The sequence below is a fragment of the Symphodus melops genome, assembly GCF_947650265.1.
Source record: "Symphodus melops genome assembly, chromosome: 16".
Taxonomy (NCBI): domain Eukaryota; kingdom Metazoa; phylum Chordata; class Actinopteri; order Labriformes; family Labridae; genus Symphodus; species Symphodus melops.
Window position 1 is genome coordinate 2,532,204 of NC_136706.1, and position 129,389 is coordinate 2,661,592.

A 129,389-nucleotide genomic window follows, 5' to 3' on the forward strand; every position below is an offset into this window, starting at 1 on the left:
TTTAAGAAATGATTTACAGCTTTAACGGTGCCTGATTACATTTATTTTTCATGTATAAACTGAGATGCTTAAAATATTCTATATCTAACTTTAAAACTGTACGTTTGGGTACGCTTTAAATATACTAGGAGAAGTACTTTAACCCTCCATGTGCAGTGTGAGCGGGCCTGTGTAATGTCCAGATTTATATGAAAGTAAATCACACTTAGCAGAGACTGAGCTCTCAGGATTCCTCGAGCCTGATATTAAAGTAGTTCATACTCTTTCTACGACTACAGCATAAAAGTAAAAGAGCAAAACGTTAAACAAGAAGCTGCACCGTCACTTAACGCTGGACTAAAGTATTCACTGCTGTTTGTCTTTACTATATTTTACTTAAAATCTGCTTCAATTCAGAGAACAATGGCTTCTGATAGAATCAGTTTGGGGCGGCAGTAGCTCAGTCTTGTGTTGGGAGTCACTGGTTCATAGCTCAGTCTGAGTACTGCCCCTGAGCAAGGCATCAAACCCCCTCTGGTGCGCAGCAGGCCCACTCTGACGTCTCTCCACCAATGCATGTCCACAGCTCCTGTTTGTGCATGTGTGTGATTCGGGCCTATATGTGTGAGAGAAGCATGTCTCTCAATGACACAGTGTAAACCAGAATTTCCACTCAGGGAATAAAAACAAACAGAATCTATTACTGGCACTAAAGAGCTGTAGTATAATAATAGTTGTAATACTACTGAATGTGAAGGGAAGTCTAACACCACAGTGGACATTCTGTCTTATTTTTAGTTTTGATAGAAACTAAACTTTTGTACTTTTACTTGTGGACCACGGAGTTTTTTCATTTAATGGATAACTTGTAGAGCACTCGATTTTAAACTTTTAAACAATATAAACTATTTATATACTTGTTGCAAAACCTCTCAAACTGTTGTCTGAGTGTCTCTTCACATTTGAGAAGCTACGTGAAGCCTACAGAAGATGTGATTTAACATTCAGCACTGTTTGACCCCGTGTTGACTCTGCACAGCGCCCCCTGGTGGCAGGCTGCACGAACAAACAAACAAGCGTTTCTCAATCACCTTAACGCAACAGCTATATTGGTACACATCATCAAACAGGCTGATTTACCTACAATAACATCATCATACAAGACAAAGCTCACCATCCCACCCGAGTACTCATCCCCCAATATGTGTGTGTCTAGTTTGAACATCCACACCACTCAAAGTTCAGCAAGCTCACGACATAACGTGACAACCAATCACAGTGCCTGTCATCATAAATCAAGTCCACGCACGAGGAGGCTTTATTAAACCAGGTGATGCTGCTCATTCTTTGTCTGAAGTTACTTCTGCATCCATGTTCTCCTTTTCTTTTCTGTGAATATCAAGTGCTCTCTTAACTCCCGTTAAAAAAAACAGTTTTCTAATAATGAGGATACTGCTGGTAACATTTAGGATGACATTATAAGATTGAGATTTAATTAAGGATTGTGGCTGGTTTTGTGGCGTAGTTGTCAGTCCAAAAACGAAGCATTTACAAACTTTATTCTCAGCAATCAGATCTTCTCCAGAAGAGGCCAACTTTCTCTTCACTTCACGACCTGATATTTACGCACCACGCAGGCTGCAGCAGTGCGTAACAGGCGATATACGTGAGGAGAGTAGTCTAAAGCCTGCAGGATTTACAGACTCTGTGTCGAGCACAGAAAATCAGAGTTCAGTAAAAGTTCAGCTCATGTCGCAGTTTTTTTCCCTCCTAAAGCACAAAAGCACTGAGCTCTTACCTTTCGTGGTCCGTTTGGGAATGACGCTTTGTCCTCTGTTGACAGTCCACTCATGTCGTAAAGCCACGATGGTCCTTTAATGTGAAAGTAAGGATCATAAAAAGTACAGTGAGCGTGTGTCGTTGATACTGAACATACATAGCCTATAACATGACGTCTCTGACTGACTGAGTGGAACTCTCCGGGAGAGATGGTTTCAAACTTCGTAACCTCCTCTCTCTCACTCTCTCTCTCTCTCTCTCTCTCTCTGAGTCCGTGAGGCCCTAGTGTCCACAACAACTGGACAGATGATCAAACATCCTGCAGGTAGGCAGGGCCGATACTACGGTCTGTTGGGCCCAAAGGTAAAAACTCAATGGGGGCCTCAACAACCAGCATTTATTATTATTATCCTCTTTTTTTTTTCACCTGCAGACGGATAACCTTTATTGACAAATGTTGGTTTTCACGTGAATAATGCTGCAACCCTGAACAGGTCATGAAGTAAGTGCTGATGGGGCCTGATGAGGCAGATTTCTTACAGTCCTTTAAAAATGTGCACACTTTGAAGCCGCCAGCTTGGAGGACTATAATGTCCGTTCAATGGGATGTGCACAACTATTAACACACACTATACTTTTTTAATGATTAATAAATTCAAATAAAGCCGTATGTGTACACTCCTTTTGTTTCACTTTTTTTCCACCAGCATGTCGTCTGTTTGGTGCTCGGTATATATGAGGTGTACCTGGGATTTATAGAGAGAGGTGCAGCCAGGGTTCATCGCATTATTGGGTCACAGAAAGACCCTGATAAGGTTGCAGGCTGTTTAAACTAAAAACAATGAGCCTAAAGAAGCTAAAAAAAAAAAAGTGTATTCAACTTTGTAATTTTGTATTTTAACTTTGTACTTAATATTCAAACTTTAATCTTTTGTTGACACTTTACCTTTGATTTAAATTGAATTGAATAAAAAGAGAGTTAGAGTTGAGCATCTCTGTGGAGTCAAGCGTCAACTCTGCTGGTTACTCACAGTCTTTATTGTTCAACAAGGATTTACATGCTGTGACTTTGGAAGGAAACTTATCAACAACCAACTTAGATGGTGGATGTGTAGAATTCAATAAGCTAATATAACAGGACTTTCCAGGGTGCAGGGATGCTCACACAAATGGAATAATCTCCGGGCTGTGAGGGAGAATACATAATTTGGATCTTTGAATTCCTGATCAGTCTGCACCAGCAGAGAACAATCCCCTGATAGGTCACAGAGAGCATCGATTAGTCTCGGAGCATGGGGGGGGAAGATCTTACAAATCAGGCAGGCTGTTTGGGGAGCATGCACATATTCATTGAAGTGAGCGTGGGGGAATGGGGGGCCAGTTACTTGTAATATCTTTCTATTCCTGAGAAGCTGCTTTCCACGCTCTTTATGAAGACACAGAATCAAGTGAAGGCTTTTCACCGCAGGAGCACTACTGGAGATGTTTCACAAACAAACATAAAAAACCCTCAGGCCTGAAATGTCCAGAATGTAACCCGGGTTACATAATACCCTGGAAGGAGGATTCAAAGAAATGTTGTGATGTTGGCTTTATCAGCACAAGATCAAGAGGAATGTACGAACTTTAAAAAAGTTGCGCATAAAGAAAAAAGTCCAGAGGAAGGTCGACTCCAGTCTAGTGCAGAGTTTAATACCCAGCTAAATAACGTGCATGCACCAAAATAGTAATAGTTCATTGATCAGTTTAAATCAATGTTTATTGCCAATTACATTTACACATACAAATGAGTAGAACTCCTGCTGACAATTTGAAAACAAATAAATCAATTAAAGACTATTTAATAGACTATAAATGGAAAAAACAAAAACGCAAACGTGCAATGGAGGAGCTGTGCAGGTACGTTGTCTGTAAATAAAGTTGAGGACAGTTCAACTTACTTAAAAAAAAGTGAGATTTGTTTGCTGTGCTTGTATTTCAGGTATTTAAGTTATTGGAACAGTTTGACCACCTTTTTGGTTCGTCCCAGCAGATCCATGAACTGTATAAAAGCCTAAAAGAAAAGGCCGAGGGTGAAGGATAAAGGATTACATTTCTGTGCAGGATCCTCATCTGGCCAGCAGAGGGCGTGAGAAGCACAGCAGACATTTATGACAGTAATGTAAAAAGGCCGGTAATGATATAACATTGACCTTTAGACCAGTGGTACTCAACTGGTGGGTCCCCCTCTTTGTTCTGTCACATGTTTTGTACTATCTCAGGCCCAAACTGCCAAAAATGATCGGTTAAAAAATTGTCAATTTGAGTCAAAATTTTCATTCATTTTCAAGGTTTTGGTGGTGGGTCTTTAGATGAGACAAGTTGAGAACTGTGACTTTAGACTGTAATATAAATTCTGACTTAAGGGGCTTTTTTTTTTAAGTTATAAATCATATTTAAAAAAATGAATCATGTGTTTTTAAAGGTGTAAATGTGTAAAATAAACGCACATTATGTTGCGAGTAGACTCTTAAAATCAAAAGATGCTGAGTGTGTGTCCTGTGGTTTAGCAGCCTGCTGGATTTCAGCCTCTTCTGCTCACCTCGCAGGATTGTGTAGCTTACCCTGCTATGACATAAGCAGGCCTTTGTTTTCATAAATCTGAATTATGCATGGCTGAACTGAATCCGCCTTACACACACACACACACACACACACACACACATTCACGGTACAGACTGCTTACGTAACACTTTGATGTATAAAGGAGGCTTTCACACCTGTTAGTTTGTCCATGTATTTGTTCAATCACACATGTTTGCAAACATACGTGACGCATGTGTACTGAGACCATGTGACCGTTTCATATCAACTGCAATCGTTTTCACATGCTTTCTGCAGGATTTGTTTCCGACGACAACAGACTCGTTCTGTTGATTTTAACGAGGAAATCCTCAAATCAGTTTTGTTTGTTATTATCTACAAGACATAGGGTTTGTTTTGTGGTTTGAAATACAATTTTTTGGCTTGTTTACTTCTTTTCATCATCACTGTCTTCGTTTGCAATGTGACCTATTTGGTGATTTGCCAGTACACTCTGATATGAATCTTGACTTGGTTACACATTTTTTGAAAGGATCCTTTGTAGCTAAGCTATGAGTCACCTGGTCACCGACTCTGTTCATGATTTTCATGGACAGGATCTCAAGGCGCAGCCGAGAGAGGAGGGAATTTGGATGGCCTCAAAATCGAATTTCTTTTTTTCGGACAATGTGGTTTTGTTGGCTTCCGATGAATGCTGGGACATCTGCGCAGTTTGCAGCCGAGTGCAAAGCGTCTGGGATGAGGGTCAGCACCTCCAAGTCCGAGGCCATGGTTCTCTGCATGAATGTTTCCTCCTGATGGGGAGAAGCTTTTTGCCCCCAGTGCACGAGTTTAAGTATTTCAGGGTCTATCTCAGTATGTGGACACCTCAGAGTCCACCAGGAGGAACTGCTAATACTGCAGCTAATACTGCTAGTAGTACTGCTGGGGAGAGTAAAGTCTTGGGGTTGTCTTACTTTGCCTGATGCCACCGCTACCTGACCTCAGGACGGAGTATCACTTTTAATTGCTTGCAATTCAGAAGTAGCTCATGGCCGTGCTGCTGTCTCACACGCAGGTATTCCTTTGGGTTTAGTATTCTTTTTGGTTCTCTGTAACTATGCGCTGTATGAAATGAAACTGTAAGTTTGAGATCAAATGTTATTTCTCACATCCTGAACAAAGATCCAATAACCTTTTCTCATCCAACAGCTGGAGATCAAGACACAGATTGCTCTGGCCTCTACTCGTCTAACACGTCAGTGAAGACGGCAGTGACGTCACTCTGAGCTTAGCACTAAACTCAGACTGTGATACGATCAAACCTCGACCTGTTTGCAGTCATCTCACCTCTCTGCTCCTCTATACGTATTGACAGGGGGGAATATCTGCGTGATAAGAAATGCAATTTTTCTCTTATTGAAACACCTGAAGAACTGGAATTCGACAGAAGATTTAAAGTTTCATTAACATGCAATTTCAGCTCAGTGTGAGGGCTGTTTATCAGTGTCAGCAGGGAGCACCAAGACGGCGACCTCGCAGTGAAGAAATAACATTTCAATCAAACGTTGCCGGCCTGACACGCTGCATGTGCAGAATTTGGATTGGCGTGTGTGGTGTTGTTGTCCGTCGTATGTGTTTCATTCAATTGGATTAACTTCCGACACATGAGTATTGTTATCTGGAAAGAAACATGAGCATACGTGGGTAAGCTCACTATATCCAATAAATCAATATGTGAATGTTTCCTTCCTTTTAGCCACTCTGACAGCAGGTGCTCTGCCTGCTTGTTAGGCGTTCTGATTGGGGACCACAAGATGGATTCATATTTAGTGTGAGCACTGATGGCCTCTGACGATTTATTTTTGGGCTTTTCATGCCTTTGTTGTGGAGATTGGACAGTGGATAGAGTCAGAGAGAGAAATCAGGGAAAGATTGACGTGCAGGAAAGAAGAAACGGATTGGATTCAAACCCAGGCCGCTGGTCTGGAGGACCACAATCTCCACACTAACCACTTGGCTCTACTATTTTCAGAAAACTGATTGAAAAAAAAAGGAACATGCAGAGCTGTACAGAGCAATACAGCTGACCATAAGTGGCTTTCATTCAATATGGAGACATTTTTATCTAAAGAGCTCGTGCAGATGTAAATACTTCCCCTTGCATATTTTTAAAATCTCATTTTCTAAAGTGGATATTAATTATGTCAAAGTCCCCTCCGCTAAGAGATGATATACATAACTTCCACAGAGGCACACAATGGGAAGCCTCTGAGTTGATGGAGACTAATAAAAACTACATAACCGACACTTTTAGGTTTTTTTCTGCTATTCAACCAGACCTCTCGGGGCTGAAATGAAAAGAGGCAGAGGGCCTGAAGTGGCCGCAGCATCTCTGCAGACACACTCAGAAAACAAAGAAAAACCTTCTGCCCTCTTCCCTTCGAAGTTTAAGCGTTTTAAGCCGAGGTCTGTATGCACATTTCTACATTACTCAAATTATCGAACATGATGTGTTTCTGTAAATTCAATCAGTGATACTCATATTAAAGTATATAGTGGTGCTTTGTAACACCTAGATTTGCTGTGATTGAAACTTTTTTGCCATGTAAACAAGTTGTATAGACACATTATAGATGGCACATCATTCATGGAGATTTGTTGAGAAGATGTTTTCATCATCGTGAACTGTTTTCACACATTTAAGATACATAAACTTTATGTACGTCGATGCATCTTGATTGATTAACAAATTGAACAGGCATTTAGATTCCCAAAGAGAATGCATTTTTACATACCATAAACATCAGATAAGAACAACAACCAAATCAAGGACCCAGAGAGAAAGAGAACAATGTCAGGAAGTGCAAAAGAACAAGTGATGATCAAGCTTTTTCTTAAAGGTGCAAAGTTGACTCAAATGGAGTTTGGTAGTTTGTTCCACCACCGGGGGGCGACAGATGACAAGAGACTTAGGGCCCTGTTGTTAGAATCTGGAAATAAAGACAAAAAAAAAATATAGCGTATTTAATCCTCCATGAATGATTGATTTTTGAGTGATTGCCAAACTTGATTTAAAGAAATTTGAGCCAAAACGTGCATTTATTCTGGTGATCCACCAAACAATTAGAGACATCGTTTTTATGTTATGCACTTGTTCCATAATAAACTACAAGTCGCTGCAAGACTATTGACATGTTCATACTTTATTGTTTCCAAAAGTTCCTGTATCCCTATTTGCCGTCTCGCTGTTTAAATTATTCTTATGCAGTGCCAAGTTTTAAATTAGAGAGCATATGCACTTCTTATCTTGGGGACAAAAACAAGTTGTTTTGTACGACTCACCGCCAGGAGTGTGGATAACACCGCCGTCCATTTTCTGCATCTGAATTGATTGACCTTTGAAACAGCCGGAGGCACCTGCAGACCACAGGGACAGAGCTTAGACAGGTGGAGGGTGAATACTCGCTGTCCTCAACTCTTGATGACGTGTGAAAGAAACTTAAAACTTTCTCAACAACACAACATTTTAGTGCGAGTTCAGTCAATTAAATTCTCCACAACTTAAGCACCACTGCAAGGTTGTTTAATCAGACAAACCAAAATGTATAGAAACCAAAATCGACTCTGCATGACGAATCACAGCTTTATGTTAACAAGTTAATTAAACTGATTATGTTTAAGTGAGCTACCATTTGATAACAGATAAAGTAAAAGTTTGTCAATCAATTTTAATAGCGTTACCGAATACAAACTCCAGGCTAACCATTGTGTACTTAAATTAATGTAAGCTAGCAAGTTAGTTTGTAAGTTAGCATTGAGAAACCTCCTACTTAGAATTAAAAATAGTTGCTTCCTTAAAGTTAGTAAATGCTAACGTTTTAAAAGTACTAGCTAAAAGTGTTGTGAGCTACTGTAAAACAACAGCTAGCCTTTAGCGTTAAAGCAAGTCATAGCTACATCACATCATGTAGTGTTTGAAATTCCTTTCACGTATCTGGGAACTTAATTTATCATAAATCAAGCTGGAAACATTTGTTCACCTGTTTCCTTTAATTCCCTCTAGACGGCGCTATCATGGAGAAAACCATCAGATACGCCGATTCATTCAACTTTCAGACTGTTCAGTGTTGAACAACTTTAATGAATTATGTTCAGTTCCTTCAACAACCTGTATGGTTTATTCTTGTATCTATTTACTGACGGTGTTGTGAACCTGAAATGCACCTTCTGGGATTAATAAAGTCATCTGAATCTCAGCAGGGTGCAACCCAGCAGTCTAACTCACATTTGGACCAGATCCTTTCATTTGAATTCTCTTTAATGTGGTCAGGACAGAGACAGCCTTTTCTTTTTCTCTTGGTCCTTTTGAGGAAAAGACATATTCAAACTCTTCTATTCCTTATCTGTTGCTATCATGCTGCTAATTGCTGGCAGCCTTGATGGACTTAAAGGCCAGGATTAACTTCTGTATTTTATGATGCTTTGATCCTTTTTTAAATTATTTGTTCATAATTATGTTTTCTATTTATGTCCTGATCCCCCCCAACGGATCTGTTATTGGGGACGTCTCTAAATACTGCTGTATTTGAAATTGAATTGTCACCCCAGGATAAATAAAGTTGTCTGAACCTTGAATCCTGTGGGGAACTATTTTTCTTTTCCATTTTTGCACCCCCCAAAACGGTACATCGTACCTCTTTGCCGATCATTTCCTTCACACGAGTAAGTAGTGTCATGTCAAAGTTTCTGCTTTGGTTTATTTGGATGCCCACTCCTTAAGTGTCTCACGCCCCCCAGGGAGTCCTGACCCCAACTTTTAGAACCACTGCTGTCGGTCATCTACAATAAAGACACCAATATTAATGCTCCTTTGAGAACTTTGGGTTTTTGTTGGTTTTGGCGCCCCCTGTGGACAAAACAGTGCATCTTATCTCTGTTGGTTCATGTGTAAGAAGTTTTTTTAGCAAAAAATAAATAATCTTTCATCTTCTTCTGTCAAATGCCTCACTTATTTTGAATTTTTTCAGTAATAAAACATTTGTCTCGGCTGCATGTTGCTATCACTTTACTAACAACTACCCAGTGTCTGTGGTTTCAGGCATTCAAAATAACCATCTAAAAACAATAAATATTGTGGCTGATGGTTTAGTTTGTTTCTCTACGTCATTTAGAGGCACTGCAATTAATTTCAGTCTGTTTAGTAATCACATAAAAACAAGCACTGGAGCTTTAACTTCTGTTTTACAACAGGCTACAGCAAGTGAGCAAGAGGCAGAAATACACCTCTTGAATTTTACTCCATGGGTATAATTGTTATCTGTTCTGTTTCATTCGCAGAGGACAGAAAAGTGGCTATAGAGACCTGGAGTAAATTAACATAAAAATGTGACATCTTGGATTAGTTGGTTAATGATCAGCAGACCTGAGAAATTTTAATTTGGAGACTAAATGACGTCTGATTTCTGTCGTTTTAGCACCTTGTGTCATCAGCTGACACTGTCTCAACTTGCTTGTCCATCATTTGCCAACGTCAAACCGCGTAATTGGTTTGGAAAGGAAGGGAGATGGAGTGGGAGGGGTTGTGGGGGTCGACGGTGGGGGGACAGTGATCATGTTCGTTGGTTTGTCTCTATAAAAAGCCGCAGTGGTCGCGGAGCAGCTCAGACTCTCTCTCCGCTCAGGTGCGTCCTGCTGACAAAGATGCGCGTAATGATGGAGCGCACATTCCGGCAGCAGCTCTTCTTTCTGGTGTTGTGTCTGTCCGTCCTCAAGGGAGACTCCAGATATATCGAGGTAAGTCTCAACACTAACTTTTCTCCTCATTAAATGATATAAAACGGAGTCCCACGTTAAGAAAACTTCTTCTTTTCGCAGAACAACGAAATCTCAAAAGATGAATTATATTCATTTTTCAACCCGGAACTGAAAAGGGAAACACTTGAAGAGTTGATGTACCGCCGACCTTTACGTAAGTCATGAGTAGTGTGTCTCTATAATTTATTTTGCAAACATATCTGAGAGGTCGTCAAGCTGCATGAGAACAACATAAAAGGAAAACCTGTTTATTTACATCTCAAGCACCATTTTTTTTATTTACCAATAATCATTTTTTAACATACTCAACTGTTAGTCTATTTATAAAGGTTCCTTACAATATAAAGTAGACATTTTTTACATTTAATGTAATATACCAAAGTTAAATTATAACATTTAAGCTTTTTCTCTGTTGGTTTCCAGCTAAACATAAAATAATTAAGAAAAAAAAAAAGAATGATGCAAGTACTTCAAAATGGAAATTAATTAATGTGTGCAGTTTGTTTTATTGTCTTCTTAGTAAATGTTGGTAAATTGCACACACCTGTGATTCTCTCTCAGGCTGTCTGGACATGGTTTCAGTTGAGGGTCAGTTCACCTTCACGGCCGAGCGTCCTCAGCTCAGCTGTGCTGCCTTCTTCATGGCAGAGCCCAACGAAGTGATCAGTTTGGATTATGACAATGTTGACATCGACTGCAGTGGGGGAGACTTCATCACGGTAAACTAACAACTTGTATCACAAATTATCATTTCAATGTGAAGGCTGCGTGTAGAGATCTTAAAAGTTGGGTTAAAATATAAATAGAACAGGTTAAATCTTTCACGAATGCTGCAAAGAAACTGCTTTATTTGGCAGTGATATGAATGAGTCAGTATTCAGTTGGGATAGAAGCTGTTTGTTTTTTTTGGACAGTTTTTCAATACAGTGCAGGTTTTTCCATGACTTCAAACAGGGGTCAGAAAACTTGTTCACCTAAGCTAAACAAACACTTCCAGATTAGACAGAAAGCTTCTTTGCCATAAGGCAATCATAGCCTCAATAACCTGCTTACTATAAGTGACCTTCCCTTTTAATCCGCCCCTCCATGTTTGCATGCTGCAAAACTCACCATCATGGTCTAAACCTTTGAGTTATATATGCTATCTAAAGAGAACAGTCAAACAAAATGTATCGTATGAATCAGTGGTCCTCCCTGTCTTTGTGCCCCATGCAGGTGTTTGATGGCTGGGTGATGAAGGGAGAGAAGTTCCCCAGCTCTCAGGATCACCCGCTGCCTGTGTACGAGCGTTATGTGGATTACTGCGACTCGGGCTCACTGAGGAGAACCGTGCGCTCCTCTCAGAATGTGGCCATGGTCTTCTTTCGTATTCACAACGCCGGCAGCAGCTTCACCCTGACAGTCAGGAAACACATTAACCCTTTCCGTGAGTAAAAAAAAATCACAAAGTATAATATGCACATAGGCATGCACATGATTGATTATTTGAGCAGAATGTGTCTGAATCTCAATAAAGAAGTGTAGCAGGGCGCCGATTGCACCAACAGGGGATAGTTTTCCATCACTTTGTTCCTGCACCGTCTTTCAGTAACATACAAGGACAGAAAAACAGCTTCATCTAAACAAAATGTGAAGATTTTTCAAATAAACCTGCAGACGTTTTTTTGGGAAAATCTTCAACAACTTTCCTATTTTGCTAAAATCATTGTCTTAAAATCAGAGGAAAATTCACAAATCACAACTAATAAAAACGTCCTCCACTTATTTGTTGGTGTGAATGATTGAAGTCTGACTTTGTTCTTCAAATATGTATAAAAAAAAAAGAAAAAAGTAAAATGTGAATTCAGATTTCAGACACTTGAATTCTGTTTACAGCAACATTTGAAGAATAAAGCTGAATATTTGTATGAAAGGTGAGAGGATAGAGGTTTTACCCACCCAGCACTTTAAAAATGTGAGATTGGTTGCATGTGGTCATCAAGTTAGGAGTTTGGTCCTTGAAATTGGTCTCGGTCTCGTCTCTGATCTCAGACTGGTAGGACTCCAGCTCTTAAATAAAAACCACGTCTGATCGGCTGTTTTGGTCTGGGTTAGTGTGGTCTTGACTACATTCTGTCGGTTTTAGTTTTGTGCATCCTTTGGTGCTTGTCGTTGGGTTGAGCCTGTCTGTGAGTTTGACCTGCTTCACCTTGAAATGTCAACGGCCCTTTTTTCAGCCGACATGATAACTGATATTTACCTGCTCCTAAAAGCCAACACGGATAAGATTATTTTTAAGATTACAATTAAAAATGAAGTTCAGTAAATGTAGTTCATGCACATCCTGTTTTAAGAAAGGATTAATAAGTCATCTTTTCCAAAAACATGTTTTACTCTAACCAGGTTGAACAGTTTATGTTGCTCTCTTTGCAGAAAACCAAAAGGGAACAACATAGAATATAAGCACCAAATGACCTTTACCTGGTGTCCGTTCTCATATTCGTCGTGGCCCTTGTGAACCACATTCATGAGATTTTACGTGACGTCCATTCAGAGGAACAGGGGGAAAGTGAGCTGGCGTTTAGAGCCAGTGATGCTCACGTTTTATTTCTGTCCAATCAATGACAAACTCTGACTCATCATTCATTGCTTTAACCTTTTGGGCTGTCTCACGCTAACTGTCTTTAGTTTTTTAAATGCCTGTTGAGTGTGTGTCACAGTATTTGCCTTTGACTTTCGTTGATTTTCCTTTTTTACTTCTTGCAGCCTGCAATGTCATCTCCCAGTCACCAGAGGGCAGTTACACAATGGTGAGCCCCCAGCAGCACAGGAACTGCAGCTTCTCCATCATCTATCCCGTGGAGATCGACATTTCTGAGTTCAGCCTCGGACACTCGCACAACTTTCCCAAGGTAAAGAAATGAATAACTTTGCAGCAGTGTGTTAGAATCTCCTCAAAGTCGCCAGTTATAATGCAGATATATTTTTAAGGGTGTTAAAAGAATTCAAAAAAAGTGTTTAAAGAACAAAAATAACATGTTTTTCGAGGTCATGTCAAGAAAAAAAGAAAAACACTCACAACAAAAGTGTGAGAATTTCATGAATTGTTGTGAAATTTGTTTGTAGGGGTGGAAAAAAAATCGATTTATGTAATAATTGAGATTCTTATCTTCTGAGATTTTAAATGAATTCATAACTTCCAAAAATGTATTTTCTGGCCGATCAGTCACTTCCTGCTCAGAGTTAATGCTCGCTCTTTAATTTAGTAGAAGGCCAAATGGAGCGACAAGTAATTCATCCAGTCTCACAGATTGGAGTGAAGTACAGTACGTCCTAATTCAAAAATAGACTTTGAATCATCAAACATCCAAAGATTCCCAGCCCTACTTTTTTGTGCATTTTTATCTTCCTTTGATTTCTTTCACTTTTCTAGGACTTGATCTCTCTCTTTTTTATTGAAGACAACATTTGGCTGTTAAAATAGTGAATTTGCTTAAAAGCCAGTCAAATATATTTATCTGTAAGATGCACGTTTATTAAAGTTGTCTGTCCGTTGGAATTTAAAACATTTGTAGAATAAAACTTTATAAAATGTTTAATCTGCCGTTTTATTCAACACGCTCTGAGCCATCTATTATTTGGGAAGAGACAAACACAGAGAGCCGAATCATGAGTCGACCAAACGATTAAACATGGTCACCTTGGTTGCTACCAGAGTAAATAATCTGTTAAATTTGCTAATGATATAATAATGTTGATCTGTACTGACTCAGCCAGTCACCTCTGGGCTGGAGCTCCGCTTTATGGCAGCTGTCATTGAGCTTGGTGTAAACCAGCACGTTGGAACAGATGATGTCTTGTGGCGGGGACGCGGTTTGGCAGTATTTTGATCGAGAGAATGATGTTAGCTAAGTTAAAGTTACATGTATGTTGTACCAGGTTAACCTCCCGATCAGAGCAAAGCGTAGCCAGCACAGGCATGTGGAGGTTCACCTTCAACAAAGAAAGAAAGAAAGAAAGAGTGTTTCTCATCTTCTTAAGATTAGTCGACTAGTCTGAATTAAAATTCCATGAATAAACATGAAAGCAGTCTCTAATCTCTGCTGGCCTGCTTGTATGTCAACATTGAAGACATACAGTACAAGCAAGCTAGCTAGCTTGCTACAGCATTGCTCTATAGGGTCTGACGCCTAAACAGCAAAGCTATAGATATTTGACGGACATAATGCGACATGTTATGAAGCCATGTGTTGAATGATTTCCACAGAGATCTCTGCCGGGCTGTGCAGAATCGGGAGACTTTGTGCAGCTGCTCGGAGGAAATGGAATCGACACATCAAAGCTGCTGCCCATTACGGACCTCTGCATCTCCTTCACTGGACCCAGTGAGTACACATGACCCCGCTTCCTCTAACTTAAAAAAAAAAAAAAAAATCCTTCTGGGTAAAGTTACTATTTCCCCTTCTTTCCTCTGCAGCTCACATGAAGATCGGCTGCGAGAACACGGTGGTGAGGATGGTGTCAAGCGGCAAGTTTGTAAGCCGAGTGTCCTTCAGCTACAGGCTGCTGGACAGCCAGGAGCTGCAGACCATCAAACTCAACAACGTGGAAGATTTCTGCTTCAACAACTGATCCGAACAGGATCCGAACGTGACAAAATGCATCGACTGACTGCAAACAAGAGATCCAACATGTACAGACACAATGTCTCGAGTCCAAAGACATTGAAGTAAAAGTGTATTAAAAGTAAAGACATGTACATTATTCACGGTGACTTAAAATTCACTGGCCTTTATTTTGCTGGTTTCATTTATTTTTCTACCATTTCCACTCATTGTTTGTTGCCTAATAAAGCTTAATGAAGTGTCCTTTGTGTTTGGTGGAACGCCTTTTGCTTTACTCTGTTGTTATGTGTGGGGTTTTTTTTTTTTTTTGGTCATTATTCTTGCACAGGAATGGTGCTAAAATGAATGTTCTACCTACTGTTTTATTTTGTTGAATGATTCACGATGTGCTGAAGTTATTTCCTGTTACAGTTGACAGAGAAGGCAATATTTCAAGTATTCAATAAAAGAAAATAAACACAAGTGTTCATCATTATGCAGTTAAATTTGTACAAAACCTTTTTGTAATAAAATTATTCTGCATGACGACGCATTCATCTCTGGTTTCGTTTGAATCTTTTCTCTGCTGATCTGTTTTCAGTTAAAAAAAAACAAAAGGCAGACTTGACCTTTAAATAAACATATATACAGTCCTAATTATTAACTTTAACTATGATATTTAAAGTCAGAGTTGGTCATTTTTTCCAGAAACATTTTTTGGTTGAAATCGTTGAAAGATTAAATCGTCTCCATGTGCTGTAAGATTGGTCACCTCAAGGATCATTTAAAGTTTCTCAGCCCTCAGGGGCCCTTTACTGTTCTGGGGCCCCAAGCAATTACCTGACTTGCCTGTTGACAAGCAGCGCCTCTGAATGAGGGTAACGTGGGATCGACGTTAATAGACCAAAGATGACACTGACAGCGGAATAAAAGACGAACAAGATTAGAGTTTAAACTGACACCAAATTATGGAGAATAAATTCATTCATCCTGCACTTCAACTTCATAGATTCTTAATTCAATCAGATGTGATTAAATGTCATGTGATTCGACATCATGGCATAGTTGCTGGATCGTGGCGTTATCATGATCCTGCGCCGCGCATCGTTCAGTTGACCTGCGATAAACGACGCAGGTAAAATCAAACACCGACGTCTGAATGTGACACTCAAGTCCTTCTGTTTGAAGTTTACCTGTAACACAAGTGATCAATAATGATCAGCATCATCTATCAGCAGCCAGTCACTGATGACTGTTTTAGTTCTTTTCTCCTGACATTTAATACAAATTCATCCACTATACACTGACGGAGTCTGCAGGCTCAAATCCTGATAGTCCACCTCTATACAGTCAGAGGAGCACGTGCCTTTTTATAATGCCTTCACATGTGGGATGATGTCACCGGCTGTGGTATATAACTGGCCTTTGGTGTCACCACGGAGGAAACAGCAGGCGATATCTCTGAAAATAACGACTTGAATGGTGCAAACCAATGGGGCGAGCGGTGATTAAAGGCCTGCAGGTGCATTATCAACAACAGACACCTGGAGCCACAGCTGGTGACGAACGACAATGTGATGATGACCCACGTCTTTACTGCAGAAAACGGCGTGGGACGATGTTCATACATGCTGTGGTGATAAGCAGCACTGGTGCTCTTCCACTGATCTCAGAAGAAGAAGGCGAGAACGGAGCAGCTGTCTAAAGGGACTTCTCTTCTTATCAATCAGTAATATAAATGGACAGTCTATATGTGGCGGGAGCAGGCGATCAAAGTCAGTTTGGCAAAGCCACCAGAGGGAATATAACCCACCAGGGGAGGATTCTACAGAAGGGTCTCTGGTGGGACCGATCCAGTATCAGGTCTGATGTTGATGACTGACTGTGTCGATCCACGTCACAGACGAAGAGGCTCACAAACCGTCTTCATCAAGACGTTTAGACGAGTGTGAACGGCTGATTCAACAGTATATAATGAAAAATTACAATTCTTGCACTTCGAAACAACAAAAATAAATAAATGATCACAGATCTTATCAATACAAAGCCATTCTCAAAACAAGGACATTTCCAAAACAGCAGCAGGAGGTGTTGCACTTTTCTGCTTATTGCACTTCTGGTGAGATGCCAAACCTCATTTATACTTTTGTATGTTTAATGAAAATAAAGTTGAATCTCATCTCTAAAGGTGACGGGGCGGAGTTTGACTTTGCATAAAATCCGCTGAGCAGCAAAATCCGACCTTCATGGACGATCTGAACGACAGATTAGGGACGGTATCTTATCTAAGTTCGGCCCTTCCTTAGTTCCAATCCTTCACATGCAGACTAAATCCTTAACAACAAACCAAAAACAAATACATGGTTTGTCAAGGCACGCCTTCCAGAATGATTCAAACCGTGTGTTTTTATTTTCTTATCTGACTCTCTGAAGGATGAATATTGATATGCTATTGATCCCCAAAACCAAAAAGTCCTTGAGACTTGCAAGACTCGTGTCGTCCAGGCGAATGATTCAGGTAGTTCAGGAGCTCTCTGGTTTGTAAGTGTTCACATGAAAACTAATGACACGCGCACAAGTCATGACGTCAACAAGCAGAAAACGAGTTCTACATAGAACATTGAGAGAGTAGAAATCCCGTCACGTTCTTCTGTAACATGAAATGACAGACGTGTTGCTCAGAGGAAGGCTGTCTGATTAATTGTGATGATGCCACTTTGATTGAAGTCGTTTGCTACTCTTGGGATTGTGAAAAATCAACCGTGACATTTGAATCTGGCCTTTCAGAGGAAGCTAAATTATCAATAAGTTGTCAATCACTCAGCAGGGGCTCAAAGGGAGAACAGACACTTTATATTGTTAGTGCTGTGCTTCACAAAATACCAGACCTTTGTATTCAAAATGACATCTGTGACTTTATAAAACAACAGGCTTTAAGCTTGTGCAATTAGCTCTTAATGTGTGATTCAGGATTTACCGTGACGGGTAGCAGAGGGTTTCAGTCTGACCTGAAGAAAGCAACCGTTTGATAACTTCAGCCATAAATGTGTCCAATACTGCAATACACTTTAATTGAAAGAGGATAATATTTAGAATTGGACATTATAATCTACAGGTTAATGTCTCATATCTGTCTTTTCATCAGTTCCTTCATTTAGTTTCCTCTGCAGGTGTCTGATTGGACCTCACTTTATTTACATGCTGATTGTTTGCTTCATCTTGTTCCATTTCTGTTAGTTGTTTTATGAATTAAAATCAAATCCTAATGTCTTATAGTTTACTAGAAGTAAAGTAAGACATAACACTCATTAAGTCCAGACAGATGCATCACTATTATTATAAAGCCCAGTTAAACCCCCCTACAGCTGTGTAACCTTTCTTTACTGTCCACAAGGTCCTTCACACGTGACATCTTCACCTCATCACCATCAGCTGTGACTCTGATGAATCTAAGAAAACACTAAGACACAGACACACACACACACACGCACACACACACACCTCCTGTTGAGTGGTGCAAACTGGCTCCTGTTTGTACAAGTAGAACGAACGTGCAAACAACTTCACCTTTTATACAGTTGCGCTTTATCTTCAAAATGCTCGTTTCCAACAACGTCAGAATAATGTGCAGCAATCTGTAAGACCATTGGAGTAATGTGTGAACGGAAACCTAAACCCAAGCTGGTGTGCTCCCTGTGCTGTCCACCTCCAGAATGACAGAGCGCTGGGTGGAGCCAGGCGCTCATCATTGCCCCCCCCCCCCCCCCCCCTCTCTCCACTCACTCAGAAACACAGGTTAAGTCATTGAACGCCACGATCAAGACAACCTCAGGGGTGTCACATGATGAGTTATGACACTGACGGTGACGCACAGAGTGACGGAAAGGAGGGAGCGGACAGCATGTGGGAGATAAAGGCTCGAGGCGATTTTCAAATACATTAATCACAGGATGCACGAGTGATGAGTGACATTGGAAGTCGTGAGAAACAACACTGAAAAAAGTGACAGTCATATCTTGATCGTATCCGTCCTTTATTCCTCCTTTCACTGATTCCTAAGTTTTCCAATCCCTGTCAACAACTGTACGTAGTATATGGTGGAATTTTAAGACCAAAAAGTTCATGTTGTTCCATCTCATTGTTGAAGTGATGTTGCATCCATCACACGTCAGAGCCTGACTGATTTATCAGCCAGCCGATAATATCAGCCGATATTAGCATATCAAGTCGCTATCAAATTTGATCTCAGATATATGTATGCCAATATTCCTTTTTTTTTTTTACCTGTCAAAATGTATTTCTTTGAGTTTATTTGTAATAAACTAGCAGCTCCCTGTCACCAGCAGAGGGCGCTGGTCATGAAGCGTCATCACTCCTCAGAGAGTCAGACGGTGAAGCACGAACATGCACATTTCATTCCCAATTTAATTGACCATCTTGTTTTTGTTATTTATCTTTACCACAAGTGTATGATAACTGTATATGAGGGATCAACACAATACATACGTTTATCCAGTATCATTATCGGCCTCAAAAAATCCCATGTCAGTCGTTGTCTAACGCCAGCTTGTAACAGTGATTTCCAATCTTTCTGGACGCACATTTAGATATTTAGACACAAATTAATTTTCATCATCCCTGCCCAAAAAATTTACTATGTCTAAAAAAAAACCAATCCTTCTCCTTTTGAGGTCCTAAAGAAACGTGAACATTTCTCAAAATTCCTTTTACCTCATAACTCTGACTTTTGAGTTTTTAAATCGCCACTTTATTGTGGGTCACGCACAATTTCTTCCTTTTTGTAGTCCTTACACATTACACTTCCTGTCATCCTGTATTTAAGCAGCAGGCAAGTTTAAAGTATCTCTTACCGGTAATAGCCTTAAATTGACACAGGGGATGCTGACGTCAGTCACTCAAACCTGCAGGAAAATAAGATAATTACAAGAATAGTTTGTGTACGTGTGTGACAAATGGAGTGCATTTATAAGACTGAGAATACAGCCTGCATATCGGCACATAAATGACACTTATGATTGACTTTGCTAAATTAAAGCTCAATTACTGCATGGTATCAACCCGAGGGAAACGGGACCAGCTCAATTAAAGACAATCACACACAAAGTGCATTGTCACTGTGAGGAATTTGACTAAGCACCATCTGCGTTTAGAAAAGCATCACAATTACCATCAAATATTGCTTCAGTGATTTTCCTCCACGTCACGGCTGAAAATGTCATCGCTAATTAAATGAGTGTTGGATATTTTTACGAGAAGTGAAACGCCGAGGAAAACCCCGAGAAAAAAGCAGCTCGTGTCTTCACTCTCGTTCTCCCGAAGGTGAGAGTGTCTGCATTTGTGCTCGAGGGCAGGACGAGTCAGTGTGAAGCGCTGATGCTGCTGGACCCAGGTGGTCTCTGCGTTTTGGGATGGCCATGCGTCATCGAGACAACACAAACACACACGCGCACACACAAACACACACACCGTCATTTCCCAGAAGAACAGCCTTTTTTTTTCCAGCCGTGTGAGATGTCCAGTAAGATAACACTAAAAGCACACACTCACACACACTCACACTCAAACATGCACAGAGGTGTTTGGAAACATTTCAGCTCTACGGTTCTGGAGAGCATTTCTTATTTAAGCTGCTTTATACTTCCAGATATTACAGATGGATTTTACAGCACAAAAAACATTTATTGAGGGAGCGCCGTTAGCCTCTTTGGTCTGTGCGTTCACCTCATGTACAGATGACTTCCAGTCCTTCCAGTGTTCAAATCCAACCTGTCGCTTATTTCCAGCATGTCAACCCTTCTCTCTCTCTCTTCATCAATCCACTGTCCTATCTCTACAATAAAGGCAAAAATAAGCCTTTTAAAATAATGTCTATTACTGAACATGCACAAAAACACCTGCAGCGCTTAAACGACAAAATGTGCAACTTTCTGATCCAGTAGATGTCGCCCTTGAGCAAACCAAAACAAACACCAACGCTATTCTAAAGCCTCCAACCCCTCTCCACGAAGGTGTCATCAACTAGAACTCACTATAATTAAGCACAAGCGATGCAGAAGTGTCCTTTGCTGGAGCTGCTATCGCTCCGTGGCCTGCACTGATGTTTGCTCATCGCTTCACATGAAATGACCGCGATATAAAGACAGTCACATGGCATCTAAATAAGCAGCGAGTATGTTACTCGTCTTTTCTACAGTGCTTGACTGAAACAGCTTTATACACAAGGCCGTCGGGTCCATGTAAACACGACTCCAACAACAGCCGAGCTGACAGGACTCGAGCTTCTCACTAACTGTGGACGGTCATGACTCAGAGAGACGCAGGACATATTTGATGTCTGCTTTTTGTCCAAAGTCAAACAGTCTTAAATTAAACTTAAAAATACACAAAGGCAAGATAAATTCAACGATAATGATTTTATTTTCAGTTGCGAGGTCTACTTTAATAAAACAATGTCCTAATCGCTGCACTAATTGAAACACAACATGCTGAAGTCAAATATTTATCAATATAGTCTGAAACCACAGGAGAATCATGAACTCGTGTGTAGCAGTAATTAAAAAGCGGTCAAATTAAAATGTTTTAATTTTAAATACATAAATGAACATCATAAAAAAGGGAACATATGTTTTTGTACAGCGTTCTACATATTGTATATGAGTGGCTATTTCACAAACTGTCACGGTGAGTGGGAGACGTTTTAAGTGTGAAGACATTTTGACATCGTTACAAAGATTTACAGAGAGGCAGAGCTTTGGTTTTTATCTGCAGACATCTACTTAGTTTTCTTCTTCTGCTGCTCCTGAAAGAAGTCGTTGCAGGCGACCGTCAGGGCGGCCACCAAGACGACAAACTCGTTGAAATCCACCTCGTTGTCTTTGTTCGAGTCCAAGTCGTTCATGATTTTCTCCACGAGCATCGGATCCTTCTGCGACTGAAAACAAGACAAAGATTATTCGACAAACGAGCTTAAGGTGACCTGAATGACTTGGACTTGTAGGTTTATAGTGGGGACACTTCAGATCCCTTTTCAGGCAATTAGAAGCTCCATCTGTCCGTGCATGATGACGACATGCACGCAGTCGTTTGATTTGTACCGACGCTTCATAGTAACTCAAGGCGAAAAAGCTGCCACCCATGTCCAGAGAGCAAAGTGATGTTTGTGCTAAATGAGCCGTGAGCTGCAGCTGATCACACGCCACATTAAGTGCTTTGCTCATTTCCTCCAGGATTGAAAAAAATATATATAAAAAACACAACAACACGGATTTCCTTCTTCAAACCCTCAAAGCTCAGAGGAAGCCGTGATCGTCATGTTGTGGCTTTCATTAAAGTCCACACTTAAAGCAAAGGTTAGAGTTAGACCTTTTCTCTCCCTCGAGAACACAACAGTCATTTTTTCAACGGTCATCGATGCGAAGAATGTGGAACCAAAAGGAACAGCACGTGTTTGTTTTTGACATTGTGACCTCTGACATACATCTTCTTACTGGTCTTTAAACAATACGGATGTTTTAGTGTCGCTCAGCCGCTTTGTTACCTTGTTAAGCTACAAATAACACCATAACATATTACACAATACGTCAGCATGCCAGGTTCGTCAGCTGACATGCTGTAAACATGAGGTCTGAATGTTATGTAAATGATATTTAGAGGTGATGGTGCTTTCAGGGAAAATCGGTTAAATTCTCCACGAGTGTTTGAGACACAATCTTAAACAAATTTAAAATGTCTTACCAGAATAATTCCCAGACAACAAACCAGTGAGAGAAGCCGTTTCTTTTTTTTCTTAATTCTTGTTTTTACAATCTTTGCAATGCACAAGTGAACGTGTGCTTTCTGACACCGAGGAACACAGCACCTCATCAGGAGATTTTAAGAACTCAAAGGAAAACTCTGAGACGGTAGTGTTGTCTGTTTGTAACGTGCAGCCCACAGACCTCGGCTTTCACTGCTCGGTAATGTTGTTAAGATGCGTCTGTTTGTTCAGCTTCAACATCAGAGCGCTGGATCTGGGTCTGAAACGATGTCAGCGAGGGGTGGCATGTGCTGGATGTCGGCTGCCAACCCAATCACGAGATGTAAACCGTACCTGCATGCTGGAAGTGTATTTGTCAACTGTAGACAGTCATGTACTGCTGAGACAAAACGAGTGGATGCGGAAAAATGTAAATGCCATGAATAAATTTTTTTTTTTTTTTTAAAAAGAGGAAACACTTTTACTTTTAATGGTTTCACATGTCATCGTTGACCTTGTAACTAAAACATTCAGCTTTTTTATGCTGCTTTTTCATTTAGCTTGAGCACTGGAGCTTCTTTGCATGTCGCTTGAGAGCGAGCATCCCTGCATGTCGTTCCCCTCTCTGGAAACTTTAAAACCTTAAAGCCAGTTAATGCTTATTGGTGAGTCAAAAAAATCTAATAGACTGAGCGGTCTTCATTAGCTTTTCTCTCTTCGTCTGCAGGCCTGACTGCATCTTTTTGATAATTCTCACCTTTTCATAGAGTGAGTAACATTTCATATATGCAGTGATGTATGCAGCCTTGTTTCCCGTCAGAGGAAGCTGAAGGTGAGTGTTTCATCACTGTCTATTCTCAGAGGTGACTCTGGCCCGAGGGGACTCGATGACATCACGAGTGTCTATATTTGGAGGGGATATGGGCCACTGATGATGATACGTGTGCACCTGAGGCCTCCCATCCGCATGAGGAAGGACAAGGAGAAAATTTAAAAAAAACACATCTGAAGGCATCACAGATCTGACTCTTTGGCCTCGGATGTTTTTTCTTGACGTGTTGGTTCTCAAAATCGTTTGGAATCACAAATTGTGGGCTCGTAAACGTCGCTATCACACAGACTCAGGGGTCTGGGCTTATCTGAAATGACCTCATCCATCTCTTCCTCCTCATCCTTTATTTCTAACAGAGCTGTGATGGGAGAGCAAACAGCTGTTACAGTCATACAACAGCTGGATGTGCAATCAGTAAGGACACAATTTCCTCAAACAAGGTCACAATGCTGTCTATCAAATATTGAACATTTGTAAACGCAGTGATTTAATTCAAATTTTGGGCAAGTAAGGCTGCTCGTGGGTTTGCAAAGAATAATTAAGAAAATGAACGGTTACAATCATTAAAGATAAATTGGGAAAATGTAATCGGTTCAATTGCACCAACACTTTGTCCTCTTTTCTTTGTCTTTGCACTTATTGGCACCAATATCTTTTGATGTCGACTGCATATGACGAAGATTTTTAAAGCTATTATGCAAGACTATCATTAAGAATTGATGTTAAATACATATGTGTCAGATGGCGCCAAAAAAATAAATAAATTGGATGTAATGATTTCTTTACTCAGAAGTGTGGTTAAAGGAAGTCTCTCAAGCTCGTCCTTGCTCAAGACTGAAGGTGTCTGATCATTTAAAGGTCGCCTGAACTGTGAGTTTGGCTGTGTGAGAAACATTTCCTTAATGGACAGTTTTATAAATAGACTTTTAAGTGGATCACTTTGTTAAAAGGTCACATATTGTGTAAAATCCTCTTCACCCTAACCCTTTTCTGAACACTAAGATGTGTTCCTAGTCATCTATAAATCCTCCAATTATGACAAAAGTCCATCCTCTCCGTCTCGCAGAGATTTTCCCTTCATGACATCACAAAGGGCAGTAGCCCCTCCCCCAGGTGGGTGACACTCCCACAGCTAGGTTTTTTTGTTCTGCCCTCTGAATCTGCCTTCTCACTGTAAACAATAGGACATGGAGCGAGAAAGCACCTGAACCACCAGAAAGGGGGCGTGGTCAGACACAGCTCATTTACATATTTAAAGCTACAGACACAAAAACAGCCTGTTCTGAGCAGGGCTGAGAGTGGATTTTACAACACACTTCACACACGTTATGAGGAGCTCTGAGACTTATTTAAACTTGATAAAAAGGACAAGATATGTGACCTTTAAATGTGAAGAACTTCTTATATCTCGTGTATTACTTTGTATTCTTTTTGTAAAAAAAAGTATATTTTGGCCAACGCTGAATAAGAAGCTACACATTATACAAGAGTGCTGTATAGGGATTCACTACATTTCAGTCCAGACCATAAATAAGCTGTTCCTTAAACTAATCAGACTAACTATACACAGCCTGTCACCTAAAACTCAACCACAGCCTACATTTATGCAATTAAAGTAGATACTCCAAATAAGCCATTTGATTAGACACTCACATCACTTGTTTTATTTCGTTGGACTGACTCGTCAGGATTTATTTTCTGAATAATGGTAAACTTTTCTTGCTAATGCGTCAGTAAAAGGGGCTGCACACAAACCCTTCATGGAGGAGGTAGGGGGTCTCCGTTTGATTTACACTGAAATTGTTCCTGATACTCCGAGATAGAGGATTTAGTACTAAAAAATAAACTCAATCAATTCATCTTTAAAGTCCCCTTCATGATGTGACAATCTAAATACACAACAACCTCGTGCAGATCAGTCGGCATCTTCACTTCCAAACTCTGCTGGAAAATAAGTAAAACTACACAAACAAAAACACAACTGTTCAAGAATGTTAATTTACCGTGAGGAAGTCGGTGAGCTCGCTGTTCAACAGTTCCTTCAACTCGCCCTTGTTCAACTTGTATTTGTCTCCATCATTTCCAGAGTAGTTGTAGAAAACTGTAATCAGTGCATCCATCGCACCCTCGAGCTGGCTCGGCATTCTGTTGGAAAGACGATAACTGTGCCGCTTCCTGAGAAAGAAAATGTGTCAGTGATTATAGAAGGTAAAAAATATAAAAGGAACAGTGTTTCTACAGACGAGGTGTTCTCACCTGCTTAGAGTCCCGTTCAGATCTGATGAAAGGTGTGGAGGCGCAGCTTGTTTATCAGGGAATGACAAGGAGCTGTAAGTGTGCCGTCCTCTATCTTTGCTGCGATAATTAATTCCACAGGTGAGACGCCCATGGTAACCGTCTTTCTTTCCAGGTTTTAATCAAGGCCGTTCAGTGAAAAACATGTACCAGTGTAACCCTGATGCCCCCATGGGCCCTCACGTATGCATCAGTGACATAGTCAAGTGTGACTGTAGGCCTGTGTCTCTGTGGCCCGGATGTGTCCTCGTCTTTGGAAACTTGCAGCAGACATGTCTCTCTCTGCTAATGAGAAGCAGCACAGGGGGAATACGTTCTGAAATAGACGTGGCATGTTTTGCTCAGGGGACACGACAGGTTTCCATTTTTGTTTCTTTTTCTTTTCTCCACCTGAGCTGACAGACAATGATGTTGAAAAAGTTTTCCTTCACACACACACACACTGACACATATACCCACACACAGAACCTAAGATCACATTTTTAGTTTTTTATCTTTGTGAATAAAACAGAGTCATCAATGTGTTCTGTTTTTAAAAAGCAAAATCATAACTTTTGCATCTTTATGAGGCAAATAAACGTTTTTTAGAGAAAACTTCCATATTTGCCAGCTTCCATATCTTTTTGCTCATGTCAGTTTTTTAAACATACAACTGAAGATCTTAAGTTATATTGTTGAAGACGCTAAAGCTCCCTCCCCCGGTCTCTGACCCTCGTCACCTTGCTGCACGTCATTCCCTGCTCTCTTGCCTTATTTGTACCTTTGTTTTCAGAAACACATGGAAGATGTCACCGACTATGTCCATGTCTGAACTCTTCTCATTGTTAGTTTCATATTTAGCAACAGCAGCCACCATGTGTCATTTTGCTGCAGCTCCCCCCCCCCCCCGGTCACTGTGTCTTCACTGACAGTGGAGAACAACACTTCATCCAGACCTCGGCCCCCGAAGATAAACACCTGAGGGACGCCAGTTGTCAGGTGTGCTCGCAACTTTTCTTCCACTTGCTGCCACTGTCACGGAGAAATTACGTTTCCATTTGTTACACTGATGAAACTGTTTCCTTTACAGCTGCGGCCGTGTAATCCTAAACATGAAGTGACATCACATCAATGACATTATTTCACATTCACTGCAACAGGATCCACGAAACGCTACATTTTTCAAGAAATCCGATGATAGTGAAAATTATTATCTGCAGGATAGTACTGGTTAATTTTGTGATGCATCATCTCTCAAATTCCAGTTCTCACTTCACAAAGCTTTTCCTGCATTTATTCTCTTAAGATCCTTTTTAACTTTCTTCATTGTAGACGTACTGTTGCTGCTTTTCCAAATTCTTAATTTTAAAGGTCTCCGTTTACCGTCGTCCACCATAAACACAGAGATATTCTTCACATGATCAAACCAACTTGGCAACAAACAAACTGATGTTGATTCTCAAATGAGAAAAGTAATGAGACAAATGTCGGAGTTGTGGAGCCGTGGGGTTAAAAGAGGTCAGATAGAACAGCTATCATGGCTGCAGACTTGTGTTCCACTGAGGTGTGAGATCAAACCTGCTGACATCTCACTCTGAATCAGGTTTCCACTCGTCTGCTGTGCCCGACACTAACTCGAGGCTGTGTCTTTTAGCACTACAGAAGCTGAAGACCTGCGTCTGCTGATAAGCCGCGACATGAATCTCTTCTCGTTCCTTTAGTAACTTCAGTGGTGCAAACAAATGATGTCAAACAGGCCTGACACAGAACAAAACTTTGGTTTTTAAATCAATGAGCATGAAAACAGGTCATAGAAAGCCTATAGGGGAGTCTGCCTATAAACAATAATACTGCAAATGTAGTTATCCAAAACACAGATATTTAAGAAGTGCACTATGCAGTATGAGGAATGAAGTGCATTTTCTTTTCTTATTCAACACAGTGGATAAATCAAAGAACTACTAACTACCTGCTCACTCACTATTGAATGGACGTTGGCTGACTGTCAAACTGTTTACAAATTACAATAGGCTTCACTTAAGCACATCAGTTATATTAATTTATAATTATTAATCGCTCCAAGCTTCGGCTGTCTTCATCTCTTTGAGTCTTAATGTTTATAATGTACTTATTTAAGGATATTGTTAAAGCCCAGAGCCATATGATCATTACTTTAATATAATAAGATGTGCAAGTTTGTCATCGAGTTAATTCATTGTTTTTTTTTGTCACTGTATAAAAGTCTTCTTTTAAAGATCAGAGAAGCCGTTTAAACTGTGAAAGGTCAGTGTGCAGTAAGAGTGCAGCAAATATGATTATACATATTTCCCTGTTGGAAAATGTGAGTTATATTTTATCACCAGCAAACCTCTAAAAACCTATTTATTACCAGGCTGAAATAGTCAAACTAGGGCTGCTCCATAACATGCAAAAAGATATACTTACTGTATATAAAGATGTAAATATGTTTCTGTGATGTACTCGTGTGGCCAAATATTAAAGACACTTTACAACATTTACCTCACATGAGAAAATATCTGATCAAAACGAGCTGATTATGTTTTTGAGATGGGAGAAAGCTGAAACTTTGAAATTGAAATGATTATTTCTCAGTCTACACTGTTTGAAACTGTGTGTAAAATGTGTAAAACATGCAAACACAAGCAAGTAAAAAGCCAAACAACATGTCCACCAGTAGAAGTCAATTCAGTTCTGTTCTGTCATCGCTTGAGTACCAAGGGTCATTTTTAAAGACTTGAATTTGACTGCCCTCTACTGGCTCATAATGGGTATCAGAAAGTGTGCTTATCATTTATAAAGTCCTCTCTCTCTGCTCAGTGAGCATGATGTGTGCACTACTTCAGGTACCTGTAATGAGCCCCACATGTTCAATACAGCAAATGGACGGGATGGCCTTGTGTATAAAGCTGTTTTAGTCAAGGACTAGAAATCAGCTCACTCTGACTTACAGCAGAACAAATACTCAGCGTCTGGCAGGAGAAACTCCGGGTGAAGTTTGACTAAAAAATGTGGCCATGTGCATTCACACACATTCAGCTTCTCCTGCAAATATCAGGAGTTTTTCCAGGAGTTTTCTGCAAGTGTGAAAGCCCCGTGTCATGTTGTGTTATTAGGACTTTGTTTTTGTGTATTGTCAGGATTAGTACATTATGCAAAGAACTTTGTGGCATTGGTTTTTGATAAGTGCTCTGTAAACTTTAGCTAATGGGTGAGGCAAATAGAAACACAATGTGAAACAGTTGCACAATGTGAAAAGGCGAGGAAGATAGTGAGGAAGAGAGTGGTGGAGGAAAACCTCCCGTTTATGTTCCTGACAGGGAGGTGAGTGCTGTGCTCTCACTTGAAGCTGTGAAAAACATCTGGACATGTATATCAGCCTTGTTTGGTCTTTTCTTCTGCTTAAAGATGCCCTGAGTGTTTGGGACCTTCACTTCCTCGTCATGATTCACTGTTGGCCCGATCTGGTCGTTCATGACTTTGAGCTCTGCCTCCATGGTGGTGTATGTACGAGTGTTTTAAAGTGTAGCGTAACTTAAGTCTGTCAATACATTGTGTGCAAGTGAATCGAAGCACACCACGAAGCAAAATTAAATCAAGTTGAAATATTTAACACAAATTCAGGACAAACAAACAATTCATTCATTTTTCAATCAAAACATCTTATAACAAAAGATGTCCCAACGCTTGGAGTTAATAACCCTTCAAAAACCCGAGTCCAAAGTTTGTGTCAGTTCAAAAAAAACAAAAAAAAAACACTGATGAAGAAAAAAGGGGCGTGTGAGCTGAGTGTGTGTGTGTGTGTGAGTCACCTGTCCCAGGGTTTTTTGGGGTAGAGAGGTTAGGTTGGCAGGTTCGTCTTCTCCCGGTCATCCAGACATGAGTTGATCCATGCAGACTGGATCATGCAGATCCACCAACAAGCCCACAACAAAACCAAGACAAAAGCTTAGCACCTCCCAACAACATTAAAGGTGGCTTCACCTCCTCTCATGTCCACTGTCTGTCTCTTTGTTCCTTTGTCCACTCTCACACTCCCAGGTGCAATCAATTCTCATTTTCTTCCCTCCAAGCCACGCCCCTTTTTTCCCTCTGCTGTGCAGCAGGTTGCTTCTGCACCCTGACTGCTACACAAGCATGCTACAGCTGTGATTCATCCAGAGGAATGGGACTGTAGACTTATTCTGTCTTGTAGACATTTAACTTGAAGAAGGAACTTGCTTCAGTTTTTTTCTACCATTGTCTTTAATTTCATTATGTCTTGTAAAGCGCTCTGTATCTTGCTTTTCAAAGGCGATTTTACACTGACGATGCATTATGAATTCATTATGTAACAATGACGGTCTATATTATTATGTAACACGTGAATCAGAGCCACGTCTGTTATTCGAATGCCAGACGTGAAACATGACTCAGTGTTTTGGTCATGTGTTTGTGGTAAAGTATTAGAAATAAATATCAACTGGCAATAGTCAAAAGGTTAGTCAAGGTCAAGTTAATCCAACGGATATCACATGACATGATGAAAAATGTCCTCCCCGCACCAAATGTGACTCCATAGAAACGCAGGCTGTGATTTTCTTTCCCTGTAAACAAACAACATTAGAAAGGAAGGAACTTTTCAATTCACGTCTCTCGTTTGACAGCTCTGATGATTAATTACTCCCCGGGGTTCAAGTGGGTTGAATGTGTGTTTTTTTTGATTCAAACAGAAACATAATGGAGAGAAATGTAAGGCTCCATTATGTGAACAATTAAATTTAAGGAATAAAAATGTAGTTTAAGGTAAGTGTAAAATAAAGGCAGAGACATTTAACATTATTTTTATTTTGAAGTGATTGAAGTAAAATGTGTGTTTTGTGACCTTATATGAGAATTGAGTTTGATTTTAAAGACGAGGCATCTGAGGAAAACAGCAAGAGATTTTACTCCATGTTCTAATTCTTTCAATGAAACTCTTAAACACTTCCCCCTCCTGTGTGTCCGCGTATTAAAAGTCAAATTCAGCAGCAGTCGGAAGCTCTCTCTCCATGATCTGGGTCGGAGATGAGAGCCGCTGTGGCCCGGCTCCTGAGCCCTGGCTGCGGTCCTTGTGCTCATGAGAAAAGGGCCTTTACAGAGCGCCTTCTTTTAAAAAACAGAGGGGGTTTTAGAGAGGGGGGGGGGGGGGGGCGCAGAAGGGTTGGAGGTGGGGCTTGAACATACATAAGAGCCTTAAGACGGCCCGCCAGTCCAATTTGGCACGACATCACCAGACAATTTGCTGTTGCCTAACCTATGAGAGGCTGCTGATTGGATCGCTCCATTCATCGTCTCCTTGTACGAGAACAATCCTCTTGGATCAGCCCTCGTTTTGGAAGAGAAACACAGCGTCAGTGATGAGCACAGGCAAGTTACTCACAACTTTATTCTGGATGTTGGATGTGAAAAATGTGACCGGGTGTCAGACCCAGGCCTTGGTCCTGCAGCCAGTCTGGGACTACCTCCACCAGAACCACCATGACCTCCTGAGAAGCCCTCTCTTCCCCGTCGTCCTCTCTGTCTCCACCTACTTCATCTTGGTCTGGCTTTACACAATCCTGGACTTACTCGCACCCACCTGGCCCTGCATCAACCGCTACAAGCTCCACCCTGACCACCACGTCACCTGGCCTAACGTCTGGATGACCTTTGGTGTCACCATCTACAACCACGTCTTCTACATCTTCCCGTCTGCCGTCGCTCAGTGGATGTGGAGGCCGCCGACGTCGCTACCTTCACAGGCTCCCACTCTCTGGAGCTTCTTCCTGGGCATCATTGGCTGCATGGTGGTCTTTGACTTCCAGTATTACCTGTGGCACCTGCTTCACCACCGCATACCGTGGCTTTACCGTACTTTCCACGCTGTGCACCACCAGTACAACCAACCCTTCAGCCTCGTCACTCAGTACCTCTCCGGCTGGGAGTTGTTCAGCGTTGGATTCTGGACTACAATCGACCCCATCCTGCTCCAGTGTCACTGCCTCACCACCTGGGGCTTCATGGTCTTCAACATCTACGTCTCCACCGAGGACCACTGCGGCTACAACTTCCCCTGGGCCCTGCACAACCTGGTGCCCTTTGGGCTCTGGGGCGGCGCCCCAAAGCATGACACGCACCACCAACGGCCAGGCACTAACTTTGCCCCTTTCTTCTCGCACTGGGACTGGCTGGGGGGCACCAACACCGTGCCAACAGCCGTAAGCGACGCTGCTGCAGCAACAGGAGAGGAAGAGTTGAAAGGGAGGAAAGACTAAAGAACTCGAGTTAATCTCTCATTGACTCTTTTACTCAAACGGCCTCTTTTGTCCTCGCTCTCATTCCAGCACTTTTGTTTTTTCTCTCTCTCTTTGCTTCCGCAGACCTGTTTGCTGTCGGTCCTGATTGCCTGCATATTTGATATTATAATAGTGGTTGCCATATTTTGATTATTTAACAAAATATGATTATTCTTTTTTCGTAAGAAGCTCTAATGTCACGCTGAAAAGTCCAGATACTCTGGTAAGTTTTGGGGGAAAATGGTCTTTTATGTCCTCTTTACATACATGTAGTATTTGTGTATTTTCTCAGGACACTTTCCTAACATGTGTCGAGCTACAAACAATTAAAAAAAACAAAAAAACAAAGTGAAAATTGCCTCTTCTTGTATCTCACTAACTAGATCTTAGTATTTAGCTGATGGTAGATGGTGCGATCTGTCAGAGTGATTACACACAGCCAGTACACTCTTCCTCCTCAGCACTGACACTCTCACACACACATGAATAGAGGCCTTTTAGCTGCATCCCAGTATGATGCGTGGGCGCAATACTAATCTACCTCCATCTTCTCTTTGAGGGGAAAGTGCTCGAATTGGAAGAGTCTTAATTAAAGTCATCAATTACATTGTATTTTTTTGATGCAAGATATAAAACAGTTTTGGTTATTTCAACCACAACTGTTTAAAAGATTTTATTTTTCTACCCCTAGATTTTATTTTATTTTCATTTCACCTACAGAATCTATTTTTTTCCCCCCTGTGGTTTAAGTTGCAGTTCAAGAAACCCACCACCAGAGGTCACTTTCTCTTCAAACCCCTCAACACAGCTGTAAACAAATATTACTATTTGCTTGTAAAGTTGTTTTGACAGATAAGAGGAAACCTTACACATATTTACATTGTTTGAGGAGGATATGAAAAGACACCACACATGAAATGTGGTGCACCATGGCGTAGCAATCAGCTCAACTGTGTGTCACTCCACTGTCTTTGTTGTCATGCACTCTGTGACAACACTCACCGTCAGAACAGGTTGGACTTGTTTCTGGTTTGCTCGGGGAACTGACATTTGCACCAGATCCTGCTTAGTTCAGAAAGAGGAGATTCTGAACGCATTTCTGTTTGTGTGTCTTAAATGCAACACGGCATAGTCTTAAAAAAACAGACAGGATGTTCAGGCTCTTATCAGCCGACGTTCATGCCATCACTTCATTTTTTCAGGATGAGCTATTTCCTGTTAAAGGACCCATTTCTGGAGATTCTAAGTATTCAGTAACGTCATCTACAAACTCTTTGCACCCACTGCCTGAATGCATTCAGTGATCATTCTCACCAGAAAATTAATAGATAACTTTTTTATTTGGTAAACAGGATTGTTGCAGCAGACTGGACCCCCTCCCCCATGTGTGTGTTTTAAACCCCTTCACTATAGTCAGGGCAGACTGCAGTTAACATGAGGCAGTTGATCATGTTTAATTGGAAACATGTAAAGGAAAAGCTTTTGATTGCTTGCTAGTAATCATTAACATTTCTAAAACGTTTGGAAGCAGCAGGTTAGTTTATCTCAGTCTTTACAAAAGAAACTGCTCGCTCTGTCTGCAGGTTGCAAAGTCCACCAACCTCACATCATCAACCTCCTGTTATATAATATTTGTTTGAACAAACAAAAAAACAAACAAAGTTAAAATACTTTTCAGAAACTTCTATAGGAGCAAAATGTTTATCTACATGTCGCGCTGTACAGCCGTGGAAATCTGTCTGCACATATGAAATAATCATAAATCAGACAAATAGAAGACTCTGCAGTCTCGTCATACAAACACTGCCTGACATGGCCTTCACGTCAAAGCTGCATGTGAAAGGACAAATTGCTTTGTTTAGTAAAGGTCCTGAGTCTTTGATAAACTTACAGGTGAAAACTTGGTTTCTGTTGAAGGTCAGTAGGCTACTTGCATCATCCGCCTTTTATCTCTGCATAATCATGCACAGTCATGTGCAGAGAGAAATTACAATGCCTACATCACTCTTCAGTATATTCACATATGAAGCAACAAATGATTGCCTAATTTTCATACACTTCAACCAATGTTTCAGTGTTGAAATCTTCTTTTTTCCTCCAATCCCAGCACTCTTTCTTCCAAAAATAGATCCAGACAAGATCATACGTGTGATTGTTGAGTGTTGATATTTTTACCCCGCTCACAGTGTAAGTCACTGATGTGTAAATGAAGCTGTGTTTAAACGTAACACAGCCAGGGAGTGGCTCTGTACCTCAACATGCCACACAAAGGCCGACAGGCCCGCACTGCTGACAAAAGGTAAGACGACACTCGACAACAATCATTTACCTTTTTAAACGACCGAGCGCTCTGCCTCAACCAGTCATTACACAGGAAGCTAGCTCTATTCACAAAGGGTGTGTGTGTGTGTGTGTGTGTGTGTGTGTTCACCCGGGGGAAGGGTCTTACTCTTAGGGTGGGTTATTAAAGGTGGGCTTATCAGTTCACTAACTTCTTATCTCGATTGTGACCATCTCTTGGTTCACAATACTACATCTGTTTACGGTGAATTGTCTTTGTGTTGACGTCTGTGGATTTGGACCACAATATAAAACATATGTCCAGACTATATGAGCTTCAGTTAAACCACTAAAAATAAAAGCTGACAGCTGAATGTTTCCAGTGTGTCGTATGCAGGTGAAACGAAGCCTGATACTGGAAAGAAAGGGGAAGAAAACCTGTTTATGTTAAACACTGACGTGCCTCATCACGCCCGGGAAATTCTTCAGCCCTCATAAAGTTGACCTAGTTTCTTTCCTCTTCCAAATAACAGTATATTTTACAACATATTGAACAATAAAGACATCCTTAAAAAAAAAAAAAAAAAAAAAAAGGCGTCGGTGCTCTTCATGACAAGAACAACCACAACACATTCCTTAAATTCCAAACATTTCCACAAGTCGGGGAGAACGATCCATGACGACGAGTCTCGTCTGCCGGGACGGTGAGTCACACCGCTTTAATCAGTTGCGCAATAATAAAGAAGTATCACAGAAACTGCACGAGGGTTGTTGTCTCATCATTTATTTAAAAAAAAGGAAGTAACGACAGGTTTAATCTACACAAGTGGTTTTAAAATGACAAGTTCAAACTCGTTGGCTTCAGCAGCTTTGCTGACAGGATTAAAAGCAGAATGAATATTAAATACACAATGTGATGACTTGACATTATCTTGTTTCCCCCCCCTGAGGAACACGTCGGGTTCATTAAATATAAATGTCCTTTCTCTTTAAATGGTCTTCAGTGCAGGCGAGAAGTCAGTCAACAAAGGGAAGGAGGAAAGGAGTTCAGTCACACTCTCTCTTTATATACAGAAATCTAAAACATGCATTCATTCTTCACATTTAACAGCAGTTCATAATGAAGTTATATACATCTTTAAAAAGTACTCTGCTCTCATGCAAAACACACCGGTCTTCACATTTAAAGGCGCATCCTGATATTCACAAACGCAGGCCTCACTCTTCCTCCTCGACTCTATTATGGAAACTAAATGTGTAAAAGACAACAACGTAACAGATTTGTTTCCTGTGTAAAAAAAAAAAAAAATTCCATTTTAAATGTAAGACCCTTTTTTTTTTTTAAACCAGATACAGCTGCCTCGCTGCTCACTCCAGAGAGGCCAGACTCCATAGATGAAAACAGTCATTCTACAATCTACATCAAGGACATGGCTGATTTACTGTCGCCTCTTTTGTTTGTCTTTTCAGACTGTTGGTTCGACTCCAGAACAGCATTTCTGTCTCGCACAATAACACACCAAAAAAAAAACCGCACAGAGCAAAGCAGCCGCGGGACGTGCAGCTCTTCGTCTCTGTGAGGTAAAGATGATATTTTAGTCAAAAGAGTCCGGTGGCTTTGAGTAAGTCATCTTCTGTGCCGTTTCTGAATTTGTCGACGTTCTTGGATTCTTTCAGTGAGTCGGTCAAACGCTTAAAATAACAATGTGAACCTGTTAGCGGCGAACACAAGAACTTTGAGCAGGAGGTTCTTTGATTGGGCAAATGAACCGCGTAATGTGTGAATAATAGAGCCTGGGTTTGAGAAGAGCGCAGCAGCCCTTTCAATATTCATGAGGTTCACCTGGTTGTGCCTGTTTGGATGTCCGTTTCTACAGACGCTTCTTCTGAGTTGCGGTATCGCCACCCGTCGTCGTCTGCCTTAACAGCTGCTGCTCTGAGTGTTGCCGCTCTCCGACATGTAAGACTTGCTCTTCCTGGAGTATTTCATGGAGCTGAAGGAGACCCTCATCCTCTCCACGGTCCTGCTGCTCCGGCACAGCAGGGTGTTCTTCACGTGGTCCCTGAAGTCCTCCGACACAAAGTAGTAGATGAACGGGTCGAAGCAGCTGTTGAGACTCGCCAGGCACAGAGTGGAGATGTAGAATCCGTAGCCGTTATCGGCGACGCCGTCTTTAAGTAGAGAGTAATGAATGACCAGCATGATGTTGCTGGGGATGAAACAGACGAGGAACGTCATCAGGACGGTCACGATCAGCACCACGGCTCTTTGGCGGTTCTTTCCCGCTGCGCTGTCGTCCATGTCGTGATTCAGAGCTCGCAGTAACAGAACGTACGCCACCACGATGATCACACACGGGACTAGAAACACAACCATGCCCATGAAGATGAAGTAATAATAGGGGAGCTGGACGGAGGGAAATGGATTCGAGGGGTCTGTAATGACGTTGACGTCATGGCAGGTGGTGATGTTGGGGTCTTTGAGGTGGGCCGTGTGGTCGTACAGGTACAACGGCGTGGTCGTGAGCCAGATGAAAGCCCAGATGGCGACGCAAACACCGACGGCGACTTTGGTGTTCTTCCTCTGCTGGGAGAGCGGGTGAGCTACGACCCAGTACCTCTGCACGCTGAGGCAGGTGATGAAGAGGACGGAGCAGTACATGTTCCCGTAGAAGAAGCTCACCAGGACTTTGCACAGCGGCTCGCCGTACGTCCAGTTGTTGCCGTTGAAGTGGTAGGCGATTTTCAGGGGCGTCCAAATGACGAAAAGGAGGTCCGCCAGAGCCAAGTTGGCCATGTAGATGGAGGACGGATGCTTCTTCTTCGTCCTGACGAGAAACACCCAGATGGCCATGGCGTTCGCTGGAAGTCCAACCACGAAGACGATGATGTACATGATCGGGATGAAGACTGTGGTGAGGTTGCTCTTCAGTATGTCCACCGTCGCCTGGTCCACCACGACACGTTTTGAGTCCGTGGGGTCTTTATGTCCGACGAATCCTCGTCCTTTACCTGAAGAGCACATTATCGATACATATCAGGGTAAAGTATTGATTCATCAATGGACAAATCTTCAGAGCGTCAAGTCAAAATTTACATTAGATATTTAGGAGTTTCAAGATATCACACTGCCTCTTCCATTATGTTTAATTTAGTGTATAAATTGTTGAACCAACACAAACATGTACTCACTTTGTCTAAGTACCTGCATTTTCCATACCAGATATCCATAACGGGTTTTCTACCACTGAAGGGTAATTTCTAATTATTATATATATTATATTGTTCATTTAAGTTTTGGATTCTAGGACTGCTGCTGGATATTTAGTTAGGTCAACTAGAAAATGTTAACTTGTCTGTAGAGGGCAGTGGAAACAGCAGATTGATTTAAGATATAAAAAAAACAAAAAACAAGCAGATACATTTCAGCTTGAAATAAGCATGTGTTGTAACCCTGTATTACCAATACGTATGCAAATAAAACTACAGTAAAGTAAATAAGGCAATACAAACTCGTAGATATCATGAATTATTAAATGAAGGAGAATTAAGACTGTTTTTGTAATCACAATAAGTATAGGATGGGAGCAACAAATAAAATATTTAGTAGTGTTTTATCTTTCGGCTGCCGAATAAATAAGATTAACTAATTTAATTTTGATCCAGCAACTTGTAACCCTCCTCCTAAATAAATGCCTTTTTTTTGTTGTTGCATAGTTTACATTTCGGGAGCTTCTCATAATTAAGGTTAAACAATAAATGACAAACTTTTGAACGTAGGTTATTTTATACAGATACAAAGATATACATTTATAATTGACATAGTTAAATCAAAACGCTGAGCCTGACTGGTTTGGTATGTGAACGACCTCGCTCTGAGAAACATTAAACACGAGAGGAAGTTTACGACCTTACCTGTTGCGTTTACGGCAGAAACACAGCAAAAAATTAACAAAAGCACCAATAAACGAGAATAATCCATGGCTGTGACCTTTCGACGCTCTTGGCTTCTCTGCACTTTTACAGTCTCTCTCCAACAACTTCTTAAATGTCGACTAAACAGACACAACCTGTGAGGGGGACACACCCCGAGACTACCTGTCCTCGCGCTGCTTACGTCATCTCTGCCCCCGCCTATCACGTACACTCATTTCCCCCTCACGTTGCGTTTCAGTTTTTATGATGAGTAAAGCTCAAGCACAGACCTGTTAGGATTTAAAAATATCCCACCTCACAGAAACTTGTTCTATTTATGTTGACGGAAAAAAAAAAAAAAAACCTTTGTGATGATTCTGAATCGTTTTTTATTGCCAAGTATTTAATACAGGCTATAAGGAATTTGTCTTTGTGAATTCATTCAGAAAAGTTAACAAGGTAAATACAGAATAATCAAGAATTTAAATAGATTAAATGAATATGTTTGGGGCAGCTGTGGCTCAGCTGGTAGAGAAGGTCGAGGGTACGATCCCCAGCTGAGCAGCATGTCAGAAGTGTCCTTGGGCAAGACACTTATCCCCATTGCTCCTGCTGCTTTGGTGGAGGTGTATGAATGGATTTACTTTCTGATGTATGTCCCTTTGGATAAAAGCATCTGCTATGTGAGCTATAACATTACAAGTACAACAAAAGAAATATCAAATATTTTCCTCTGAAGAAAGTATAAATAAATGTTTTGAAAGAGGAAACATAGCTGGTCTGTAGTCAGTTACAGTCAGGTCTTCAATGTGTCGATGACATTTTTTTAACTGCTCACAATGTTTTAGACGATTTCCTCCTCATAATAATGCAGCTAGCTAATGAGTAAATTTAACCACTATTTTTTTTTTTTAACACACCATAAAAATGTTTTTTTAAATTTCCTGCCAATCTGAGCTGATGACTTTAAATGTTCTGTTCGGTCAAAAACAGAAAAAGATAAATAGATCTTATTTGACATGGACAGAAGCCTTGTTTCAGGCTATTTAAGTTCTCAAGGTCTTGAACATTTTAGGTACTTTACTTGATTTTGTGTGGGCTTATTTATCTTCAAATAAAAGGAATAACATTTCTTTAATTGAAATTACAAACTAAGGAAGAGGAGAACTTTTGAAAACGTGCAGATGGTGTGATGGAGGAAAAAACACATTGAGTTTTACATTTACGGTACTTTTTAATGACAAACTTCAAAATATAACTACAAGTTAAAATGATAATAAAAAAGCATACATCAGATAAAAACAATAAAAGCTTGACACTTTATACAACACAAGTGTTACCCATTGATGGCGTTTTAGACGTTTGGCACATCAACAAACCTCTGACATGAATCCATTTCAATAAACACTGTGCACTAAAAGATAACCCTATGAGAAAACTTCACAGTAACTTAGACAGCTGGTAGGACGTCTGTGCTGACTGCTACATGTCCTCACTGCAGAAACCTGTTTCATTTTATACCTGAAGGAGGGATCAATGAACAACTTCAAGAAGGATGCTGGTATATTTAAAACCCGGGCCCTTTTTAAACTTTAACTCTTTTCGAGTCTAAATTTCCTATATAAAAAGTTGGAAAAAAACCTTTTCTGAAATTGCTTCAATGGATCGTACCTTCTTATTTGCACCTGAGAGGCTGAGATTGTAGTTTTAAGTATCGGATTACTTTCACAGGATGGAGACCCACAGATAAGATTACACTACCAGACTCCATTTATAAACAAGGTAAATAAGTAATATATAAAAGCCCACAAAAGTTGTCACTCTACTGCTGCATTAATCTGGTGGTTTCCATTTTTGTGAGACTTCAGTGCTTTAAATTATTGGTTCTGATTCATCTATACAATAACATTTCAAACATAAACAAAAAAAAGTAAGAAGCAGAGGAATCAATAAAGCAGCATCTGCATGGTAGAACGACTTTCTTTGTAGATGGGGTCTGGTTGCCTTGAAATAATATGTAACAAAACAAAAAAAGAAGAAGGAAAAAAAAAAAAAGAAGCCTGTAAAAAAGATCTCCATGTGTAAAGATTCGGTGGCATTGTCAGACACTTGGAAAAAACAAACACTTTTAGAGGATGGACTTTGAACTGGTTTGTTTTACCTGAGGGGTTCATGTTACAGGCGCTACAGCTGCTGACTAAGTCAAAGCCCTGGAGTAATTCCAACAACTGTTTTTGATCCCAAAATATGTAAACAAAAAAAAAAGGTGCCCAAGTCCTAAAAAAACCCAACAATCCACTAGCAGTCAGTGCTCCTCGTGTTATCTGAAGAAGAGCTATACTTGTTGCTCTTCTTGGAGTATTTCAGAGCGCTGAAGGAGACCCTCATCCTCTCCACCGTCCTCTCGCTCCTGCACAGGAACGTGTTCTTCACGTGCTCCCTGAAGTCCTCGGAGATGAAGTAGTAAATGAAAGGGTCAAAGCAGCTGTTGAGACTGGCCAGGCACAGGGAGGTGATGTAAAACCCGTACAAGTTGTTCCTAGCTTCGCCCAAGAGGAGGATGTAGTGCACCAGCAGCATGATGTTACTGGGGGTGAAGCACACTAAAAACATGACCAGGACTGTGACGATTAAAACCACGGCTTTTCGCCGCCTCTTGGCGATGGTCGGGTCTGCCATGGTGTTCTTGAGCGCTCTCAGCGTGAGGACATACGAGATAACGCACACAACTGCTGGGGCGACGAATCCTATAATACCCATCGTCAGGAAGTAGCCCGCAGCTACTTTCTTCTGAGAGGGCCTAGTGATGTCATGGCAGGTACGGATGTTGAGATTCGTGGCGAGGACCTCCTGGTCGTACAGGTAGAGAGGGATCGTGACAAGCCAGACAACCACCCAGATTGTCACGGAGACGGCTACAGCCGTGCAGTTGTCGCCCTTCCGCTGGGAGAGCGGGTTGACCACGGCCCAGTACCTCTGCACGCTGATACAGGCAATGAAGGCGATGGAGCAGTACATGTTGCCGTAGAAAAACGCCACCAGCACTTTGCACAGCCCGTCGCCATAGATCCAGTCGTTGCCGTTGAAGTGATACGCAATTTTTAAAGGGACCCAGATGACAAAAAGCAGATCAGCCAGAGCTAAATTAGCCATGAAGATCGATGACGGATTCTTCTTTTTAGCCCGAAACAGGAACACCCAGATGGCCATGGCATTAGTGGGCAGCCCAACGACGAACACGATGATGTAGATGATCGGGAGGAAGACCGTCGTGAGGTTGCTGCTCAGGACTTGTTTGGCCTGGGAGCTGACCCAGACCCCATCGTTGGTTTCTGTACCAGTGAAGCCTCTAAGGTCCTCTAAGTGAAAAAAAAAAAAAAAAGAGAGAGAAGTCGAACAGGTTCATACAGGAACAAACTGTGAACAATCATCTGAAAGTCAAACAAAACACCTGTGACAACTTTGACCTTGGTTGCTGCTGTTAGCAGGGCTTTGAGCATGACTCATCTGCATTAACTTTACATCAAACTTTACCATCACGTGTTATCCTATACACAAACAGACTAAATCCAGCATGTCCACAGAAACAACCAAAATCTGTTGAAGCAGCGTCAAACGCAGGCGACATTCAGTGTAACTCACGGGATTGGAGATCATAAAAAAACAGAAATAAACCTTACCTATCTGTGACGCGCACATCTTCACGCAACACAACAGCAGGAACAACAGAGAGCGCAGTGTCCTTAAAGTCATGGCTACAAATTATAGGTCAGCATATAAACATGGACAGCCTTAAATGTCCGCGGGTGTGACTGTGTAGAAGCCTTCCGTCGTTGTCCTTCCTCACAGCCATGCACGCCTCTTCAAACGGCTGGTTTTGACACCTACAGTGATGTCATCCAGGTCAGGTGACCGCGCGCACGCTACGTGGGACACACCTTGAAATACACCTTGCCTGCTCAGGACTGCATGCACCGATGCAAAACAGGCTTTTTGCAGAGACAATTTATACACCTGAAGTGGGAATTTTTGCCTTTGAACTCAAATGCAGATATTTTAAACATTTGTGTTGGATATGAAGAATGACAGACGCCTAAATTATGAATTTAGCATATAAATAAAAACAGATGAATTTGAAAAAATCCGCATCGGACTTTCCAACATCTGGTTAAAAAAGAGCCCTTCTCCCAATTGTGTTGTTAAAATATTATTGGAATGAAATGCATTATAAATATATCTGGAAAAAAAATATATAAATAAATATAATATGTAAAAAATATATATAAATATATTTAATTTATATGAAGGGACATAATGCACCAACTTGGCTTTTTATCAATGTACAGAATCAATGCAAAGAGCAATGCAGCTAAGTTGTTTTCAATGGAACTGAAAGACTAAAGCAGAATTTGCATTGAGTTCAGATGTCATCCTTCAGGTTACTTTTTATAAACAAATCAATAGCGCCACCTGCTGGAGGACAACATAACCTACAGAACAGTCAAATTAACTTGGAGGTCAGAACCATTTCCCTCGAGAAAGCAGTTTTCTCTCTTTATTAATAAATGTTCAACAACACAACAATATCATACATCCAAATAAAACAAAAAATAGGAAATTTTCAAGGCATTCTAAAAAAAAGGGCCTTATTTATGAGTCTTTTCACTGTTACAAAATACATTTTCATTTCATTCTTGAACTGGTGGGTTTCCCTTTAGACCATTCGTATTTATGGTTATAATATTTGTTGTTTAAAAGGAGAAGATTTTTAAACACAATCTTTCCAAATTTGTTTTGTTTTAAGATAACATTTCAAATGCATCAAAATCAATTCAGAAAAAATTAAACAGACGTTCATAGAAAAAAATGAATAATAGTTTCTATGTCAGATTTACTTGACAGTCCAGCAGAGGGCAGTGTGAGGCTGACTACACCATGAGGGGACGTTGAGTCAGTGCATGACTGTTTCTGGTGCATATTTTTAATACTGTCACAGTGCTGAAATATAGATAAAGACATCAACTATTGTTACAAACAACGAATGACATAAATATTCCCGCACAAACCACATCATTTACATATTTTTATAAATGCTAAAATAAGTGCTTGAAATAATCTTTAACAGACATAATTACTTCAAAAAGAACTACAAGCCATTTCCTTCCATTTAATGTAATACTTATAGATTCATTTACAGCTTGTAACGCGGTAACAGTGAGAGATAAGATGAAAGCAGTTCATAGTACAGTGTCAGATGTTCATCAGCGTTTTCAAGGAACCCGTCCTTATCGACTTCCTTCCTGTGCTTCAGTCAGCACTAAAAAAAGCACTTACATGTCCACATCTGTTGATATGAAACCACACCTTTTTATTTCTGTTGGTTTGATATCTTCCCCTTTCATAAACCCAGAATAACCTTTGTGTCACTTTCAAAACTGAATATTTCTGAAGTTCACATGACCTTTGAAATCACTCGTAAGAGTCTGTCAAGTCAGACTCTTTTTTTTAATGTTTTTTTTTATTTTTGGTCCAATGTGTCTGATGAAGTACATCATCTAAAAGTGCTTTTTGTTGTTGTTTCTACTGTTCCATCAGCTTATATGACCCCCCATTCAGAACAAAGACGTTTCTTGTCTATAGTTGCCTCGGTCATACATTTTAAGTTGGGATGTAACAAAACGTTACGTCTTAACGAGGCAGGCTACACGATTCAAATAATCACCATTTTCACATTCTTTGTCAAGAAATTACATTAAAGTCCATTTCTATAAAAAACAATTTTTTTAAATGAAGCTCAAGTTAATAAATTCAAAGCATACGGGGGATATAAAAAGTCCCTTAATATACCGTAAATAGAAGCGAAGCCTGTTTTCTGGCATTGAAGCACAGATGCCTTTCAAAGACACTGGATTTCTTCAATGGTTACCCTTATAACATCCATAAGTAATCATATCTCTGGCTCTATGAGCAGCCTTCTAATTGTTTTTTTCTTGGGCCTCTCCGACAGATTTACGCGCTGCGTTACGATAGTTTTATGCTCTTTGTTTCCATAACTGCACACAGCTTTTATCTTGTGTGACCGCCGTTACATAGGGAGTGCCATCTGCTGGTTAAAAAAATAACTACCACAATATATTTTCTGTCTCTTTCATGTGAATTGTCCTTCATGTGCATCGATTATATGCCAAGTGTAAAAGTCAAATTGTTTATGAACAATAAAAGGGAAAAATTGTTTTTTTTTTTTGCTGTTTTATGTCATTTTGAATTGTGAAGTTTTTAGAAGGCAGCTCCCGACCGCCTCCCAGTGTTTCGCGATCCTCCAGGGGGTCCTGACCCCCACTTTGGGAACCACTGATCTAAACACAAAATATAATAAAACAGGAACATAAAAATGTGAACCTGTTTTTACCTGCTCATTTCATCTATCAGACCATAAGTTTCTTGTATTGGCTTCCTTGGAAAGAGTCCGTCTTGTTGAGTGGAGTGTTTATTTGGGAACTTTCTTTCCGGCTGGATTTCAGGAGAGTTCTGCTGGAGGATCTGCTTGGATCAGATGATGAATATTGAATGCCGCTGGTGCCCTGTTTGATCTTCTGACACCTCAGCAAACTGCTCATCTCTCTCTGGCATTGAGATGATCCAAAATAGTACACCAGAGGATCCAGGAGGCAGTTTAGACTTCCCAAACACAGAAACACCAAGTAGACAACGTAGAGGCTATCCGAGGCCTCCCGGCTAAACTTGACCCCCTCAGTGAACTGCAGCTGTTGCAAGACGAGGAAGCAGTTTGTGGGTGTGAAGCAAAGCACAAACATCACCAGCACGGTAAGAGCCATCACAACCGCTCTCCTCCTTTGGCGTGAGCGGCCTGGAACTCCTGGTGGCACCCGGCTCAGGGACATGATCACCCGAGTGTAGGACACCACCGTGACGACCAGAGGCAGAAAGAAGAGGAGGCCGCAGAGGGTGAGGAAGTAGACTTTGTCGGCCAAGAAGAGCTGTGAGGGTCGGACATCGTGACAGGTGGTGATGTTCAACTGTGTGAGGTGGACAGTCTGTTCGGTGAAGAGGAGGCGCAGCGAGCCAACGAAGGAGAGTATCCACATGGCCACACAGGCTATGGTGGCATTTCTAGGACTCCTCCAAGACAGGGAGTCAATGGGATAGACCACAGCGAGAAGTCGGTCCACACTGATCAGGGCTATGAGCAGAACGGAGCAGTACATGTTCCAGTAAAAGGCTGCGGTGACCACACGACACATGGCAGGGCCGAATATCCAGTCGTTTCCATTAAAGTGGTATGAGATCTTGAAGGGCAGCACCATGGCAAAGAGCAGGTCAGCACAGGCCAGGTTCAGCATGTAGATCGCTGCCGGCTTCTTCGGTTTGATCCTCCGAGCCAGGATCAGCACTGCACAGATGTTGATGGGAACACTGATGAGGCAGACCAGCGTGTAGAAGGACGGGATGAGGATGGTAGACACAGGTCCCGTTAGGAACAACCGCGCCTCCTCTGAGATTCCCCGCCTGCTGGCATTCGATGACGACAGACGGGAGAAGGAGTTATTTTTGCTCCTCAGATCGAGTACAGCATCCTCATATCCACCAGATACAGGAGCACTGTCGGTGGGATCACGCTCCAGATATTGTTCCAGGTCCTCAAAAACTGGACTGTCATAAAAGATGAAGGACCTCCCAAATGCACTGACTAGAAAAAGAAAGTAAAATGAGTCAGTCAGGTTTTTTACTCATGCTGTTCACGTTAGTTGTATTTTTCTTGTTGTTTCTATTTGAACTTCTCATCTGATATACTATAAACCATTTGGCCTATGAAAAATGATGCTCTGCTATCGACTAAAGAACACAAACTAATACTTTTAGGGCTGAGTAAAAATACAATAATTCAACAGTGCATTGCAATATATTAGTCCCCAATTCAATATGAGTTCAGAAAATCTTGAACTTGATTATTTCCGTTTTAATGAAGCGCTACACCATACTGTGATGAAACGTCTGTAAAACATTTTGAAGTAAGTTTTTTCTAAACCAATACAAATGATGCACACAGAATTAAGTAACAACTATCAAAACACACTTTAAGTGAATTATCTGGGTATGTATACATATTAGATTTGTTTAAATGATCTAATCTACTCGTGGCCCAAAGAATCCCATGAACCCAGCCCTTATTATCTCTACTTTATAAATGAGAACACTTATAATCTGGTACATAAAAGGACAAATCAAGCAAATATCAGCCAATAATCTTAGCAGACAACATTAGTCAGACTGGAAGAAATAGGAAAAGGAAATGAGTGGGTGGGTGACGCACTCAGAAAGATGTCCAACTCCAGCGTGTTGAAAAGTATCTGTTGATTTTCTCTTTGATATTGTAAACAAACACCTTTGGGGTTTGGATTAAAAAATAATGATGACAAGGTTTGATGAAGTCACCTTTGTCTCTGAGAAACTGTGGTGGTCTTTTTTTTTTTTTTATCTGATAAGATATCAGTAATAATGAAATCGTTCAAGATTCATATGGCAACTAACAACTACTGTGTTAGGTTTGTCCAAATTATTGTTTCTTGAGAAACAAAATAACCATAAAGACAAAAACGACCTCAAGGATTCAAGTATCCTCTGAAGTTGCATTAAAAAGTCCAAAGATGTTGATTTCACTTCAACTATAACAAAGAAAACTACAGAGCAGTCATCACTTTACTTTGTTTTAAATCAAATGTTGAAAGGTTCTTCGTGTAAATCAAAAATGATTGCTGCTGATTAATTTTGTGCTATTTGAGTATAGGCCTGTCATATAAAGGCCAAATACGCACAATCTTAGACTTTTCCGGTTTTCGTGAAAAGTAATGATAAAAATAAAGAAAGATGAAAATTGATCGTGTGAAATATTCCTGTAAATTACAGCAGTGTTGTTTTAAATGAGTAGAAAGTGCCTTCTTACCGTTTCTGGCTCCAGCAGAGGCTGCGCACGCACACACGAGCGCAAAGAGCAGCGCACCTTTTGGACACATGTAAAACATGTTGGTGCCAAATAACCAAGTCATAAAACAGACAGACAGGAGAAAAGCAGTAATTTGTTATTAATCTGCGTTTTTTCTTCTCGCGTTTCTTAGTAAGTTCAGACGGCTTCTCTTCACGCAGTACAAAGTAGAACTGAGTTTGAGTTTCCGCCCACAGCCCCGATCAGTCCGTCTGAAACGCCCTGTCCACCAATCAGCTGCAGCCGATCTGCTGCACGGACACAACATTCCTACCGTCTGATGTCAGCTTCCCGTCACACAGCAGCCACATCCAATCAGACCATTAATGCGGAGCTACTAAATTGACCGAAAACAGAAACATTCCTGGCAGATAAGGAACATCTGAGTTTACTCTTAAAAAAAAAAAAAAAAAAAAAAAGTTTGTGCATTTAAAGGGAAAGTTTTCGATCCCACCGACTGACAAACAAACAAAACAAACAAACACAACAACATCACAAACTTTAAAGAGTAAAAGGTCTGATGTTGCACAAAGATGTTTGCACATCATGACATGTTGTTCTTCCACGTTATTTGACCACATTTCATAACGTGCAATGTCAAGAGGTAATATTTATTTTGGGAAAACGTTTTACGTAAACACATCGTGTCTACTTATAAAAGCACTAAGTCTAAATGATTGTTCTTAATATTATTTATCATGTGACACGTTTTATGTTCTAATAAGATAATTGGGTCGAGGCAGATATGGGTCCAGTTGTGAGGTGTGACGTGGAATCTACGATCTAATGCACCTTGTGTAGCTGCAAAGAGTCTCCTGTCACTAAACCAACAGAGCCATAGATTATACGTGTGCACACTCAGATCTGTTTTCCTGCAGTCTTCATCGGCCTACTGCACATGTGCAAACAGAAACACACCGAAGCAAGTGCAGAATAGACCAGGTTCAGCATGCAGATCGCTGAGGACCAGCCCTGCACAGATGTTGATGGGCACACTGATGATGAGGATGGTGGACACACACCCTGTTAGAAACAACCGCGCCTATATGTAATAACAGATTTCTCCTACTAAAACACAATTTAATTATGTGACAAAGTTACATTTAAAAAAACGTGGATACAACCTTTAATGTGTTGAAAATCTCAAATAAGGATTTCTCTCTGATGGTGCTTTTCAATCAGCTTCTTGAAGTAATAACAGAAACGTCATTTATGTATTTAGAAGCTGTTAAAAGCTGTTCTTGTAAATGATTAAATGCAGACTGAAGATTGGCAAAGGTTCGGAAAAGTTGCTCAGCAGTAATTGACTGGCTCATATCAAAGTGGGCAGACAGTAACCTTTTTGCTGCCTTCTTTAGGTCGACAAACTGTTGGAGTGATCACCAAACTCGATTTAATGGACGAGGGCACAGATGCATGAGATGTGCTGGAGAACAAGCTGCTGCCACTGCAAAGAGGTGTGTGTGTGTGTGTGTGTGTGTGTGTGTGTGTAACATTATGTGTTTATTATCACAGCTTGTAATAACGCTGGCCTTCTACCTTCTTTCAATTCCACCCTCTGTTTATCCATTCCCAAACTATCACAGCCTCTCGCCTTGCCTGCTGGGATTGTGATTTATTATGTCTCTCAATTTGTGTCCCCGCTTATTCATCCTCAGGTTATGTTGGAGCGGTGAATCGCAGTCACAAGGACAAAGACGGGAAGAAAGAAATGGCTGTATGTTTTCCCCAGGCATGCGACACAAGAACAAACTGCTGTTTCCACGGCTTCCAGGCTTGTCACAAGTAACACACAATGAACGCTGCTGCTTGACTGACTGGGATGAACATTTTATCTGTCTTCCTGATAAACCCGGAGAATGAAACACTGGTATATGTTTCTTTATAAGGCAGTCTTGCACAAACTGCCTCCTTGTCTGTATTCTCTCTACCGGCTCCTAAAGATCAAACGGTACTCGTAACATTCAGTCGAGCAGCTTTATTATGAATAATGTTCCTCGGACCTGCACTACGTTTGGTGAAAGTACCTTTAAATCTCTTGCACCTTCATCATGGTGTAAGCTACAGGAACACCTTAAACAACTCACCATGATCAATTTCAAAGGAAGGATTAAGGACTATTTGACCACAGTGTGTGTACATGTCTGCTAGCTGAGAACTGACTTGCTGACGGTTCAGTTGATGCTTTGTGATCTGTTTTATTGTGTTTTGTGTCATGTGTTTTATTTTAAATGTGACTTTTTGTCTGTCACACTTTTTTGATTTAAAACCTCCTAAAGGATGTCAGCAGACAGAGACTTCAGACAGGCCTGTGGACAGACTGGATGTCTCTGAGACACAGAATAGGATGGGTGACAAGACGTTAGAGAAACACTGCTGCAATGAAACATTAGATCGTCCTACACTTGAGATGGGAGCAAACAGCAGCCTTCCCCCGAGAGACACAACATCTAAAAGAAAGTCCACAAGCAGGGTGCTCAAAGATCTACAAAAACAAGGCCTGCAAAGATCAGAAACTAAAAGCACTCAAATGTGAGACGCAACGTGTTACGAAACTACGTGAAGAAGACGATCAGTTAAAAACACAGTTACAAGAGCGTCCAAAGGAGACACAGGTAGAGACAGAAAACCTCAAAAATGAAAAGCAGAATCATCAGATCCCATCACATAGCGAGGTCGTGGTGGAGGATGAAATGTTATTTCTTCTGAAAAAAATTGAAGAATTCAGTCAGTCAAAAGCAAAGGTACTCGAGCGCCTATCACATAGCGAGGTCGTGGTGGAGGATGAAGTTTTACGTCTTGTGAAACGAATTGAAGAAACCAATCAGTTAGATAGAGAGTTACAGGAGCGCCTAAAGGGGAAACTGGTAGAGAGCACCCTCAAAAATAACATGCAGCATAAACAGATCCCATCACAAAGCGAGGTCGTGGTGGATGATGAAGTGAGAGCTGAACCAGCAGCTGAGCCTCCACATGGGAGGGAAGAGCCGATTCATTCAAATCCCCATTGACTGTTTGAATAACCAGAGACACTGAAGTAATAATTTCACTTTACTTGTATTTCATTGAGAATATTTTCTACATTCATATGTGCACATGTTGCAGTAATAGGAACTGATGCCGTTTGCATCTATACACGATAAAACATGAAACTGGCAGCACATAATTGTTTTTTTATAACATTGTCAAAAAGATACGTTATTAACTCAAACCCGCCAGTGTGAAATAGTATTTAAGTGCAAAGTGATTGTTAAATTACCAAAAGTACAACACAAGTGCTTAGAATAAAAATGTCAATAAACATTTTAACAGAGAAAACGCAATACAATGTAAAATGTATTTTATTAAATGTAAAATGTATAGATTCAGTCGGAGCTTATAATGAATGCAGGGCAAAACAAAAGCCTTTCATGGCACCAAATATTCAGCAGAGTTTTCTAAAAAGCACAATATTATCTCACTTGAACTTCCTTCTGTATATTGTTTTACTTCCATATTTACTCTGATGGCATTTCTGTCCATGCTCATTGTCATGAAACGGAGACTCTTAGCTCTCTCTCTTCTGTTGGCTCAAGCTACCATTACATACGGGGTTGATTTACTTTGTTCTCTTTACGTGCTTTACTTTCTCTTAAAAACACAGGCGAGTCATTACAGGGTGAATACAATATGATTAAACCTGGACCCTTTTGTGTTCTTTCAGTTCTCAATGAAATGTTCAGAAAAGTTTTAATGGAATTGTGTTGCAGCCTGCAGCAGCTTGAACTGGATATTTAAGGAAATTTGAAAGTCTCCTAAAAGAGCTTGTTTGCCACTGACAAACTAATCTTAACAATTGTCTGACAACATGGCAGAGATCTTCAAAGCCACACAGTCCATGAACATACAAAATGTTTTTGATTAAGAAGATCTCAGGATTTGCTTCTGCTGCAATGTTTGAGCTCAGAGGCTAAAACATGTTTCATACTTTTTTTTGCGTAAACGTCTCCCTTTCCACCCATTCGCCCTGAAACCAAAGAGAGGCGATGGGCAAAGAGTGACAGCTCCCTCCCAATCAGGGACCCTGAATGTTGCTCTGAGAAAATGGTGTTAAGAGCAACATCTGCTGGACATGTAGTTTCTGATATAGCCTGATACTATAACTTTTAAAAATAGATTTTACATTAGGGAAGAACATTTCTGAGACTCCTTTCTGAAACGGTCTCATATTGTGTTCAGAATGTATTGAATTTCCCTCGGGATCAATAAAGTATCCATCCATCAGCAAAAACATTCACTTTTCTAAACAGTCAGATATTCCCTGAAAGAATAGATTGCAGCCAATATCTGCAGACACGTGCTGATGCAATCTTTTCAGCTATTCCATAACTTTTTTTGGGGTCATTTAATTTGAAAATATGTAAAATAAATGAAGGATAAAGGTTTTAAAATGCTATAATTCCTCTTAATGTCTGCTGAGTGTGCCTGTCAGACCAGTTGTTTCTTGCATTGGCTGCAAAGGTTTGCTTGAAAAGAGTCACTGTTTCTGGTTGGAGCTTTTATTTTGTAGTTTTCTTGGTGGTTGGATGTCATGTTTGAGGTGGTACTGCTTGGATCACTTGGACCAGATGAAGACGGACCACCACTAGCGCCCTGTGTCTTCTTCTTCTTCTTCCACCCTATCATACTGGAAAGCTCTTTCTGGAATTGGGATGATCCAAAGTAGTAGACCAGGGGGTCAAGGAGGCAGTTCAGACTCCCCAAACACAAAAAGATTAAATAGATAACATAGAGGTCGTCTGCATTGTCTTCGATCTGACCCTTCTCTGTAAACTTAAACCAGTGAATGATGAGGACGAGGTTAGTGGGGGTGAAACACAGCAAGAACATCACCAGTACGGTTCCAGACAAAAAGACTGCTCTTCTTTTCTTTAGTGAGTGGTCTGGAACTCCTGGTTGCTCCTTGCTCAGGGTCATGATCACACGAGTGTAGGACACCATGGTAATGACCATAGGGAGAAAGTAAAGGAGGCAGCAGAGGATGATGAAGTACATCTTGTAGCACAAGAAAGGCTTAGTGAGTTGGATGTCTTGACAGGTGGTGATGTTCAACTGTGCGAGTTGAAAAGTCTGTTCAGTGAAGAGGAAGTGCAACGAGCCAGCGAAGGAGAGTATCCACATGACCACACAGGCTATGATTGCCTTTGTAGGACTTCTCCAAGACAGGGAGTCAATGGGATAGACCACAGCGAGAAGTCGGTCCACACTGATCAGGGCTATGAGCAGAACGGAGCAGTACATGTTCCAGTAAAAGGCTGCGGTGACCACACGACACATGGCGGGGCCGAATATCCAGTCGTTTCCATTAAAGTGGTATGAGATCTTGAAGGGCAGCACCATGGCAAAGAGCAGGTCAGCACAGGCCAGGTTCAGCATGTAGATCACTGCTGGCTTCTTTACCTTTATTTTTGTCATGAAGACCAGCACTGCACAGATGTTGATGGGAACACTGAAGAGACAGACTAATGTGTAGAAGGACGGGATGAGGATGGTAGACACAGGTCCTGCTAGAAACAACCGCCCCTCCTCTGAGATTCTGTACAGGCTGTGGTTAGACGTGTCAGACTGCAGAGCTTTTGCATCAGGACTATGTTGGGTAACTTTAGCACAGCTGCATGGGATATCCTGAGGTCCTGCTGCACTGTCTGGAAAGAGAACGTAGATTAATGTTTCAAATGTACATTTAAGAAAAAACAAGACAATTATTCAAGAATATATTAACCAGTTGATCGTTTCTTTACAAGGACCAAGTCAAAAAGGAGGTCACATTTCATTACCATTATATACATCAGGAGAGATGGGGTGTCCATCCGGGCGGTCGAATGGTGAACCCGTTTGAAAAAGAAAGTAAAATATCTGTAACCTATAAACAGATATTTTTGCTTCATGTCTGTCTTCTTTGATTTGGTCCTTTTCCTCCCATCTCTAATTACCTTCAATGTATTCAATGAGGACCCTGGTTATAACAGGCTCAAAGGCATAGCCCTTTAATATCTCTGGATGGGCTGGAAAGAGAAAGTAAAATGTGTCAAACACGTTACTCCAAGGAAGGGAAGTAAGATGTTTTAATCTCCCCGATAACCGACCCTGAACTTTTAACCAACAAGATAACACAATGTTTTTTAGAATCAACATTTTTGTGACACCTTTGTTTGATCAAAATGAAACATCCAATGCTTAAAGTTGGAACATGAACATTGTTGTGACTTTTCTTTTAAAACCCTGAAATGAGAGCGATTCAATGTCAGACTCTACACTACAGGTCAGCTTTTATTACTTCCATTGTCAGAGTCATCAGTCAGGTTGTGTCCTTCTGGAGATCCCTCGAAAGAGTCCTCTGAAAAGAAAAAAGTTTCCAAATTTCTCCTCTGTGGATCAATAAAATAATATCTTGAAATCGGTGATGCTCATTAAGATGATCTTTCTCACTTATTGCTGACTGTAACAATCACTTATCAGATGAAGTTCAGTGTGACCTGAGGGATGCTGTGTCTTTCATTACCATCAAAGTCTACATAATTCCAGTCATCAGATGTTTCATTATAGACTGAGTCCTCTCTGGTTTCAGTGTCTGGAGAGTGAAAGGAAAATGTGTCAAACATGATGAAACTTTTTTCCCTTACTGACGTCTTGAATCAAGACCAACCAGAAACTTTCTTGGAACCAACAAATGAAGCTCTAGCGTAAGTTCAGTAAAGAAGACTACAAGTGATCCATGATTCAGGTCTTTCTCATTCACCCTATCACATTTCTGCTGTCATTCTCCAGCTGTCAGTCTGGGCTGTCTTTGGGTTAATTGGCGTAGTTCCTTCAGGCTGGTGTTGGTGTGCCCCTCCACCTCCCCATCCCCGCCATCTTCAGCAGCAGAACCATCCATCATTTCTTCCTCCCACTCGGTCTCATCAAGTCCCCAGCTTCACCACCACCAGGGTCCAGACTCCGGGGGGGGGGGGGGGGGGGGGGGGATTTATCCTAATGACGCTGAGAATTTCTTTCTCCAAACTCATCATCCACCCCATAGAGTCCAAGCGCCAAAGACTTTCTGTCAAGTCACATTTTTCATATTATCATTGTAATAAATAATTCTCTTAAGATCATTCATCTTTCCTGATCGAAATGACTGAAGCGCCTCTTTAGAATAACATAACCAGTGTTGATGGTATTAAAGTTACAGCCATATTTAGACTTCTGGTAAGCACTTCTTTCTGCCTCATTTCCTTTAAAACCTTTATACTTGCAAAAAAAACCCATTCTGAAACACCTGCTCCAATCAGCTTGAAGCAGTTTCTGCTGATATCAGCAAACAATACTTTGTTGAACAAGGACAAAAAGTAAACAAAAATCTTTACAAATATACAAATTATTTCAAGGTTTTCTTTTTCTTTAAAAGACATCACTAAAAGTCTCACTTCAGATTGTTGAATTTGATCATTTGTTTTTCTATTTGAAAACATTGAAGTCAGCTTCTTTTATTTCTGGATTTTTCTTTGGTCATTTTGGTTGACCTGCTGTTGGCAGACAGACCGAAAAGTTTCAGACACAGGAGAGCAACAAATAATAAATGTAATGTTAGAAAGGCCCACATGCAAACTCTTTCAAATATTGTTGAGAGTGACTTAAATTCTTCTTACTGTTCAAGGTTGTTTCCATGGCAACACATCGACACATCAGAGCACACAGCAGCAAACGTGTTGGACAAACAGAAAACATACTGATGAGTTAATTCAGTCACAATAAACTAAACAGATTCTGCTGCACATCTTTATCAACATCGGTTCTGTCTCTGCCCACAGACCCGTCCACCAATCAGTTGCAGCCTGTCTGCAGCACAGAGATAAATTCCTGTAGTGTGATGTCCCTTCCTGTCTCACTGCAGCAACAGTCATGTCATATAAGGACAGGCGTTTTTACTGCGACAGTCCAAGTCATTGGAGTCAGTTTGGGTTGGGTGTCTTACCTAGGGACATACCAGACATGTTGCTCGCAGGAGCTGGGGATCAAACCATCAACCATCTGACTGAGAGGTGACAACTTTACCCACTGATCCACAGAGCATTGCACTGTATGGGCCTGATTTACTAAACGTTTGCGTGTATTAAAACTTGATACCACCAGCAAAAAATGTGCTATCTGATTTACTAACAGCGTGCAGTGAGGATTGCGTCTTTCATGTGAGCAAAACAACTTGTATTGTCCAAATAGTACGTTTGCCTTAATGAATATGCAACACGAGGCGTTTCTGCCTCAGCGTGCAAAATACTGGGAGGAGAAAATGCAAAGAAGTTAAGTTAGTACACGCAGTGTGATTTACCAGGCCAGGCAAAAATTGCGGTGATTGTGACGGTGTCTGAATTTAACACCTTTGAAAAGAACGTGCTAATCCAAGACCCCCAGTGTTAGGTATGGAAAGCCGTAAGTTTCTCTTAGAATATGAGTTTAACTAGTTAACTAGTAATCATGTATGTCTTACTAGTTAACTAGTAAGATGAAGACATATCAACTAGTTAATTTGTTTAAATCATTTAAACCAACTAGTTAACTAGTGTGCAATATGTAAATGAGGCAGGTGGGATTATAACAAAATTCTGGGTCCTGATTTGATGTTGTTTTTATTTTTATTTTGAGAGCCTATTGGAAGCCTCAATCTAAACTTATTCCCCACCTCCTCATCATTATTTTTTGCAACAAGTGTTGCTAGTGACATTTTGGATCTAACGAGTCAACTAGTAAAACATGTAAGAGTCACCAGTTAACTAGAAAGACTCGTATAAACAATGCTAGTGCAACTAGTGGGCATATGTTCTCTTACAACTTAACTTGTGAACATCTAGAGCCTTACTAGTAAACAAGTAAAATGTGTAACTTCATCACTAGTGATACTAGTGCACATTTGGGTCTTACTAGTTAGCTAGTAAACATTTAGAGACTTACTAGTGAACTAGTAAGGTTAAAAAGAGTCAAACTAGTTTAACTTGTGGACATCTTGGCTCTAACTCGTTAACTAGTAAACACAAAATACGTGTTACTAGTTAACTAGTAGACGTTTATCACCTTAGTAGTTAACATGTTGGAATTTTTTCTTTCTACTAGTTTACTAGTACATATTTCAGTGTTCTACTAGTGTTCTGGTGCAGTGAAAGACCTCACTAGTACAGGAAACCGAGCTTTGATACCAAAGATATCTAATATATGTTCAATCGGCTTTCCATAGGATGGGTGACAAGACGTTAGAGAAACACTGCTGCAATGAAACATTAGATCGTCCTACAATTGAGATGGGAGCAAACAGCAGCCTTCCCCGAGAGACGCAACATCTAAAAGAAAGTCCACAAGGAGGGTGCTCAAAGTCCTACAAAAACAAGGCCTGCAATGAGCAGAAACTAAAAGCCCTCAAATGTGAGATGCAACGTGTTACGAAACTAAGTGAAGAAGACGATCAGTTAAAAACACAGTTACAAGAGCGTCCAAAGGAGACACAGGTAGAGACAGAAAACCTCAAAAATGAAAAGCAGAATCATCAGATCCCATCACATAGCGAGGTCGTGGTGGAGGATGAAATGTTATTTCTTCTGAAACAAATTGAAGAATTCAGTCAGTCAAAAGCAAAGGTACTCGAGCGCCTATCACATAGCGAGGTCGTGGTGGAGGATGAAGTTTTACGTCTTGTGAAACGAATTGAAGAAACCAATCAGTTAGATAGAGAGTTACAGGAGCGCCTAAAGGGGAAACTGGTAGAGAGCACCCTCAAAAATAACATGCAGCATAAACAGATCCCATCACAAAGCGAGGTCGTGGTGGATGATGAAGTGAGAGCTGAACCAGCAGCTGAGCCTCCACATGGGAGGGAAGAGCCGATTCATTCAAATCCCCATTGACTGTTTGAATAACCAGAGACACTGAAGTAATAATTTCACTTTACTTGTATTTCATTGAGAATATTTTCTACATTCATATGTGCACATGTTGCAGTAATAGGAACTGATGCCGTTTGCATCTATACACGATAAAACATGAAACTGGCAGCACATAATTGTTTTTTTATAACATTGTCAAAAAGATACGTTATTAACTCAAACCCGCCAGTGTGAAATAGTATTTAAGTGCAAAGTGATTGTTAAATTACCAAAAGTACAACACAAGTGCTTAGAATAAAAATGTCAATAAACATTTTAACAGAGAAAACGCAATACAATGTAAAATGTATTTTATTAAATGTAAAATGTATAGATTCAGTCGGAGCTTATAATGAATGCAGGGCAAAACAAAAGCCTTTCATGGCACCAAATATTCAGCAGAGTTTTCTAAAAAGCGCAATATTATCTCACTTGAACTTCCTTCTGTATATTGTTTTACTTCCATATTTACTCTGAAGGCATTTCTGTCCATGCTCATTGTCATGAAATGGAGACTCTTAGCTCTCTCTCTTCTGTTGGCTCAAGCTACCATTACATACGGGGTTGATTTACTTTGTTCTCTTTACGTGCTTTACTTTCTCTTAAAAACACAGGCGAGTCATTACAGGGTGAATACAATATGATTAAACCTGGACCCTTTTGTGTTCTTTCAGTTCTCAATGAAATGTTCAGAAAAGTTTTAATGGAATTGTGTTGCAGCCTGCAGCAGCTTGAACTGGATATTTAAGGAAATTTGAAAGTCTCCTAAAAGAGCTTGTTTGCCACTGACAAACTAATCTTAACAATTGTCTGACAACATGGCAGAGATCTTCAAAGCCACACAGTCCATGAACATACAAAATGTTTTTGATTAAGAAGATCTCAGGATTTGCTTCTGCTGCAATGTTTGAGCTCAGAGGCTAAAACATGTTTCATACTTTTTTTTGCGTAAACGTCTCCCTTTCCACCCATTCGCCCTGAAACCAAAGAGAGGCGATGGGCAAAGAGTGACAGCTCCCTCCCAATCAGGGACCCTGAATGTTGCTCTGAGAAAATGGTGCTATAGAGCAACATCTGCTGGACATGTAGTTTCTGATATAGCCTGATACTATAACTTTTAAAAATAGATTTTACATTAGGGAAGAACATTTCTGAGACTCCTTTCTGAAACGGTCTCATATTGTGTTCAGAATGTATTGAATTTCCCTCGGGATCAATAAAGTATCCATCCATCAGCAAAAACATTCACTTTTCTAAACAGTCAGATATTCCCTGAAAGAATAGATTGCAGCCAATATCTGCAGACACGTGCTGATGCAATCTTTTCAGCTATTCCATAACTTTTTTTGGGGTCATTTAATTTGAAAATATGTAAAATAAATGAAGGATAAAGGTTTTAAAATGCTATAATTCCTCTTAATGTCTGCTGAGTGTGCCTGTCAGACCAGTTGTTTCTTGCATTGGCTGCAAAGGTTTGCTTGAAAAGAGTCACTGCTGCTGGTTGGAGTTTTTATTTTGTAGTTTTCTTGGTGGTTGGATGTCATGTTTGAGGTGGTACTGCTTGGATCACTTGGACCAGATGAAGACGGACCACCACTAGCGCCCTGTGTCTTCTTCTTCTTCTTCCACCCTATCATACTGGAAAGCTCTTTCTGGAATTGGGATGATCCAAAGTGGTAGACCAGGGGGTCAAGGAGGCAGTTCAGACTCCCCAAACACAAAAAGATTAAATAGATAACATAGAGGTTGTCTGCATTGTCCTCGATCTGACCCTTCTCTGTAAACTTAAACAAGCGAATGATGAGGACGAGGTTAGTGGGGGTGAAACACAGCAAGAACATCACCAGTACGGTTCCAGACAAAAAGACAGCTCTTCTTTTCTTTAGTGAGTGGTCTGGAACTCCTGGTTGCTCCTTGCTCAGGGTCATGATCACACGAGTGTAGGACACCATGGTAATGACCATAGGGAGAAAGTAAAGGAGGCAGCAGAGGATGATGAAGTACATCTTGTAGCACAAGAACGGCACTGTGAGTTGGATGTCTTGACAGGTGGTGATGTTCAACTGTGCGAGTTGAAAAGTCTGTTCAGTGAAGAGGAAGTGCAACGAGCCAGCGAAGGAGAGTATCCACATGACCACACAGGCTATGATTGCCTTTGTAGGACTCCTCCAAGACAGGGAGTCAATGGGATAGACCACAGCGAGAAGTCGGTCCACACTGATCAGGGCTATGAGCAGAACGGAGCAGTACATGTTCCAGTAAAAGGCTGCGGTGACCACACGACACATGGCGGGGCCGAATATCCAGTCGTTTCCATTAAAGTGGTATGAGATCTTGAAGGGCAGCACCATGGCAAAGAGCAGGTCAGCACAGGCCAGGTTCAGCATGTAGATCACTGCTGGCTTCTTTACCTTTATTTTTGTCACGAAGACCAGCACTGCACAGATGTTGATGGGAACACTGAAGAGACAGACTAATGTGTAGAAGGACGGGATGAGGATGGTAGACACAGGTCCTGTTAGAAACAACCGCACCTCCTCTGAGATTCTGTACCGGCTGTGGTTAGACGTGTCAGACTGCAGAGCTTTTGCATCAGGGCTATGTTGGGTAACTTTAGCACAGCTGCATGGGATATCCTGAGGTCCTGCTGCACTGTCTGGAGAGAGAACGTAGATTAATGTTTCAAATGTACATTTAAGAAAAGAAAATCATCAGTTGTTTCTTAACAAGAATTTGTTAAAAAAAAAAAGAAGTTATTTAAGGTGATGCTAATTAAGATTGTTTTTCTCATCAACCGCCCACGCTTAATGGCTCATTAGCTGATTAGATAAAAACCTTTTAAAATGATAGCGTTGTAATATAGACCAGTTTATAGCTATGCTGCTATAGGTTTAGACTTTCAGGGGGACAAGGTGCCAGTCCCCCTGATTGTCTCAACCTAAAGCAGCAGAACTATGAGCTGGTCTACATTACAACACTATCATCTTATCTCTCTCACTGCATTCATGTCATATTATTGCATTAATCTTTAAATCCCAGTTACTAACATTTTTAACAAATTTATCAGTAACATGGATGCTAATTAAGATTTTTTTCCCTCACAAAACCCTTAGTAAAATGATAGTGTTCTAATACATTTGTAAAATGATAATAATATACCATTATATGCAAGGAGATCATAATCAGTGGATCCTTCATGGTCATTGGATGTTGTGAAAAATAGAGTAAATCATGTCAAACATAATCAGATAATCAAAAGTAACAATTGTGCTTTCTAACCTTTACCTCATTCAAAGTTTATTTTCTTTGTCCAAACTTCCGGTTTTTGACGCGATCCAGCGCTGAGACCCCCCAGGGCTCTCATTTATAAAACAGTGCGTAGAATCCATACTAAAAATGTACGTGCGTCAAAACCCCAGAAATGTTGTGCGCACAAAATAATTCAGAATAATGAAATCGTTCATACCTACACCTTCACGCAAAGTTCCCTTTATTTATCTATTTACACCTGGAAATGTGCGTACGTACATTAGCCCCTTGTTCCGCCCGCTACACACACCCACATTCAACCATAGATGGTCAATGTAAAGCAGCTCGTAAATGAAAATGCAAACGAACGAGGGGGCAGATCAAAGAGTAAGGTGGTCCCTTTTCCTCGATCTAGTCAGAACGGGAGCTGCAGTGTTTTGGACTAGCTGAAGGCTCTTTAGAGATTTACCAGAGCAGCCTGATAAAAGAGAATTACAGTAATCCAACCTGGAGGGAACAAATGCAAGTTCTAGTTTTTCTGCACCGTTTTGTGAGAGGATCTGCCTGATCTTAGAAATATTACGAATGTGAAAATTAGCTGTCCTTGAAAGGTGTTTTATAGTTAAAGGACACCTTGATCAAATAGAACTCCTAGTGGTATTAGATGTCACGCTGATGCCATGAAGGGCCGTTATATTATCAGAAAAGGTCTCTCTGAGGTTCTTTGGTCTAAGTATGATAACATCAGTCTTGTCTGAGCAAAGCAAAATTACCTTCGACTATGACCTCGGGTGATTCTTTATCAAGGCGAAAGCCAAGTGTCTTTGTGCTGACTGCAAAGAGAAAGTAACATGTATTAAAGAAGTCATACCAAAGACGGCTAAGAAAGATGTTTCAGTCTCCCCAACAGCCGACCCTGAACGGCTAACCAACAACATAATACAACGTGTTTTTAGAATCAACAAATGTTTGTGTCACCTTTGTCAATTCCACATGATATATCCAATGTTTTTAAGTATTTCACACTACAGAGTTAGAGCAGAGCACAATGAAAACTGGATAAGGAAAATCACTGTTTTCTGCCCTCTATTCACTTATGATAGGCGTATAGATAATGTTGCTCAATTAATGTAAACATTGTTGTTACTCTTCTTTTAAAAGCCCAAAGTTCAGAGTAGAGAGTGATCTAAATTCGATGCTACAGGTCAGCTTTTATTACCGTTATTACCAAATTGAGTCTGTATTTGTAAGCCTTTCCAAGACTCCTCAGAAGAGCCTAAAAAGAGAAGGAGTAAAATGTGTTAAACAAGTGACAGAGTTACTAATTACGATTCCCCCCCCCCCCCCCCCCATCCTCCAATAGCCCACCCTTAATCAATCTTTAACTGTTAGATAAAACCCTTGGTAACATGATAGTAATATACCATTATATGCAGCGAGATCAGAATCGGTGTATCCTTCCTGGTCATTGGATGGTGTTTTATGATAACCTGCTTGAAAAATAAAGTAAAACAAACCTAATCAGATGTTATAGACAAGCCCAAGCGCTGTATTCTACCTTGTATTTTACAGGGAGACAGTGCAGAGAAGCCAATATTGGAGTAAGGTGGTCCCTTTTCCTCGATCTAGTCAGAACAGGAGCTGCAGTGTTTTGGACTAGCTGAAGGCTCTTTAGAGATTTACCAGAGCAGCCTGATAAAAGAGAATTACAGTAATCCAACCTGGAGGGAACAAATGCAAGTTCTAGTTTTTCTGCACCGTTTTGTGAGAGGATCTGCCTGATCTTAGAAATATTACGAATGTGAAAATTAGCTCCTTGAAAGGTGTTTTATAGTTAAAGGACACCTTGATCAAATAGAACTCCTACAGTGGTATTAGATGTCACGCTGATGCCACGAAGGGCCGTTATATTATCAGAAAAAGTCTCTCTGAGGTTCTTTGGTCTAAATACGATAACTTCAATCTTGTCTGAGCGAAGCAAAATTACCTTCGACTATGACCTCGGGTGATTCTTCATAAAGGTGAAAGCCATCTATCATTGCGCTGACTGCAAAGAGAAAGTAGAATGTGTTAAAGAAGTCATACCAAAGACGGCTAAGAAAGATGTTTCAGTCTCCCCAACAGCCGACCCTGAACGGCTAACCAACAACATAATACAACGTGTTTTTAGAATCAACAAATGTTTGTGTCACTGTTTTCTGCCCTCTATTCACTATGATAGGCGTATAGATAATGTTGCTCAATTAATGTAAACATTGTTGTTACTTTTCTTTTAAAAGCCCAAAGTTCAGAGTAGAGTGATCTAAATTCGATGCTACAGGTCAGCTTTTGTTACCGTTATTGCCAAATTGATCAGTAACATTCTGTCCTTGTAAAAAGTCTTTCCAAGATTCCTCAGAAAAGCCTAAAAAGAGAAGGAGTAAAATGTGTTAAACAAGTGACAGGGTTACTAATTACGATTCCCCCCCCCCCCCTCTCCAATAGCCCACCCTTAATCAATCTTTAACTGTTCGATAAAACCCTTGGTAACATGATAGTAATATACCATTATATGCAGCGAGATCAGAATCGGTGTATCCTTCCTGGTCATTGGATGGTGTTTTATGATAACCTGCTTGAAAAATAAAGTAAAACAAACCTAATCAGATGTTATAGACAAGCCCAAGCGCTGTATTCTACCTTGTATTTTACAGGGAGACAGTGCAGAGAAGCCAATATTGGAGTAAGGTGGTCCCTTTTCCTCGATCTAGTCAGAACAGGAGCTGCAGTGTTTTGGACTAGCTGAAGGCTCTTTAGAGATTTACCAGAGCAGCCTGATAAAAGAGAATTACAGTAATCCAACCTGGAGGGAACAAATGCAAGTTCTAGTTTTTCTGCACCGTTTTGTGAGAGGATCTGCCTGATCTTAGAAATATTACGAATGTGAAAATTAGCTCCTTGAAAGGTGTTTTATAGTTAAAGGACACCTTGATCAAATAGAACTCCTACAGTGGTATTAGATGTCACGCTGATGCCACGAAGGGCCGTTATATTATCAGAAAAAGTCTCTCTGAGGTTCTTTGGTCTAAATACGATAACTTCAATCTTGTCTGAGCGAAGCAAAATTACCTTCGACTATGACCTCGGGTGATTCTTCATAAAGGTGAAAGCCATCTATCATTGCGCTGACTGCAAAGAGAAAGTAGAATGTGTTAAAGAAGTCATACCAAAGACGGCTAAGAAAGATGTTTCAGTCTCCCCAACAGCCGACCCTGAACGGCTAACCAACAACATAATACAACGTGTTTTTAGAATCAACAAATGTTTGTGTCACTGTTTTCTGCCCTCTATTCACTATGATAGGCGTATAGATAATGTTGCTCAATTAATGTAAACATTGTTGTTACTTTTCTTTTAAAAGCCCAAAGTTCAGAGTAGAGTGATCTAAATTCGATGCTACAGGTCAGCTTTTGTTACCGTTATTGCCAAATTGATCAGTAACATTCTGTCCTTGTAAAAAGTCTTTCCAAGATTCCTCAGAAAAGCCTAAAAAGAGAAGGAGTAAGATGTGTTAAACAAGTGACAGGGTTACTAATTACGATTCCCCCCCCCCCCCCTCTCCAATAGCCCACCCTTAATCAATCTTTAACTGTTCGATAAAACCCTTGGTAACATGATAGTAATATACCATTATATGCAGCGAGATCAGAATCGGTGTATCCTTCCTGGTCATTGGATGGTGTATTATGATAACCTGCTTGAAAAATAAAGTAAAACAAACCTAATCAGATGTTATAGACAAGCCCAAGCGCTGTATTCTACCTTGTATTTTACATTGAGACAGTGCAGAGAAGCCAATATTGGAGTAAGGTGGTCCCTTTTCCTCGATCTAGTCAGAACAGGAGCTGCAGTGTTTTGGACTAGCTGAAGGCTCTTTAGAGATTTACCAGAGCAGCCTGATAAAAGAGAATTACAGTAATCCAACCTGGAGGGAACAAATGCAAGTTCTAGTTTTTCTGCACCGTTTTGTGAGAGGATCTGCCTGATCTTAGAAATATTACGAATGTGAAAATTAGCTCCTTGAAAGGTGTTTTATAGTTAAAGGACACCTTGATCAAATAGAACTCCTACAGTGGTATTAGATGTCACGCTGAAGCCATGAAGGGCCGTTATATTATCAGAAAAAGTCTCTCTGAGGTTCTTAGGTCTAAGTATGATAACTTCAGTCTTGTCTGAGCGAAGCAAAATTACCTTTGTCTCTGACATTGAATTCTTCTTTATAAATGCCAAAGCCAACTGTCAGCTCGCTGGCTGGAAAGAGAAAGTAAATGTGTCAAACAAGTTATACCAAAGAAGCCAAGTAAGATGTTTTTATCTTCCCAATAACCGACCATGAACTGTTCACCAAAAACATAATGCAACGTTTTTTTAGAATCCAAGTCAATCCAATTGTCTGATCTTCTCAGTGTCATTTTTTTTTTTTTTTTGTATTTTTTTTTTACAGTTTCTTCTTCAATATTAACATTTTCTACAATTACACATTTTATGTAATATAACAATAAAAAATCCTCCTTAACAATGTTGCAAAGCCCACATGCTAACTCTTTAAAACCCAGAACATTTCTTTAAGTATCTAAAACAATCCAGCGTGTCAAAAGGAATAAATTATGAACAGATTTAATTTGATTTTAAACTGATTGGCTAAAATGTGCAAAAGCCCTGTCTGACATATTTAATACTTAAAATATTACTTGAGTTCTTCTTACTGTTCAAGGTCTTTTCCGAGGCAACACAGCCGAACACCAGAGCCACAAGTAGCAAACTTTGTGAACAAAAGGAAAACATCTTGCTGCAGAAACAAAAAGTTTTAAAAACAGAATAAAGCAGTATTTTGAGAAGTCCTGTTTAGTTCGGTGTTCTTTAGACCTTTCCCAGGTTGGCTCTGCTGCAGATTTTCATCCACCGAATTTAAATCAGTCATGTCTCTAAAGACTGCTTATTCCCATGCCGCCATCCACCAATCAGCTGCAGTCTCTTTAGCACAAATTCCAAGCATCTAAATCGCCTTCTTATCACACTGTAGATGCAGCGAAATCAACAATTACTGTGGAACTTCGAAATGAAGGGAAGGAAGATCATTTTATGGCAATTGGGGAAATCTGTTTATGTGATTTAAATCTCTTGTTGATGCTTGGTTGGAGTGTCTTTCACCAACCCAGGGTGTCAATGTCACATTATACAGAAGTGAGAAGTCCAACATTGTACTAATAATTCGGAAAAGACCTGAAAATGTATAATGTTAAGAACGTTGTTTAATAGATCAAGTGTCATGTAAAAACATGCTTGCTTGCTCTTTATGTTATCACGTTGACTTCCTGGAAGATAAACTGTGTTTGGAGGTTGCATGTGGATTTTTGCAATGAAATGCATAATGTAGCTTCTATGCAAAAAGCACCCTGTCACTGCATGAACAGAATCATGGACTTTAAACATGCATACATGTAGATGTGTTCACAGACCCCAATGCAAGGTATGTAGAATTTTTATAACGAAATCAACCATAATATGCTGACCTAATGTGAAGAAAAGCCTTGAGAAAGTTTAGATTATAGTTTATTTGAATCAGGATCAGTGTACAAAAAAACATTTGTCTCAGAAGAGAAGAGATGCTATCTACCAGATTAACAGTAGGTGACTAGCTAATTTTCATCTGTTGTCCCAGATGATGGCAAGAGTAAAATATATCAACACATACACACACATGCACAGTAGCTGTCTTGTCTCTAACCTGTAATTATAAAGAATAATAATAGTAATAACAAATCTTAAAATATTGCTTTAAGAAAAAAAGTTGTAAAATAGAAAGACATTTGCAACATCTTGATGCACAGCTTAGTTGCAGACCAGTATATGAGTATATTGTGAATTCAAATCCAATCCAATGAACATTTGCACACCTTTTAAACATTGACATAATTTCACTTTAAAAACAGTCATTAACATTTCACGCGAACTATGTCTATATACTCAATAGTATATGATAGAAGCTGGTGCCTTATGCATATTCACAATCAGAGAGAGAGTGGTTCAATGTCAGATTGTATGCCACAGGTCAGCTTTTATTACTTCTATTCCCAAAGTCACGTGGCAAACGTAAAATTTTCAACATTTTAAGCTCAGAACGAGATCCGGGATACAAGCGGCCACCCTACGGAGGAAGCCCATTTCGGCCGCTTGTATCCGGGACCTCGTTCTTTTGGTCATGACCCAAAGCTCATGACCATAGATGTAGCAGTCGCAGTTGTAAACTCGTAAAAACTTCGACCAATGTCTGCACTCAGTACAAGTTTCATGAACCAATCACGCCTCCCTTTCTACCTCTTGTTTTCTACCCCATGTGTGCACGTGCCCACACTCAAAGCATAAGCTGAAATAATTTTTGCAGCTATTATATATAGCTTAAAGTAAGTTAATGTGTACAATAAATGAAGGATAAAGGTTTTAAAATGCTATAATTCCTCTTAATGTCTGCTGAGTGTGCCTGTCAGACCAGTTGTTTCTTGCATTGGCTGCAAAGGTTTGCTTGAAAAGAGTCAGTGCTGCTGGTTGGAGTTTTCATTTTTTATTTTTCTTGGTGGTTGGATGTCATGTTTGAGGTGGTACTGCTTGGATCACTTGGACCAGATGAAGACGGACCACCACTAGTGCCCTGTGTCTTCTTCTTCCACCCTATCATACTGGAAAGCTCTTTCTGGAATTGGGATGATCCAAAGTAGTAGACCAGGGGGTCAAGGAGACAGTTCAGACTCCCCAAACACAAAAAAATTGAATAGATAACATAGAGGTTGTCTGCATTGTCTTTGATCTGACCCTTCCCATACATAGCCTGGTGAATGATGAGGACGAGGTTAGTGGGGGTGAAACACAGCAAGAACATCACCAGTACGGTTCCAGACAAAAAGACAGCTCTTCTTTTCTTTAGTGAGTGGTCTGGAACTCTTGGTTGCTCCTTGCTCAGGGTCATGATCACACGAGTGTAGGACACCATGGTAATGACCATAGGGAGAAAGTAAAGGAGGCAGCAGAGGATGATGAAGTACATCTTGTAGCACAAGAACGGCACTGTGAGTTGGATGTCATGACAGGTGGTGATGTTCAACTGTGCGAGTTGAAAAGTCTGTTCAGTGAAGAGGAAGTGCAACGAGCCAGCGAAGGAGAGTATCCACATGACCACACAGGCTATGATTGCCTTTGTAGGACTCCTCCAAGACAGGGAGTCAATGGGATAGACCACAGCGAGAAGTCGGTCCACACTGATCAGGGCTATGAGCAGAACGGAGCAGTACATGTTCCAGTAAAAGGCTGCGGTGACCACACGACACATGGCGGGGCCGAATATCCAGTCGTTTCCATTAAAGTGGTATGAGATCTTGAAGGGCAGCACCATGGCAAAGAGCAGGTCAGCACAGGCCAGGTTCAGCATGTAGATCACTGCTGGCTTCTTTACCTTTATTTTTTTCATGAAGACCAGCACTGCACAGATGTTGATGGGAACACTGAAGAGACAGACTAATGTGTAGAAGGACGGGATGAGGATGGTAGACACAGGTCCTGCTAGAAACAACCGCGCCTCCTCTGAGATTCTGTACTGGCTGTGGTTAGACGTGTCAGACTGCAGAGCTTTTGCATCAGGACTATGTTGGGTAACTTTAGCACAGCTGCATGGGATATCCTGAGGTCCTGCTGCACTGTCTGGAAAGAGAATGTAGATTAATGTTTCAAATGTACATTTAAGAAAAAACAAGACAATTATTCAAGAATATATTAACCAGTTGATCGTTTCTTTACAAGGACCAAGTCAAAAAGGAGGTCACATTTCATTACCATTATATACATCAGGAGAGATGGGGTGTCCATCCGGGCGGTCGAATGGTGAACCCGTTTGAAAAAGAAAGTAAAATATCTGTAACCTATAAACAGATATTTTTGCTTCATGTCTGTCTTCTTTGATTTGGTCCTTTTCCTCCCATCTCTAATTACCTTCAATGTATTCAATGAGGACCCTGGTTATAACAGGCTCATAGCCCTTTAATATCTCTGGATGGGCTGGAAAGAGAAAGTAAAATGTGTCAAACACGTTACTCCAAGGAAGGGAAGTAAGATGTTTTAATCTCCCCGATAACCGACCCTGAACTTTTAACCAACAAGATAACACAATGTTTTTTAGAATCAACATTTTTGTGACACCTTTGTTTGATCAAAATGAAACATCCAATGCTTAAAGTTGGAACATGAACATTGTTGTGACTTTTCTTTTAAAACCCTGAAATGAGAGCGATTCAATGTCAGACTCTACACTACAGGTCAGCTTTTATTACTTCCATTGTCAGAGTCATCAGTCAGGTTGTGTCCTTCTGGAGATCCCTCGAAAGAGTCCTCTGAAAAGAAAAAAGAAAACGTGTCAAACATGTAAAATTTTCCAAATTTCTCCTCTGTGGATCAATAAAATAATATCTTGAAATCGGTGATGCTCATTAAGATGATCTTTCTCACTTATTGCTGACTGTAACAATCACTTATCAGATGAAGTTCAGTGTGACCTGAGGGATGCTGTGTCTTTCATTACCATCAAAGTCTTCATAATTCCAGTCGTCAGATGTTTCATTATAGACTGAGTCCTCTCTGGTTTCAGTGTCTGGAGAGTGAAAGGAAAATGTGTCAAACATGATGAAACTTTTTTTCCTCACTGACGTCTTGAATCAAGACCAACCAGAAACTTTCTTGGAACCAACAAATGAAGCTCTAGCGTAAGTTCAGTAAAGAAGACTACAAGTGATCCATGATTCAGGTCTTTCTCATTCACCCTATCACATTTCTGCTGTCATTCTCCAGCTGTCAGTCTGGGCTGTCTTTGGGTTAATTGGCGTAGTTCCTTCAGGCTGGTGTTGGTGTGCCCCTGCACCTCCCCATCCCCGCCATCTTCAGCAGCAGAATCCTCCATCATTTCTTCCTCCCACTCGGTCTCATCAAGTCCTCAGCTTCACCACCACCAGGGTCCAGACTCCAGGGCGGGGGGGATTTATCCTAATGACGCTGAGAATTTCATTCTCCAAACTCATCATCCACCCCATAGAGTCCAAGCGCCAAAGACTTTCTGTCAAGTCACATTTTTCACATTATCATTGTAATAAATAATTCTCTTAAGATCATTCATCTTTCCTGATCGAAATGACTGAAGCGCCTCTTTAGAATAACATAACCAGTGTTGATGCTATTAAAGTTACAGCCATATTTAGACTTCTGATAAGCACTTCTTTCTGCCTCATTTCCTTTAAAACTTTTATACTCAAATTTTCTTTTTTTTTTTAAATTCTGAAACACCTGCTCCAATCAGCTTGAAGCAGTTTCTGCCGATATCAGCAAACAATACTTTGTTGAACAAGGACAAAAAGAAAACAAAAATCTTTACAAATATACAAATTATTTCAAGGTTTTCTTTTTCTTTAAAAGACATCACTAAAAGTCTCACTTCAGATTGTTGAATTTGATCATTTGTTTTTCTATTTGAAAACATTGAAGTCAGCTTCTTTTATTTCTGGATTTTTCTTTGGTCAAACAAATAAAGACAGTTAGCAATGGGGAGTTTAAGTTATGATTGTCACGATCCGGGGTAGAAAACAGGAAGGAGGACTCGTGTGCAGAATAACAAAATTTATTAACAAAACATAAAACAAAAACTTACGAGTTGAAAACTAAATCCCAAAGCAAAGAACAGAGAATATCCAAATCCAAATTTCAGGGCACATGCACGAGAGACAAACGACAGCAACCAAAGACAATGAACCGACAAGAAACTGAGGAAAACACAGAGACTATGTAGACAAGGGGTAATCAGACACAGGTGAGACTAATGAGACAGGTGAGGACAATCAGGGTAATCACAAAGGCGGGAAACACAAAGAACACAAGACCAGAACACAGAGGACAAGTACAAAGTAAAACCCAACACTGACACCACCTAAAACCAGATCTACAAAATAAAACAGGAAACACTAAAGACTAGACTTAAAACACAAGACAGGAATTAAACTAACAGGCAACATAGGAGGACACAGGGAAACACACTGAAGACTAAAGTAAACACAAGACTATAAAACATTAAAACACACAAAGGGAAACAGTCAACACGAGGAAACAAACACAACACTAAGGACAGAATGAAAACTAAAAAGATGAAACAGAACCAAACCATGACAATGATGTTGTTTCACCTATTTGGAGTTGAAGGAGTGGAGGTTTCTTTAAACGTATTATTAACACCCACACCTGTGATGAGTCAGAAATTTACCAAAGCAAATTAATAATTTTCAGATGGAGAGCACATAAACTCCACCCAGAGAGGGTCTGTCCGACTGGGATTCAAACCATGAACCTCTTGCTGTGTGTCAACAACGTTAACCATTGCACCACCATGCAGCCCTTTGTTAAACACTTGAATAATAATAATATTACATTTAATTGACCACACACAACATCTCAGAGTGCAACAAATTAAAAAGGAGCATGAAAAGAACCATTTTAAAATCAATCGAAAACACATGAGAGCTAATTAGTTTAACATGTTTGAGAATTGTCCTCTTGCACTGCAAAGTTGTAAAACCAAAGAAATGTCGTCCATTGAAACAAAATGCACAACCATTATTGGTAATTTAGTAGAGCAAAAATATATTTCATAACATTTTCTACGTGTTGTATTTAATATTTACCTTTTTAAAAAGCACTTAAAAACAGTTCTCTACATGTCTGTACCGACATTCAGAATGAACATATAACATCTCTGCAGTACAGCCCAGTAGCCTTAGGAACATACTGTCAAATAAGATATAGATTCAAATATTTAGTCCATTTCTACAGCTGAGTCTTGTGATTGGTTAAAAATATTTTGGTTGACCTGCTGTTGGCAGACAGACCGAAAAGTTTCAGACACAGGAGAGCAACAAATAATAAATGTATTGTTAGAAAGGCCCACATGCAAACTCTTTCAAATATTGTTGAGAGTGACTTAAATTCTTCTTACTGTTCAAGGTTGTTTCCATGGCAACACATCGACACATCAGAGCACACAGCAGCAAACGTGTTAGACAAACAGAAAACATACTGATGAGTTAATTCAGTCACAATAAACTAAACAGATTCTGCTGCACATCTTTATCAACATCGGTTCTGTCTCTGCCCACAGACCCGTCCACCAATCAGTCTGCAGCCTGTCTGCAGCACAGAGATAAATTCTTGTAGTGTGATGTCCCTTCCTGTCTCACAGCAGCAACAGCAAAGACATTTCATGTCATATGAGGACAGGTCTTTGGAGTCAGTAAAAAAAAAAAAAGAGAAGTATTAATTTCAAAAGCAAAAAGGCATCTTAAAGTTTAACAATTTCAGTCAACCTGATTTGTCATCTTACATTTGTCCTGGTTGACCATTTATTCAATCATAAAAAACCTCGATCCGGTGAATGTGTGTTCGTCATCGATTGACGTTTGACCCCTAACCCAAGTCCGAGCTAGCTAACTGTTTTCCACTGTTTTTTTAGCACTTACCTTGGTAAGCACATCAAGCAGTGTGACGGTGCAGGGTGGCATTTCTCCGTTCGCCGATAGGGGGCGCTAATTTAGGAAATACTCCTATGGGTCATATTACGTGACAGACGACCTCTACGGTCGTATAGGTTGGAGCACTTCAACATCCCAAAGTGCAATCAAAGAAACAAGTCAAAGCAAAAAAAGGCTCAAAGATTGGTTGCAAAATTTCAAAATGAAAAACGACAAATTTAAAAAGAGATTACAATTAGAAAAATATCAAGATTCACTGTTTTGATCCTTGAAGGGAAATTACGTGTTTACACTCTGGGGAGCTGCCCCCGGCGGGCACTCCTAGGCTTTTTGGATGGGGGGGGGGGGGCCCTAAATTATTATATTTATATAAATACATATATATAGGGATTGAAGGATTTTTAAAAAGGCTCTAAGCCTTGGTCTGTCAAGCAAGAAAAAAAAATTGTACTCCTGTTTTTATTGGCTTCTCGTTTGAAGCCAATGGAGCAGGACTGCTGATGAAGGCAGTATAGAGCTATGAATTACAAAACCTTGCAAAACACAGTGAATAACAAACAATCCCATCGTAGTTTTCTATTTAAGTACAGATAAACATTTCCTTGGAGGAGATAATTATTTCTGCATCCTGTCTTTTCCTTTTATGTCTTTGATTTGAATTCTCTCTTTACATGTTAATGAATACCAGTTGCTCTGACCCTGGTAGGCCGTATTCCCATGACATGACAAAAATATGTATTTGCTCTGTCCCATCAAATGACATTTCCCACTGTCCTTCAGTGAAGATCAAGGCTTGGTGACAGAAAGCAGAGCAGAGGCGTGTTTTTTAGCGTGATGGTGTCACGAACATACAAAGAGACCCAAATGCACGACTCGAAAGGCACAAACAGTTTCTCAAAAACGTTTAATCCGGTCAGGGTTCGGTACACAGGAATCAGTCCAAGGAGGCAAAGGTACAAAATCGGCACGCAAGGGGAATCCAAAAAACCACTCGGGGGTCAGAACAAGAATCAATGACGAACTGGCATGGAGGGGAAGACAGACATTAAATACTGAACAGGGGGTGGAGTTAACAAGACACAGGTGAGACACATCAGGTAATCAGCAGGCTGAGACACACTGGGGGAAGGGCATGCAGCCAACAAACCTGAAACGAGACACAGGGTGAGTAACCAGTAAACACAAGCACAGGACATGATACATGAGGAAAACAGAAATAAACAGACACTTAACCCAGGGATGTGACAGATGGTTACTCTGTGTGTGTTGAATTAAGGAGGACAAAGAGAGATGATGAGGACGGGATGGGAAGCTGTTTGACCTATTTGTCCCTGAGCTATGTATTCACCAGGACTTGGAACGTGAGCTCACAAATGTACCCATATATTATAAAATTATTTGTCACGTTGCATTCTTTCTTATAACTGAAAACATTATTTGTGTGGAGTTTTAACACAGTTTCTGATTATCTAATTTTGATACCTTTAAACGAAGACTGGATATCCTTTTCTCCCTATTTCCTGCCTTTTTGTTAGGCTAGGCAGCTCCTGTATAACAGGCTACTGTATAATCTACTGATCATTGTCCATCCATCTGTTCTGTTTCTGTATTTTTACCACTTGATCCGTTCGGGGTCACGGGGGCCTGACATTGAAAGAGACAACCAGCCACACTCACATTCACACCAACGGGAAATTTAGAGTGACCTAAGGAGCCTGTCTTTGGACTGTGGGAGGAAGAGTATCTGGAGGAAACCCACAGAGTATATACAGAGAGAGGCCCTGTCTGACTTGGATTTGAACCAGGAACCACTGCACCACTGTGCAGCCACAGAACATTGCCCTGTATGTGTATATCAAAATGGACAGCGTTTCTCAGTCTGCTTTGGTTTTACTGAAGCCAGATCATTCCTGTGATGGGCGCTGACATACTGAGCAGGCTGGAATGACAGGATCGATGCCACGCCCAAACCGCTCGCCATTTCAACTTACTATTACAACATCAAAGATTTCCTTCAATGCTCGGTTGTCAGATTTTTGATCAGTTTGGAGCAGACGTTTTTTTTTTTACTGCTGTTACGTTTTCGTTGCATTTTTCCTCCACCTTTCACGACTACTAAGGAAGATGAACAGAATTAATCCTGATTATTAAAGTTAACCATCACGTCAGAATCTGGGTTTTGAGAAAACATTTATTCGAGATGCATTTTAACTTTATAGTTTGTAAAGTAGTATTGTAAAGTTTGGATAGTACAGACATGAAACTGGTTTCAATTTTCTCACATTACTCTAGACTGTCTATAAGAAGTGATCTATATTCCTGTTGATGACCAACAGGAGACTAACTGAATGGTTGCAAAAATCTTTGGATCTTTACTTAATCCTAAGGAAAACCTCTTTCTCTTTTGGGCCTAACTGTATCTTGTATTTTCAACTATTTTCGTCAGTTGGCTGTTTGGGATTGGGAAATAAGTACATTAGGTTTATCAAAGTAATCTTGCTTCCAGATGCAGCCTAAAACAACACAGTGAGAGCGCAGACAGAAACAGTGATTTACATATGCTGCATGTTTTTTGAATGCTTTCATGAGGGAAAAAAAAACCTCAAAGCTGCGTAGGGACATAGTGTCTATACTAACACAGTCTCACGCTCTCTCATTGGAGCAGCCATGATGCAGCCAGTGGGAGATCATTCCCATCACGCAATTAGTGGATCAAATCCAGATCTGTGAATCCCTAATTGAATCCTTGTCTTTTCTCCTTTTTTATCTGTTTGGCGGCAGAGGAATTAAACCAGAATGTGGGATTTTTCTTTTTACAATTTTCCCAGTGAAACGTATAATAATAATAATCGCCACACTTGAATGACATCAGACCACTCTTGACTGACTTACCCATGATGAAAAAAAGTCAAACATTACTAAAACAGCAAATACATATCAAATATATATGCATAATATGAATATATTCACATAGAATAACAATAACAACAACAATAATAATAACAATAATAATAACAACAACAATAATAATAACAATGGTAGTAGTAGTAATAATAATAATAATAATAATAATAAATAAAAATAAAAATAATAATAATAAATAAATAGTAATCTAATGATTAGCCTATCTGAAATCTATGAAATGAAGACAACACAGCCAGCAGAAGCATCGAGCAAATAAACTTCCCAGCCCCTTGGATCTATCTGGACCCATCCCAGAACAATAAAGTAGTTGTTTGTTTCCCTGGGGACTCTTTTATGTGCGGACCCTGGGAGCACAGTCAGAGATTGAATCTCGATGTCCTCCCCCGAGTCCTTACAGACTCCACTGAAGTCCCCTAGTGATTGAGTACGACTTCTCTGTAACCATGACAACACCATGTCATGTGGCATTAGATTTTTTTATTGTACCTTTTTTTCCTTTACTCACTTGACCATGGGGCTTTTAAGTCGTTCTTACTTCATGTTCACTTCTCCATTGTAGGATAATTAGAAGTTTATCTTATAGGACTTTAGTGAGTCTAATGTGCTCTCTGTCTTTCTTGTTTTTGTTCATCGACTTTCAGAAGACTTCTGATTTGATCTGATCTGACATTTAATACTTCATCAACACATTTTCTCCAGAACATCACTTTTAAACCGACATGCTGTCAAGGTCGACTTAATGGCTTGGGTTGAATCAAATCCTTGTCCCAGTCTATCACAAAAAACAACATATATAACTGATCTATCTGACAGAGTCACTGTAAAGTCATAACATCCGACTTCTAACGAAGGTAAATAAGGAAGTTTAATGTATTGAATGACTTCTTAAGCAAGAGAAGAGTTGGTACACCATCACCTGCTTACAACAGTGTTTATGTAAACACACTTACTTCCTTCCTAAAGAGCCTCATCATGGATACAGCTTCCATCAGTGAGGCCTGTTTTTAACGCACACTCTTTTGTTGTGTTTACTTAGAGACATTTAAACAGCTGTAAGTGATCTGGTTAACTTTTGTTGAATGTCTAATAATCTGCTTCATATAAGTCCAATAGTCTCTGTTTTACCACTTCACACACACTTAGTTAGACAATTTCCTTTAAAGCTGTTTAATGCACCACTCTGCATTAACATAACACACATAGATCCCGACTTGATTAAAGAAATAGACACATGATTGTGTAAAGAACAACTTTTAATGTGGTTCTTTACATGATAATCGTTGTGTCTATACATGTAGTGATGAATGCAAAAATAAGTGTTTGTGTTTACATCCAAATCTTTCCGGCTTTAATGGTGCTTACTTAACTTCTGCAGAAAGCATAAATACCAGGAAAATTGACTATTCTGAGACAGCTGGGAATAAAAACCACTCCTGGGTCTCTGGAGAGCGAACTCTGGAAATGTTGGAGCAACTTCCTGGGTGTTGCAATCACAAGCTTGATAGAACTGAAGTCACACAGAAAAACAAACAGTGAGTGTTAAAACATGGCCGCTGCAGTTAAAAACATAAAGGAGGTAAAGACATGCAGAAGGGAAACATCGCCCTCCTGTGGGGAAAATTGGCAGTTTCCATTTTTTGAGTCTTTCAAACTGTCGTTATTTCACCATGAAAATATAAAATTCTGTGATGTTGAACAATCATGACATTTAATTGTTCTGAGACCACCGTCAATCACCTTACAGTTGTTCATCATCAGGATCAGAGGCGTATACATAGATCTACACAAAGGGCATATGTCCGATTTAAAGAGGAGAAAATGTCTGAGTGAGGTCAAGCTGAAAAGTGTGAACAAGGTGTGAAATGAGTTTGGTTCTAAAACTGTTTTAAACAGAATCGTCGTCTTTCTTGATTAAGTGCTGTCTTTTTAATGTTTACACCAAGAGTGAAACTAAACTTGTTTCTTTCTTTCAACATGACAAACAGAAAGCAGAGCCTTCCGCTGGTTCTCTGCACATTGACTGTTTGACCTCTGTGCAGGAAACACCCTGACTTTACGCTGTTCCAATGTGAAACCGCACGCTTTTGTTGTTTGAGATGATGCTAAACCCCGCACAGTGCAGAGCCGTGTGGGCTCTCAGTGTGAGTCATCGGTGATGTTTATGTGTTTTGGATGCTATAAGTGACGTCTGTGGAGGTCAGACGGACGCTGGGACTGAAAACATCTCCCGTCGCATATCCGATAAACAGAACAGACAAAAAGCAAGACAAAGGTCACATCTGTGATCTGCTGCTGCAGCTGCTGAGAGATTGAGTAATGAAATGATCACGGATCGTGCAAATATCAAATGTTTTACTCTGAAGGTTGGGACACAGAATGCAGATGTTTCCTGTTGATATGAGCGAATGATTTCCAACCTAGCATATCTTAAAGAAAACGTCAAACTCTACAGAAGATATCAGAAGCAGCTTTTCGTCCATTTATGATTTTTAGCAAACATTTAGATTTTTTCTATTGAATCGCCTGAGTGCACTTATTTCATTTCCACAGGAAACACAATGTCACAATAAAAGGAAATAACAAATAACAAAAACAAACTAAAGAAGAGTAAATCATGACAACGGCAGCTTTCAGTTCAAAATAAGACTGATGTGACTCGCCATTCACCAGGGCCCTGGATCTTCAGTGGGCCCTGGACCCTCAGTGGGCCCTGGACCTTCGCTGGGCCCTGGACCTTCGCTGGGCCCTGGACCCTCAGTGGGCCCTGGACCCTCAGTGGGCCCTGGACCCTCAGTGGGCCCTGGACCCTCAGTGGGCCCTGGACCCTTGCTGGTTCCTACATCCTCTCCCATTTTGCCCATGCGGTGATCCACCTTTGTGTCTGAGTGCCTCTCTGTCACATCACTTTGTCTCCTGTCATGTTTTATCATTACCAGTAAAAAACAGTAACAAGTTAAAAACCTTTTACGGCAGCTTTCCTGAACTCGAACGTGCTAATCTTATTTCTATTCTTACTTTTATTTGTCGCTCTGTTTGCACTTTTTAAAATGTGTCTGATCTCCTGTTCACTAAATGTAAAAAGAGAACAGTAAACTTTATTTGTAGCCGTATAGATCTGGTTTACAGTAAGTGAATAAAGTGCTACACAAACAGAGTTGATGTGAGATGAAAAATACAACTAATTTGAGCAGTCTGTGAGCACATTTCATATTTTTAATGTCTGACTCCCTAACGGTCTTATGAACCAGAACATGACGAACATATCTATGTTTAAAGGACAAAATAAAGAGGAAGTGCAGACTAAACAGAAATGCTCGTGTTCAGACAGGCTTATCATCTTCAGACAGATGTTTCCCATCTCTCCCTGTGGCCCCTTTCCTGCTTGAAACGTCACCAAACATCCCTGCAGGCTGAGATATCCTGAATTTTCCAAATGTGCAGATTAACGTATCAGATGTTTCCATGTGAACTAGAGTCTGAACAAGAGGTTGCATGAAAGTAAATAACACTACACGACTTTGAGGTGAATTTTAGAGAGGAAGAAAAGAAAGCACATAGCACGCAGTGTTTTCTCCACGTGTCACCTCTGAAGCTCATAAAACACAGCGTGGTGCAATAACAGTGATGTGAGGGGGCGTTTACATTCACAGGTTCACTGTGTGCGTGCTCAAACATCGACCTGCATTCCTTCTTAATCAGAGAACATGTGTCTTAAGGGGAGGGGTTTGTGACTTATAGTGGTGGCACGCCGAGGTGACTCTGAGCAGAGAGGAAATGTGAAGGAGAGAGAGGAGAGAGCGAGGTTTGTTTTTTTGAGTTTACAACTGTTCTTCGATAAGCACAATGGGGAAACGTCTTTTATTCCTCCTTGTTTTGCTCCTCTGTCTGAGTGTTACACTTCAGAAGAAAGGTAAGAGATTCTTTTTAATATTTCTTCACGTTATTTAAGAAACGACTGATCATTTAAACTCGCTCTGACGATCCTGACTGTGTCCTATTTTTTTCTTCTAATTTAACTGTGTTGTGTTTGCTGACAGCTCTGAGGTGGTTTTATTAGTTTTCTGAGTTAACGTTCCTTCAGATGAATCTATAACAACACGCTTCGACCTGCACACTGGTGATTCACTGATTCAATTTTACACAATTCTGCACTATGACACATTTAGTTTCATTAGAATTTAAACCTCACGACTGATGGTTGGACAACAACGGATATGATGGCATCATTACGAAATATCAATATTGAGGGAATAATCAAATCAGTGCTGAACGAGCTGTTAGTCTGTAGTTCAGTAACTGTAAACCAGTATTGAGTCACAGATATGTAAATAAAAATCAATCATTATATTCAGATTCCACGCCATTCAACATTAAAAATGAATAAATGTTTCCAGAAAAGGTTAGATCAATAAATCGACATTTTTTCACTATCAAGAAAAACAGCATAAATGAACTTTAAAACCAAGACATGATTTTGCTTTAAAGCTGCAGTATGTTATGTGGTTTAATTCAAAGAAAATATTTAGCTCAACAATTTTATATTGAAATGCTCCTTTGAATAAATTAGAGTCTGAGCTGCGTCTTCCAGCAACTTCTTTTGTATTCTAGTTTAGAAAAATACATTGACCAGGTCTGACTCAAACAACCAATAAGACTTAACTTATATGGGACTAATCACGTGAATCTGGGAGAACTTTGTTTTGGTTGTTTGGCAACAGTCCTGTTACAAACGTTGTAATAATCTCTGTGTGTCCACCTCGCGCTCGTTTGAATCGTTTCTAATAGTGTTGAAGACAGAAAGGAGAAAAAGAGCAGAGCCACTCCGAGCGCTCAAGCTGAACAACTTTTCAGAAAGGTTTTGTTGAAGTCTCTGACGCTCTCCTCCAAAAATAAAACAGTCCGTGTATCTTTACCGCCTACAGGTCGTAGGCCTATCGTTGACCCACTTCCTCTTTGCTGCTAAAAAAATGAATGAAGCGACCTTCGTCAACAAACTGTTGTCGTAGAGACAGGAAGGACGTGCTGCGCTTCATGCAAACACTCCGTTCAGCTTTAGGAGCTCAGGTGTGACCAGTTCACTGGCAGTCAGCTGCTTTAAAGGTTCACAGTAATGAACTCTACATTTAAGACTGGTAGGTGGTGAAGTGCAGCTGAAAGCAGAGTCAAAGTTCAAACGTCTAAACTGGGACAATTGGAGCTGAGTCATTCTGCACCTCCTGCTGTCATTGGGTTTCTGTACTTTTACTTTCACTTCACTAAAAGTCTCCCATTTATTCTCAATAAAGTTTGATATAATAGGACGTTAAGTTTTGACACAATTAATACTTTTATAAAGATTTGATGTGGTTTTTACTATTTGTCTTTTTTAGTCTTTTAATTTTCTAACAAGAGATAAATCACAGAAACTACATCCAGAATAATGGAGCATCCTAAAATGTGATGAACAATTAAAGGCAGGGTTCGTCATTTTCTCCACACCAACTTTATAAGAATGTGGATGAATATGTCTTTAGGTCCTGACAGAAATTAATAACTCCCGTTCTCTGAGAAAGGAACAAAGAATCTGTGGCAGTTTGTAAGTCTGTAAAAACTGACCAATGTCTGCCACGAGGTAAAATCATGATGAACCAATCACACGCCTCCCTGCTCGTTCTCTTCCCTCACACTCAAAGCCGATGACGGAGTTTAAATATGTAAATATGTTGTTGTTTGTTGTAAGTTGTAAAACAAGTCAAGTTTTTCTTTTTCCTGCATTGAGATAAAGTTTAGTGTTAATTAATCGCTGAATGAGACGTGAGATGACGTAGTTTCTACACAATGCAAACAATGGACCAGTGGCGGTCATGCGTGTGAGTGAGGGGCGTGGCTTTTGGGGGAGCACAGAGGGGAGGGGGTGTGTGCGGACGGAGCGCTGAGGGAATACTACTTTTAAAAACATCACAGACAAACACAACTTTGAAACCATTTTTGAATAAATAATTCTTTGAGTTTCTCAAAGGTCTTTCTCACGTTCAAAGATTATCCTGACCTTTTGCATGTTGTTGTTTTCCTTGCAGGGAAAAAGAGGACTAAAGTGCACAGGAGGAATAGTTCTGAGATTTCTGTCGTCGAGCCCAGAACTTTTAAAGGAGTCCCGAACCCTCAGGCCAGCGTTATTCTCGTCCTAAACGGGACACAGGCGCCCGTTTCAGCTCACTCCCCTCCAGCACTGCGGTCTCTAAGCAACAGCACAAAGGAGTACCTCCTTGGCGCTCTGAGCACGCGGATCATCCCTGCAATATATGTTCTTGTCGTTACTGTTGGGGTCCCGGCCAATGCCGCCATCTTGTGCATGCTCGCCACCAAAATCAGAAAAGTGTCTTCGGCCATCCTCTACAGCAGCCTAGCAGTCTCCGACCTCTTCCTCCTCCTCTCCCTGTTCTTCAAGGCTCACTACCATCTCCATGGAAACCACTGGGTGCTCGGGGAGGCCGCCTGTCGAGTGGTCACGGCCTGTTTCTATGGCAACCTGTACTGCTCGGCCCAGACGCTGGCCTGCATCAGCATCAAGCGCTACCTGGCCGTGGTGCACCCGTTCATGTACAAAAGACTCCCCAAGAGGATGTACACGGCGTGCGTCAGCCTCGCCGTGTGGGGGGTGTTTGGCGCCGCAGTTGTCCCTGAACTCATTGTGCAGCAAAGCTATTGGCTCCCTGAGGTGGGCCGCATGACCTGCCATGATGTCCTACCTCTGGACTACGACTCCCATGGCTTGCTGCTTTACTACAACCTGTTTTTAACCGTTTTTGGCCTCCTGGTTCCTCTCGTGGTTACGGTTGTTTGCTTTGCCCGGATAATCTGCGAGCTGCAGCGATCGCACAATGATTGGGCGATATACATCAAAGCCAGCTCTCTGGTGTTTGGCATCTTCCTGCTTTGTTTCACCCCTGCTGGTGTTCTGCACTTCCTCCATTATGTGCAGCTATTTGCAGATGGAACGGGAAGTCTGTACGTCTATTTTCAAGCAGCAGTGTGTTTGTGCTGCGTCCATGCCTGCCTTGACCCCTTCCTCTTTCTGCTCATGTCCAAGTCTGCAGGATCCAGCCTCTACTTCAGGCCTTTTAAAGGTAAAACGTTGAGCATTTCTCTCTGAGAGAAGGCCGATAACTGTGACCCAAAAAAATCTGACTTTGATTTAGAGTTTGCAGCAGATGTGGGAGTGGGAGTTTCTCTGTGGCTGGAATCCAAAGAGAACGCAAAAAGACCTTTGACATATTTATGACTTGTTGAAGTGAGTGTGACTCTGTGACAGAGAGATGGTTAATGAGATGCAATGTATATACTTTATACTGAAGATACTGATACTGAGAAGTCTTCCTGGTGAAGCATTTATGTTATTGATAGATGACTATAAGTATAGAAAGTCTTTTTGTATTCCTGTTATTATTATTATTATTATTATTATTATTATTATTATTATTACATGTTAAACTGTGATGTCTACTGATCAAATAATCCAAACTTTGTCAAGACTTCTGTTTTTGAAAATGAAACCAATGCAGAATAAATAAATAGAGCTGCTTAAAATAAAACAGTTTCGGTCTCTATAGCTTGTTTGTCTGTTCCGGTTTGGGGTGGGGATTTTTTTGTTTTATAACCGATTCATTATAATCTTATTAAGGGAATTTCCGACAGGTGGATGAATTGTTTGCTAAGGGACTCATTGCTGCTTGTATGTTAGTAGGTTCACACACACACACACACACACGTCATCAAAAACAAACAGGTCACCTTCTGAGACCCCAAACACGTTTAGTATCGACTTTTTGTCGACCTGGTAATCCTCATAATTTAGCACTTCGACTGTATGATACGTTCAGCTGTATTTATCTTTAGAAGTGTGAGCGTTTCCTCTGACCCTCCAAAGAGAGGAACTAACTTAATTGCCCCTGTTACCCCTCCCTCAGTGTGCTGGCATTTCCTGCCAAGGTTGTGACAGGATGAGGGGTGACACACATTCAAACTTCAGTGGAAAACACACACACACAATAGTTTCCCTATAACCGACTTCATCTGTGTGGAAAACATGTCAGAATCAGCTGATCGATTCTAAATATTCCAGTGGAATTAATTTTACAGAGATATCGGAAAGAAAAATCTCAACAAAGGAAAGAAAAACTTGTGTAGGGTTAGCAACAGGAACATCTTCAAGTTCTGAGTGTTCACTATTAAACTCTTGGTTTGCAGTCGGTGTGATATGGAAGCCCAAAGTGACCATACATCAAACATATTTATTCTGTCGAGTCATTTCAGATTGCTTTACGAGATCTCAACACATTTATCTTGTCATCACTGAGTTGAGCAACACAACACAAACATAGAAATAGGACTCAGCTCATTAGTGTGGGCAATGACAGCGTGGCATGTCAGGGTCTGGCCAATCACAGTGCTTTCTAGGTTGCCAAAAAATCTGTTATCCCGAAATGACGAAATAGAGAAACAGAAGAAATCTAAAATTCATTGTTATCAGGGGAAAAGAAGTAAATCAAACGTTAGGCTGCATGTCTGCTTTGGGCTTCCGTAGTTTGACGTCATTGAATCTCAGATAAGACGTGGACTTTATTGAGTTGTGTGTGGCATGATGTCACCCTTTTTATGATATTCATAATGACCTATACAGCTTAATAAAAGAAAGGACTTTGACATCCGACACACCCTCTGTGTGCTGCTTTGTGGCTCCATTTAAACATTTGTCCTTGTGCTACTTTATTAGCATTTAGCATTTTCTCTTAGCCACATGTTATCACACTTCAATTAGATTTAGAAACTTTATCGGCTTTGAAAGGTTTAGGTTTATAATTCAAACTGGAGAAACTCCGGATTTTAATATTGATGTCAGGCTAACAGGGTCTCCCAAGGCCGCCTGCAGGGGTCTTCATCCTTCCTTTTGATTTCTCTCATGGGCGGCCATCTTCTCTGTCCTACTCAAGTGGATAAAACTGTTCAGAAAATTCATTTAAATTTTTAATTTAGTGTATCATGCATTGGATATGGACAGTCAAACCTTTGGAGCAAGTCTTTGTGAATTCTGCATCAATGGCGCCATCTGCTGGTGCAACATGAATGAATTAAAAAAAAAAAATGTCCCACAGCTTTTCAAATGAAACTTTTTATTCAATATGGAGACACCAGAGGAATCCAACTATACACTGCATTCACTTGAGTCTTTCTTATGAAAAATAAATCATATCAAGGACAGGTTTTTTTTTTTTTTTTTACACACACTTCCACACAGAGATTACACAGCAGAGGTTTTCAAATCTGAAGCTTTTTACTTCAGCCAACCTAAACAGTCAATTTACTGTAATAACTGGAAAACCTTCCTGATGCAGATTCGACCTCCCCTGCTGTTAAACACCATGTACATACAGCCTTCTCCCCACTAGCACAGCCTCTAACAACAACCTTTAATCTGTCCATAACGAATCTGACGACACACGAGAATGATACATTCACTTTTGACCCGGAAATCACTTCTGTTTCCCGCTCACGGAGGAACAGAGAACACACCGAAATGGGAAAAAGCACACACAAGAGAAGGACTTCAGTAACAAACATGCAGGATTTGTGTTTGGAAACAGTGACGCAGAGCCAGTGTGTTCGGCTCAGGTGTTGGGTGGAGGAAAGATACAGACAGGCAGAAATAAAGCAGAGACATATCTGGAAACAGTTCCCTTTAGTCAAAGAAGGAAAAGCTGCATGTAGACGGTTGTGTGCTGCACAAATAGGTTTTCCAGAAAAGGAGAATTTAAGTGACTGGAATGAACAGCACTGCACGTTTGTGTTAACTCTTTTGTGTGATTAAATTTTCTCCAGAAAAGAACAAGTCACAGAGATTATTTTACAAATTCCCTTATGCATTTAAACATCGAAACAATTACATCGTAGCAGCAAGAGTCGCGTTCATTAAGAGGTTTTTAAAGGCTCATTTCACCCAAATCCCCCCAAAAAACACATTTTATATTTCAACTCAAGTTACACCTCCTGACACATTTGTTTTTTTCTGTCAAGTTTTCTGTCTGTTAAATTATTTTTTTGCCCTGTCAGCATTGAAAGTTGTCTCTTTTTTGTCTCACAAACTGTTTTTGTTTATATATCTTTTTTTTTTTTTTACATATTTATACATTGATTTTGTTTTTGAATGATCTAAAAGTAACCAGCATACTGATTACCAAAACACTAATCTCTAACAATCTGTAATCAATGTCTATACTGAAATATCTCAACGACTATCTAATGAATTGGCACAATTCTTCGTATGGATATCCATCTTCTCCAAAGGACTTCACACACTGACGTCAATGGTTCCTCTGCAGGTTTTTCTGGGATTTGGGTGAAATGATCCTTTAAGCATGGCTTTTAATTTCACTGAAGCACGGGTTTCAAATCCTCCAAGTTCCTTGGTATAGACTTTAACAAAACTTTCAGCGACGATCACTGCATCTAATAAGGGTTTGTCTGGACACACACGTTCAAACACACTCACACACACACACACACATGTTCATGCACCCTGCAGTTTGAAGAGATGAGATAACCAAAAGAAAGCAGGACAGAGCAGCAAAGCTTCCAGCAAGATTTGGAAGAAGAGACGGGCTCGACAGAGAGAGAGAGAGAGAGAGAGGCACGACATCTGAGAAAGGCCTTTGAGTTTTGGAGGGAGCAGCAGCAAGGCGAGAGGAGATAAACAGAGCAAGAGGACGAGACTGGATGACAAGACACAATAAAGAAACCGTTACAGAAAGTAAAAAAAAAAAAAAAAAAACATGGGGGAAATCAGATGATAACAGCAGAGTATAAATTCTTGTTGACAGATCAGATTGCAAACGAAAAGCGAAGCCCTTCATGGTGAGCTTGGCGCCACGGGACGAACACGACACAGACACAAGAGAGGAAGATAGGAGGCATTCAGACAAAAGGTTTCCAATCCCAAAAGTCTCTTAATGTAAAAGCAGAAAATGTAAACTTCTTTTCACTTTAGAAATGTAGCTGCTGAAGTTGCCGGTTTTCACTACTCTACTACACCGTTGAGATTTTTTTCCTATGGCCTTGTCATTCTTGGAAAGTGCTGCAAAAGGTCTGAACCTCACCGACCTTTAGGCAGCAGAAACGGAAACTGAGGAGGATCTTGAATCGACAAATGATAAAGCATGTCCTCACAGCAATAAATAACATACATAAAAAATAATTTACTAATAAATAATACAGACACAGATCGAAAAAGAAATCACAGAGACAACTGTTATCAAATGATTTGTTCTTTAAAAGATAGTTGAACAGCGAGTTTGATAAGATTAGTTGCTGTTTACAACTCGTGTGTTTCTTTAAAGACATTTTTAGCTTTCGCTCTACTTTAATGTGAAACTCTTCCTTTAATCTGAGCACGATTCAGCAGGATTAGGATCGGGATGTTTGGACCTTCTGCAGCAGTGACATGTGCATTTGAGTGTTGCATGAGCTGCTGATATACCGACTTTATTGAAGCTAAATATGACAGGTGATTTTGGAAGTGACTCCTGTCAGATGCTTCGGGCTAATTGCCACCAGACATCGACACTTCTAACCTTTGATTGTAGTCCAATAAGTCTTTATATCTACAGCTCATCTTAAGTTAAACTGCATTTACTTATACTTCATTATTTATCAGGTATTCTACTCAGAAATAAACAATAATCACTTGTCCTGTAATGAATGTTGAACAAACAATAATTACGGTGCTTATTTCAGCGATGTTTTGGTAAATTATAGTCCACAATGGTTCTTCAGTACGCTGAGTGAATACCTGATAAACAACATACTGCGACGTGCTGAGGTCTACATAAGGACGTTGGCTCGTGTGTCTGGCAGCCGGAGCCCCACCAGCCCGCCGCAGACCAGCACAGACGAGGCCAGCAGGATGGGGATGGCCTTGGTGATGCCAACCAGCGAGCCAAAGATCAGGTTGCCCATCACGGCTGCCAGCTTGCACATCGCGTTGCAGAAGCCGAAACCTGTCCCCCTGAAAAACAAGAAGGCCGAGGACACACAAGAAAAGGGAGAGGCTCAGGTGTTGCTATTTCGTTTTGTCCCCTGGGAACTTTAAGTAATCGCTGCTATGCTCTACATTTCCAACACGTAGCCTTCTTTGAAACCTTAAAATCATGTTTTAATAATTTAGTTGTTTCAGAGAAATAAGAGAAATGGTATGACCACTAAACAGGATCTGACTTGATGTATTACTGACTAAATGACTGACTTATATGAGGATCATTGGTGTGCAGACTTACTATTAAAGCCATTCTTAAAGCACTCCTTCAGTATTCATATCATCTATAAATCCATGTTCCTGATAAGATAAGGTAAAGGTGTGAACGCCAGTCAACTGAAAAGCTTTAATTGCCGTTCATTCATGACAGGTCATGTGACCTACCTCCTGTCTGTCGGGTAGAGCTCAGTAGTGACCACATCCAGCGAGTTCCAGGCAGAGATGCTGAGGCCGTTATAGAGACAGAGCATGAAGATCATCATGGACTCGCTGGTGCCGAACCAGAGGAAGAAGCAGCTGATGCCCGACAGCACCATGGAGCCTCCTGCAGGACGCAACGCCACGTCAAAGAAAGACTCAGGAAATACAACAACATTACGCATGGCCCCAAAGAAGAAGAAAATCTGACAATAACCTGAGGGGATATTATACCGTACCTAACATGCTGAGGCGTCCTATTTTGTCCATGAGTAGTGCGGAGACGATGTTCCCAGGCAGCACGGCCAACGTCCCGAGGAAATTGACGAAGTAGACCCAGTAGGCGCTGTAATCGTCGTCAAACGTCATCTGACAGCCCGTCTTGTTGTGATGGAAGGAGCTGTTGATTACCCTCGAGTTCGTCAACTTGGAGTCGTCGATGTCTGTAAACGTGGAAGATGAGAGTTCAGTTTTCAATCTGTTTAAATGATGCACGAGGATGAATTTCATATCGTTAAGGCTTGGTTTACTGTACAATCTCCAAAATAGCGTATCCCTTTTTATTCTGTTGTTTCAGGGACTTAACGCTCTGGCTTCTGTTCTTCTTGCTGCTAAAGCTTACAGTGTTATAAATCACAAGGAAATACAGTCTTTTTTATCTTATTGGTAGCCTAAGGACAGACTATAAAACTTCTCAACCCGATGCATGTGTTAAAAAAAGGCCGTTGACTCAACTTGCAGAATTTGTTACCCCTTGAATAATTTCGATATGTGAGGCCCCTGACTTCCTGCTTTGATAACAGACTTTATATGGTGAAAAAGTGGCAGAAATTTAAATCACATTTTGTCGGTCATCTCTGGTCGGGGGTTCGATCCCCAGCTCCTGCAGACGCCTGTCTGATAAATCGTCTGGCAAGACACTTAACTCCAAGTTTCTCCTCCTGCTTTGTCAGCGCGTGCGTGTGAATAGGTTTTATTAATGCTGATGGACACTTTAAATATCAGCCTTGACCATCAGGTGTGACCTGCTTTGAGTCCATCTACATTTACTGACCGACGTCTTTCAGCTGGTTGTTCATTCTTAACTACATGCATGTGGTGCCATGTGTATATTCTGCGTAGTTCAAGTACCAGTTCTCTCTCTGTCCTTATAAAAGGAAAGGTTTATTAATAAACTCCAGCAGCTGTGTCGGAGAGAGAACCTCCTCCTCTCTCACCTCTGCCCCCCCTCCCTCCGTCTGTCTCTCCTCGTTTGTCTTTATCCTCCGCTCTCTAGAGGCACACTGCCGCGGGCAAAGAGACTGCATTTCCCAGGGGGCATTACCAGCAACCTGACGTGCCCTTACTGTTTCCATGTTCAGCTCTTTTCCCCGAGCGCTGTGGGGAAATATTTTTTTATTTTCCACCCGGTGCTCCCACATGGTCTGAATCAGCTGCAGTTTCTCTCTGAACATCCTGCCTGTGTTTGTATCAGCAGCAAAATGATTAGACAGCAGCACACAAGCTGGGAACACTTGGATGTTTTGAAAGCTGATAGATTTGTTACACATGAATCAGCAAGTAAAAAAGAGAAATCTAATTTAAATGTAGCTGCACATAAGAATCATATTGATGCACCTCGGTGTCTGGAAAACAACGCGCTGAATAAAAGCCATTAACCCAGGAGTGTTTTTCTAGTTATATATTTCCATTTTCACGAGTCTGCAGCTCAGACTGGCTCAGTTTCTCTGTTAACCACAGTCGCCTGAGTTCAGAAAGGCAATCTGTGCAGGGCCAGAGAGGTCAAGCAGTAATTTAGTGGCATAAAAGCAAAGCCATAAATGCTGCAGCTTTATTCCCCTTTAGCCAGAAGCTTGAACGCTAGACCGAAAATGAAGTGTCAGAAAGACACACAGACGCTGAGCGAGACTTATGTGTGACGTATAAGAAGATCGAAGGCGATTGGTTGGCGGAGGACACTCACCCGTGTTGTAAAAGAAGGAGTCTACGATGGTGCAGTTTGTGAAGGAGGAGCCGACGGAGGAGACGTCTTCAAAGTAGCAGTTAATAAAAGAGGAGTCGATGAATTTTACCGCCTTGAACTTCATACTAATAAACCTGGAAAATGAAGGAGAGACGTAAGAGATGGAGGCAAGAGGCAACGTGCGGGGTGGAAAAAATGAAGCCGAAGAAGCAGCCTTAAAGCTCCTTTGAGGAACGTTTGGTTTGTTTTGATTTTGTCTCCCCCCTGTGGACAAAACAAGACTTAAACACATCCTGCTGTCATTTAACAATCAGTCTTATCACTCGATGAGAGTCCTTGCTGTGACTACAATAACATAATGATAAATTGTATATTTGAAGTGCAAACTGTTACGTTCAACTTGAACTTTTCAGAGTTTGCAGACGCTTGTTGCATGCTGCTTCGCACAGCATCGTGCTTCTGGTCTTGATTCACTCTCTTATTAAAAGGTGCATTCTGGTCTGCAGCGAGGAAGGAAAAGAACAAACGTGAACGTGTCGATGCATCTTCTCTGTGGCCTTTTGTATCAGAGAGAATCATAAGCAGGAGCAGCAGGAAAAGACGTGTGTGTGTGTGTGTGTGTTTACGGGTGAAACGGAGGGAGAAAGAAGGATGGAAAGAGAGGAGAAAGAGAGATAAGGCTTTTAATTTCCTGGCTGTGCAGGAGATAAAGGAGGGAGGATTAATATTAGTGGCTGCTGTGTGTTGTTTACGGGAATGAAGAATAGTGCTGCAATGCATGAAAAGACGCTTTAACCCCAGAAGTGTGCACGGGGAGGCTCACATGTTTGGATCACAACATCGAAGATCGTTTTTTTTTTTACTTGTCACTGTCAGAAAAAGTGAAAATGGGAGAAGAAGTTTTTCGTACCTGTCGTTTAAAAAGGCCCCGTTTCTGTGGATCTGGTTCTCGAGGGTGAAGTTAAAGGTGAAGTCTTCGATGCGTTCGTTGTTGTGGAGCTTTACTCTGGACGCGTACTCGTCGGCCTGCAGGTGCTTGATGACGTCCGGGAACCAAACAGAGAGTCCGTAAAACCTGCACACACAAACATCTTTAAAAACATGGCGTCTCTGACCACGTCTGACAGAAGGACTCAGTTTGAACAACGCTGTAATTATTTTCTTCCTCCGAGACGAATTTGATCAAAACATTTCTAAATTTGTCTTTTATTTGCAAATTCTGGTTTGTGTTCATTTTGGCGCCCCCTGTAGGCACATCTTTGTCCTGAACATAGAAAAGTATTGTCCACTGACACTTCTGACACACATCTCCCCCTGCTTTGGTTCACCAGTCGAAAAGCTGTCTGACACTTCCCCTCCTGCAGATATACAGGCTCAGGCTGTAGAAGATCATCATCATCATTTGTGTAGAACTGTAGCACAACTTTTTTCTTTTGTTGTGGAAAAATGTTTTGAGAAATTGATTCCATCTCAAACCTTCAGCTGACCAAATATAAATCTGTTCATCCTGAAGTCAAAGTGAACATTTCCTCCACTTGTTTTCTGAGATAACGCATTCACAAAAAGGCCGTCATAAGGTCAGAAGGACGGACGACCTGAGAACACGATGTGTCACCAAAGACCACGACCGTCTCTGGTGAAGATAGAAACACAACCTCAAACAGCCTGCTGTAATATCATTTAATAAATGACTTTGTTTGCAGCTTAACACAAACGCTTTTGTGTCTCTTTTTCAAAAGATTCTGCTTAAGGCTAAAACTTTCCGACACATTCGTATTGTATTTCATTAAAGCAGCCAGCTGAAGGAACGCAGGATGACACCTTCACTCTAATAGCTTCTCTCTCTCTCTCTCTCTCTCTCTCTCTCTCTCTCTCTCTCCAATCTCACCTGTCAACATTCATCAGGAGGACACGAGTGAAGCAGCATCAGTGCTCAACACTTCACTGACACCGATGTGAAGCTGGAGAGTAACTCTGCACAGTATCGCCCAGGGCGTATTTAACATGAAGACAGTGAGCAAGAATAACATTCAAAAAAAAAAAAAAAAAAAGGAGATGAAAAGACGTCTCACCCGAAAGACAGAGTGAACCAGACGACAGCCAGTTTTACAGTGTTGTCTTTCACCGGGTAGTCGAAGCATTTCATGAAAGTTTTCCAGATCTGAAAGAAAAAGAAAAAAAAAACATTTTTACTCAACTGAAGTAACTCAACCTAAACAGCTTGGAACAAGTAAAAACAGCATCTCACTCCTCTGAGCTCAGCCTTGATCTTGAAGAGGACCTTGAGAACCGGGTTGGCTGACTCATTCTGCATCTCCACCAGCTCGTCCAGCTGTTTGGGGATTTTGATCCTGTTCACCTGCAGGGGGAGACACTGATCTGTCACCTGCGGATGGCACTGCAGCAGCGAGGACGACCTGCGTGTGTGTGTGTGTGTGTGTGTGTGTGTGTGTGTGTGTGTGTGTACTCACAGTGAAGACTCTCTCCGGCTCTCCGCGGGCTCGCATGTTGGTGTCATGGATCTGTTTGAGCACCATCCAGGCCTCGTCGTGTTTACCCATCTAGAGATGGACAGATACTCAATGTTGCTCGTGCGAACACATCGGGAGCTTTCAACTAAACCTGAAGAGGCTGAAGTTATCAAACCTGCTGAGCCGTTTACTGGGTTTTAACTTCAATAATGTTACTCAGATTTGGTTTGACATGAGAGGAGGAGAGGAGGAGAGAGGAGAGGAAGGGAGGAGAGGAGATGACAGGAGAGGAGAGGAGGAGAGGAGGAGAGGAGGAGAGGAGAGGAGAGGAGGAGAGGAGAGATGGGATCATCTTTGCTTATGATTAAAATAACTATTTTTTTTCCCACACATTTCTGAGCAGCTTTCTGGAGTACTCATCAAGCAACATCAGTCAATAAAGCAATAAATATGACCACATGATCATCACTGAGGTATTAAAGACAGAAAAGCAGCTTTAAGTATGTCTATGATTTTAACACCTAGGACAGCTCAACACGTCAGGGAGGCACCACAAACCTCTGCTTCAACACAAAGATGCTCCGTGATAAATAAGCAGCCATCTATCTGCCTGCAGGCTAATTTGAAGTCACAAAGGTTTTGATATTTTCTCGGATGTCTCCAAGAATCCTTATCACAGCCATTAACAGTCATAATAGAGCTGCTGCTGGCGTCACAATGCTGTGCGTCTCTCTCTCTTACCTCCAGGTAGAAGCGGGGGCTCTCAGGCATAAAAGTGAGAGCGACCACGGCCGACACGCACGGCAGCGCACACACCACCACAAACACTCTCCAGCTGTGGAACTGGTAGGCCGATCCCATGCTGAAACTCCAGCCTGCACGGAGAGAGAGAAACACACTCACATAAAATCAGGAAATAACGCATCGAGCCAGAGTTCAATCCAGTTACTAATGTGTCTTCTGGTCGCTCAAGTTCAGCTCGAAGGCAGCAGGTTTTATGTTTTAAAAGGTATCGACAAACATTCATGATGATTTCTTTAAGTTTATGAAATTAATTAACCTGCAGGTCAGCTAATACTCCGGAGTCAGCGCTCACTGTCTGTCTTTAATCTCTCTCTCTCTGTTTGTCTCTCGGTCGTTCTCTCACTGGGATCTCTTTATCAACGCCAACAGAGACGAGAAAAGGAACCATTCCTCCCTCTGTGTAAAATGTTCTTATATTACTGAGGTGTGAATATTACGGTTGTTGATAGATGCACATCTTTCACTGTCTATGCTGCAGCTTCAGCCTGACTGTCCTTTAAAAAAGGAGATTTAATGTAAGAGATGAAACTAAACCCCTTTTGTTCCAGGCTGTAAACTTGTTTATTTCTACTGTTAAAGTTGTGATTTTAATGAGGGACCTCAGGAGGGATCCTTCGGGTTTTGTAGCCAGCCTCCTGTGGACACTTGAGGAGCTGCAGTTTTTTTTTTTCCACCTTCACGTTGGCTTCATTTTTCTTCACTGGAGGTTGCTGCTTGGACCAAAGACGTTAAATATTGTAAGTTTGAGCATTTCAGCACCATGGAGAGAGACACAGAGCTACAGGCCTTTTGTTCCCGGTTTGGATCCTGAGAGGTCTGCATTTAAAGGCTTTACTCCCAAAAGGGCGGAAAGGCAGTCAGTGAAGAAACATCAGCTGAAGGAGAAAAACATCGAACAGGAAGAGCGAAGGTAAGGTAACTGGAATCACGTTTAAGGGCTTGAACGCCTTTCAACACCAGATGACATGTTGTGTTTTTACACCGTGTTGTTCTGAAGTATGTGTTCATCAGGTTCTGGTAAAATGGCTGTTTGAATAACCTTTTCATGATGCATTTCTTTTATAGCCTGATGTTCTTTCTATAAGTCGTCATTACAATCAAAGTTTAGTCGTAGTTTCAAACCCTAAAAACTCCGAACCCCAAAACATGTCCATGGACCTGATTTGTGCGTGTGTGTGTGTGTGTGTGTGTGTGTGTGTGTGTGTGTGAGAAGCTATTACACAAAATAAAACAATGCACTTTGTTAAAAATGTCTTTGACTTTAATGAGACTCTTTTTACAGCAGGCGTTTTATTGTGTTTAAATAAAAGCACAGGTGTTGCTCTTAAACTTAACAATGGCCGCCTGCGTGCGATCCACAACAACACAGCTTTGAAACGAGTCCTCGGAGGCTCGTTATAAAGTGAGAAAAGCTCCCCAAACAACATGAAGCTTTGACTGGTCAAGTCTTACATTTCATGCAACTGTTTCAGAAATGATTAGTCTTAAAAATAATGTTTTTTTGAATGAGATTTAAAGTGCTTTTTAAAACTGTTTGAGGAAATTGTTCAAGCTTGCAGCTCGTCTGCTGCAATCTTCACAGTCTTTTGCCTTTTTCTCTGCTGAAGGAGAACATCTGCTTAATCACGAAAATATCTGACATGTTAGTTTGGTTTTTTTTGTCTCCACAGGAGTCCCAGCACGCCATCGATCAACAAGCTCAGTGCGAGTAACAACATGTGACGGAGCGCTTTAAGTGTGTCATGTGACCATGCGGGCTCAAATTCATTTACAGAATCTGTAAACTGTATCACGAAAAGTAGGTTTTCATGGACAGAGAACTGGTGTGTGAGTGTGCGTGTGTGTGTGTGTGTGTGTGTGTGTGTGTGTGTGTGTGTGTGTGTGTGTGTGTGTGTGTGTGTGTGTGTGTGTGTGTGTGTGTGTGTGTGTGTGGGGCCTGCGGGGCTGCTCCAGCCTGTACCAGTACAAACCTCATTAGGGGGATTATAGCTTTAATGGACTGGAGGGGACGGCTGACTGATTCAGATACTCAGCAAGATTTATGTTCCTACTCTTCAGTAAGCGAGCACGGCTGAGACACACACACACACACACACACACACACACACACACACACACACACACACGTGCATGCTCTGTCCTTGGTTTGTGTTCAGTGCAGTGAAATCATAGAGTCAAGGCATGTGCATGAACACACCCATGCAAAAGAATTCATAAAGAATACAGCGCCTTGCTGCAACAAATACACGAGACTCAACGACGCACACATTTCACCTCTTTTTTTTTCTTTCACCTTTCAGTCACATTGTCGTACTCTCAAACTCGTCTCCCACCCTCAGACCAACCTCCCCGTCGTCTCCTCGAGCCTCTGAGGTCAACGCAACAAAATTATAACAAGTGTTCAAAACAATGTGCACACCTCCAAACAATGTGCACACCTGAACCTGCTGGGACCTTTCATCAGTAAGTCCCTTCACGGGGGTTTTAGGGGGGCCGCCGCTGCTGGATCAGACCGCCAAAGAGAAATCACAGCTCACCCTCTCCCTCCACCCGAGCTTCATACCACCGCAGTGGAACTCTGCCGCACAACATCAACATGACTCAACCTGTCACCATTCACATCACATGAACACACAGGGACACACAGACACACACACACACACACACACACACACACACACACACACACACACACTAAATTCTCTTTACTCCATCTGGAGACCACCGAATGAAACGGACCCGCTCTCCTTCTGCTCGTCTCTTCTCTTCTCTCAGTTATCTTTAATATTTATTCCTCATGTTTTTGTCACGTCTTGGGACGTTGAAGTCTAGACTTGTTGATGTCTCAGTGTTTTTAGTCTTTACTGTCCTCCTACTTTATTTTTTTTGTCATCTCTAGCACTTGTAACATTTTCACATTCAAACAAAAAAAGATTTTTCATTATTTTTGAAATCCCACATAGAAAATGCACACACACACACACACACACACACACACACACACACACACACACACACACACACACACACACACACACACACACACACACACACACACACACACACACACACACACACACACACACACACACACACACACACACACACACACACGCCTGCACTGTACTGGCTTGTGTTGAATGAACACACTGCGACAAAAACCCCCACACACACCACTTTTAAAAAACGAGGATGCACAGTTACATGGTTTCAAAATCTAATAGTTCCTTCATGTTGAAAAGAGACAAAATGACACACACACACACACACACACACACACACACACACACACGCTCTGTCCTTGGCTTTTACGTTGTGAAATCGTAAAGCAAAGGTATGTGCATGAACTCAGAGGCAGAAATGAATACAAGAAAAAAAAGCACCTTACACAAAAAGGATGCACAATTCTATTTTCTTTGAATTTAACTGTTCTTTTATCTTGGAGAGAGACAAAGTCACACACACACACACACACACACAGTGCTCTGGCCTTTGTCCACCAGTCAATGCAAAGAGCACTGCGGCGGAACCTATTACCCACACACCACCGCGTCCTGCAGAAAAAATGTGTTAGGACACTGGCGTCTAATCAATTGACCTCAATTATGAGCCTGAGCCGAGGCGCTCACATTCGCTCACATGAATAAAGTTTGTGATGAGAGTGAGAGAGACGCACGCACATCTGTGCAGAGAGCTTCGAGATGGGAACTTACTTCTTGAAACACTTGTGTGTGGGTTTTTCTTCACATGTTAGAAGGAAGTTTGTTCTCGATGTTGCGACTCACCTCCGGATATAAACGTTTAATCGACCGGAGGCTCAAACATTATAGAGTCACCCACTCAGGGAAAAACAGACACAGGAGACATCCAGGCTCAAACTCCACTATCACTGATCAACGTGGCCTTAAAAACGCCAAACAAAGAATCCTCCTCGCTCATCCTCCTTTTTTTAATACTGTTTCTCCTCCTTTCTCTCTTTATTTCCCCCTTCAGCTGTATCCCTTCACCTTTCCATTATCCCCGACACAGGCCACATAAATCACCTCTCCTTCCCCCCTCTCTTGTCCTCCTAATCTCCTCCTCTGCTCCTCTTCTCCTCGTCCACACTGCACTGATTTCATTTCGGCTCGTTTTTGTTCACACGCCTCCTTTTCTCTTCCTATAATCCTCCACTTCTGTCTCAAAATGTTTTCCTCCTTTTTTTCCCCCTCCCTTTCATTTTTCCACATGAAGTGAATAACGATGTGATTCTGAAGGGTTTTTTTCTCTGGTGAGTTTGAAGTTAGAAATGATAAACTGGCGGTGGGTGAAAATAACAAGTTTGGATCTTCCCCGTGTAGGTTGACATATGCTTTGTTATTTCTCCTCCCGCTGTTATTGTCGGAGCCTCCACCCACACCGCCACCTGTTCTGTATTTGCGAGCGCCCTGCAGGGTCTCCGTTTCTAAGTTAAGCCTCACGACTATGGGGAATTGTTTTGCAACGTTGCGATGTATGTGCATCACTCCAGTGGGGAGCGTCGCGAAGAGCCGAGCCGTTCTGTCGACTTAATGCCGTTTCTATTCGCTGTGATATTTAAACTGGTGATGCGAGTGATTCCTGACAGTGGGAAGCTTCAGTTTGGAGGTGGAGTCTGTGAAGCTGAAAGCGGATTTATTTGGAGACGTTTTGGCCACGTTACACACTCTCCAGATCCTGCCTCTGAATACTGTCTGAGGTGTGTTTGTAGATCATAAGTCTGTTTGTATCTGAGCAGCTGGAGAAGAGTTCCTCTTCCTTTAACTCTAAAAATGGAAGCTACGCTTTGAGCCTCTAAAAGCGCTATATAAATGTAACATTTTTTTTAATTATTATTATTTAATTGTGTTTATGCTGCATAGAAAAGATTGATATTATATACTTTGTAGGTTTTATATCTACTTTAATTCACCCTTGCTAGAAGAATTGAAGTTTTTCCAGGCTTAAAAGGCTGTTTTCTGAGCTATAGGACTTGGACCGGCCTTGATCCCCAGTAAGACTCCTTTGTTTGTTTTCAGGTTTCCCAGCAGAGTGTAAATGAATAACAGCAGAGTGCCTCAAGTCTTTGTTTCATCTTACTCTGTGACTTGTTCTGGTCTCGCACCGAACCACTTTTGATTTCAAAGTCGAAAGACACATTCACAAAGTTGGAATAAAAATCACCAGAGTTCTGTTCGAGTCGGGGTGCTCTCCTGTGTGGGAGAGAATTGCAGCGGCTCTTGAAATCCCTCATGAGCATGCGAACGCTAGCGAGCTCCCAGGTGAGATTTCGAGTTCTGACCGGGAGTATAAAATGAACCATTATTCTCTGGGTTTCAAGGACCAGCAATTTCTGTCCACCTTTTTCCTCCTCATGCACTCCAATCATAGAACTAAAGGGAGGAGGTGGAAAAGAGGAATTCTTGCTATCTCCACACCTCCACCAGTTTCTCCTCCTTTTTGCTTTTCTGCATATCAGTTATAGTTTTACATTCCCACCAGGTGCATGATGGGAAATAATCCCAAGAGGCATTCATTTGTAGTTAGGGACCCTGCAAGATCGTCACTATTTGCAAAATCGTAGTACAACTTTTTCCAGGTCTTCCGGCGTGTGGAAGAAGGAACATGGAAGGAACATGCAACACACACTTTGACCACACTCATGCGCTCATACACTCGCCCTTTTAAAAACGCTGCTTCACCCCTGAGTGCAGGCATCATAAAAGCTGGTATTCCAGTCCTCTTTGTGTTTTTAAGCCAGGTGACAACGTTCAGTGCTGAAAAATGCAAAATCCGTCCGTCCTTCGAGGGTCTGTTTGAGGCCGGCCGCAGGATAAGTGTTATTAAGAATAACACGTGCATCGTTTCATACATTTATATTTTCCCTTGATTGGATTTTGTTTTGTTCAATCAGCAGAACTTAACCACTGTCTCCCTGATGACTCTAAAGATCTGTTCACCTCACATCAGTGTGTTGGTATGGCTGTGTTACTCACCATAGTGCGGTATAATGGCCCAGGCCATGGCGGAGGCGTAGATACCTCCGATCATCCAGAACATGCAGAGCCAGCTCAGATGCTCTCCTCTCTTCTCCCGGGCCAAAACCTCTGCAAAGTACGAGAACACGATGGGCACGGCTCCACCGATCCTGCAAATGAAAGAGTAGTGTTATTAGCGCTGTGTGCTTGAGTTCTCAACCTTCACTTTAACAGGATTAATACACGTCAGGATAGATTCATGGTCACGGAGAAACATTGAGAGAAGGAAAAGCTGCTTTTTTTAATTCATTAACTCTGAATGTGAAACATGTTTGTCAGTCTCTCTGCTCTGTGACCCAGGCATAAAACGCGTGTGCCTGAAGTGCCTGTTAAAATGGAGTAAATATTTTCAGCTATGCTGCTATCATAATGCTCCTGCAGAAGAGGGCTTAATTGGTCTGGGGGAGCTGGTTTCTATAAACCATTTTAAAAATCAATGAAAGGCCTTGGAGGAAGGTTTGACGACGTCTGTCTGCTGATTGGTCGATCTGTGTTTGTAATTTTCCGTTATTTGTGTTGTGTTTGTTGACTTGTTTTTTAGATTGATTGATGGGGAGGTTATGATGATGTGAATGCTTCTCCAGAGGCCACATTGACGTTGACGTTAGTGAGACTGTATGGTCTAAAGTCTGGGCATCGTGTCAAACAAGTCTCCATTCAATCCCACAGCAGTTTCTGCTGTTTTCCATTATATAAGACTCTCACTCTTTTCTTCTCACCTTTTTTTTATTTTTTTTTTAGTTTGATCATCGAGCTTCATAAAGTTTGTAGCTTGAACAGATTGTAATATTATGGTCTGCAGACGATATTCCCTCAACTGTTTGCATCTAATTCAAGCATTCAGAGCGTGAGGTACAGAGAGAGAGAGAGAGAGAGAGAGAGAGAGAGAGAGAGAGCACACGGCTCCTGTTTTATGAGAAAAATATCAATGTTACATAAACCAATAAATCTGACTGATTAACTCAATGTTCATTCGAATCTGACCTTTTTCTTGTTCGGATATCTTCTGCTAATGAATCTTGTATTTGTCTGACCTTTGCAAAATACAATACATTCAGGAAGTGAAAAATCTTTAAGTACATTTTGCTCCCATGTTTCCCTAAAAACCAAACTTGTGCGATATGACAAATAAGCAGCTAGACTCTCCCTTCTCCCCGATTTCTCTTCGAGTTGGCATCTTATGGAGACAGACGTAACGAGGTGGACAAAATGAGACACGCAGATCGTGGTCAACTTTGCAACATCAGCTAATCGAATTTCTCTGAGATTAAAGGTTGTAAAAAAAAAAGAAAAAAAGGAAAGACAAAGAGCGAATCCTCACCTTCCACAAACAAACTCCTAAACCTCTTTTTTACTACCACCATCCCTTTGCACATGCATACAGATTGAGAATTAATTAGTGGTATAAATACTAAAGCTACTAATTAAATGTTTTTACGCACAGCCATTAAGGAAGAAGCTGTTATTTTTGGGACAAATCTCGCTGCTTATAAAACTGTAATTAAACAGCGAACTGTGTGCAAATCAGACGACTCTGCTGCACGAACAGAGAGGATTTACTGTGTGCAGTCAAAACAGGCTGGCTCATATGATCAACACTTCATACCTGCATACATGAAAGGACTCTGTTTGACCAGGCAGACTGAGTGGGAGTGGGTACTTGCTTTTTGCAGTCGCTCTGAAGAGGACTTTGCATGGACATGCTAAATAGCATAATGCTAGGTGTTGAGGTGACCTTCATTTGTCAAATCTGAGCAGAGATGTTAACCCCACAGAGATTGGAGAGCGTGTCTTTTCTAAAAGGATGCGGGCAGCCAAGCAGACCACGGCGGCGCTCAAACCCACAGATGTTCATTTACTGTACTCGGCTCATTTCTGCAAACGCTTTGTCTTTTTTCCCTTTGCTCCCCACACTCAGGGGACGAGGAGGGGGAGAGTGCCAGGCTGACCTCTTGTCAGCTAGTCTGACTTTGGAAGAGAAGAGACAGCGGGGAAACCAGTGGGAGAGGGAGAAGACCTGAGAGACACTTCAGTGGTGGAGATTATTCAAGCCGACTCACCCAAAGCCAGACACCATGCGGCAGAGCAGGAACATGCTGTATCCTTGGACGAAGGAGGAGAGGAAGGAGAAGAAGCCGTTGACAGACATGGATATCAGCAGGCACTGCTTACGGCCCACCTTGTCCGACAGGCCGCCCCAAAAAAAGGCCCCGAACATCATTCCCAGATACACGATGCTGCCTGGGGACAAAGAGGAAGAGACGAAAACGATCTCAACCATCTGGAGTCAAAGAAGAAGCTGCTGAATGGAGAGAAAAAACAAATGACACTTTGAAAAGAGGAAACCGTTTGCATTATTTCTCAGCTGTGCATCGTTCCCAAAACACACACGCAGCATCAAAACCAAACTAATGTCCCAAAAACCTGGACAGCTCTCTGCATCAAATCACACTTTGGTTCTTCCTTTGTATTTGTGCAATTAAAAAAAAGCTTTCATTTCCTGAAATGTGAAGCAGACAGAAGACGGAGAGGATGGACTTATACTGAGAGTATAGTGACACATTTAAGGGTTCGAAAAACTTGGTAAAGTGCGTTTTTTTGTTTCCATCATCATTTTTCAAATGAACGTCTGCGTTGGATTTTAGCAGCTGGAGAGCCGGCGACATTTTTAATCCCAGATTTGTTCAGCAAAAATGACACATGGCTGACATCGCAAACATGAACTTGTTCTGTTGGTTTGGGCTACACCTGGTGACACTGCAGGTATACCAGGTCTGGTTGTACACACACACACACACGCACACACACAGCAGACACATTAACCTGCTGTGTGTTCCAGGTTCATCAGCCGAGTAACACAGAGCTCAGACAGAAATTCGTCGTGTTGTTTCCCAGCTATCGACAGAACGCTGAGAGGTCACGTAAAGTTTACGTCCATAAAAAAAAAAGAGCGGCGCTGGAATCGATTAACTCAACACTGTACATCAACCCGACTGGAGCTGTAGTTTTCCATTTCCCAACTCTAATTATGATGGTCGGTGTGTCTGCGCTGCACAGTCCATGGGAGGCGGAGTCAGGCTCTGCTAACAAACACTGTGGGTCAACATGGCATGCGAGTGTAAAAAAGGATTGAGTTACAGCAGCTGCTGCTGAATCGCTCATTGCGTCCGGCCGTGTTTGCGTTTCATTCATCTCTGACTGACATCTGAAATGGTAATAAGATATTTCAGTAGTTCAACCAAACACCACCTGTGGTATGATGCAGATCAGACTCCAGCCTCATCATGTCTCCAGGAAACAAAATCAAACACTTGAACAGGCGGAACATTTTTCAGTATTTCTCGTAATGATCTTAAAGTTGATTTGATTGGACAACATTTGGCCAAAGAAGGTCTCATAGTTACTGTTACAGGCTTTATGTTATGGGACTCTGGTAGTTTAGTTAATTGTTAAATGAAAGGTAACACATCCAAACATTTTATTTACTGAGCAACGAGGAATTTCAGTTGTTTTCCTGAAGTCCTGATTCATATTTCCTGTCCTCTCGGGATAAGGAAGCTGGCCAACAATGTGCTGTAACTGTGCCATCCTGTAAGCCCACAGCGAAGTGAGTAAAGCCTTTTTGTTTGTTTCGTACCTTTGCAGCTCTGAGGATACGAGATAAAGGAGTGGAGCGCTTGAGAAGACAACCGCAAGTTACTTTTAATCGTGTGGAAAACGGGAGTTCATGAGAAACAATTCGTGTCTTTCACCTTGCAGCTTTTTTTCGTATAAAATTCGAGCGGTCGTTTCTTTTCGCTGCTTCTTTTCCGCAGGAAGTCAGGGGTCATTTCTCTTCCTGTCCCTGCACCATGCAGTATAAAGGAAAGGTTTACGGAGAGAGGTGGGGGTTGTCAGGCCAGTAAATAATGCACTTTACTCTATACGTGCTAATAAAAATGCTAATGCGCACGGAGGGGGGAGATGTTGTTGTTTGACGAGGCGGACGGAGGAGAGGAACTCTTTTATTCTACCTCTTTTATTTTTTTTCTCCCTCCGTGTTTGAGGTGATGGGACAGATACGCTGAGAGTAGAGGGTCTTATCGAGCAGCGCAGACATGATGCTGAGAGCGGGTGATTCATTACAGGTGACAGCCGCTGGATCTATCTATGCGCAGCTGCTGCAGAGGAGAGTCTCCTGTAAGCAGCAGGATATAAAGAGCAAACAGCCCCACTGCTGGCTCCCAAATATCAGAGTGAACATCAAAAGTGCTGCATTCTGCACAAACTGGTCGCATCTTCTGATCTGTGTAGCTACACAAACGCTGCATGTGAAGGCGAGATGCTATCAGGGTAGGAGCGGCTCATTTGTTTTATGGCTCCCCTTGCAGTGTGGGTTTGTATCCGTAATAAAGGGGGAGGGGAGCAGGGGTGATGGGGCATCTGAGACGCAGCATGAATCTTACTGAGATTGGATTTTTGATTTCCTGCAGGGTTCAGACTCGGGTCAGACCTTTAAACCTCTTCTTGCGTGAAGATTGCCGCTTTTATTTAAATTAGAGGGTCAGTGAAATTCAAGGGACAAAGGATGTTTTTCAATGTTTACCAGTAACACACTAATAATTAAATAACTTGTGTCCACCACTTATTAGATCAATTAGACAACTGTATGGTCACATAGAAGCTCTAACTGAAGGACATCTCAAACATCCAGTCCACAGGCGGCGTCGTGACCGACAAAGCTGCAGTCCTCCGTCAGTGCCGTTTTCAGCTCCAGCACTTCCACCTATTAAAAACACTCAGAGGACAAGGCACAACAAGTGTGCACACAGTCCTTCTGGACATAAGACAAAAATACTTCACACCATTTGAAGATGCTTGGTTCTCTATTTTTAAACAGCTTTAAGCCTTTTGTCTGAAAGAAATTTTTTTCACTCCTAAGGTAGCGCTAATGAATCGAAGGTTGCTTATAGTTAGCTTGAGCTACGTCTGACTGTAGCTGAAAGCATGACCAGGTTCAGATCCAGCCGGTAAAATGTAAATGTACACACACTGAGAAATAATTGTTTTCTTCCACAAACTCTAACTTGTTGCTATAAACTCAAGATGTGTTTTGGAGAAGCATCTATCACAATAACTACCCTTACGACAATCAGGATAACTTGTGCAGCCCGACGTGTTGATACTGAATCTTTGAGATACATAAAATCCTTTCAGCAGAGTCCTCGTAGTTTGATGCTAACACACAGTGAATGTCAGTGAAGTTGCTCTGAGCTCACCTGAGTGAGTGAGTGCAGCTCGTGTGTTTCTGAATCAGCAGACAGTGTCTGTGCTCTTTTAACGGTACACTGTGCAGCTTCCAGAGGGATTCACTCAGCTAATTCTTAAATTGTGTTTTTTTATTTCCCTTCAGTAATTAGCTCTTATGTGTGAGCATAATTCTCTGTTGACATCTTTCTCCTCTGTTTTTTTTCCTGGCATGGATGAGAGGAGCGCTCAGACAGCAGTCGGTAGAATCTGGCGCTAATTTCCTCAGCGGGATGTTCAGGACATTTTGTGAAAGCTTCAGGATTTGAACAGCTGATGGGGATTCCCGGAGGACTGTGTGTGATTGACAGGTTGGTTGCGGAAGAGAATGAGGGAGAGAGGGAGGGAGGAAGGAAGGGAGGAGAGGAGGATACACCCATGGGAGCAAGGCACATTCCTCTGGTTTTAATTACATCAACACCTGCTGATTAGTTATGGCAATGCTGCACTTCACTCAAAACCCTCAAACACTCTCACTCACTTTTCCATCACGGAGCGCTCCATCCAGGTTAGCAGCAAACGTTAAAGCTTTTCCAACTGAACCTGCACGCTGTCGACTTTTCATATTGTGCCGCTTTTACAAGAGGCATGTTCCCGATGGACAGGAAAAAAAGGTTCTCTGAATTTAAATCTAATTATCATAGAGATGAGCAGATTATGACGAGTTCAGGATCAAGTCAGGAAATATGTGTTCAGGTGCAGAAAGAATATAGCGAAAAAAGATGGGAAACCGCACTGTGGATGCAAAGCAAGAAGCACAAATGTTACTTTTATTGTTTACAGACGTGTTTCGACTTTTTTTTGTGGTAATTCGTTAGTTCAGTGGTTTCCTTTTTTTTTTAATCTTGTGATCTTGATAGCAAAGCCTGTTTGACGTTCTATATCCACATTGAATAGTGACGTCTCGGCCTGGACAGTGAGAGCGTGAACACATCCTGTGGCGGTGCTTTTGTTGTGAAGGAGAAAGAGAGGAGGACAGGGGGATAAAGAGATGGTGGCTGGTGTCCCTGGATGTTTTAATTAGCTAACCTCAGGCTGCATCAGAGGCCATTTATCACCGGCTTCTTTTTTCTTTTTTTTCTTTTTTTTTTGTTGGATCACGTCAGCTGTAGATGCTTTTTGTGATTGAGAATAACCGCAACACACACACACACACACACACACACACACACACACACACACACACACACACGCACTCACACAAAAAGCAGCAAAGAAAGTAAACCATAGTACCAAACCTCATCAAACTGTGTGGTGCACAAAAACAAAAGACAAATTAAAGCCATATGTTGTGGAAGAAAAAAAAAAGAGCAAGATGGGGGCTTTTATAGGAGGTGTATCAAAGCACCAACACCCCCCACTATACTCCCTCTCTCTCTTCCTCCGGGGAACTACGTGAGCCAGTCTACCATGGCTAAACTGCAGTGAAGCACAATGCTGCAGAGATTAACTCCGGCACATATCTCCAGATCGGCTGCACGGCTACGAGTCGCAGAGAAGAGTGTAAGAGAGGGATTACAGCGGGAGGGGAGCAGAGAGCGAAAAATACAGGAAGGTCCCAGATCTGGATAGCATCTCACCTTTAGCATTATATCACAGGGAAATCCTTTTTTTGTGTGTGTGGAAAAGGCACAGTATTCCAAGAGGAATATAGGAAAGCTGAAGAACTGTTTCCTATATTATAAAGTAGGAGTGGGAATCTAAGGGTGACTTCTCATTCGATACCCGTAGGGTTGCCAACCATCCTGTTGGAGCGGTCACGTCCCTAATCAAGAACTAAATTCATTTGTACCGAGCTGGAATCCCCTCGTAAATGGACGTGAGCTTGTGTAGCGCTTTTACACCGCATGTCACACCTCCACATTCACACGTAGATGGTTTAGAAGTTTCTATGTAAAGCGACTAAGAAGCAGAAGAAGATTTACTTTACTGATCCCTGAAGGGGAAATTACATGTTTACACTCTGAGAGAGTGAGCCGCCCCAGCAGACGCTCCTGAGCTGATTGGATGGAGGGGCTGGGTGTCTTGCTCAAGGATGCACCGCACATGTAGCTTGCAGGAACTGGGGATCGAACCCTCGACCTTCCAGAGAGACGATGACTCTACCCCACTGAGCCACAGCCGCCCTCCAATTATAGGGAATCTACAGCTTGAAATTTGGGAAGAAGAATAAAGTCTTGGGGCTCTGTTCGTTGTGAAGGTAGGGACCAAGCAGAGTAGACTGGTGGTGAGGAGGAGAAGTTCAAAAGCGAGCTACAGGAATTTTGGATATGATGCAAGCAGCGACTTGGAGCCCGTGGAAGGATATGAACGGGAGTGACTTGTGCTGTTTTGGATTCATTAAAGAGACTTTGCACTGCTGCATTTTGGATTACCTGCAGAGATAGTTCGGAGTTTGTGAAGTAGGCTTGTACGGGGTTTCATCCAGCCCTTTTTGCTACAGTATATGCACATAGACTCTAATTTAATGATGTGTAATTATGCATTAATTATAATTATACTTAGGCCACTTATGCTGTACAATAATGTGCTGTAACTGAATTGGATGCTCACTGTATCTGTTCCCCTGTTGTTTTATTTCTCACTGGTTTTCAGTCTCTGTTAGGAGCCAAATGTCCACTGATGAGACTTTTATCGACTACCTTTAAGAGTCACTTCACCTTCACACAGAATCTGTGCTTACACACACCAATCAGTGCTACAGGTTTACTCTTCGAAGTAAATCCACGAGTGAGCATATACACACATACATTATTTATCCTGTGAGAGAGCGAGCGAGCTGCTAAAATGAGTCATTCTTTCTATTCTCTCCCTGCTGTCTCCCGCCGAGAGATGAGTCAGAATACGACTGAAATATGGACGAATAATAATCCATCCTGCTCTCCCAAAAAAACCCAAACATTTGTCTTTTATGTTATAAAACCACTATCACACTGTGAAGACACCAAAATGTTTGTATGGCAAGTGACTAATGCTCCAATTTATTACGGAGGAAACGGTAAGATGGGGAAATTGCCAGTATCGTTGCATTCGTGCACAAACGAATCACACATATTCAAACAAACACACAACTTTCCCCGAGTGTGGGAGAGATCCATCTCGCTTAACACGCCTCCTACTCATGTATCCGAATACCTGGTGCCATGACAACCCACTGGCAAGCTCCAAGAGCAATGAGATTACTGCTATTAGTGTCACCCACCAGTACTCCCTAAGCACACGCACATCATTAGCAGGAACACGCAAATATCGCAACCAGAAATGAGGCTTCTTTTCAATGCTTTTAAATAAATGACAATCAACATCCGAGCCGAAACGTTGAGCTGAATTGTTGCTTTCTGTGAGCTCATGAATTTCAGGTGCCTCATTATCTACCATCACATCAACTTTTCTCACTGTCACTCAGCAATAAGTGAGTCAGCACGTTGACTTTGTGACAGCTCCTCTTTTCTCCACCATGAATCCAAATCTCGGTCAGTTCACACACACACTGATTCAGCCTTAAGCTTTCTCTCCGTGATAAACCGAGCGTGCCGGCTTCCTCATTTCATAAAGTTAATTTATTAAGACGAGCAATCGTTGCTTTAATTACTGTACTATACTTATTGCGAAACTGTGTGTTTATTGTTATTATTGTTATTGCAGGGCCTGTGGAAAAGTCCTTACATTTCACTGCACATCTGTATGAGCACGTGACAAATAAAAATCTTGAATCTTGAATCTTGTAATTAAGCTGTTGCTGTCAGATCAGATTTTTCTTGAAGGCACTAAAAACGTCTTAAGATTGTCGGTGTATCCCGATAAGTAAATAATCGAACTTGTATGATGAGATTGAAGTTCATGGGCAACAATCATTGTTCTGAAGTTGATGCTTAATGCTTCTTGTACCTTGATACCGTGTCAGTGTTAGCAAGTCCTACAGTTGCTAAGTCCTGCAAAGCACCTAGCACGCTCATCGTTCTCCGACCTGCTCTGTTAGTAAAAAGCATGAAGTCTTTTTTGAGCGCTGTTCACACTGCACACAACTCCTGAAAATACATGGATCATTACCTCGAATGCATTTCCTGTTTGAAGACGGAGAAGCGTCATCGCTATACCAACATATGAGAAACTTGTTTCAAACGCACTGTTCAAATACTCACCGAGCCACCCAGCTCCAGAGTTGGGGACGCACATGTCCGTCTCAGCACTCGGCAGGACGAAGCCCACCACGAACACCTCCACGCCGTCTGACATGAGCGCCAAACCGAGCACGAAGAACAGCTGCCACTGAAACCTGCCGTGGCCACACTCCTGCATGATCAGCTCGTATTGCTGAGCGAGCTCCTCCTCGTCGGATTGCCTCTCGTTCTCCAGCTCCTTATTGCTCTTTAGGCTGTCAGAAACCGGCTGACCCAGGGCCACCTGACCGTCCCGCTGCTTCCCGTCATTGTAGGCCGGCACGCCTTGGTACTCTCCCTCGTAGATCTCGTCTTCGTCGTCGTGGCCTTCCGTGGCATCGCTCGAGGCCCCGTCGTCGTCGTTGGCTGCGTTGTCAGCGTACTGGCCGTCTTGCTGATGGTAAGAATTGTAATTGTTCTCTTCTTCGTCGTCGTTCTGGAAGCGGTTGTAGCTGCGATGAGTCGAGTATTCGTCCGCAGCACGATCAACAGCCTTGCTTAAATTTTTGGAAGCGTGTCTCTTGGCTTCTTTAGCGATGTCCTTGGCACCTTTAACCAAGGAAGTCCTGTTGTTTTGTGTTTCATCCATCTTGGCACAAACAGATCGGACACTCAAAGTCTTTCAACTCAACCTTACTGAGCTTTTTACTCCTACAGGGGCAACAAACCAACCCACTGATCTTTCTTTACGGTCTTCTATTCCCAGTAAAATCAAGACTTTAAGACAGTTTATTGGCGCTGAAAAGTCAATCCGCTGCCGGGAAAGTAATGACGTCTCGTTCCATTGGATGGGAGTGGCCAGACTTTGCTGAAATGGAGACGGTTGATCTGAAATTGGACAGATCCTCAGTCCTGTCAGAGCTCAGCAGAAGAGATCATCAGCCTGCGGGGACAGAAAGAGAAGCAGGTTCAGTCGGAATAAAAGCTGTCTGTCACAAATACTCGACTGCAGGGTTTCTTGGCACACTGAGAGGAACTTCAAAAGAACATTTGGACACTGAGTCAGCCAAGCTTCCCTCTGAAGCTGATACAGAAATACTACTGACAAAGAAAAGCTTTACTAGAAGGAACCTTACAACAAAGCAGTCATTGATAATAAGCTGGGCAATACCGTTGGATATTATCGAAATAAAATTAGCTTATTTCTTCGGTTTTTGATCATTTCTTGCGACATTGATCAAAAGAATCACAAATGTTTGCATCAAATCCAGCCTCCAAATGAATTTGTAGATGAGTCATAATTATGGTTAATCATCTTCACAAAGCTCGGATGTGCTCAAATCCAATCACATGAACAACTTTGGAAACCATATGAACACAATGCAGAACCGTTCATAAAAACATAAACACACATAGCCTCAAAAACAGTTCATCAACCACATCTGTAAATCAATAAGGAGTAGATTGTGTAGCCTCAGCGTGGCGCTGATCAATCACAGGATACACGTGGAAATTAGGGATTAGCCTTCAAAGAATCTTATGACTATTTACTCCATCGACAGTTTTAACCAACAAATATATATTTGTAGAGAGCTTTAGAAGAACTTGACAGTAAAGACGTTTATTGCTGCTGTAAAAAAAAAGAAAGAAAAAAAAGGCTTTCACAGCCAGCCCCAGGTTTTCCTCAAGGACACTCAAAGAACTGCAGTTATTTGCACTTGTGCATTGGTGCCATTTTTCAACGATGGAAGTTGCTGTTTGCTATTAAGACAAACCAATCGATGGTCCAAAAGGATTGTAAATTAGTCCAAATAAATGTGATTGATCGCAAAAAAAAGCTTTTTACTGGTAGGAGGGATAAGTCTGTAAACCATCAGCTTGTAAATTAACTCCTGCAAACCTCCAACAGCCTCCTGTACATCTTCAGCACTGCCAGCTTTGTCTTCCAGTAATTGGCACTCAGTCTATTGATGAACTCTCTTTCTTTTCTCCTTTTGTTAGTTTGTTGATGAAATACCACAGGAGGACTAATCATGGACTGTGGGTGCTTGAAAACCTTGAAGCCTGATGTGTAGACATCCATCAGTTGGACATAAACAAGCATGTCATGATCACTGTCCTCATTAACAGGAGCACATTAATGATGACGTCTCAAGGCCTGTGACGTCTCTGCACTGAGAAAAAGGTCGTCGTGACCCTTTTACCTCCATCGCACGCTCGAGACCTCGTGGTCCTCAAACACAGAGGCTTGTAAAAGGTGATAAATGCATCAGTGCATCTCTCACCTTTGTCTCTGACCCGCGTGAAAGCATTTACTGTGAGACAAGGTGTGAGCGCAGAAAGCTTGTCATATGATCAGTGACCTTAAGCATCACATTAGAGCCAAGTATATAATCCAGCAACACTTTGACCTTTGAGTCTACAATGTTAATTTAATATCAACGCTACATCTCATTGGATGTATTCACATTATGAATGAAAGATTGGAAAACATGCTGGCGAGGAAACAAGAATATTAAGCAGCTTGATGCACAATGATTGCAGAGGCCACACAGTGGACGCAGGATACAAACGTCACCGCTTAACTCCAAATCCCTTGATGGGAATTTCTCTGGCTTTAACTTTCTGTCTTCACACGACAGCCAACCTCAACATCTTCCAGACATGTTTTATTGGATGCTGTGCAGGTAAAAAGTCTGGATAAAGTCGACGATAAAAAAATGATTGTGCGTGTTCACTCGTACAGCCAACTTTGAAAAGTCTAGAAAATCTGGAAAATCTAGGACAAGTTAATGAGGGAATAACAGATTTCTTGGAGTTTGATGCATCGCAGCAGTAAAAGTAAAGAATTAATGGATGCAGACGAACACTTTATTTGTTGCTATATCTTATGTTTTTGTTATTTAGTAAATACAAGTTGTTGGATTTTTTTAGCAGTATGTCAGCACTGACTTATGTAACTGCATTATTTAGCATTTTGTTATAATGTCTTTTCAATGTTTGTGGTACAACACAAAGACTGTTTTATTGCACTTTTGTTTCAGGTCAAGTAGAGCAGAGTTTAGTTGAGCTGAAGTAAACTCTTCATGGCGGACGTACTGTATTTGTTTTACGGGTTCATTAATATTCCATTCTTGGAAGTGTAGCCTTTTGGGAACATGTCTTCTGTCAGAGCTTATCATATCTGGGTTATACTCGTAGCCTGGGAGTACATGTCAGCATGTTCGACTGACTCCCCTCAGGGCTCTCTCCACTGAGGCCTCTCAGAAGACTTGTCAACACATCAGGCCCGAGCTGTCTGTTTGCCAGACTGCAGCCAGCGCCGGTCCCCAGGTCCAGAGACTGCTGCAGGAGAAACACCAGCAAAGCTTTGGGCGCGCACATTACGCTCCAAAGCCCTTTAGCTAGACTCTTATTGACAAGCCAATTACAAATCACTTACAGAACAACAATGCTACAACATGCTAAACACAGGAAGTGACATTTTCATCATTGGTCATTTCACAGGAAACCCTGGGTCTTCTAATAGTATCGTTTTGCATTGACATATTTTACATCAAAGTTGATTGAACACACATCCCGAACTGTCGAGTAATGAATCGAAAGAGAAAATATCTCTGTCATAGAATTTTACAGTTTCTTAATTTCTATCGTGGCACGAGAGGAGCCAGTAGAGTCGTGTAATACAATTACAGTCTGCAAATGTAAACGTACAAAAAACACATTTCATCGACCTTCCAGAGACTCATCCCACTATTCTATTAGTATCTGCAGTCCCTGTAGTGGGAAGCATACACTGAGGTGTTGAGACTGGGTTAAGTGCCTAAATAGACAGTGGCAGGTTGATGTATGGTGTTTCTGCTCACCTTTGCTCTGCGGGATTAGATAAAACATCAGTTTGAATCCGTCATCTGGACATGAGCACCGAGGCTCCACGGCGACGTAAAGCAGCCCATGAGATTTTTTTTTTTTGGTGCAATGCAGCAAAGAAATTAAGTAAGAAATGGGTTCTAACTAACTTTAAACGCGGCCAGATGATGAGACACCGACTGCCGCCGGCCATGGAAGCGTCTAAACACCAGGCTGAAGAGAAAAGTGTCACCATGCTGTGTCTCCAGGACAATAATGAGTTGTTACTCTGCATCATTACCTACAATGAATTTGGGGTGATTGTTTAAACTAAAAGTGAGTAGTTTTAAAAGTTTTTCAAGCCAGAGTTTTTCTGACACCAGTGCTGCTTTAGAGCTCATATTGATTAGATTCTTACTTGTTTTCATTCTCTCTCTCTCTCTCTCTCTCTCTCTCTCTCTCTCTCTCTCTCTCTCTCTCTCTCTCTCTCTCTCTCTCTCTCTCTCTCTCTCTCTCTCTCGATAAGAACAAAGTAAAGCTATTGTTAAAGCAGTCTGATCGACATGACAGATGTGAGCCTGTGGATACAGGTTAGCTTGCAGTGTTGTGAGTGAATGATGAATAAACATGCACATATTTTTGGTTTTCAATGAACTGAAAGAATCCATTTGCAGCACTCGGAACAAGAATGTGAGTGTAGTGTGGCGTCCTCTGAATACTGTGTTTAACAGCAGCCAAAGTCAGATTTATGGCACCTAGCAGGGCTATTGCAGCGAGCAATTCAGGGGAATCAAACGGGAAAATCTCACATTTTTAGCTAGCAGGCCTGAAAAAAAAATCCTGATGTCACAAATGCAATCAACACAACATTGTCAGTCTTGGGAAATATCTGCGAGTGAATGACGACGACAAGAAGGGATGGAAGGACAGAAGGATAGAAGGCTCTACTGAATAAGAATGAAGTAGTTCATCTTAGTCAGTGTGAACTGAACTATGAACGAGCAACAACACTGCTTTCTCATACCTGTGGGTGTACTGTAAGCAGATCAGTAGGTGATTGGTTTAGTTTAAAACAAAGACTTAGCAGTGGGACTCGTGGAAGTGATTCAGCAGAGACCAAAGAGCTTACCATGGATAGACTTTTTTTTTCTTCCTCATATCCAAATCAAAGCCCTTCATGCAAACTTCCCAGAACTCATTTCCAGCAACGCTACTCTTCCAACTTAGCATTTGACGGCGGGGACTAAAGGTGAACTCTGTGTTAGGACCTCATGATTTGCTCTGAGACTTTCTGCTCCAAATGGCTGAGAAGAAAATAGCCAATCAGCTCACTGTGCTGCAACACTGCGAGAGCTTTTCATTAAAGAGGAAAAGTGAATAACGGTGCAAAACAAGCAGAAAGATCTGTGTATAATCCCTGTTTGATCTTTGATTTCTCCTCTGTCACTGCCAATCTCTACACACTCTTCTTCTTTCTGTCTTCCTTCTCTCCGCCTCTCTCAACCGAGTAAATTTCAAAGTTATCATCTCGATGGCAGGGCCGAAAATGACCGATATCCCTCTTGTGTTGACATTTCATTATTCATGAAAGGCTAACTCCTCTCCTCCTTATGCAAATGGTCATTATTGCTGACATTTAGAAGTCTTTGAGCTCCAGAGATAATTCATAAAAGTCAGGTCCAAATGTCCGGTCCTTTGTTGAGTAAACCTATAAGGAAAATTCCCACAACATATCCTGCTGATGTTGGGGGTTACATATGAAGCTACCACGCATCGACTCACAACCTTGCCCTTTTCCTCATATCGTTTACGGCCGTTTTTATTTCCTTTTTGAAGGCGCCTTGTGCTGCGATGCAGAGATTGAGGTTATTATAACAGCACCCTTATGATGTGATTTGAGCAATCAGCAAAAAATTCCATGCGAGCTCTGAATCAGCAGTCCACGGAGAGAGAAGAAATGATTTCCTTGCTGTCGTGCTGTCATGGCCCGCTGACGCCGTCCAGCTACGTTCATTAATCACTCACAGAGTCACACACACACACACACACACACACATACACACACACACATACAGTAGATGCATGGACACACACACACACACACTCTGCAGGTGCATGCTCTGAAACCCTGGAGAAGACAAAGGCCTACTCTAACAGTGTGCACGATGTTACTGAGTGAATGTTTTCTGCAGGACATTTTCCCATTCTTAAAAAAATTTAGATTTTCAACTTTAAGCGCGGCATACACATTATTTTAAGACCACAAACTGGTCGACAATATGTAAATGCAAGTCGTGTGTGCAGAGCCCTGCAGGCTTTCTGCGGTGCCCACAGATGGCTGCAGTGAGCATTTGCTAATGCACATCGTGTGAATGGAAGTACACGCCAGGCTCAGCAGATGCTACACAAAGTCAAGTTGTGGTTTGGACACAAGAAACGCTTCCTAAGAAAGCAAACAGTTTAAAATACTTCTAAGGATCTAACTTAAAGAGCAACAAGCTTTACACTTGGATGTAACCTCTTTGTGACTCATGACTTAATCAACACAAACATCAGTTTGTTCTCTGTAGGAAAAGGTTGGCTCAACTACGTGAACACAGAATTGAATCAGAAATGTGATCTGCTGCAGCTTTCGTCTTTAAAAAAAAAATCATTATTACTTGTACGTTTCCCTGAGGGCTCCAAAATGCTCTCCCGTAACCAACATGTATAATACAGGTACAATTCTGTAGATTAGCAATACTTTGTGTACAAATCAAGGGAGCTGCTGCACATGCTAACAGCCAGATTAAAAGGGAATCTAGCCCTATTTTAGATGTGAAATGAATTCAAAACAAACAATAAATTTCCATCAGTATTCAACGCTTAAATCTTAGAAAGTGTAATTGTCAATTTTTTTGTGAAAATATGTCTTTACACTTAACATATGGAGTGTGCACTGGCCTCTATTCAACCTTCTTACAAGCAATACAGGTCTTCTTTATCTGGACTTTAACTACGTCTACTGAGATATTTGTGTCTAGAAATTAGACAAATACACTTCTCAAGATATGATATGTAGCAATCTGACCAATAACGCTGAGTTCTTTCTCCTGTCATGGCGATGCCTGCAGTGTCACAATGCACCATGTTTGCATCGCATACGTTCAGGCCTCGCTCTGCTGTATCACTGCTCTCTGGCGAGACTTATTACAGCTGAGCATCTGCGTCAGCTGCAAGACTGTTAAAATTTATTATTTTTGTCCTCCTGTGCAGCTAGTTTGCAAAACAAGCAAAGGCTGAAAAGGCCTTCAAAAAACCAAAGTGTACATTATTCAGATAGAGATAGAGCTGAAAGAGTAGAGTAATAGTGAGACATACACAATGAACACTAACACAAGAGACTTTCCACACACCTTGTTGTGGACTGTACAGAACTGAAGAAAAGTTTGCTAAAGGGGCAGGAAGTCAAAAAGCCACAGCTGATTCTTCTGTGCATATATGGCTTAAAATTACATCACCAGTCCGACGTGTCAGCGCTCGTCATTGGGAGTATTTTGGCTTCATTTTTGAACAGCTGGAGAGAATTGTCCACCTTTTATATAAATTAAAAAGTATACTGCAGCATAAACGTGTGGAGTAACCAAGCACCTGTAAGTGTATGCATTTATTCTGCATGATAAAGGGGGGGTTGCAAAATTTGCGATGGCTACAAAACGTGTGTTATCTACTTTGTATTTAACGTTAGAAGCAATGTTCAGTGGGTATATCCATGTTAAATAAACAAACACATTATAATAAACTAAAAAAAAAAAAATCATTGAAAACTTTTTCTGTGCTTTTTTAAAGAAAAAAAACTAATGGCTAATGAACGAGTACTTAAACGCGCAGCCCCAAGAGACTGCTGAAGAAGTACGACTGCAGGGGGGGAGTCGAGGACTCAGGGGTTTAGATTAAAGTGATGAAGACGCAGTACATTATAAAGCAGCATCACGCCTTACAGCTCAGAGATACGCTGAACACAAACGAGGAGCAGGAACATAAATTCATGAATTCTCAAAAGTACTGCTGCAAAACTAACACACACACACAGCTGCCTGATTGCCTGTATATAATGATGGCTGAGAGGGACTGCTGGAGTCCGGCCAGCTGCTGGGGGGGTTCCTGTGTGGATGCCCAAACTGCAATTTGATGGAAAGTTTGTGTGTGTGTGTGTGTGTGTGTGTCTGTGTGTAGTAGGTGGATAACAGAAAATGAGAGATTGTAAAGAGTGGTTTCCTTCGTTCACACTGAAGACAGAAAGGGTATAAAAAATGTTTTGCTTTTCAGTCATATGTATGAATGTGTGCGTTCCTAATACTTCCGGCCAGAACTCGTTCATGGTGACTTAATGTTCAGTCAAAACCTGCAAGCGTGACTCTCTTGAGCACCTGATGTGTGACGGGGTAACGATCCCGCCCCCCCTCCTTTTTAATTTAGGCAGGAAAGTTAAAGTCTTACTTTCTCTTTGCCTTTTCATTACATTTTTACGAGCAAAACGCAGATGACAGAGTTTTAGTACAGTTGAACAGCTTGATGATGTTCCCTTCTCCTTTCTTTCCAGGCTACTGATTGGCTGACAGATTGCCTCCTGGTCCCCTTTGTGACATACGTGCTGTGAACCACTCTCTTGTGTTCAGTATGCAATGAAATATGGATGAAGCAGAGATAACACAAGAAAGAAAAAGGTTAACTAGAGCGACTGGAAGCTTTGATTGTCATCTGTTGGGCTAAAGCAAACACTGAGGTATACAGGGCCTGAGGCAAACATTCATTTACTGACTATTCAAAGTGAACCTTTATCCAGTGGAAGAGCTGCCTTCAAGCAAACACCTGGCTGGAATTTCTGCATGTTTGATCCAATCAAACTTTACATTCTGCCTCATGGGACAGCTTTATGCAAAACTCATCCGTCAATTCCCCCCCCCCCCCCCCCCCCCCCCCCCCTTTGTTCCACTACTGCAGCTTCTACCGGCTGAGCTCAGCCCACAGACCACGTACAGGAAGGAGCATCAATCACCGCGGAGTCTTTTGACGCAAGTCGCGTCCCATAATTAGATTTCGGGCTGTCCTGCAGACTCAGAATCAATCCTCGTGCTGCCTGCGCGGCGCGCGGTACAGTTAGATGACTCTCCGCGCTGCACCGTGCATTGAACCAGGAGTAATGGATGAATCTGTTCAGTGTGTGTGCACTCTCTGCTCACTGCAGATTCACTCCTCTCCTCTCGTGCTTCTGTGCGTGTGCGCGCGCGACTGACGGGAAAGCTCGGGGATGCCTCCTCCGTCCGTGCGCGCGTGCCAACTCATTTTAAACACGATTTTGTGAGCACGACCGGATGGTAACAACCCCTAACACTGTCGACACGACCACCTCACACATGGAAGATGTAGAAAGTCGCAAATGTTATTTTTTCTTAATTTGTAACGTTTGGCTAAATTTATATTAAACAAAACGTAAAAATCAATCAGGTGTGGTTCTTACAATGAACGTTGACCTAATAGCAGCAACGTCTTCTGATCAAATAACATTCATGTGCTATGCAGTAAACTCACTTTTCGATGTTCATTCTGACTAACTCTTAAAAAGTTCCCAAACTCTTACGTCAATCACGCGCCCATTCATATTTTTCCTGCCATTAGACAAAAATAAACAGCAGTTTAAATCCGCCCTTATCTGCAGTTTCCATTTTGCATTTTAAATGATCTTAAAAGATGAGATCTATGTTTTACGGAGTGCGGAGGGAGATGAAGTTCTAGTTTGGCTGCGCGTTAAAACAGAGAAAAAGAAACACTTACAGCGTACTGAGGAGCGTGGCGCATCATGCCGAGTCTCCGATGAGTCCCCCCTCACTGCCTCTCTTTAAACAGCAACAGGGAGAAAAGGCATCGCACCGGAGATTTCTTGTTTCTTGTCTTGTGCGATGCAGCGGTTTCTCTACTGCAGTCCAAGGAAGAGACGAGAGAGAGGAGGAGGAGGGGAGGTGGGAAGCGTGAGTGCGATGGGAGAGGAGAGGAGGGGAGGAGGGGAGGGAGGGAATAGCAGGAGTAATAGGCAGACTGAAATCAATAGGCCTGTGTCCTACAGACAACAGTGAGCATTTCCGTATAATACAGGAACAGCAGTGATGCAGGAGTCACAGACGGCTGAGATGATGAGAACAAAAAGGAGGAGGAGTGAGGTGAAGCACATGGGAAGAAGTTTATGGAGGAAGAGGACTGCTGTTGGATCTGCAGAATAGATAAAGCCAGAAGACAATAAAAAAAAGACTGCAGTTAATTGAATATAACAATCTGGATGTGTCACTTAAATCCACAACAAGATTGTGCAAACTCCAAAAGTGACCGACCCCCAAGTTAAAGCTCCTGTGAGGAGTTTGATAGCTGGTTACAGATAGATAGATAGATAGATAGATAGATAGATAGATAGATAGATAGATAGATAGATACTTTATTGATCCCGAGGGAAATTCAAGACTGAAACTAAAAGTGTTGCCTCTTTATAAAATCAAGGAAGTAAATAAGACCCTCTGCAACGAGACGGATTCTTTCTACATATTGTTAAAGCCTGTAACCACTGATGCTGAGTAAGTGACAGACAAAATGATTTAGAACACCATGAGGAAGCCGGGTTTTTTAAAACATTTTTTTTCAAAGTAAAAACTGAGATTGAAACTGAGATTATATTGTTGCATATATTTTGCATGTTATTTAGCGCTAAAGCTAACACATATGAAAAGTTACTCATACTGTGTAGGCACTTTAAAATGCTCAACTCTGCAGCTTAAAGCGTATATATTTGAATCATAATCACCTTTTATGTTGTCAGTCTGTGAAACCGAGGATTAAATGCTCAAAAAAACACCTTAATCATCTGATACTGGATGAAATCTGTAAAAAAAAAAAAAAATCAGCCTCTTCCTCAAACGGTCTTTTCAGCTGTTTGACTCTTTAAAGCCCTCCTCCCCACATTGTTCCAGCACTCTAGAAGCCTTCCGGTGGGGTAGAACGCTGCAGGGCTTCCAGGAGAGGGCTGCTTTTCACTGCTGATGGAGCCAAAGTGAGAGTTTTCAACGGCTAACATAAAGGCTTGAATCCGCACTACAGTATGAAATTCTTGGTTTCATATTGGGGAACTCTGGTGCAATGTGCAGGCTAAGCTATTTAGCACACTCTGCAGACTTACCCTGTTATCACTCCCACATACGTTTACCTCATGATCTGAAGCTTTCCCTGCATTTCATTGTTCTCATTGTGACACTTTATGTGAGTTTTAAAATGGAGCTCAGTAAAACAACTTTAATAAAATGTATTTACAGTTTCCAAACACCAATTTTGCAGATACCCAAAGTCAGTTCTTCTTCATTTATATTTGATGTCCTTCATATTTTGGGACTTAGCTTTCAGTGACAGGTACTGAAGGCATTGCTTGCTGTTTTATCGTCTTGGAGTTTCGTGCATGTGTGAAAACACTCTTTTCCAAGCTGTTTGAGCTTTTGTTGTTTGGAAAACTCAGGTCAGTTACTCCCTAAAAAATACCTTTATACCAGAGGATGCATGCTTGATATCCAGATTATCAGCTATCTATCTAACTAATTAGCCAGGGATCTAGATACACTCTGACACTCCAGCCTCTTGATCATTTTTGGCTCCAAAACATACAAGCTCGTAGAGTTCATAACTGCTCAATAAGAAGGCTTTTTGAGGTTATATGATGGCACTGTATGCTTCTTTCTGTTCATCTATCTCTGCACGATGCGTGTTTTTGTTCCAATTGTGTCCCAAAAAAGTTTCAGGCTAAAAGAGTTCAATGCGGACGTCTGGGCAGAGAGAGTGTTAGCAATACCCAAAAAGCCCATCCTTTCCTACATGGCAGAAGAAGAGGCCATTATGAACTCGAGTGAATGAGCTCTCCTCTCCTCCGCTCTCAGAAATAACCATTACAGGGGAAATCTCGAGGAGCGAGGAAGGAAGCCTGCGAGGACGTCCCTCTCACTGAGTCGCATAAAAATGCAGATGCATTAGCATTTCTATCCAGCAGCTGTTGTTTAATTTGAGGGTTGGAATGAATGAAAACCAAACACTCACATTATTCATATCAGGACACACAAGCACGATCACACGCACACACATACACAGCAGAAAAAGTACTCTACTGGCACTAATTCACACCTGGATTAATATTGCATGAGCGCGGTTCATGATGTCAGAAATCATGATTTAGATATGCAAATTATTTTCCATGTATGTTATCTTTTTTTTTTTTCTTTCTTTGCTCTTGAAAAAGCTAAACCCAAAGAGTTTGCTGATTAAAATCATTTGCAGACTTTAAGCAGGAGAGTGGTGGGCACAGAATAAACAGCATAAGAGGGACGATAAAGAGATGTTCAGGTTATGGTTACAGTCCAGCCAAACAAGACTTAAAAAAAACTGATCTTTTACTTTTAAGAGCTCGAGCTTGTGAAACACTTTTTTAGTCTTCCGACTCTTCAATATTCACTTTTACACCACAGGTCACACCTATGCACATTCACTTATCCCATGTGTGCACATTCATACACCACTGCTGAAGCAGCGGGAGCAATTTGGGGTTAAGTGTCCATGGACACTTGGACACCTGACATCTGTTCCAACAGTAAGAAGAGATAAACATGTAAATAAAAGTCAGGAATGCTTAAAAAAAGGTTTGAATGTCTCACTTCTTTCTGCAAATACTCAAAAATACTAACAAAGGAACTCGACATTTAATCATTTCCAAGCCTCCTAATATTTCACTCTTAAGTGAATACACTATGATAATTTACTGCAGAACTGTTATGAGTATTTAGCTGAATGTGTGATATGGAGTTTAATTGATTTCTAATTATACGCCCCGGTGGGTGCATAATTTCACGAGTAGGAAAAAAAAACAAAGAGGGATGTTCACTAAGGTCTTCTTTAGAATACATCAGGATGCACTGCCTTGTTTTTCTCCGTAATTACACACTCCACTCATCTCCCTGCTCTCTCTCTCTCACTCACACACACACACACACACACACACACATAAAAAATGTACCGTGAGAGGAAGGTAATTACCTGTTTTTGCCATAACTTCCATTCCACTGAGTAAGTACTTTGCAACATGACGGAGTTATTCCTAAAAACAGAAAGACAAACTCTTTAACTCTTTTCAAGGCTGGAATAAACATTAACCAAACACATGATAAGAGATTATAAACTCTATTTGTCTGGTAATGACATAATAGCACACACAAAGAAACAGATTAAGGAAGTGTTACTGTAGTCAAACAACTCTGGAAAGTAAATTTGTAGCTTTTGTCAATGAGATCTGTCCTCCCTCTACTCAAGCTGCATAAGGAGATTGAGACAGTTGAGTGGCGTTCAGTAACAAGGCAAATGACCTATTGAATAGCCCTGCAGGTTACGGCGAGGTTAATTACAGAACACGTCTGAGCACACGGGGGTGGAGGGTTGCAGAAGAGGAGGGGCTATAAGAGCGAGGAGGAAACGTTTCAGGACAAAGAGGAGGATTTCAAAGATGTTTTTACATAGACCAAGCTTTTAAACATTTTGGGCTCAACATGATTTTAAGATGAGAACGTTTTGGCCAAAAGTCCACAAGAAAACTTACTTACATGTCTTCAGAAAGTCCAAAAGGAAAAACAAGGGGTAATCAGACGCAGGTGAGACTATAGTTACACAGGTGAAGACGATGAGGCCAATCAGACAGGAGGGAAGCAGGGAGGCAGGAACAAATACAAGACTAGAAACGTAGAACATAGAAACACCCAAAGGAAAGAAACACCGGAGAAGAATGAGAACTAAAACACGATAAATAATTCAGAAATACAAAACTTAAACAGACCTATGACCTCTGCAGATGACTTGCACAAGATGAACTGTAAGGATGCAAGATGAAATGAAATAAACCCAATTAAATTTCTTCCAAAAATATTTATTACCCAAGTTTGTTTAGTGGCAGTCTTTTTTTTTAATTAAAAGTAACTCTATCTGCTTCATTGCCAGCAAAAACTCCCAGGAGGTTATTTTTTCTTGCCTCTAAAAGAGTGGGAAAAAAACAACCATCTTGCTTTTGGCAGAAAGGTCAATGTCAGAATGGTAGCCATCTTTAATTTTAAGACAAGCTTGTGCAGTTAAATAAATTAAAAAAAGTAATACATCTATATTCAGAAGATTATTTTAAAGCCATTGCACCTGCAGGCTGGGGCCTTTATACCTCCAGGATTCTACAACGTTTGATAACGATGATGTTTACCAATCAAAACGTGCCTTAAAAGTCCTGAAGTTCCCCTTCAAGACTTTTTTTCTATGTTGCTAGACAACACTGTTTTAATATGTGAAAAGTAATATGCAGCCTCATGGGAATAAATTCAAGTTGTGATGCTTTTAGTCACTGCACTGTGGTCCTTTAAATAGCAGCTTCAGTGTGCTGCTCTCTAACACGTTGGGAAAGGGACTGGTTATTTCTGCAAAATGAATTAAAAAAAAAGAGGCATCAACTCCAGAAATGGAGATTGAAGAAGAACATGCAGTCGATGAGCCAGATGTTAAAGCTATATTTGACGTCTATACCTTTCTCCTACCTGGAAAGTTCCATGACGACAGCCTGATCTGCCCTCGCTCTGTGACCTGTTACCCCACAGAGAGTGGCCACTTGTTGAAAATGTCAAAGTGTCACGTCATTTTGCTCGCAATGACGCAAACAGGTTATTTAAGAAGCACACAGTGTTGCTCTTTTTCTTCTTCTTATATAACAGTCTCTTTAAAAACATTCTTCTTCTGTTTATACCTGCAGCTTTGGTGCAAAACATTTAAGCCATAAATATGTATTATTACCGTAGGCTTTCTGCTATAAATGTCTGCATTGGGTTTTTTTTTTCATAACCTGCAATGACCCCAAAAAAAACAACACAAGCACTGCACAAGGATAAGAAACCCTTTTTATAATAACCTTACAACTCTATCCTAAAAAGTGTTTTCTCTCTTTTCATAGGGATAATACCACACAAAGAATCAGGATATTTTCTGAGCATCTAAAGGGACCAAGTTACCCAGTGTGACGTGAACCTGATGATGCTGGGAAAAACGCTTCAGGGCAGTAACCCTGGTCTCTTCCTTCACTTTCTTTTCCCATCACGGGAACAAATAGAAGCCGGTGGATTAGAAAAGAGGAAACACTACCATTGTTGACGCGCTCTCTGCTTTTGAACAAAGTCAAGTCACAGCAAATGACTTCTGTGTGTCACTCTGATGTGTTTCAGAGCAGGCAGAGAGCCATTGGAACGGGATGTTCAGAAAGGAAGTATTACGTACAGTCGACTCCAAAAAACGCACATCATTTGTCACGCTTTATTGTCTTTGAAAAGGCATTTCTTATTCAATGCTCGTACTTGTGCCTTTGATCAGTATATCACTAAAATAACCCAAAACATTGCAACCAATACTGTAGTCTTTCAGACACATTACACATCAAACTCTGGGAGTTACAATACCTTTGACATAAAGCTATTTGATGATGTAATGCAAGCTCTAAGCAAGCGTACAAACATTCAAGCATTTGGAAAGTGAGGTGACTCATTAAGGGGGGACAGGTGGGTCAAAAACATTGGACTTAATACCCAGAACATTCACGCCTGAAGTCAGACTTTTAAACATGGAGTCAACAGAACTACTTAAACACACTTTGAAATCGAAGATGATTGCCAATTACCATTTTGACAAAGAAAGGAAACCTACATTTTAGCCGAAATACATCAGCAATTAAAATGATGACAAAACTCAACATGGCATTTTTTGCTTAGTTGGTGTACCGATGAGAAACGCCATCTGTGTGGTCTCGTGTACGTGTTTGAGTGTGGGTGTATAGATGCTGTCAAGGGCATGCATGAGTAAGTGTCATGTGAAACTTAATGCAATGAGGCATGTGTGGGCGTCAGAATAGCCAGGACACATCAGTCAAAGCAACATGTAATTATTGAGTTGACCTATAGACTATAGTGGGAGTGTGAGAAAAGAGACAAGAGCTGGACTGACCAACAAATGGTCATTCATTAAAGTCAGCAGAATGGAGCGCTCCTTTAACAAATGGAGTGAAATAGACTGTTCAGTATGGGGATAGTAGTGTTGGCGTTCGAGGGGGGGGGACGTCAGGAAAGAGAGGGTGGAGGCCTGCAGGGTGATGCTCCCTTAAGATGAAAACATTTGTGGTCCGCACCAAGAACCACAATGTGCCTGAGGTACACAGGATGTGTAGACCAATCTATTACTGAAGAAAATATTCACCGACTTGTTTTAGCCCACAGGTTAAGAAACCATCCAGCTGCTGAGTGCAAAAAGCCTGCTGCTCCTTGATTGTCCTAATAAAGCTGGCCACAAAAGCCAAAGAGTCCCCATCAGGTCCCGTATTAGAAAGTCCATTTGATAGCAGAAATAAACCCTACCCAGGTTTAGTCTCCGTAGCTCATTTCTTTATTTGTAAAAACTGCACAGGAGGTGATTTTTATGTCAAGGCTTTTGTATGAACTTATAAGATAATTAGGGCGGCTAATGTCTGCTAAAGCTAAACTATTTTAATGCACATAAACAGTTGGCTGTGCCACAGAACTTGATGAGTCAGCAGCTAGCTCACGAGCTAACCAAAAGCTGATATAACTACAGTCGCTGTGAATATTAAAGGCCTTGTTATGGAGCACTGCCATCGAGTCATAGAACCACTTTCAGTGTGAATGAAGGAAACCTCCTTTTTAAAACTCTTCCTCTCTCTGTTTTCCACGCACAAACACACACACACACACACACACACACACACACACACACACACACACACACACACACACACACACACACACACACACACACACACAGAGTGTAGGAGGTGGGCAATGCCATCCCATATTGGGCTCCATAATTTGTCATCTTCCATTAGGATGGAGGATAATAGATGGATAGTGACAGTGATGTTAATTACTTCCCCCCCTTTGTCAGCCAGAGGTTGGCTGAAGAGACAGCAGGAGAGAAAGAACTTCATGCTGTCCTTCACATTTTCTATCAGATTAGTACATTTTACATTCATTTTAGAGGTTCAACCTCTTGATTTAAACCCTACACCTTTCTTTTCACTTTTCAGCCCATTCAGTTAAAAATAGCCAAACACGTCTTTGTGGTTGTCTTATTTCTGTCCACTTGCCCGGCTCGTCTGTATTTCTAGACATGTCTTCCATTCTGAACATGTCTTCCTTTCTGGACAATCTCCAGACTACATTGTTTTAGTGTTCCCTATCCTAATAATACAGTTATACTATAAACCGAACTAAAATGATAGTTGATGGAACCTACAAACACTGTGATATGGCAACAGTTTCTGCTTCTTGGTTATGTGGAGGAAAGTGTCATCATACTTTTAAGTAATAAATCCCAACAACCTTGCTTAGCTTGGCGGATGTTTATTGGCCAAAGAAGAAACAGCAGGATAATGTCGAACAGGAGGTGAAAAGAAGTGGAAACATGATTGCAAAGAATAAATACATGCACCCTCTGATTATCTGTTTGGTGGCATGTTTACATTTTTTAGCTCGGCCATGTTTATTCGAGTGTTGTCTTCATTAAAGGTCAAACTGCTTAGGTCGCTGGTGGCCTAGTGGTTACATTGTGCGCCCCCATGTACGGCGGCTGTCACAGCGGCTGTGGGTAAGAATCTGAGCTCAGCTCTTTTCTGCATGTCATCCCCCACTCTCTCCTCCCAACATTTCCTACCTCTCTCCAGCTGTCATAGCCAATGACGGCAAAAATGGCCCAAAGATATCTTTGAAAGAAATAAGAAAAAGTTACTGGCCGGCCTGACGTGTCTGCTCAAGCGTTTTTATTTATCAAGCACAGCTGTCATTAAAATCTTAATATCTGACAATGGGATTTTCGGTTCAGTTTATAGTGGATCTCTTTTGTGCAAACCTAATCAGATTTTATGATTTATCATTACACGGTTGTCTTCAGGTGTATCCAGAACCGCTGCATTTACAATATTATTGTTATCACAGGACAAATATCACGTATCGTATCAAATCATGAGTTTTCCTGCCATTCCCACTCCTATAAAAGTGAAACGCTGTTAACCATCTTTAATCTGACATACATAAGAGCTTTGCTTCCCATGACTGAATATCAACGATAATTGATTAGCCTGCTCAGCAATTGAATCTGAATCTGAATCTTTTGTATGGCGAGATAATATTCAAGAAAGCTCGGTTGAGAAGAACGTAGCCCTCGGCATGAAATATGGAGCGAAGAGAGACAGCAGCACTATGAAGTATTGACTTCTCCTCTCCGAGCTTCATGTTTGATTAAGTGTCCGAGAGCGACAGGCGGTGATACATGGGAACGTAAGGTGAGGGTTAAAGAAGAGACTACAAATATTGATCAATGATAGGGTGGTAAACAAAGTGGGGGCAGAAAGAAGAGTGATATACAGCACAAGCTGTGGAAGCCGGGGGAGAGGGAAGGCACTTGTCAGACCATTACTTACATTTTTCTTGACTGCCACTAGCATTTTAAAGAGCATGTGTAGTGACAGGGTGTTCATATCGCTAACACCCATACGTTTGGTTGTGTGCCACTTTGCATGGTGGGAGATTTTGCAACATAATTGAATCAATGCACAGGGGCAAATATCACAGTGCAGAGCTCCTACAGAAATAACTGTAGCCTATATGACACGACTAATCCTGTTACGATGCCACTCAGCCCTTCTTCTCACGACCTCACCGTCTGAAGATGTCATATGGCACCAGCTCAGAGGTATCAGAGGCAGAAAGCAATCTGCAGTCACATGCTGCCACACTCAATGGCCAATTTTCTGCAGAGTGTTGAAGACATTTAACTGTATCTGGTGTCGCCGTGACTCTGCGAGAGGTAGAGGTAAGAACAGCTGAGTCATCGTTGATGTAGGAAGTGCAGTATAATGTAATTATACTTGAATCATAACCATCCTCTCATTGACTCGCGACAGGATGAATGGATTTCAGGTAAAACTCCTCCTCATTCGTGCACGGATTTAATTAAAGAGTACAGTGTTAAAACTCCTGTGAGAAGTTTTTGAACTGTAATGAAAAAGACCGGATCTTTCTTGAATTCGTAACCTCTTCAGATGAGGCCATTAAAGAGTAACGTAAGCGATTTTTTGTCATGGTTGAGAATCGATGTACTGCTTTTCAACTGTGGCCCAAAAATCAACAGAACTTAAAGTTCCACATGGGAGCGTTAACAGTGGTGGAATCACTTTGCAAATCTGTCTCCCCCTCCGATCATGTAAAAACCTTTGGCAGGAAAAATCTGTAGCCGTCCAGCTGACATGGCGTTTGAGTTATGATTTAGCTGCCAGCGAGCTGGTGTTTTGGTGATTCAGATAGTGTACGTGTGAGAGACAGTGAGGCTATCTGAGCTGTGCATTCGAGACAACAGCGTTCATCTCTGTCAGTTTTTGATTGACTGGGAATATTACCATAAAGAAAAGAAAAAGGAGGTTGCACACTAAGGGGCTGAAATACTCCAGATAATTTCATTTAGAAGGGTAGTGACGTATCGAGCAGAACTGCTCTTCATCAGACTCAGTCAGACTGAGCAGACCTGCTCTTCATCAGACTCAGTCAGACTGAGCAGACCTGCTCTTCATCAGACTCAGTCAGACTGAGCAGACCTGTGACGTATCTAGGTCTGCTCGATACGTCACTAACCTGGTGAATAAAATCATCTGGAATACTGGAGCTGTGCAGTGTGTGACATGTTTTTTTTTTTTTGTAGAAATGCAAGATCAGGGTTTACCATACCAAACTGAACCAAACCTGACTGCTCACCTGTTGCACCTAGAACAGCGGATATTCATTTAAAAATGGCACAGCATCGGACTAGGGCATTAGTCAGAGTATGCACTTAAGATTTAAGCTTGGTATTTGTGTCCTCTTATATACTATACCTTGAGGACTTCTCAGTTTATATGCTAAGTGTATACATAGTATACCTAGCTGTAGATTGATCCCCTGGGGTTTAAATCTGACCCATATTTGCTGGAACTAAAGCCGATATGTTGGGAAACACACCTTTCTTTTATTTGAGACCATATGGCAGCAACAATGATGGCAGTGAAGACACCAACAAAAGGTGAGAGATATGTAAAGGATGGCATTATATCCACCAGAGCAAAGCCTTGGCAGAGTTTGCAAAAAAAAAAAAAAAAAAAAAGTAATAAGTTGCCCAAACTTCCCCAAAGGCACAGAGTTGGGGGTCAGCTCCTTAATCGCTAATGGGTGTGTTCAGGCCAGAAATGGACTGGATACGTGATCTATGTGCACAAGCAGCAGCTGGGATATGCAGGCCAGAAGTGCATTTGTACATGGTCCACTAGTCAATGCACAATATACTCCAAGAAGGCTGTGTTTACTTCCAAGTCCTTCAACAGCTGTGGCAACAAGACTTTCTTTAAAGTATGCAAACTGTCATTATGGTATACACGAGATCAGATCCACCAACTCTCATTTAACCAGGAATGTTTTGAGGGGTTTAAAACTGATGGAGCTATTTAAAGCTATAAGTTAGCAGAAGCATCTTGAACGGAGTATTTTTGATGTTTGCTAGTTTCTCAGCATCTCTACAGTTTGGGACAGTATAAATGTGCTACTGGTCAAAAGCCCAAATTTTCAGCAAATTAAGGAGGTGCGTCATGACCAAGTGGTCTTATGAAGTCAACACAGAGGTGCAAAATCCTGCTGTTCTTCGAGTGTCCGCTCCAAGAACGTGGAAAATCACAAACACACCACCGCCAAACAAAGGCAGGTTTTTTTACATCATAAATTAACATGATACACGAAATAGGTCTGATGGCATTCTAATGCAGCAAACATACAGTCGAGGTGTCTCCTCAGTATTTAAAACACAAACAATATAAACATGCAACACAGTACTTATCACTACTAAAAAGAAAAAGTATTAGACATTGAGAATACTGTCTTTATTTAGTCTAACGTAACTGTTTCACTGAAGGGTCTAATAAATGTAAATAAATCTAGTAGAATATTTGAAAACTGTGGCTGTTCAATCGTTCAACCAATGTCAGCGCAAACCTTTTCAAATACTTCAAAGTGCTGCTGAGGTTTGCAGAGGGAGCCAGTTGTGCCTCTTTTGGCAGGCGAAGAAAAGTCAAAGGAAGAAATCGTGGAGGCATACGGCTGGGGAAAGCTGGTGGGGGGGCTCGGAGAAGCACAGCCAGAGATGTGAAAGCTGGGAGAAAGATGTATGAGATGGAAATGTAGTGAGCTGTCTTTGCGTGTTATGTGTCATCATATCCATGTGTGACATTGATGAGAGCTGATTTGCATTTCACAGAGGATCCCCCCCTTTTTTTTCCTTCTTTTTTTTTTTTAAAGAATGAGGCAGTATGAGCAGCATGAGCGGTGAAGGGAGTCAGAGATTTTCCTCCCACGCCCGCGTGTCTCATGCAACACTACACCGTCCTATGACTCACAGATGGGAATTCCTCGGGTGGCGAATCCGGCTGCTACAGTATATCCTCGGCTCAGCACTTTCATGT

At 41.2% G+C, this 129,389-nt stretch overlaps 11 protein-coding genes across 22 annotated transcripts; 3 read left to right on the forward strand and 8 right to left on the reverse strand.

Moving 5' to 3' along the window:
* Positions 1-7,713: 7,713 nt before the first annotated feature.
* crhbp (corticotropin releasing hormone binding protein) lies at positions 7,714-15,266 on the forward strand. 2 transcript variants are annotated; one of them, XM_079364788.1, is made up of 8 exons: positions 7,714-7,777; positions 10,005-10,116; positions 10,198-10,291; positions 10,699-10,856; positions 11,353-11,563; positions 12,883-13,028; positions 14,384-14,501; positions 14,594-15,266. In XM_079364788.1, the coding sequence occupies exons 2-8, from the start codon at positions 10,024-10,026 to the stop codon at positions 14,746-14,748; spliced, it is 975 nt and encodes a 324-aa protein (XP_079220914.1). In that variant the 5' UTR covers positions 7,714-7,777; positions 10,005-10,023; the 3' UTR covers positions 14,749-15,266. The 2 variants fall into 2 exon arrangements, with proteins under 2 accessions (XP_079220914.1, XP_079220913.1); XM_079364787.1 differs by lacking the exon at positions 7,714-7,777 and having other exon boundaries at positions 9,954-10,116.
* Positions 15,267-21,139: 5,873 nt separating this feature from the next.
* On the reverse strand, positions 21,140-29,501 carry s100z (S100 calcium binding protein Z). Of its 6 annotated transcripts, none has more exons than XM_079364792.1 (5): positions 29,413-29,487; positions 26,561-26,688; positions 25,565-25,885; positions 25,312-25,483; positions 21,140-21,672 (listed from the first exon to the last, which is right to left on the reverse strand). In XM_079364792.1, exons 4-5 carry the CDS (start codon positions 25,450-25,452, stop codon positions 21,514-21,516), a joined length of 300 nt encoding a protein of 99 aa, XP_079220918.1. In that variant the 5' UTR covers positions 25,453-25,483; positions 25,565-25,885; positions 26,561-26,688; positions 29,413-29,487; the 3' UTR covers positions 21,140-21,513. The 6 variants fall into 6 exon arrangements, with proteins under 6 accessions (XP_079220918.1, XP_079220919.1, XP_079220916.1 ...); XM_079364793.1 differs by having other exon boundaries at positions 25,565-25,888; XM_079364790.1 differs by having other exon boundaries at positions 25,565-25,919.
* A 1,348-nt stretch (positions 29,502-30,849) lies between these two features.
* ch25hl2 (cholesterol 25-hydroxylase like 2) lies at positions 30,850-32,461 on the forward strand. The gene has a single exon (XM_079364554.1). The coding sequence runs from the start codon at positions 30,979-30,981 to the stop codon at positions 31,873-31,875; it is 897 nt and encodes a 298-aa protein (XP_079220680.1). The 5' UTR covers positions 30,850-30,978; the 3' UTR covers positions 31,876-32,461.
* Positions 32,462-35,751: 3,290 nt separating this feature from the next.
* On the reverse strand, positions 35,752-37,216 carry f2rl1.2 (coagulation factor II (thrombin) receptor-like 1, tandem duplicate 2). The gene has a single exon (XM_079363823.1). The coding sequence runs from the start codon at positions 37,199-37,201 to the stop codon at positions 36,098-36,100; it is 1,104 nt and encodes a 367-aa protein (XP_079219949.1). The 5' UTR covers positions 37,202-37,216; the 3' UTR covers positions 35,752-36,097.
* Positions 37,217-40,207: 2,991 nt separating this feature from the next.
* LOC306836644 (proteinase-activated receptor 2-like) lies at positions 40,208-41,982 on the reverse strand. The gene is made up of 2 exons (XM_079363822.1): positions 41,772-41,982; positions 40,208-41,450 (listed from the first exon to the last, which is right to left on the reverse strand). Exons 1-2 carry the CDS (start codon positions 41,842-41,844, stop codon positions 40,390-40,392), a joined length of 1,134 nt encoding a protein of 377 aa, XP_079219948.1. The 5' UTR covers positions 41,845-41,982; the 3' UTR covers positions 40,208-40,389.
* Positions 41,983-42,618: 636 nt separating this feature from the next.
* LOC306836726 (proteinase-activated receptor 1-like) lies at positions 42,619-47,454 on the reverse strand. The gene is made up of 2 exons (XM_079363964.1): positions 47,054-47,454; positions 42,619-45,799 (listed from the first exon to the last, which is right to left on the reverse strand). Exons 1-2 carry the CDS (start codon positions 47,154-47,156, stop codon positions 44,517-44,519), a joined length of 1,386 nt encoding a protein of 461 aa, XP_079220090.1. The 5' UTR covers positions 47,157-47,454; the 3' UTR covers positions 42,619-44,516.
* A 3,792-nt stretch (positions 47,455-51,246) lies between these two features.
* Positions 51,247-55,033, reverse strand: LOC306837121 (proteinase-activated receptor 1-like). The gene is made up of 4 exons (XM_079364641.1): positions 54,763-55,033; positions 53,634-53,702; positions 53,409-53,468; positions 51,247-52,776 (listed from the first exon to the last, which is right to left on the reverse strand). The coding sequence occupies exons 1-4, from the start codon at positions 54,839-54,841 to the stop codon at positions 51,560-51,562; spliced, it is 1,425 nt and encodes a 474-aa protein (XP_079220767.1). The 5' UTR covers positions 54,842-55,033; the 3' UTR covers positions 51,247-51,559.
* A 2,273-nt stretch (positions 55,034-57,306) lies between these two features.
* Positions 57,307-60,235, reverse strand: LOC306836596 (proteinase-activated receptor 1-like; the record flags this gene model as incomplete). The annotated part of the gene is made up of 2 exons (XM_079363770.1): positions 57,307-59,680; positions 60,184-60,235. Coding segments are annotated over 2 exons (1,269 nt in total), but the record flags the coding sequence as incomplete, so codon positions are not given.
* Positions 60,236-66,400: 6,165 nt separating this feature from the next.
* LOC306836597 (proteinase-activated receptor 1-like) lies at positions 66,401-71,891 on the reverse strand (the record flags this gene model as incomplete). Its single annotated transcript, XM_079363771.1, has 5 exons — positions 66,401-68,004; positions 68,631-68,690; positions 68,879-68,947; positions 69,995-70,004; positions 71,850-71,891. 5 exons carry the CDS (start codon positions 71,889-71,891, stop codon positions 66,875-66,877), a joined length of 1,311 nt encoding a protein of 436 aa, XP_079219897.1. The 3' UTR covers positions 66,401-66,874.
* A 6,677-nt stretch (positions 71,892-78,568) lies between these two features.
* On the forward strand, positions 78,569-83,479 carry LOC306837565 (proteinase-activated receptor 3-like). Its single transcript, XM_079365285.1, has 2 exons — positions 78,569-78,696; positions 80,843-83,479. Exons 1-2 carry the CDS (start codon positions 78,630-78,632, stop codon positions 81,916-81,918), a joined length of 1,143 nt encoding a protein of 380 aa, XP_079221411.1. The 5' UTR covers positions 78,569-78,629; the 3' UTR covers positions 81,919-83,479.
* Positions 83,480-85,553: 2,074 nt separating this feature from the next.
* Positions 85,554-121,495, reverse strand: LOC306837564 (synaptic vesicle glycoprotein 2C-like). 6 transcript variants are annotated; one of them, XM_079365280.1, is made up of 15 exons: positions 121,429-121,495; positions 120,869-120,929; positions 117,590-118,021; positions 107,969-108,869; positions 100,601-100,781; positions 98,499-98,650; positions 92,443-92,576; positions 91,702-91,791; positions 91,479-91,589; positions 91,303-91,391; positions 90,141-90,305; positions 89,231-89,364; positions 87,507-87,710; positions 87,235-87,394; positions 85,554-86,823 (listed from the first exon to the last, which is right to left on the reverse strand). In XM_079365280.1, the coding sequence occupies exons 4-15, from the start codon at positions 108,573-108,575 to the stop codon at positions 86,640-86,642; spliced, it is 2,211 nt and encodes a 736-aa protein (XP_079221406.1). In that variant the 5' UTR covers positions 108,576-108,869; positions 117,590-118,021; positions 120,869-120,929; positions 121,429-121,495; the 3' UTR covers positions 85,554-86,639. The 6 variants fall into 6 exon arrangements, with proteins under 6 accessions (XP_079221406.1, XP_079221407.1, XP_079221410.1 ...); XM_079365281.1 differs by lacking the exon at positions 121,429-121,495 and adding an exon at positions 121,072-121,293; XM_079365284.1 differs by lacking the exon at positions 117,590-118,021.
* Positions 121,496-129,389: the final 7,894 nt, after the last annotated feature.

What these genes read in the sequence shown, in the direction of transcription:
- LOC306836644 (XM_079363822.1), bottom strand. Translation starts at nt 41,844, where the DNA reads ATGACTTTAAGGACACTGCGCTCTCTGTTGTTCCTGCTGTTGTGTTGC. An exon ending in GATGTGCGCGTCACAGATAG is followed by an intron (nt 41,451 to 41,771) that starts GTAAGGTTTATT and finishes TTTTTCACTTAG; the next exon opens with AGGACCTTAGAGGCTTCACT.
- LOC306837121 (XM_079364641.1), bottom strand. Translation starts at nt 54,841, where the DNA reads ATGTTTTCTGTTTGTCCAACACGTTTGCTGCTGTGTGCTCTGATGTGT. An exon ending in CATGGAAACAACCTTGAACA is followed by an intron (nt 53,703 to 54,762) that starts GTAAGAAGAATT and finishes TTCACTCTCCAG; the next exon opens with ACACTGAAACCAGAGAGGAC. An exon ending in TGATGACTCTGACAATGGAA is followed by an intron (nt 52,777 to 53,408) that starts GTAATAAAAGCT and finishes TTCTCTTTCCAG; the next exon opens with ACAGTGCAGCAGGACCTCAG.
- LOC306837564 (XM_079365284.1), bottom strand. Translation starts at nt 108,575, where the DNA reads ATGGATGAAACACAAAACAACAGGACTTCCTTGGTTAAAGGTGCCAAG. An exon ending in CTCCTTCTTTTACAACACGG is followed by an intron (nt 87,711 to 89,230) that starts GTGAGTGTCCTC and finishes CCACGTTTACAG; the next exon opens with ACATCGACGACTCCAAGTTG. An exon ending in CTCTACCCGACAGACAGGAG is followed by an intron (nt 86,824 to 87,234) that starts GTAGGTCACATG and finishes CTTGTTTTTCAG; the next exon opens with GGGGACAGGTTTCGGCTTCT.
- ch25hl2 (XM_079364554.1), top strand. Translation starts at nt 30,979, where the DNA reads ATGAGCACAGGCAAGTTACTCACAACTTTATTCTGGATGTTGGATGTG.
- s100z (XM_079364789.1), bottom strand. Translation starts at nt 25,452, where the DNA reads ATGCCGAGCCAGCTCGAGGGTGCGATGGATGCACTGATTACAGTTTTC. An exon ending in AGCTCACCGACTTCCTCACG is followed by an intron (nt 21,673 to 25,311) that starts GTAAATTAACAT and finishes TCTTGTTTTCAG; the next exon opens with TCGCAGAAGGATCCGATGCT.
- LOC306836726 (XM_079363964.1), bottom strand. Translation starts at nt 47,156, where the DNA reads ATGACTTGGTTATTTGGCACCAACATGTTTTACATGTGTCCAAAAGGT. An exon ending in CTCTGCTGGAGCCAGAAACG is followed by an intron (nt 45,800 to 47,053) that starts GTAAGAAGGCAC and finishes TTCTTTTTCTAG; the next exon opens with TCAGTGCATTTGGGAGGTCC.
- f2rl1.2 (XM_079363823.1), bottom strand. Translation starts at nt 37,201, where the DNA reads ATGTGCTCTTCAGGTAAAGGACGAGGATTCGTCGGACATAAAGACCCC.
- crhbp (XM_079364788.1), top strand. Translation starts at nt 10,024, where the DNA reads ATGCGCGTAATGATGGAGCGCACATTCCGGCAGCAGCTCTTCTTTCTG. An exon ending in GATGTACCGCCGACCTTTAC is followed by an intron (nt 10,292 to 10,698) that starts GTAAGTCATGAG and finishes ATTCTCTCTCAG; the next exon opens with GCTGTCTGGACATGGTTTCA. An exon ending in GTGGGGGAGACTTCATCACG is followed by an intron (nt 10,857 to 11,352) that starts GTAAACTAACAA and finishes TGCCCCATGCAG; the next exon opens with GTGTTTGATGGCTGGGTGAT.
- LOC306837565 (XM_079365285.1), top strand. Translation starts at nt 78,630, where the DNA reads ATGGGGAAACGTCTTTTATTCCTCCTTGTTTTGCTCCTCTGTCTGAGT. An exon ending in TGTTACACTTCAGAAGAAAG is followed by an intron (nt 78,697 to 80,842) that starts GTAAGAGATTCT and finishes TTTTCCTTGCAG; the next exon opens with GGAAAAAGAGGACTAAAGTG.